Source organism: Nelumbo nucifera, chromosome 4 (assembly GCF_055504915.1).
Source record: "Nelumbo nucifera cultivar China Antique chromosome 4, China Antique-T2T, whole genome shotgun sequence".
NCBI classification, from domain to species: Eukaryota; Viridiplantae; Streptophyta; class Magnoliopsida; order Proteales; family Nelumbonaceae; genus Nelumbo; species Nelumbo nucifera.
In genome coordinates this window covers 95,014,444-95,158,622 of record NC_142652.1, presented here as the reverse complement: position 1 = coordinate 95,158,622, position 144,179 = coordinate 95,014,444, and the positions used below count along the sequence as shown (strand labels likewise).

At 40.4% G+C, this 144,179-nt stretch overlaps 1 protein-coding gene and 1 long non-coding RNA gene across 6 annotated transcripts; both read left to right on the top strand.

Moving 5' to 3' along the window:
* Positions 1-27,484: 27,484 nt before the first annotated feature.
* On the top strand, positions 27,485-28,830 carry LOC109114221 (uncharacterized). The gene is made up of 2 exons (XR_002022306.2): positions 27,485-27,647; positions 28,268-28,830. It is a non-coding gene; the product is annotated as an uncharacterized LOC109114221 (long non-coding RNA).
* Positions 28,831-56,184: 27,354 nt separating this feature from the next.
* On the top strand, positions 56,185-122,438 carry LOC104590620 (heat shock protein 70 (Hsp 70) family protein). 5 transcript variants are annotated; one of them, XR_016085209.1, is made up of 14 exons: positions 56,185-57,252; positions 63,938-64,170; positions 66,422-66,581; positions 70,947-71,192; positions 71,335-71,471; positions 71,633-71,972; positions 72,092-72,253; positions 72,761-72,835; positions 72,929-73,029; positions 73,107-73,162; positions 109,774-109,830; positions 109,956-110,017; positions 121,630-121,702; positions 121,804-122,438. XR_016085209.1 is itself a non-coding variant. In XM_088902572.1 (14 exons), the coding sequence occupies exons 1-14, from the start codon at positions 56,494-56,496 to the stop codon at positions 122,008-122,010; spliced, it is 2,682 nt and encodes an 893-aa protein (XP_088758698.1). In that variant the 5' UTR covers positions 56,185-56,493; the 3' UTR covers positions 122,011-122,438. The 5 variants fall into 5 exon arrangements, 4 of the variants coding, with proteins under 4 accessions (XP_088758698.1, XP_088758699.1, XP_088758701.1 ...); XM_088902572.1 differs by having other exon boundaries at positions 73,107-73,176; XM_088902573.1 differs by lacking the exons at positions 109,774-109,830; positions 109,956-110,017; positions 121,630-121,702; positions 121,804-122,438 and adding an exon at positions 109,458-109,532 and having other exon boundaries at positions 73,107-73,176.
* Positions 122,439-144,179: the final 21,741 nt, after the last annotated feature.

Sequence of the window (144,179 nt, the reverse complement as noted above, 5' to 3'; positions counted from 1 at the left end):
TAAAGGCAGTGGTTTTCCAAGATTTTAGTAGAGCTGCAAATGGATCAAATTTATTGGGATATGGGTAGATCCAAATTTGATTTGTTTATATTTGAATTGGATCTTATATATTCATCAGATTCGAGTTGAGACGTTTGGATTGCAATTGGACATTGAATAGTATAAATGAATTAAACTAAAAATGAGGTTGTATTTCATTAACAACATAAATTGAAAATTAATTGTATGAAACTTGAACCTACGACATTTTAGTATAAACACAACATTCAAACCAATTTTACTTCTAGATTGTATCATATTGGACAAGTGTAGATATGATCTAACTATAAATGGATCAAATTCAAATTTGAATTTAGAAAATGAGATACCATTTGCAGCCTTGCATTTTAGATGACTCAAACTGTAAACAAAACATGTTGGAAATTTTGACCACAATCTTGGCTCTTTATTTTAATTACAGAGAGTTTCACCAAAAAGTTGTTTCTATTGTTTAATCTTTCGAGTGTTAATTAAATTTGTTTGAAATGATATTTAAGCATTTTGGGTTCATGAAATATTTGCCTAATTAGCTAAGTAGTGCTGATAAAAATAATCCTATATCCTAATATTACATAATCAAAAACAGAAATGAAATTCTTTTTTATATTTTTTTCTTGTTATTAAATATTTGAGATTTTGGGAGTGAGACCATTTCATGGTGTAATGATAAAATTCCAGACCAACCACCCAGGAGAACATGGTTCCTGAGTTAAATAGTGGTCATTTTTGTGATAAAAATTCCCTAAGGATCAGTTTGGAAAGAGTATAAATATAAATATATACAGTGCAAATGTATACAAAATAATACAAAATATAAGGTTTTGCACTCTACATATTTGTATTTGTACTCCTTCCAAATTGAGCCTAAGGTTAGGTCCATAACCAATTTACCCTCCGTATAGTTCTGGGACCAAAATGGCCCTTTAATGAGCCATCCCAAGCTGACAAGTGTGAGAATGCAAGTTCAAGTTTAAAAGCGCTCACATTATTTTAAACACCGAAGGTCTCCAATCAATCCTGACCTGGACTCATGATAGTTTGGACCAGCATTGAGTATGGCCTTTTAAGAGGTTGACTATTTGGTGCAATGGTGAGAATAGGGGTTCTAGTTTTAAATTGATTGACTACTTCATACGAAAATTGGAGGTTAGGTCTGTATCTATGCCACCTCTTCCATTACCCCGGATAGCTGATTAGCATTAGGTAATGGCATATTTCAAACATTGATTTTTCAAGGGAATAATGAGATTTAGGCTATACTTGGAAGTGTTTATTGTTAAAATAAGTGTTTTTTGTTACAAGTATTTATTAAACAAACAGCTTATGAGTGTTTGGTAAAATAGTACATTAGTGCTTCTTTGAAGAGGGTTAGGATAGGTATTTTGATAATTAGGTGATGGGTCAAGATGGGACAAATTTGCAATAGGTGCTTTTTCAAAAAGCACTTATTAAAAGCCCAAAATTTGCGCTTCTTTAAAATGGGTTTACTCTAGTGTTTTCAAAACCAGACCGGACTGGCTGGTTGGACCAGAAAAACTGTGAACCGGTGATTTAATTGGTTCCGTTTTACTCTAAAATCACATTTTGTCCAAAAACCGTTGATTTGGTCAGTGAACCGCTGACCCAAGTGGTCAAGTCGTTGATGTAGACAATGGTTTTTGTTCGTTTTTTGTTTTCTAATTTTGTTTTCATTTTTTTTTTGTCAGAACAGGTCATGACCATTCGACCCGGGAACCAGACTCCAATCCGGTTTTAAAAACCTTGGTTTATTCTCTTGAAAAAGAATTTATTGGAGCTTTTTACCAAATGCCCATAAGTGCTTTTTATGGTGCTTTTGGAATTAAGAAACACTCCCAAACAAAGGCTTAATTTGACATTACAATAATAAAATTTAAGTCTAACTCAATTTCCATGATAAAAATAAAGTTTCAGCTCTTATAAGGGATAAAAAAAATATCTTGACTTTGGTTGGGTTTGGGATCAATGTGATATGGTGTAAAAGAAAAATCTTGAAGTTTATTGGCTTGAGATTGGTCATGATCTGGGAAGCCCAAAAATACATCTTTAGAATAGTAACATCTTGGGCTCGGGCCCCTAAACTTTGTGATATTTTATACATCCAAAGAACTGAGACATACCACTAAAAGGGGTTCAACCAATAAGATTGCCTCTTCCAAAGCTAAATGACTTGTAACAATATCATCTACTGTTGCTTTCAAATCTGTAGCAAAATAGACCTTTGTCTCCAACCCAATAAAAGCAATACTGATTCACGGCAATTTACAGAAAATTCAATCAATCATAGCTCTTTGGTTGATATTCCTCAAGCTCAAATCATTTGAGGTGAATGATGTAGACCTTGATGTTGTACTAGAATCAAATAATTGGATCCTGAGTAACTTTCAATTTGCTCAGCATGCCAATTCCCCAAATTGAGGTCCAAAACTGGTGGCCGACGTTAGCTATAGTTATGACCCACATGTTGATAGTTACCACTAGTTCTGACAGTGAGAAGAATTTTGAGAAATCGGATTTCTTTCTCACAGAATCTTCTTCGTAGCAAGTTGCAGTCACTCATGGAGAACATTTTTTATATTTGTATGTTTTTATTCATCGGGAGATGTTTTTAATGCATGACTGTAAATGCTCTGAAATGAGTGTAAAGACCATTCCGTGAGGAGGAAATCCGGCCCGGCTTCGGGTTTTAAGGGAATACTAATTCAGTGTCACCTCCAGCAGAACAAAGCCACATGCTTTGTCAGGCTTGGCTGCATCAAGATGGTCCAACTGGCCCTGGCCATAATAAATGGATCTAGGATCAGCTTAAGTGGAATAGCCCATTGGGTGTAGCCACCCCAAGATGGTACAATTAACCATTCAAACAATTTCAATACAGTAGTAGAACCACGAAACCAAAGCCTTTGATGTATTGCTATAACCCCACCTTGAATTAGATAAAATGGCATCAAAGGCCATGATTCATGGTTCTAGCCCTGCACTAAAATCATATTGTAGAAAAAGTGAACCCTTTATCATTTCAACTAGAAATCCTTTTGGGGTTATTTCTAGTTTGACCTTCAAACTCATGGCTGGTTGAGCTTAGCCATGCCAAGATTGTCCAATTCATTATGGGGAAGCATCCCCAGTATGAGGATTGAGACTTGAGAGAAACACAGAAGGTCCAATTCATTATATGAGTGCAGTGAATTGAAGCAGAGGCCAGGTCTTTGATACAGGAGCAGGCCAGCCCGTGTGCTTCACCTGTTGATACAGAAAACCCCATTTGATATGACAACAGTAAGTGAACAGCCATTAATGAACGACTGCATTCTTCCCTGCTCCAGAAGAACCTCTACAGGAACACACTTTACACAACAATCTTCCTATACCAAGATGAGGTGGTAACAGTAATTCCATGACAAGGCAAAATCCATATCCACATCCCAAAGCCCAATATACGTACAAGTATGTATTGTCAGGGTGCAATGAGCGAACCCAATGTCAACTTTGGGCACGGTTAAGACTGAGGAATTCCAGACTAGATTAGGTTGACTACATGGGATAGAAGAATGTTAGATTTAGTTTAGGGTCATGGGTTCAACACCCTATACTATGGGTTTTGACCAAACCTAGGCCAGCCTGCCCTGGACCTTACGTCCTGGTTCGTTTTTTGGAAAGCTATTTGTCCGGTTACATTGCAGGTTCAAAAAAAAAAAAAAAAAATGAACGGGCAAGTAGTGTATACAATGTTTCAGTTTAAGTAGTCAAAGTTTCTAAAGGTTTGATCAAGTTGTATCGCAATTGTTGTTAAACTCGGACTGGAAAGAAAAATGGAAAGTTCGTTATGCCATTATTTTGTTGGTTAACCAATGAATTAGATCATTCACCCTGTAAAAATCATTAAATAAATGGGACTAGGGATGGCAATTTTCCCCATTTCTCGGAATGGGGCAGGGATGGGGATGATTTTTCTCTCACGGGGACGGGGATGGGGGATTTTTCATCCCCGTTAACAGAGACGGAGAGAGCACTCACTGCCCTGCAGGGACCCCGACCCCCACCCCATGGGAACCCCACTAATATATATATATATATATGTATGCATACGTTATATATGTCCCTGTCTCCATCCTCAGCTAAATGAGTTTGGATCTCCTACACAATCCTCCCTGAAGAGCTTCTTGTATATCAAATCAGAGAGTGCCATATCATGCTTAAATTTTACATGCATGAGTGGGAGTAACAAATGTTTCAAACGTCCTCCCATTCTTTTTTTTAATATTAAAATTTTAAACAAATAAAAAGCAAGAGTTCCGACTTCTGACTTCCGACTCCCATTACAAAGCTGAATATCACTAAGCAGAAAAAACCTCAAATAGGAGTTCCAACTTCTAAGAATTGAACGCCTGAAGCTGAGACACTCTAATTTTACTTTCTTCCACCCAAATGATTCTGTCGGCTCGAACTCTCAAATGTCTATCTGAACCCAACTTCATGTATTGATCATTGATGACTCCATAGGCACAGGTTTATAAATATGCAAAGTTTGGGTCAGTAGACATTAAGTACAGAGCCATACTTCCATTCAAATCAAAAATCTCACATAACTCAGTTGTTTGTTCCTTATGGAGGATCGGACTTGACAAGAGCAAACAAACTTTCTTAGTAATAACAAGTGGTAGAACACGATTCCAGTTGATAATCGTGTAAAAGTCAGAAAGTCATCTCAGCTTTAGGCGTTCAATTTTAGAAGTTGGAAGTCGGAATTCTTATTGGTGGTTTTTTCTGATTAGTTTCAGCTCTGTAAATTCTTATTTTTTATTTGAACGAAATAGGATGAAGAAATCCTAATCCATATTTTTTATTTGTTTTAAAATTTTAATATATTAAAAATAAAATGGAATGACGTTTGAAATATCTGTTACTCCCACTAGCACATGTGAAATTTAAGCATGAGAGAATGCTGACATGACACTCTGTGATTTGATGTACAGGAATCTCTTCAGAAAGGATTGTGCAGGAGATCCGAACTCTTTTAACTTGTGATTTTGTTATAGAAAAGCTGGTTGGAGGTTGATCTGAACCGGGCATTATGACCGGATCACCGGTCCAACCGGCCAGGTCATTGATGGTTAAAAAAACCAAAAAGGATAGAGCATTTTCCTTTCATGCATGATGGGCTAAAAAATGATGTGTTGTTGAGAGTGTAACAGAAGAGAAAATTTTCGATGGCTTTGGGCTTGGGCCCCAAAACTTGTGATATTTTGCACATTCAAATAATTGAAAACTACAACTAAAGCTTAAAGGGGTTGCATCAATAAGATTGACTCCTCCAAAACTTGGCAAATGCCTAGGAACCGTTTGGTCTTTCTGTCATTTTTTCAACTGGAGGTCTTGTTGTTGTGTGAATGCCCAATAATTGAATGCATAATTTTCAGACTTGGTGTGCACTAGAATTCATCCAATTTGAGAGATGAGAAATGGGTTGCCGACGTTAACTTCAATTAGGGTCGTCCACATGTTACAGCATTCCATTGGTTGTAACGATGAGCAAAGAAGTCTCAGAGTATGCATCAATGTCACCTCCAGCAGAACAAGCATTCATCCAATCCATAATAAATGGGTACTTTAGTGTCATCTTCAGTAGAATAGCACATCCAAGCTTCATTGGGCTTAGACATCCAAGATGGTCCAAAACCATTATTGAAATCAGGAACCCTTAAGAGGAATTCTGGTGTGACCTTCTTATCCATTGCTGCAGCCATGCCTAACTGGTCTTAGCCATGCCCATGATGAGGATTGAGACTTGATAGAAACCCAAGGTGGTGGCTAAGTCTAAAGGCCATGAATAAATATTGTCAGAGTAAATTCGGTTTCAGCGTTCTTGTGTGATACAGATTATCTGGGTATCAGTTACCCAGGTAATGATACTCACCATAATCAACATTTACCGTGGGATTCAATATAGCTATAAATGAATGCAAATTATCCAAATGACCAACTTACACCCCGCTAAATACCACGAATGGGGATTAAGGCTGTGTTTGGTTTGAAACAGAAGTTAAGGTTATGTTTGATTTTGTATAAACTTTTTTACCTTTCCTTTCCTTTTCTTACCTTTTTCTTTCAAACCAAACACAGCCTAAGGGAGTTTCTAGTACTGTGGGCACACTCAAGCATGGTGTCCTTGAATGTAAGCCACTGTAATCCACGCTGTTTGAATCATTTGAATGATTTTGAAACGTACCACACCCTCAAATAAATGTATGATTGGTGTGGCATATTCCAAACCAGACAATCCACAAAATTTCTACACTACCGAACACTCAGTTAGTTGTTGGACAATTGATGTGTGAACCACATCATTGTCTGGTTTGGAATATGCCACACTCCGGCTGAAATATGCAACCCACCGAACATGGTGATAGCTGTCACGAATGACAGCCTAAGACCTGCTAATTGAAAACAGAGATAGTAGTAGCATCATAGCATGGCTCCCCAGTTGATGTAGAAAGGCCCTTAAATGCAGCCACAGTAAGTAAATCAGCCATTAGTTAATGAAAAGTATTCTTTCCCTACTCTGCAAGAACCTCTACAGGAAGACCTAGCAACATCTCATCAACACAAGACAGAGTTTGTAGCAGTAGATCCATGTTAGGTTGCCTCTCGGACATCAGCATTACCTCAGCAAAATCCACTCCACACCCCATAACCCAAAGTTTTATACAAGTGTGGATAAACAATGTACAGAGCTTACCACGCTACAAGATTTTGTTTTCTCTTCTCCATTCACAAAACCAAATGGTGGGATTCTAGGGGTCTTCTCTTCTCCTATGCACAAGACTCTACAGCCGCACATCAAGAACATCACCTTATGGATGACAAGATAAAGTACAAGAGATGTCCCTGATGTGCAGCAGCAGGGTCTGCTTGCCAGCATTTTGTATTCAGCAGATCCAGGCCCATTCTAGGGTGCAAATCGGGCCAATGGATCAGGCTTAAGATCAACTGGTCAAGCTGGGTTCGTAAGAGTAGGGTTCCTAGTTCATGGCCCAGTCCAACCTTAGGTAAAGCCCAAGTTGGCCACCCAAAGCCCAGAGCCTAAACAGGCAAAAACTCAAGAGTAGGGTTGCACTGGCTTGGGTGAAAGTGAAACCCACCTTGGTTGTACCCCCATGGCACTACTAGGTCAAGTTTAGAAAAAGGATTAATTAACACCCTCAAACAAAGATTCAAGCTTTACTTAAATGGTAGAAGTTCCTTGAAGAATTTGATTAGGGCTGCAATTTGGAATGGCCCAACGCAAGCTCAATCCAACCCAACCCAAAACTTTTCATGGGTTGGGATCAGAAATTTGTAGCTCTTGCCCGGGCTTAGGCCTAAAACCATGGGCTTAAGCTGAACTCAGATTGGGGTTGGGTTGAGGAACCAGGTAGCCTCAGCCTCCCAGCCATATCTCAACTATATGGGATCGGTTACATGAATCCCATTTCACCATTCCATTCTGTTTAATGTCTTTAGCAGTGGCCCATGCAATGCACAAGATTTGTTATAAATTGATATGATGTATAGAAATATGGGATTTTTATAGTTCAGTCCACCTCAGAAATCTTAGCCCCACTGTACAGGTGGGAGGAATGCTGACCATGGATTGATGTCAAATCCACGGGCAGGATGCGGTTTATAGGGGGGCTACTAGTAGATTAGGAGGGGGCTGTAATTTCAGATTTCTGAGGTGGACTGCAGTCTACTTATCCCTAAAAATTATAGTATAGAGATTATTAATTCATAGTATGAAAACAATCAATTATTGTTAATTAAAATTTGATGTATTAAATTAATTACTGAAAAATTAAGTTATTACTCTTAAATTAATGTTAATTAATTAGTTAAGTCCATTGTTGTTAATTAATTATTATTTAAGTATCTACTACTAATTAATCAATTACTATTAAAACAGAAATAGAATGAGCCATATAATGTTCCTGAGCTTTCCATGTTGAGGAAAATATTAACTTATTTTAAGAAGAGACCCTTGATTAGATTTATAAGTTTTTTACTAAATTTCATTAATTTTAAAATCAATTTAACAATTAATTTAAAATTTCACACTAAACAGAGTGGATGGTTTTTAATAGACTTTTTCAAAAAAAAAAGTGATAATAATACAAATCATGTGATAGAAAATAGACTAGATGATTTCTTGGACTTTCTAAGGGCCTGTTTGGCGTCTCTCAGTGCGGTCTTTCAGTTGTTTACAAGCCAGTGAGACTGATTTTTTGTCTATTTCCGTTTGGTGTGCGGAAGATCTAACTGCCAAAAGACGGAACGCCGAAAAGATGCAAAAAGCCCATTTTAGGCTGATTTCGAGAAGTTCCAAATGAAGCTTCTCACGCAGAAAGACACACGTCTACCAAACGTGCTTCGGGCTACTCAGATCTTCATGCAAAAGCTCAATGTGTCTTTTGACTGCCAAAGCTACCAGCAGATATTCCCAAAAAGACACACCAAACAGGCCCTAAATCTTCAGTTAGATTGGTTGGCATCTACAACTTAAGTTTTTTTTTTTTTTTTTTTCTGAAAAGCCTATAGGTTGAATCATCTCATTGCATCTTTCAATAGTACAGGTAGTAGAAAACCAGGTGGGGTAGACCAAGTCTTTGGCATAGACAAAGAACAAGCCCTTTTTGCAATCGAATGAGCCACACAATTATTCGTATGATAGACAAATGAGATAGAAAAAAGAGAGATCATTCTCAAAAGAATCCTGCACTCGGCTATCAAGTGGTGAATGCACCAGGGAACCACTAAGGAGGGGTTCAACAGGAGAGAAACTATCTTTTGCGCATCTCCTTCTAAAATGATGGAAGAGATCTGTAATTCAATGGCCAACTTGATGCCCTCAAGGAAATCTAGAGCTTTGATATGTTCTGAGCTACTACGTTCAATGTTCATGGATCTAGCCATGTAAAACTTTTCTCCAGAGTCTCTGATAAAAACTCCAATACCAGAGTAAAGCAGATCCATGGCTCCATCAACATTCACTTTTAATACATTGGGGGGAGGGGGGATCCATGACCTTGTGTGGGACATGGGGAGAGAAGGGGTCTCTTCTTGGTCCATGCATTGTAAATTCCAGATTTCTTCATAGTGCGCTGCAACTTCTTGTAAGACTAAAGTGGGGTTAAACTTTTTACCCTCAAAAACCATTTTATTGTGAGCTTTCCAGGCATACCATAATACCAAAGGCCCTAGAAGAAATTTGTCAACCCCCTGGAAGTGGGTGATTGTTGTTTGTAGTCCACCAAGATGCTAACCAATCCTTGATTTCATGCTGGGAGTTAACATCAATCAACTAGACTTGGATGCCAAACCAAACTGCTCTCATGGCAGGGCAGCGAAAGAATCTATGTGACATTGTTTCATCAGCTTCCATACACACACAACAAATTGAGTTTACTCCCTGACAGTACTTTGCAAGGGTTGCACCAAGAGGTAAAGTGTTCTTAATACAATACCACAAAAAACCATGAACCTGTGGTGGAAGCTTCTTGTACTTCCAAAAAACTTTCCAGCTTACCTTAGGGGAAGGCTTCAGTTTGGGAAGAAGTGCCTGGATCCTCTGAGGATAGAAGTTTATAAGCCGAAGCAATTGTAAAAATCTCAGAAGGCATGCAAGTCCAAACCAGTCTATCCGAGTTGAGCTCATGACCTTGTGATAATGGAGTTTGAAGAAATGAATGTATTACTTCATTTTTAAACAAGTTTTCAACAATGTCAAAACGCCACGTTCCAGTAAGAGGATTGATAAGCTCAGCAACCTTTAAACTTTCAGCCTCAACATTGTTCATCATGTGATCACAATTCAATGGGGGAAAAGTCCAAGGGTCCAAAAGGACATGGGTGTCCCACCTTGAGTTGATTAAAATCCTAACTCCTGTCAACAGCAAAGGTCGGCATCTAAGAAGAGTGTTCCAAATGATTGATTTGTTTGGACTATTCTTTGCACCCCAGAAGGATCCTTGTGATAGATATTTTGCTCGTAGGACCTTACTCCATAGACTTTATGTTTCCTTAAGGAAACACCATCCAAGTTTCATCAGCAAACATTTATTTGCAATCTCTAGTCTTCTAAAGCCCAACCCCCCAATGCATTTAGTTTGTGTAAATTCACTCCATGCTTTCAGATAGACATGATTCCTATTCTGATCAAAGCCCCACTAAAAGTCGCGGATCATTTTGGTGATTGTAATACCTCATGCATTGCCATGAAAAAATTGGGAATTGCAGAGAGTTGATTTAATCATGGTTTCTCTCCCCGTGTGTAAGAGGCAGTGAACTACCACTTAAGTTGTGTGGTAGCATTTATATACTTAAACATACCAAACTGTTTTGGAATGCATATCGTCCAACATTTAATGTATCTAATATTTCCCTACACTTTAAAATTACCAACTATAGTGATCAAAATATTCATATTTTGTTAATATTGCCTTGTAGATATCCAATATAATTAAGCTAGATATTTCGTTGTCCAAGATTACATGAGTGATATATATTTCTAACACCAATAAACTATATGGTTGTATATAATTCTCAAATATGTACAAACAATTAGGTATTGAACAAATCGGATGGCTTTTAACAACCTTTCATATCATATGGCATGAAACAGATTAGATGGTCTCTCTTTCAATTATTGATTATATTAGCTAGCATATATTACTAAGGTGATCTAATGGTATTTACAGCCTAAAAAAATCAGATGTTAATCACTCTTATAGGTGATTTAAAATTACAAAAAACCACCCGATCTATTTAATGTTGAATACATACAAGTCTATAAAATGCCATTCAATCTATTTAATACCAGATGATGTGTACTCTTAACACATATTTGAGAATCATAAAGAACCATATGGGCTCTTAGTTCATATGGTCTGTCAATTGTTATTTTACTTTAAATCTCTTAAGAGCATCAAAGCATTTGAATAATAGATGTTAACCACTATTATTGGTAATTTAAAATTGCAAAAAACCATCCATTCTATTTAATGTCGAATATATATGTCTATAAAATGACATTCGATTTCTTTAATATTTATTTCTTACTAGTGGGACCTTAAGATTGGAATGGGGGTAGGGTATCCCTGCAAATTGCCCTACCCATTACCAAACCTGTATCCTTGATTCTAAACATGTCTAGCTTTTTATCTCAATTTCCCAAACCTATCCCATCCCAAACCCATTAAACCCCTTGACCAAAGGTTTTCTACTAACAAAAGGTTTCTTAATGCTTATAGTGTGACTTGAACCCAAATCAATTAATGATAGAACCAAATATCTTAGCACTACTTTAAGCCACTATGCCATCTCATCTTTTATGTTATTTAATGAAATAAAATAGATTTTATTAACTTTTGTATTCATCAAAACAATTCAATACATATATATGATTAACAAATCCAATTAAAAATTAAAAGAAATAATATTTAAAATTAGCATTTTATAACTAAATGAAATAAAGAATCTATCAAATCCAAATTTACATCAAATGATGATTTTAATCCCAAGAAATTTATACAAATAAAATACTAATAATAGAATAACTATCTTAATACTTAAAATTTATAAATTTGTGCATGATATATAGTATAATAGGTTCATATTTATGCATCCCAGGTATCGGGTATCGGATACCCTAAAGTCAAAACCCAAGCCCTATAGGGTTTTAATATAAAATCCCAAACCCTATAGGGTTTTGATAAACGGGTCCTATTGTATGAACTTTCAAAACTTGGCATTTCATTAGTTGTTTGCAATTAATTCTCTACAAAACCTATTCATAATGTCCAACATATACAAAACACTTACACATTAAGAACAAATGTCCAATAACCCAATCCAAAAGTTGAGCATTTAAACATTATAATCTAAAATTCCTAAAAACCAATTAGCATTGGTTGTTAATTGGTTTTTAAAACATTGAATTTTACTCAAAAAACAAATACCAAATGGTTGATTTCCCTACTCAACTGTCAACTTCATCAAAGATTTGCAACTTACCAATCTAAAATAAACAAACTATATACAAGATAATGTTGCAATTTAGAATATAAAAATAAGCAAATTACTAATAATTGTCCAATTAAGCCACAAGAGTCTTGAGCACATGATCTTCGGATGTGCCAAAGGCAGCTAGAGGAATCCACTGCTACATTGGAACCAACCATAGCTTATTTGCTCCAATATTATATGTTACATTGCAGGTAACGGTAGCGTGCTCATGGCTTTGACTTGTTATTCCATCTTTCCCTTATCTTACTGAAGTAGAAATTTGTCTTCATAGTGTTCATTCTTCTCTACCTACAGTCATAGAGGCAAAAGGAAAAGGAAATAAATTAGAACGTAGAAAGAAATGACGAAAGAAATGCCTTCAAGATTCATTTAGTTCAAATTCCAACAAACTAAACTAGTTTGATCTTAATGGGGTCATTAGAGAGACGTATGGTGCAAAGTTATCGGTTGTGTTATATCTTGTTAGAAAAGAAATTTCTATTGATATTTTGAAATATCAATGCTTTATTATCATACAAAATAATATTTATTAACGAAGTATATATATATATATATATATATATATATTAATACAAAATGGTGATTCGTGGATGTCCTGAGGGTCTAGTAAATGGAATCCCCACGTGAGATCATACTGCACACATTACTCTATCCACTCGTACGGTTCAAATTTCACACAATAACTCTCTCTCTCTATCTCTTCGTCATTGTTTTGGCAAAGCTTCTATGTCACCCCATCTTTCTGTTCTTCTCTTTTTTTTCTACTTTTTTAGGGTTTTTTACATGGTTTTAAAAAACGATCCAGAAATAGAACCGTTGTAGCTATCAATTTTCGGGTCGATGGTTTGACCATCCAATTCGAATGGATGGCCCATTATGACAACAAAGTTTAAAAAAAAATTGTCAAAAATCGTTCAACGGGTCGGCGGGTCGACGATTCAACCGCTCGGGTCAATGGGTCGTTGACCGATTCAACGGTTTTTGGCCAGGGACCGGGATTGGGACAAAACCAGTTGCTTGGATGGTTCCTGGGCCAAACGGTCCGATCGTTCGAGTCAACAGTGGTTCAAAAACTATGGTTTTTATGCTTTTGGATTTTCACTATTCAAAGGTTTCTTCTACTATGGGCTTTATTTGAGCGTGTGCGGTTTGATGAAGGTATGTTCCTTTTTTTTTTCATTTTCTGCTTTTACTTTTTTTTTTGTTTGGTCTTCTTTAAGATCCTCTAAAACGATGTAGGATTTACCACCATTTTATTTCTTCTCTTTTGTTTTTCCTTTGGGTTTTCTTGAGCAATGTTTTTTTATTTATTTTCTTACAAGGCAATCTGCTCTATTTCTTTCTTTGATTGCATGTGTATTTTGCTCCATCTCAAAGCGGAACTTTGGACTCGACTTTCTGATTTTTTTCCTTGGTTTTTCTAGTTTGGTGGATTTACCGCCAATTTTTTTCTATGTTTAAGGTCACTTTGGATTTATCTTTCAAGGTTTTGGAATCCCTCACAATGTCTACCATTTCCCATGACCATGACTACAAAGTTATTTCATCTAATTATTGACATCTAGAAAAAATGACTTAGAAATAGAACTGTTCTAGCCAGTGGTTTCTAGGTCAACGGTTCGACCGTTCGATTCGAACGGACAACCCGTTCTAACAACAAAAATTAAAATAATAATAATAATTATTAAAAATAAAAATGTCCAAAAAACATTGAATGGGTCGACGGGTCGATGGTTCGACCACCCAGATCAACAGGTCGTTGACCGATTCAATGGTTTTTGGCTAGGGATCAGGTTTGGGGTAAAATGTAACCGGTTGCCTGGACGATTCCCAAGCCGAACAGTCTTACCTTTTGGGTCAAGTAGGAGTTCTCAATGTGAAACAAAGGACAACTATGAAGTAGAACTCAGAACTATCACTGTATGATTGTGTTCTTTTATATGAGATGTTTTGTTAAAGCAATATTTAAAAACTGAGTACATGACGATCTTTTTCAAGTCTTTATATAAGTTTCAAGACTTCAATACTTATAATTGCAAATTTTTTATTAAGAAACCATTATTTTTTTAATGTAACAAATAGCAATATTATAATTCCCCCTCCGCTAGTCTTAAATTACAAGAACAAATTTTGAATTTCAATAAGTCAAGTTTCACATATAAAGTCTGTAAGTTATATGACTCCACTGATTGCACAAAATAGCATGGACATGTTAGATAGCTATCCCATAACACCTATCATCGTGTGGAGCTCAATATTATGAGGTAAATAATGGTTTTAGTGTAAATGGGAATTATGAGATGCCAGCTGCTATCGTTGTGTGGAGTTCAGCATTTAGGAGAAAGTCTAAATGATTGGGAGGTTGGATCAATGGGAGTTGTTTCACACAGTTAGCATTTAGCGGAATGTTAACATAAACAAAAATCAATAAATGGGTGTCGGCATGAGATGGTTCAAAGAGCTCTTCCTTATCGAGGATTTGGTGCTCATTGATCCCTTCAAAAGTCTCTTTTCTTACTTTTCATACTTAACCCAAACTTGCTTTCTCTATTTGCAATTCTTACAATCTACTTGTTTTGGTCAAATACCTCTTTACCCAAACATTAAGGCGGTGTTTAGCATCGATGTTGTTACTCCAAAAAATGGTGATACATCAACAAGCACTATGTTGGAAAAATCAGTATTCCAAAATCCGGTAACATGTTTGGAACTGTTTTTCCATAAAAAGCGGTGTTCTAAACCATGCCTAAGGTATAGTCTGGGGAAACGTCGAATTCGACGTTTTCTCAATTTGGAGCTTGTTGCTGCCAATGAGGACATAATGTGGCACTGACATGGACTTCCTATAATGGGTACCGGTGCTGTAAAAAAAATATGGAGCATTGATACCAATCAGAAGGTGTTGTTGTTGCCTCAGGAAACGTCCTACCTGACAGCAACATTTCCAAAGTCCAAACAAAAAAAAAGACATCATTTTCTCAAAAAACGGTGCTTCCAACCCACACATATACAGCACTTTTTTCAAAGTGCAGCATCAATGCCAAACATATATACTAAGCTTTACGTTGATTTTATAGACCCTGGCATCAATACATTCTTGAACATCGGGACTCTTTCATGGTTATTACAAAAGCACTTCTTGTCAATATACAAGAAAATTACAAAAAATAAAAGGGATATAAAAAGAAATCGATGGCCTAAATGAGTTGTAAATCTACTTGAAAAAAAAAACTGTTGAAAATAAGTGATAAATTAATAAGAAAAATGGACAGAATATAACATGGAACTTCCTAGTTGAAGATCAACAAATACTCCAGGAGTTTATGGACACAAAATAATGGCTCAGGAACATTTCATTCCAAGCCACGAACAAATCAACAATCAATCGACAATGGTATTTTCTGTGAAAACAAAAGAGAAAGATATTGAGAAAGAAAATATGAAAGATAGGTAAGAGATTCCAAATCATTTACAAGATTTAGAAGCCTTTCATGGACTACAAAGGATAGGGTTTCAAAATCTAGCATTTTAGTTTTTGGCCAGAGTCCAGATGTCATGTTCTCGCTGAGGAAGGGCTATTGGCCATTATTCACGGTATGAAACCCAACATTCAACCACGCTTGATTCCTAGGTAGTCTGAGCCACGATTCACCATTGCGATTGGAGGGCTCCAATCTACTTTGCCTTTGTTTAGAGTTAAAAGAAGCAAGTTGTTTGTTGGTTACCACGGTCGTTCAGAAAATGGTGAGGATGACTAAAATCCTCTCTCCATTCGTTGATTGCAGGGTAGAGCTCAGTTTGTTGTTTCTCTTTCACTATTGACAAGTTCAGTTTGCGAAGAACTTGAACCATGTTTTCTACAAAGAGTTGAAGCCTCCTCCAACTTCATTCAATAGACAAGAATGGAGAAATAAATTAATGCCCAAAGTGAGAAGAGGGAGAAATAAATTAATAAACTTTATGTATGGCACACTGTTTTTGCAAATTTTTTTCAAACTATATCTGATTTTGTCAATAGGTAGAACTTTGTTAATTAGCATTTTTTTTCTAAAAATGGAATTAACTACTCTCCCTTTTTTCTAAGTGTGGGTAGACACTTGCATGTTTTTTTCATGGTTTTCAAAACTGGACCGGACCGAATGGTCAAACTGAAAAAACGGGGAAACCAGTTCCAGTTTTCCCCAAAATAGGATTTTTGCCAAAAAAAACATTGATTTGGTCAGCAAACCGATGACCCAGACAATTGAACCGTTCAACGGTTTTGACTATTTTTTTATTTTTTTTGTCAGAATGGGCCATCCATTCGGTTCGAACGATCGGACCATTTGACCCAGGAACTGGACCCCTAATCGGTTCATTGTCTAGGTCGGTTTAAAAACCTTGATTTTTTATATTAACCCAACATGTTCAATTTAAGATTGACCCCCATAGTAGGTAGGGGACCACTTAGGCTATTGAAGGCGATTCAAAGCTGGTCATATCATGTCTCAACCATAAGGTGAAGCCCCTATATATGGAAGCTGAGAAGCACTATTGAGAGCTGCAATAAATGAGGAACTCCTTTACTAGAAGACTTGCCTTTCACCATGTTTACTATGAGTAGACCTGTTCATGGGCCGGGTGGCTCGACGGGCTGGCCCGGCCCGGCCCCCGAATGGTTTTGAACATGTTTATAGGCCCGCGGGCTTAAACTCGGGCCAAAAAGCCCAGCCCGCAATAAATTCGAGCCGGGCTCGGGTTTTGTCAAAATAGCCCGACCTGGCCCGACCTAAAATTAGACTTAAAATGGGTTATGTGATTATGTCCATTTGAATAAATTTTTTTATTTAAGAATGTAAGACTATGTTTTAAAACATAAAAGAAAGGGAAAAAAACCATCTTGTAGGCCCATTGTTCATTTAAATAGGAAAAAAAACATCTGAATTTTTAATTCTAATTTGAATAGGGAAAATTGTAATTTTTTTTATTAGGTCGGGCTTTGGGCTCGGGCTCGGGCTTCGGGCTTTTTATCAGGGCCGGGCTCGGGCCCAAGTTATAGGCCCGTTGGTCAGACCGGGCTCAGGCTCGAGCCTAGCGTATTTCCATTAATGATGAGTAAAAGCCCGGCCCGAGCCCGGCCCATGAACAGATCTAACTATGAGGCAAACCAAGCGACGAATTGACTTGCTCACGAAGCACAAATCTCTCCTTCAGACTACTTAGCTTTTAATTTTTCTTCCCTCCTCCCTTCTCTTCTTCTTATTTGTTTTGCTGATTTCTAAGGATGCACTATCCTCCGTTGTGTATAGTGCATTTCTGGTGTTCTTAAAAAAAATAACTCTTTTATACCATGCGTCATTTGTTTTTGGTATTTGGTGTCATGCACCACTAATAATCCCCCTTCCCCAAATCGATGGTTCATGCGCCATTAATTGGGAAATTCCCAATTTGAAGCAATATGAGATATATGACACTATAGTTGATTGAAAATTTCAGCTTCTCAGTTTATATTACTTGCATACTATGTTAACTTTACCAGTGTTGCACATGATCTTACTGGACACTGCACGAGCACTTCTAGAAATCTTACTTGGTTTGGACTGCTGTGGGTTGCCTTGGTATAGCTGCTTTAGGTGATCTTGTTAGAGAGGTGAACTTTCTATGCTTCATTATTGTGCTGTAAGTGATGAGATTGGACCATTAGCTTTCTAGATAAATTACAACTGATTGAACAAAGCAAATGTTGTAGAACCTTCTTATATATTCTGATATGGCTTAAACCTGTATTGTTCTGGAAAAAAAATGTTTTCAAAGAATGGCAGTCTCTAGTAATGGATAGAGCATATAAAAGTTTATCATTATTATCCTGCATATAAAAGTTTATCATTATAAAAGTTCTTAGGGCCTAAGTATGGTACAGACACATGAAGAAGGTCTTTCAACTGGGCTGTTTATCTAGATAAAATTCTGAATTTTGAATTTCTATTTGATATTTATGAGCTTTATGTTCATTTGATATTTGTGAGATTACTGTCATTTTTGTGGTTTTCTTGAATTAAACAAAACAAAACAAAAAGGAAGAAAGCAAGAAAGATACTTTCAAGGATAGACCACTCAGAAAATATCCAAGAAATGGATAGGACTGATGTTGACTGGAGAACACAGCCAATCAAAAGGGTCCCAATACGATGAACGGTTGGAATTAGCCATAGAATCTCTCCATGTGGCAGAAACTAGGGTCCAGATTTCTTCACAATCTGGACTCCATCCTCATCATGGAGAACATGAGCAAGACCACAATGCTGTGGGTAATGCCATACACTTGTTCCCTAGACCAGCACGTACTTTACATCCTTCACCAGATTCCTGTGTATGTGATTACACAAGTCCTCTACAGTGCAGTCACCTAGGTCAATAGAAAAAAATTATAGCTCACTGCAGAATTCTGAATTTCAGTGCAAACTTACAAAAATTTTAAAATGTCAAATGCCCCCACCTTATACATAATACCCATTTGTGAATTAGCATCAATTCCAAACTGACACCTACCCAATAAGGTGGCTGTACTTCTTTCATTCAGGGTATTATTGAAGAAGCAAAACGGGGTTCGTTTAATCTCCCATTTTACACACCTTCCACCGATGGATGAAATAAGGGACGTAATCCAGATGGAAGAATCATTCATGCTGGATCATCTTGAAACTTTTGAAGTCAATAGGGATCCTAAGGTGATAAGCTGAGAAGTTCTCAGACTGTGAAAAAAATATATAAGAGCAATGACTGAACCAGGATCGGATGAAGTTAAGCTTTGGAGCAAATTCATTCGAATCAGGTTATCCTTTTATGTCTATAAACCAGGCCCAGTACGTTCTACTGAATGGAGAAGAAACCACTGTAACTTTTCACTTTTTGAGTATGAACGTTTGGCTAGGTTCTGTTTTTTCTGTGGGAGATTAGGCCATATCCTCGGACCCTCATAGGAGACCTGAATGCCATTACTTCTGCTCTGGACAAGGACGGTGGCCTTGGTTTTATTCCATCTCAGCATTCTGGTTTCATTAATTTGATCAACTCATACGGTCTCATAGAGTTTTATGCACTGCAGATTGGCTTGGTATTAATTTCTCTTCTGCTTGTGCTCGTCACATTCCTGCTATGGCCTATGGGTAGCGGTAACGACCATTGCCCCCATTGTATTATCACTTGTTCAAGCCATTAAACCATCGTCATACCCGTATTCAGCGCTTTGAAGCTTATTGGTTGAAGGGTAATGAATGCATAGACGTTGTCCTTGATGCCTGGAGTTCCCCCGGCTCAATTCATACTAAAGTGGCACTTACATTATCTTCTTTACATAGGCGGTGGAGTAGGAACTCCTATGGAAATATTCACAGCCATTGAACAACAGCTTTCTACATTGCAATGATCAATCAGCACCCAGGCATGATTCAGATATTAATCATGAAAACCAACTGAGGCGTGAGTATGAATTTCTTCTCGAACAACAAGAGGTTTATTGGAAACAAGTGCACGTTGTGACTGGCTGAATGCGGGCCGGCGACCGTAATACTCGCTTTTTCCATATCACAACATCAAACAGAAGAAGAAGAAGAAGAAATGTTTTGCACCGGATCAAAATTAAATAATGCAGGAACATGGACTTCTAATCATAATGAAATCCATCATGAATTCTTTTTCTTTTTTTTTATGGTAAAAAGGGGTAGCTTTTCCCCTCAAATCATCATCACAAATGAAACTAAGATCACAAAACCTAAAATCTCTATTACTAACTTGACACCTTAGAGCCCTTCGGGCTAGCCAATCTGCCGCTTGATTCGCTTCCTGGTACGTATGCTTGAAAATAATGTCCACGTTGAAGAAGTCAATATAATCTTGAGATAGACACTCCTTGATAATGCATTCCAATCTCCAGGGAGGAGCAATTCTACCATGCATTGAGACAGTCTATGACAATCTTAGAATCTCCTTCAATGGTGACCCATTGGTTCTTATAGTTGATCGCTATGTTTATAGCTTCCCAAGCCGCCCATGCTTCAACAAGGTTAATCGTCGTTGATCCAATCCTAAGGTTCTTGGTTTCAAGAACTTTGCCATGATGATTCCTAACAATGCATCCAATGGCACAACTTCCAATATTAGAACATGTAGCATCAAAGTTTATTTTAATGCAGTGGGGTTTAGGTTTGAGCCACTCAACTTGCTTCTAAGACTTATCCAAGACTGGCTCAAAACCCGACATGGTTTCTTTAATTTCATTCCAGTAACTTAATGCTCTATTAATGATTATTTGGGAATTATTGGACTTACCACCAAAACATTTTTCATTTTTGTTCTTCCATATAAACCAGTAAAAACAAGCAATTTTCTCTTTTATAAATTTATCCTTGAAACAACAATTCTGGTTACATAAACTATACCACCACTTTTTTAAAGTAACATCATAGGATCTTGGCATTGGTAACACTTCAACCAACCTATTCCAAATTTGTTTCTCTGATTCACATTTAACAAATAGGTGATCAATATTCTCCTCTTCTCTACAATGAACACATGTTGGGTCTATTCTACAACCCCTTGTAATAAGTTTATTTTTAGTGGGAAGTTTGTCATTTAAGAGAAGGAAAAGGAAAGTTTTAATTTTCGGAGAAATAAAGAGATTCCAAAAATTATTTATGTAATTATTTGACAAGCAAGCTCCCCTATTAAAATGACATTCCTCAAAATAAGCCGATTTAACCGAAAAATCTCCATCTAAAAGTTAATTTCCAAACTCTCTTATCCTCCATATCATCTTGGGGAAGCAAAATTGGTTTGATGCATTGCCAAATTTGGGGGGGGGGGGCAATCATTTTAATTACATCCTCCATCCAAACCCTTTTTTCATGGTCAATCACCCTACTAACTGGGAAATCCATGTTGTTCACATGGTCCATCACGAATTCTATGGTTTCTTCAGGGATCTTTTCACCACTTGCTCACCGGACTTCTCTGGTATGCCCTCAACCATTGTGGATTCAATTTTTATTAACATTAAAAACATGGATCTTTGTAGGTTTCATGGTTTTCAAAACTGGACAGGACCGGATGGTTGGACCAGAAAAACCGGTAACCGGTCAGGCTCCCGGGTCTAGTTATACTAAAAACCAGAAATCTCTAAAAAGCATTGAAAAAGTCAAAAAACTGCTGACTCAGGCGGTTGGACCGCTAAACCGTTCGACCCGGGTAGCGGTTCGCAGTTCTCTTTTTTATTTTTACTATTTTAAATAAAATCAAATAAAAAACAAAAAATAAAATTACTTTAATATCCCCATCCCAAATCAATTAATCGAATGTAGGGTTAGAACCCCATTTTCGTTCTAACCCTTTGTTCTTCCCTCCTCTCAGCCCTCACACCCAACTGACCACCTGCAGCAGCCAACACCTCTGACATTCGACGATGACATACACCAACCAACGATGATTAACGGCGACCGGCGACGGAAAGTTTGCAGCGGCAGCCACACCCAACCGACCACCTACGACAGCCAGCACCTTCGGCGTTCGACAGCGACACACATTGAACGACCGCAATTAACGGCGACCGACGACGGTGATTTTGTAGCAGCAACTAACGTTTTTTGCAATTTGCAGCACTTCCAGGCTTTGCAGCAAGCGAATTTGCAACAGCGGATGACTTGCAGTAGCAGGCTGCTCTAAAGATTTGGAGATTGATTGTGAGTGTTTTTTACACTTAGGAGCAGTTGTAAAGAAATTCTCAGAAATTGAAGAAAAAATAGGGTTTTGAAGTTTTTGCTTACTTGAAGCTTAGGGAGCAGCATTTGGCATGGTGATTAGGTACAAATTAATATAATTTTTTTGATCAATTAGGTAAAATTAATGTATATTGAAGTCTTTTAGAGATCAATCTTGGTTGCATAGCAATCTAACATTTTAGAGTGAATGTTCCTATTTCTCCCCTTTTATTTTGGTGTCAAGGGAATCTATCCCTGTGAATCTTGATTTTAAGTCAAGGATTTTTGCATTTCAGGATTTAACATTCTAGAGTTTTTTTTCTGTATTTTTTGCAATTTTCTGTTTTATTTTTTTGTTTTTCTATATTTTTTTGTTTTTTCTGTATTTTTAGAAATTTTCTGTATTTTATTTTTATATTTTCTATGTATTTTGTACTGTATTATTTTTTATTTAGGTAGTTTTATTTTCTGTTTTCTATTTAATTTTATGCTATTTTTTATTATTTATAAAAATTTTTTATTTTTAATTTATTTATGACATCACGGGTCAAACCATTCGACCCAAACAATTAAACCACTTAACCGGAAACCGGTCCCTTGACCGGTTCTGTTTCCGGTTCGTTTTTTAAAATCATGATGGAGGGTGACAAACAGTGGCGAATCATCAACAAGCGTCAGTTTGTCTTAATTAATCATAATTAACTGGACCAAAACCCATTGTCTGTAGGAATCATGCAAAGGGTACAAATTTCATTACTAGATGCAAACGTCGATTGATTGTCTTGCGACTAAGAGGTTTTTCTAACCAATTTTGTAAAATCATAAAGGCATGCGTAGCTTCATATAATTATAGAATCATCCTTAATGGTCAAAAGGGGGAAAATTTTTTCCTTCTACGGGGTTACGCTAGGGGTGCCCCCTTTCACCATATTTATTCACTAGCAAGGGAACCCTTGCTTCGCAAGGGCTAATGACAGGACAAATTGCCTCGCTATGAAAAAACTTAGAATTAGAATTGTGTGTAAATGGAAAATTGCAAAATTAAATAAAATAATTGTTTTTTCAATTTTATTTTGCATGTCCTTATAAATAAAAGCAAATTTGTGCAAAACTGCAGCTCTTTTCAAAATTAATCCAGAAAGAAAATAATTATTTTCTAAGCATCAAGTGGGGTCATTCCTAGTTGCAATGTACCTGTAATCAAAGTGTGGACTTTAAGAGATGGTAGAAAATGCACTCATGAAACTCTTCAAATTAACGTACAAAGCTAAATGTGGAAAATGCACGCAAAGGTTTTTCAAATTAACTAGTAATTAAGCACATGCATTGCACGGGAGAAAATTTTCTTCATATTAATTACTTGAATTTTAGACATATCATAGTTAAGATAGAAATTGAAAATTAACAAAAGTAACAATACGATTGAAGATAAACTTAAATATTTATCATTCAATTATGACATCATGGGTTTTTTTTGAAATATTAGATCACTGACCCACATCTAGAAAAGAAAATAACTTCATTTTTGGATTAATTTTAAATTAGGGAAAATTATAGTTGGAGCCGGTTGTACATTTAAAATTAGGCTACAAGTTGGTCCATAAACCAACAAAACTCTGACAACCAACTCTATGTTTCAAATTATAAAATCCCTCGCCATGTCATTAGAGGCTTATGTGGCTATTGCTAACATGGGTCTCTTAATCCATATTGGACACAACAAAAAGCTTATATTGAAATTGCCCTTTAATGTTGGGTGATTGGAAAATAAAAAAAAAAAAAAAAGGTTTTTAGTTTCTCTCTCTCACACACACAATCATCTTTATCTGCTCAATGACTATGTGAATTGAAAATAAATAAAAATGGTTTTTGTTTCTATATTTGCGTTCTCTATATCAATTTCTCTCATTCTCTCTCCATATCTACCGTTTTCCCTCAATCTCTCTCGTTCTCTTTCTCGGTCGATCTCTCATTCTCCCTTAATTTCTATTGTTCTCCCTCAGTTTCTCTCCCGCTCCCTCTTTAGTTTTTTTATTTTCTTACATACTTATATGGTATTAATCAGATCGTATAAAAGAAGATGAGACCAACTTGGTATGGTTAAAAAAATATTACACCAATTTAATAAAAACTCACAAGAAGCTCTTAGCTATAAAATTTATACCAACTGAAGAACGATAGAAATTAAGGAATAAGGAGATATTAACCGAGAGGAAGAGTGAGGGAGAAGAATGAGAAAGATTGAGGGAGAGCAATAGAGAGAGAAAGAGAGGTTTTGATTTGGCTATACATCGAAGCTGAGAGATTGGGAGAGACAGAGGGACCGGGATATTGAGAGATGACTGTGAGAGTGAGAGAGAAGGGAAGGAGATCGAGAGACAAAGGGAGTGAGAGAGAAACTTAAAACCTATTTTCGATATCAGATTTTTTGTTGTGTCCAACATGGACTAAGAGTCCTATGTTGGCAACAACCACATAAGCCTCCAATGACATGGCAGGGGTTTTTATAATTTGAAATGTAGAACCGGTTGTTAGAGTTTTGTTGGTTTTTTATCCAACCTGTAACCTAATTTTAAATATACAACCGACTTTAACTATAATTTTCCCTTTAAATTATATATTTCATTTACATTACATAAAATATTTTTTATTTATCACACTTAATTGTTTTTCTATGGTATCATTTGACTCAAACCACTAACCCACCATCTAAAAAAAATTGTTTGATTTCTAGATTAACATTAAATTTTGTATTACATTTCCATCATTGATAAAATTATTTCTTATGTATAAAACTTTTTTTTGTTCAATATAATGAATGCACAATATTAGAGATGTACCCAATATTTTATTTTTCATAAATATATAACATTAGATATGTGCTCAAAATTTTCTCTATCTTCTTTTTTTAATTTTTGTGATTCTTTGTATTTTCTATTATTAAAAATTTTATTATTTGACTATGACATCATTTCATTTTTAAGTAGATTTTGAATTTGGCTTTCCATTTTCATCATTAATAAAAATACTTCTTACATTTCATAGTTATTTATTTTAATTTTTATTATTTAATTATGACATTATTTATTAATCCATTTGCCCCAAATGGTCGAATTGCCTACCCACCACTAGGAGGGAAGAAAATGGTTTTGTTTTCAAATTACTTTTCAAAATATTTATTTTTATATTATTAAAATTAATATTATGGATTTAATTACAAGAATTTAATGATGAAAAAATATATCTTAAATATAGGATTTAATTAGAGAGAATAGAAAGATATTTTTATTTATCATACTTGTTATTGTTCAATATGTATGTTAAAAATGTTCCCAATTTTTCTAATTTCTATTTTTTTCATTTTATCTATTTTTTTAATTTTATTATTTAATCATGGCAACATGGATTAACCCATTTAACAAAAAATGATTTAATTTCTTATCACCACCTAGATGAAAACAATATTTTTGTTAAGTAGATTTTAAAATTATAAGCTTTTATATTATTGAAATTATTAATTTATTAAGTATGGATTTAATTAGTAGAACTTAATGATGAAAAGAAACAAAAAATGACTTAAATATATGATTCAATGAACATGAATGCAAGTTAATAACTTGAATTTGGATTTAATGAGATGGAAATATAGAATTGAATGCATTGAATATCTTTAAATTACCTCTTTAACTCTTTTAATATCAAGAACCGATTAACCTATTTGCCCTCATTTTTTATCAATAAATTTAAATATAGAGGGATAAATTTTGTCCTTAAAAAATTTCAGAAATATTATTGAGGCTACTCGTGCTTTTTAATGTAGTATAGATATGTAATATAAACTTTTTTTTCAGAATAAATAATTGATTTACATAATAAGAAATCAAAGTGGGTACATGAGATGATGTACAAAGTAAGCAAGTAACAAAAAAAAAAAAAAACAGAAGTTACATAAGAAAATTCTATCACTAGACAAATCTTCCTTGTGGACACCTAAAGAGTTTAATCTCCTAGGAATCCAGTTAAGTTTTACCAGCAAGGAATCTATAATATCTCTTGCGTCAGCCAGGTAGTGAGCTGCCATCCTCTCCTCTGGCCACTTTATAGTATTAACAGAATCACCGTCAGTGGCTAGGAAAGACAGTCCCAACTCTTTTGCAGTTAGGCCCTTTAAGTGCAGCCAGAATGTCAGCCTTTGTAGAATCAACACTTCCAATCATTCCACTGAAACCCATCATAAACTTCCATCCCTCTTCCTGAATGCACCACCAATACCCATTGTTCCAGATTACTTGGGGCACTTCCATCAAAATTTGACATCGCATCCTCTTCACTAGTAGGAAAGATTCTGGGACTGCTTAGAAATCTGGGGGAGCAGTTAAGGATCTCCACCACATTACTTTGAAGGTCATTTAAGGAGACTCCTTTGAATTCCAAATAACTAACCGACTACATATTACACAAGTAGGTCATATGAGGGATCAAATATTTAAAGGATTTAACTTTGTTTTGAAAGATACGATTGTTTCCTTGTTCCCACACAGACTGTGAACAATGGAGTCATTACCAGAATTTAAATGGGGAAGAGGGTCCAAATTTCATCAAGTATATTTGGCTTTTATACATCAAATCATACATATATTGTCTTTCCTTATTTCTAAATATATATAAGTAAAAATTAGTTGGTTCCTATATGATTTGGTGTACTCAATTACCTATATCCTATAATGTGCCCCCCTCTCTCTTAGAAAACCTCTCCTTTAATCTCATTTTTCTACCCTTCTATAATGTCTCCCTCAATCTCTGTCTTTCTAATAGAGTTCTAATCTAGAATTTCCTCTATCCCCACATCACATCCCTCCTACAAGCTTTCCTTTTCTATTTCATCTTCCTAATACTAATTAGGACAGTTACCTCCCTCCCATGTCTCTTCTTTTTCAGTCCTCACCCTTCAATCATCCCCCTTTCTATTAGAGAGTTGGAAAAAACCAGCTTTTGGGTTTTTCACATAATCTACTTCAAGAAAAATACAAATAAATAAAATAATTTAACTTTTATAATTGGATTCAGTGTTTACAGTTATTCAGTTCAGTTTTTGCAGAACAATGGTAAAGGTGGTTGGATTTCAATTGTACCACGTGTAATGTGGGCAGAGTTTTAACTCCAATAAATGTGACAACTAACAAATTGAGTGAAAGAAGAACTACAATTCTTCAAGTTTTTATTTCATATATGGATGTTGAGTAAGGTAGATACACAAAATGCTTGTGAGTTCATCTTAGGCTATGAGTTCTAGAGCCACCTTTGAATTTTTCACTTCATTAAGAAAAATTAAAATTACAAGAAAATACAAATAAATTAAATAATTAACTTTTATATAAATTTGCTGCTATTACAATTATAAATAGTGATTGTATACATTCATAATAACTCTGTTTAATTATTTAATACTAGAGTCACAACAAATCACGCCCTACCAACTTTAACAGAACGAGTGATTACCCTCCCCACTCAAAGAAAAAATAACAAATTAATGAATATATGTAATAACAAATAAGAGATACTATTAAGTATGTGTATATGAAACAAAAGTGATAAAAAATAGGTATAAAAATAAAGAAAGGTCAAGAGGCATTGAAACAAAAAGACAATCATTTTAGTAGTTTGTCTCTCTTCTTTTTGTCTTCTGTTACTCTCTCTTCTATTCGTCTTCCGCCGTATCGAAGGGGGTTACCCCCTCCCCCCTTCTCTCTGTTTCCATACAGGTTTTACTCTCGAGATCTCTCGAGGTTTACTTTCGAGGTATTCTTTTTCATTCAGTTCTTTGTTTGTTTTTCTCTGTTTTTCTTTTTCTTTTTCTTTTTCTTTTTCTCTTCGGTTCTCTGTTTTTTTTTTTCTCTATTTTTCTTTCGGTCTGTTTTTCAATTCTTCTATGCTTCTCCATTTTTTTTCCAATCTGTTTTTTCTCTGTTTTCCCTTTTCTTTTCAGTTCTTCTGTGCTCCATCCGTTCTTCTGTGCCTTTTCGGTTTGTTTTTCTTTTTCTCTGTTTCCCTTTTTCTTTTTCTGTGCTCCATTTGTTTTTTCTTCTGTGTTTTTTCTTTTCTTTTTCTCTGTTTTTCTTTTTCTATGCTCCATCTGCTCTATTGCTTTCCCTTTTTTGTTCTCCTTTTCTCTGTTTTTTAGTTTTGTTTTTTTTTTTCATTTTGTGTTCTTTCGTTCTCCTTATCTCCCTTTTCTCCTTTTTATGTTCTTTCGTTTCCCTTCTGTTCATTTGTTCTTTTGTTTCTCCTTGTTTACTCTGTTTCTCCTCTCTTCTGTGTATTTTCTTTGTTTGCTTTTTTTGCGGGCATTTTGATATGGAGTTCCTGCTCTAGTCTCCTTTCTGCAAAAATCACCCGTGCATTTGCCCCTTGTTTTGCAGTCTCCAGCGCTTTAGAAGGCAGTTTCAATTCTCCAGCATTTTAGATGGCTGTGATAGTGCTCCGACGTCCAAGATGATAGTTTCTGTTCTTTGGCAGTTCTTCGATGTATTGGATGGCAGTTACAGATGATACCGTCTTTTGTGGTTTTTTTTTTTGGAGTGGTTGAAAGTTACAATTCATGGCTTGTGGCTATGTAACCTCCTCTATCAGTTGAGAAAATCTATGATACGGAAAAGATATGATATGGAAAGAGTTTTGACCAATCAAAGCCCACCCATGAATTTTGATAAATAACACCTGATTCGTTACTACATTTATGGTTCGAGTTTATTGGTCAGTTGTTTTTTTGATATCATATCTTTTCCATATCATAGTCAAACCCCTATCAGTTTTCATTTTAGTTGGTAACTCCTCTTGTTTGTTTGCTCGCCAGTTATGGTGGTTTGAAGATGTACTTATCCACTTCTGTTGGTGATGTTAAGTCACCTTGCTTTGGTTGTAGAAGTTCTTCCAATTCTCCTAAATCCATCTCTTTGTCTTGTTCTTCTTGAGAATGTATCTTTGATCTTTACTTGGCCTTATTGGCATCTCTTTGTACCAATTTCTTGAATGAATGAAACATGATTGAAACCTTAAAAAAAAAAGACTTCAGTTCAGAGATTGTAAGATCAATGCTTGAAAATAAAGAATATCTCAACCAGGCAATAAACAAAACAAAGAATCTCTAGAGAGAAGATTTACATCAATCAAAAGTCAATAGGAGATGACGAACCCACAAATCTACAACTACAAGTGATAAACTAAATACCGCAAACATCTCATTTGGAATCCCTACTAATGCGGCACGGTTCAGGCACTCCTAGCTGGCTGCTGACTGGCTCCTTGCTGGCAATGGACAGCACCTGAGAAGACAAAGAAGAAGGATTCCCGGGGATTCGCCCGATGGGAATACTCCGATGCTTAAGTTACTACTGTGTATGGGGAGCAAAGAGAGAAAATGAAAGCTAAGAGTGGAGATCGCGCTTTATCACTATATTCGAGAGGTTTTAGGTCTCAAGAGAGAGTTTCTCCTCTGCCCTGGGGGCTTTTATAGGAGCGTTCTTGCGAGATCGAGCATAACAGCCACTGGGATCCTGCCACAGCCGTTACCTGCCAGGTCTGCGCAGGTGATCGTTACAGTGTACTATCCGCTTGGTTGAGTGACACGTCCCAAAGGGGCAGGCACGCCTCCATCTGTCGAGAGACGTGGGTACAGACTATCGAAAGGACAAGGACTGCGCCGCCAGTCGAGAGACGTAGCGCAGTCTATTCGGTACGGTCTTGTCAGATGGAAGCTTCTTGAGAGCGTCGCATCACTCAGTCGCAAGTTATCTTGTAGTGAGCTATCCTTGGCGCGAGCTACTTTGTAGCAAGCTCTTTGGGGTACTTCGAGGTGACCCTCATCAAGGTTGGTCTTTGGGGCAGTCTTCTGCCCATGTGCTAGAGCGAGCTGAAATAGTCTTGGAGTATTCCCTTATTGGTAGCTCGGGGAACCTGGAGCTCGCGTTGTAGCGAGCCTCTCCTTTACCTTGCCACCGCGTAGCGGGCTGCTTTATGGGCCTATCACTTAGCCGTACCGGAACACAATGTTGAGCTGTCGCTTACGCTGAGTCAGCATCCACGTGTCACCGTTTCATAGATCGGGTCAAATCATCCTTCATCAATTGCCGCCCACTCCTCGGGCTAAGAGTGTCGCCTTAGCGCTGGGAGTTTATGAAGCGCGATGGACTGATTTGACCGAAATTCAAACTTGATTGACCGTAATAAATGTATTGGCGGGAATCAAGAGATCTTCTGACTTCTCCGACTTCTCGGATTCCGAAAACGTGCTGAGGTGGCCTTTAATTCCGAATGTCGTGCGGCTGCAACTACCTTAATCGTGGAAGATGTGCCGCCAATCGCCTTTGGTTTTCAGAAGACGTGCGGTCAGGGCGCCCGCGAGCCGTTGGATCTGTTTCGATCCAAGCCGTCAGTTTGAGAGGGCGAGGGCTATAAATGGGGAGCCCCCCTCGGCCCTACCTCCGTCTACGCCATCTTGCTTTGGATTTTGAGGTTGCGTACTTCGCCTGGTCTACTTGAGTTTCTCAGTCCGCCCCGTTCCGTCTACTCTGGTGAGTCCCGATCACCGTCAGCCATGTCTGGGTACCCACGCCATACCTACCACAAGGGCGATGGTCAGGATGATGATGATGCTCCCTCGAGCTCAGGGGGAGCCTGGGAGCATATCCCGGAGGCTCGGGAGGCCTTTGGCGACATGGCGTCCACTTCTAGGGGGAGGGAGCCTGATACCTTTGGCCCTTCCTTGATGACAGCGGAGAGGCTCAGATCTCCGATCCGCTACTTTCGCCTTCCTGGGACCTGGTTTACAGCCTCCCTACTGGCAACTTCCCTTGGGAGCATGGTCCCAATGACATAATGATCTTTCAGGAACAGCTCGAGGCTGGCCTGCATCTTCCCCTGCACCCCTTGATAATGGAGGTGCTGAACCACTTCAACGCCACTATAGACCAGCTTCACCCCAACGCTATTCGAAACATGGTTGGGACTATATCCTTATGTCATGAGTACTGCCTCCCTTTAGACCTTGACATTTTTGCCTCTATCCTTTGTATAAAGAATGTTGCTCCTGGGGTTCCTCCGGAGAGGCACTTTTACTACCTCTCTCCCCGTCGCGGCTACAAGCTCTTGTACGAGCTGCCGAATAGGATCCCCACCTAGAAGCGGGACTACCTTGTGGTCTATAACCCCGAGGGGTGGCCCTTTCCCACCGCTTGGAGGGGCGCCATCCAGGACCCCGGGGCCGAGCTGGACCCTGAGACTCGGAAAACGATGTTGTCCTAGGCGTCGGTAGGCTTCCTTTGCTTGAACTACTTAACCGAAGAGAAGCTCGTGCAGTTAAGCTTGAGCCCGAGTATGTCGGCCTATTAGGTCGCATAGTGTCTTGTGACTGTTGTGTACACATGCATTTTGCTTTCCTGTTGGACTAATATCTTGTAGTCTTTTGGCAGTCATCATGTCTAGTGCCGATTCGCGCTACCTACTCTCGAGCAGCCAGAGACGCCAAGTGAAGAGGACGCACCCTGACCGAACCCCTCCTTCAGGAAGCACTGAGCTCGGGTCTGCCAAGCCGGTCCTGCCATCTCCTCCACCCGAGGTTCTGATGCCCCCTCCTGAGGGGACTAGTGGGGTCAACCCCGGGGGAAGCGGGCCCTCTCTGCCAGGGGAGGCCCCCTTTAACCCCCTTCAGCCCCGTCCTTACCCCCGGTTCCCAGTGGGGAACTGGGAGGGGTAAACGATTACCTGGTAGCTCGCCGGAGGAGTCAGAAGGCAATCAATAATGACGAGATCGCTCCGTGGGGAAACATGGAGCTCGGGGATCTCTTTGCATTTGCCTCTGCCCACTGCATGGTGGTAAGTGGCTCCTTTTTTTTGTTTTGCCCCTTTTCGCTGTGTTCTGATCTTCTTCTCCGTCTATAGGTAAATTCCGCCATCCATGCCATGGCTCTCCAGACGCACATCCATCGCATTGACGCCCTCGACCAACGTGCTACCAATCAGAAGCTCCAGGTCGAGCTCGACCGGATCTGGGGCGAGCTCCATCACACTCGCAAGGGGAGCGAGTCTCAGGAGCTGCTTGTTCACGACCAGGAGGCTCAAATCGCTCGTCTTACTAAAGAGAGCACACGCTATAGCGAGGAATCGTCGAGGATGGCGGGGGAGAGGGAGCTCCTCAAGCAACAGGTGCGGGACCTGGAGTCCACTCTTTTGAACCGGACCCGAAACTTTGACCAAATGGTGGAGGCTGAGCGAGAGAAAGCAGTCTAGGATTTTAAAGACTCCCAGGAATTTCATGACCTCCAGGCGGAGTATGGCTCGGGTTCGTACCGCTCAGGGTTCAAGCTCTACCGGTGGCTGGTTCGGAAGAAGTTCTCTGGGCTCAACCTCGACGACATTACTATGAAGGGCCTGTCTCTTGAGACAGCAGACTAAGCGGACGAAGAGGAGCCAGACTCTCCGGAGGATGAGGAGGCGGATCCTTGAGGTGGCGTTTCTCTGGGCTTCTGTGGCTTTCGGATGCCGTGAACCCGGTCTTTCACTAGTTTTTCGGTTGGGCGGTTGTGCCCTATAATGATCAAAACCTTTCCCGAGCTGCTTAGCTCGGTTTCTGCACTTGTTATTTTCCTTCGCTGCATTTGTTTGTTGTTGTTGTTTTTTTTTTGACAATGAAAATTTCTTCCCTCTTCTGAGCATAATGAGCTCCTTTTATTTTTGCTAAAGCGATCTTATCATTTTGGGTTATTGAAGTTACCTACCCAAAGTAGGGCTCTTCGGTAGGCGTTCTCCCTATTTGTCACGTTTAGGGCCTCCGTGGTATACCGTGAAGTGATTACTATGTATGTCCGAACTAAGCATTGGTTGCTTATCCCTTAGTTCAACCGACGTATCGAGACGAGCTATGCTTCGTAGGGTTTGAACCCGAGCTGCTTACGCCTTTAATATTTCATACTTTGCCTTCACCATTGAGGTAATTTTTCTTCACGCTGAGGTCTTTGGCCCTTAGGCTTAGGGAGGGACCCGTAGTCTGCTCTTGGATTCTCCCAAGCCAAAGTGGCGATTGGGGTCTTCTTGTGCCAAGGTCATGTTAGCTCAGTATTCTGGCCCTTAGGCTTTGGGAGTAGCTCATGGCCTACTCGCTTCTTACAGATAATATTGCCTCAAATTGACAATATTCCATGCTCGAGGTACTTGTTTCCCTTCGAGGGTCTCGAGCTCGTTCCCCGAGCACTTGTTTCACTTGGTAAGGGCCTTCCCAGTTGGACCCGAGTTTGCCAGTGCCGGGTTCAGGTACCATAACTTTACGAAGGGCCAGGTCGCCAACGCGGAGGTTCCGCTTCTTGACCTTGGCGTTGTAGTACCGAGCTACTCTCTGCTGGTATGCTGGGGTCCTAATGTACGCGAGATCCCTTACTTCGTCGAGTAAGTCGAGGTTGGTGTGTAGGTCATCTTCGTTTGTTTGATCACTGTATGCTTCTAGGCGCAACGTAGGTACTTCGATCTCTGCGGGGATCACTGCTTCGGTGCCGTAAGTGAGGTTGAAGGGTGTTTCTCCCATGGCGGTTTTCTCCATGGTCTGGTAGGCCCATAGAACACTGGGTAGTTCGTCTGCCCACAATCTTTTAGCTCGATCCAGCCGTGCCTTTAGTCCGCGGAGGAGGGCTCTGTTTGTGACTTCCGCCTGACCATTTGCCTGAGGGTGCACGACTGAAGTGAAGTTCTGTTGGATCCCCATGTTTCGGCACCAGTCTTGAAATTTGATGTCCTCGAACTGTTTGCCGTTGTCGGAGATCAATACCCAAGGTAATCCGAAGTGGCATACGGTGTTCTTCCAAAAGAAGTTTTGGACATTTTGGGCTGTTATTGCTACGAGGGGTTCGACTTCTACCCACTTGGTAAAATAGTCCACTGCTACCACAAAGAACTTCCTTCCACCCGTTGCTGGCGGGAATGGCCCAAGTAGATCAATGTCCCACTGTGCAAAAGGCCATAGACTGGTGAGGTATTTGAGGTCGGCAGCGGGTTGGTGATGAACACTGGCATGTCTCTGGCATTTATCACATTTTCTAACGAGTTTAATTGCATTTGTCTTCATCGTCGGCCAATAATACCCTTGTCGAAGTACTTTCTGGGCGAGGGCCCTGCCCCCCAAGTGTCCGCCACACAGACCTTCATGAGTGTCGCGGAGTACGAGTTCGGCTTCGGTAGGTCGCAAGCAACGTAGGTAGGGGAGTGTGTAGGATCTCCTGTATAGCCGCTCGTCTATCATGACGTATCTATCTGCTTGATGTTGCACCCTTCTAGCTGCATTGCGCTCTGCAGGGAGGGTCCCGTGTAACAAGAAGCTCATGAGTGGGTCAATCCAGCTCGGCTCTGCTTGAACGACGGGGGAGACCTCCTCTGCCCCCCCGAGAATGCTAGGCCGAGACAGGTCCTCTATGTACACGGTTCTCAGGGTGATGTCGCTAGTGCTGGCTAACTTGGACAGGGCATCGGCCTCGGCGTTCTCCAACCTAGGGATCTGTCTGATAAAGTGTGACTGGAAGTTGGGCAAGGCCTCTCTAACTTTGGCTAAATAGGCGACCATGGTCGGCTCGCGAGCTTCATACTCGCCCATGACCTGGTTGACCACGAGCTGAGAGTCGCTGCTGATAACGATGTGCTTGGCTTTTACATCTCTGGCTAAGGCTAGTCCGGCTATCAACGCCTCGTATTCTGCTTCATTGTTAGACGCCTCGAACTCAAAGCGTAGCGCGTACTCCAGTTTCATGCCGCTTGGGCCGCGCAGAACTATTCTGGCACCGCTGCCCTGTTGGTTCGAGGAGCCATCTACGTGAAGGATCCAGGGCTCCTCATCCCAGCTCGTGGTTGGCCGAGCTAGGAGAGGTTCCACACTGGCTACTACTTCACAGGGTTCGGACTCGACCGACCCGGGAGCTTCGGGCTCACCTGAGGTGGGAGCCTCGCGCTCAACTGACCTGGGAACTTGGGAGCTGAATGTGCAATTGGCTATAAAATCTGTTATGGCTTGGGCCTTAATGGCAGTTCGCGGCTTGTACTGGAGGTCATACTCGCTGAGCTCAATGGCCCACTTTGTCAACCGACCGGAGACCTCGGGCTTAAGCAATACTTGCCTCAGAGGTTTGTCGGTAAGGACGATAACAGTATGAGCTTGGAAGTACGGGCGGAGCTTCCGAGCTGCAATTATCAATGCGTATGCTAGTTTTTCCATCTCTGGGTATCTTGTTTCTACTCCCTACAATACTTTACTAACATAATAGATGGGTCATTGGACCTGATCTACTTCCTTTTTTAGTACCGAACTGACCACCTCATCGCTTGCCGAGAGGTAGAGTTCTAAAACATCGCCCTCATCGAGCCGGGTTAGGGTCGGTACGCTAGTAAGGTATTCCTTGAGCTCGTCGAACGAGAGCTGGCAATCTTGGGTCCATTCAAACCCTTTGCTCTTTATTGCCTTAAAGAACGGCAGACAGCGGTTCGCCGACTTAGACATGAAACGGCTCAGGGCGGCTATGCGGCCGTTCAACCTCTGAACCTCCTTCGGCTTCCGGGGTGGTTTCATGTCTAAGATGGCCTTAACCTTATCTGGGTTGGCTTCAATGCCGCGCCGGTTAATGATGTACCCCAGTAACTTACCCGAGGTTACATCGAACATACACTTGTTTGGATTCAATTTCATATTGAACTCATGCAAAATTCCAAAAATAGAATGCAAGTCTTGTACTAATTCATGTGAGAATTGAGTTTTGACGACCATGTCATCTACATAGCATTCTACTTTTCTGCCGATTAACGGCACAAACAATTTATTTACAAGCCTTTGAAAGGTTGCCCCAGCATTTTTCAACCCGAAGGGCATAACCTTGTAACAGTACAGGCCGAATTCAGTGATGAAGGCAGTCTTTTCTTCATCCGCCGGGTCCATCTTGATCTGGTTGTAGCCCGAGTAGGCGTCCAAGAAACTTAGCAACTCATGCCCTGAGGTCGCATCCACCAAATGGTTGATTCTAGGGAGCGAGAAGCAGTCTTTCAGGCAAGCCCGGTTCAGGTTGGTGTAGTCGACGCACATGCGCCACTTGCCGTTGGCCTTTTTTACCAAGACGGGGTTGGCTACCCAGCTTGGGTAGTGGACTTCTCTTATGAAGTCCGCCGCGAGGAGCTTCTCGACTTCCTCATCGACCGCTTTCCACCGTTTCGGGGCTAGGTTGCGTTTCTTCTGTCTAACGGGCCTAACTACAAGATCAGTGTTCAGCTTGTGAGTTATGAGTTTTGGGTCTATACCAGGCATTTCTGCCGCGGACCATGCAAAAATATCTAAATTTTGAAGTAAAAAACTTACTAGTTCGGATCGTAGGGGCTCCTGGACGGAAGCGCCGATCTGGAGCGTCCGAGCTGGGTCTGCTATCGAGGTCGGGACCGCGACTGTTTCTTCCATGGGCGCGGCTCGTTCTTCGCCTTGCTCCATGGACCGTTCCAGTTCAAGGTCATCGACCACCTTGGTTTTCCCCTTTAGGGCGGCAACATAGCACTTGCGGGACTCGAGCTGGTCGCCCCGCGCTACTCCCACACCGAAGTCCGTTGGGAACTTCATAGCCAAGTGGTAAGTGGAGACCACCGCCCGTAGGACGTGGGTGATCGGTCGGCCTACTATGGCATTGTAGGGAGAGGGGGTCGCTACCACTAGGAAGTTGTGTTCGAACCTGACCACGCAAGGCCATGTGCCGATCTCCACAGGTACTGTTATTTTCCCAAGGGGCCGAACTTATTCTCCGCTGAAGCCTACCAAAGGAGTGTCTGCGGGATTCAGGTCACTTCTCTGCAACTGGAGCTGGTCAAACGTGGCTTTGAAGAGTATGTCGGCCGAGCTACCCGAATCGACGAGTATGCGCCTAACCTCGAAGTCGTTGATTCTCAGCTTGATTACGAGCGCGTCGTCGTGGGGGTAATGGACCCCTCGCACATCATCGTCTTCTGTGAATAAAATTGGCTCTTCCGTTCTCGGCCGCTTTGAGGGGTTTTGCTCCTTCGGGTGACCTCGCGAACCGATGTCCGAGCTGCCACTGAGGTGCATCCTACAACAATCAAACCTCCCACTATCATGTGTATGATTCCCCGAACTGGCCTCTCCTCTGGAGGCTGTCTCTGCGGTTGTTCGGTCGGCCTGCTACTAGACTCGGGAGCATCTTTACCGTGCTCCCCTTGCCGGAGTGCTCGCTCTGGTGGCGAGATCTGGCTTTCTACGAGGTCAGGTGTTGAGGCTGGAGCTAAGGCTGTTGAAGCTGGGGTTGGGGCAGTTGGGGGAACTACTGCTGATACTGGTACTGGGAGACCTGGTGCAACACATGTTGTTGATAGAGCTGAAGTTGTTGGAACTGTTGCATTTGGGCCTGCATGGCCTTCATGCACTGCATCAGGTCCTCCAACTGGTTCGGGCTGGCCGCTGGGGGCATGACCAAGGGTTCGATGAACGTCGTTCCGACTGTAGCGGGGAGTGGGGCGATGACAGGTGCCATTGTGAGGGGCATGTTCAAGCTGGGGGTTCCGTCCGCTGAGAGGGGGACGGTGAACTGTCCAATACAGACAATAGGAAGCTGGGGTTGTTCCCTGGAGTTATCCATTTTCGTGCTTTGTCCGACGTTGCTAGAGGAAGCCATGAGCGCTGAGTTGTCTCAAAGAAGAAGTAATTGGAAAAATTTAAAGGGGAAGGCCTTTTGAAGCATTCCCACAGACGGTGCCAAATGATGCGGCACGATCCGGGCACTCCTAGCTGGCTGCTGACTGCTGACTGGCTCCTTGCTGGCAACGGACAGCACCTGAGAAGACGAAGAAGAAGGATTCCCGGGGATTCGCCCGGTGGGAATACTCCGATGCTTAAGTTAGTACTGTGTATGTGGAGCAAAGAGAGAAAACGAAAGCTAAGAGTGGAGGTCACGCTTTATCACTATATTCGAGAGGTTTTAGGTCTCGAGAGAGAGCTTCTCCTCTGCACTAGGGGCTTTTATAGGAGCATTCTTGCGAGATCGGGCATAACCGCCACTGGGCTCCTGCCGCAGCCGTTACCTGCCAGGTCTGCGCAGGTGATCATTACAGTGTACTATCCGCTTGGTTGAGTGACACGTCCCAAAGGGGCAGGCACACCTCCATCTATCGAGAGACGTGGGTACAAACTGTCGAAAGGACAAGGACTACGCCGCCAGTCGAGAGACGTAGCGCAGTCTATTCGGTACGGTCTTGTCAGATGGAAGCTTCCTGAGAGCGTCGCATCACTCAGTCGCAAGTTATCTCGTAGCAAGCTATCCTTGGCGCGAACTACTTTGTAGCAAGCTCTTTGGGGTACTTCGAGGTGACCCTCATCAAAGTTGGTCTTTGGGGCAGTCTTCTGCCCAGGTGCTAGAGCGAGCTGGTTTCCTTAGCTCGCGAGCTGAAATAGTCTTGGAGTATTCCCTTATTGGTAGCTCGGGGAAGTTGGAGCTCGCGTTGTAGTGAGCCTCTCCTTTACCTTGCCACCGCGTAGCGGGCTGCTTTATGGGCCTATCACTTAGCCGTACCGGCACAATGTTGAGTTGTCACTTACGCTGAATCAGCGTCCACGTGTCGCCGTTTCATAGGTCGGGTCAAATCATCCTTCATCACCTACCATAACCTCAACCTTGCTTCCTATTAGAGCTAAAAGAACATCTGGTTCTGCACCAAATATATTGACCTATGTTACTTTCCTTCATGAGATCGACAACAATGGAGGGTGAGAGCCTGTAAGAAGATATTGTTCCGCAGTTTACACCGATGGAAGATTCCACCATTGGAGTTGAGCTTGAAATGAGTAGAACAAAAATAAATGTTGCAAGAATGTGGTTCAAAAAATAATTGTCGACATCAAAGGATTTCAAACATTAAGAGAAAATGACCATAACATCTAAAAATATAGATCTAAACTCTAAGCAACAACTATACATGAAAGACAATATTCTCTCTCTACTAATTGGAAATGGAACACACAGAATCTCTCTGCTAAATGGAAATGGAACTCAGAATCAAAAATCTAAAAGTAACAATAAAAAAGAAAATAAACATTAAACAATAGCAGTTACCTTTTCGGTAGGAAACTGATTGAAGTACAATAGTGGACTTCTCAAACCTCTTCTGAATTCTAATAGCTATCCGTTCATCCACCATGCCCCTTTCTTAAGTCCTTGCTTATCATAGCAAGGAGCTCTTCCCATGTTCTTATTCTATCCCTCTTAAACAAAGCATGTAGCCAAGGAAAAGATCAACGTTTTAAGCTCAAATACTTTTATAATAGAGAAAAAATATGAGTCAACTAAATCCTAGAAATGAAAGCCCAATGATGAGGAAGATTCGGGAAGGCCAGTAACACAGTGAAATCTCAAACTAGGAAGGCAACAAAGAATACTAAACCCTAACAGAGGACCAAAAAAATCAAGAACGAGAGAGAGAGAAGAAGAAGAAGAAGAAGAAGAGGAGGAGGAGATTGAAGTTTTTTTTTTCAGACTGAGAGATTGAGCCAAAGATGAGCAATGGCAACTGACAATTAACATGACTTGGTTCATTGAGAGAAATAGAGGACCAAGACAGAAGAAAGGGGGAGACGAGGCGGCTTCATTCACTGTTCGATGGAAGGAGAGAGGGAGCATTACCCAAGACAATGTTTCTTCAAAAAGCCAAGAGAGTTAGAGAGATTGGTGGTAAGACACGCTCAAATTACTAGCACGTGAAGGTGTTCACCTGTTTGCATGAATAGATTCCATTTAGCACGAGGAGAATACACCCATTCCGTGTATATATATATAGAGAGAGAGAGATAGATAGATTCTTTACATTGATATTCACTCCCGCTTATTGTTGACCACGATGATGGATTGTCGAGATTTTGTGGGGTTTAAATTTGGGTGCAGTTCATGCAAACTGAACCACCTTCTATTTGTTGATGACGTACCAAGCTCTCATCGGGAATTGACTATAATTTATGATAGTATAATGCTCTCAATTCTTTTTGTTCTTGGTCTAGACAATTAATTAATTTCAATAAATCTTCTATTTCGTTCAGTAACTCATAGAAGGAAAAGAAATAGGCTGGCAGCGCTCCTTGGGGTGAAGGTGATCAAGAAAAATGAAATTTATCTTGGCAGCCTTCTCCCCTTTAAAACCAAGAAAAGAAGATTTCAATTTTATTTTTGAAAAATTCCAAAACAAGTTGAATGGGTGGACAGCCAAATGTCTTTCACATGTGGGAAGGTTCCACTCTTGCTGCACTTTCAACATATTTCATGGCAACGCATTTATTTCTAAAATCTATTTGCCATAAGCTGAACGGAATTATTAGACTTTTGGTGGGGATTTAATGAGGACAAGAAGCACTATTATTTGAAGAGTTGGTGGGGAATTCCAAATTCCTTCGCCTTCTTGATGAGGGTGGACTAGGCTTTAAGGACATCTAATATATATCTGTTAAAGGACATCCAAATTCCAAGTAAGTGGTGGCACGTCAATATGTGAAAGCTAGATGCATCTTATCTATTCGCCTTCCTATCACTAATGACAGAGTTGACTCTAGTCTGGACCAAAACAAAAAGCGGGGGCCTCTTCTTGTTCTTCAGCTTACAAATTACTTATTAATGACATTGGCTCCTCGACGTCCAGTTCATTGGCACTTCCCAATCTCTCTTTGTAAGAGTTTTGGCACATTAAGCATATTCCCCCACGGATTCATATTTTCCCTATGGCGTTGTCTTTGTGGTGCTCTTCCTCTTTTGGTTACTATTGCAAGATGTTCTCTTAGGTTATGTTTGCTTTGAAGGAAAAGATAGGGAAAGGAAGAGAAATATAGAGAAGTCTATACAAGGTTTGTAAAGGTTTTCCTATATTTCTCATTCTTTCCCTATTTTTTCCTTCAAACCAAACACAGCCTTAAAATTGGCCATTTGCCCAGTTTGTGGTGAGGAATAGGAGACTATATATTGATCATAGGTTTCTGTGATGCCCTCTTATGAACACCTTATCCTTAAATATGCTATTGTTTTGTGGCATTCTTAGAAATGGTGTTGTAAGAAAGTAATGGAAGGTCATGCTTTCAGCCCGTGGGATGTTATTTCATCTGCAAATGCTCACATCACGGAGATATGCAACAGTCTTAATCCTTTACATGATTCATGTACAGCCTCATTCGATAGGAAATGATCAATCCTTACGATGGACTCCCCCTACTCAAGATACCCTTAAAATCAACATTGATGGCGCGGTCGTGCGGCTAACACTACTGTTGCGGGTGCGGATATTATCATAAGAGATTTCAAAGGTGTGCTCTGCTGAAGAATCTGAAGCTATGGCCTTATTCTATGCATTACAATTTGCAAAAGAGTTGGGACTGTCTAGGATTTCAGTGGAGAGTAGTGATTGTTTATCTCTCATTAAGCTTCTGTTGGTGGATAATTAGTTGCCACAATTATTAGCGACTGCAGAAGCTTGGTCTCTTCCTTTTCGGTGTGTAACTTCTTACATACCAAAAGGCAATTTAACACTATTGCTCACCGAATTGCGAAGATTGCTTGTTTCATTCTGAGTGTCTATACATGGTCTTCTGAACTATCATTTCTTCATGAGCTTATTGTAATAGATTCTCCTTTGAATTAATACATGCTCCTTTCTTCAGAAAGAAAAATAAAGGATAAGGTTGTCATATGGAAGAAGAGAATGCAAAGCATGTTAATGTACTGATTTTTCATGACAAAGAAGTAATGTTATCTTAGCAATTTGAAACTAAAGCTATGTTTGGTTTAAAGGAAAAAGTAGGGAAATGAAAGAAAAGTTAAGGAAACCTTCACAAATCTTGTATAGGTTTTTCTACTTTTCCTTTCTTTTCCCTACTTTTTTCTTTCAAACCAAGCATAGCTTAAGGTTTTTGTAGTAAAGAATGGATGATGAAACTATCAATTTGAAAGTAAGATGTATTTGTGATTCAAATGATTTAAATTCAGAATGGACTTTTAAATTTTATTTGTAATTAATGTTTTAATTTTTATATTTCATTCCAATTTAGATGAATATAGAGAACCAGGTTATTTGAAGCAAAATAGGAATAATTTAGAGAGAGAGAGAGGTTATATTAAAAAAATAGATTTTGTGATTGCTGCTAAAAAATGTGTCACACTTATAGCGGCAGTCAGTCCTGCCACTAAAGTAGTTCTTAGCAGTAATTTATGTTTTTACTGGCAGCTGCAAAAACTGTTGCTAGAACTTCTAGCGATATTTTGTTGACTAGCAATAAAATGTCTAGCGGCAATTTTAGAGACTTTTAGCGGCAGTTTTGAATGCTGCTAAAAGTCATTTTTCCTATAGTGATCCCAACCTGAACAACATAATTAAACAACAAAAAATATTTAGAAAGCAACTACTAATCCTTTGTGAGCTTTATAAGAATACAATTCATTTAGATTTTTTAATTTCATAACACAAGATTTATATGTAGTATTGATATTTGCTAATATCATGCTTGAATGCTTGCAAAATAAAATAAATCTCGTTTTAGATTTTCTTGTATTTGAACCTACATAAGCAACCGCCAAAAACTTCCCCTCTTTCACCTCCTTTACATTCTCTTGTGACCTATGAAACAATAAGAAAAAAAAATCCTGATTGAGGATTTTGGCAACTTATCTAGTAGACCCAATTAGTTTGAATGACCTACAAGTTAATGTAGTTACAAAAATGGGCATTGACCCAACAACTCCATTCTTCTAACCCAAATGGTTAAATATAAACTATCAATTGTATTTTTTAAACTTACGATTATAACCATAATTCTAGATTTTAGGAGTTATATGTAAAAGGATAATATTCTTACATGTTGCTTCTTAGTTCTACAAAAGAGTTTGCTCAGGAGGGATTGAACTTTAGAGTATTTTCTATTCCATTTGATATTTCTATTTGTTTACGACTGTAGCAGAAATACTCTTCCTATAGTTTTCATACTAACCTAGTTGGAAGTATTGTTTGCTCTTGCTAGAGGTAATGGCAATTACATTCAACTAAATTTACTTAGAGGAATTTTTGAGTGTCATATAATTGAGGCATCATGACCTCATATTCTGATGCAAACATAATTCTCATTTTCTGTTTTGTGTTTTCTTGTTATTAACTATCTTGGCAAAAACCTACATGTTATCGTTTTGCAAGTTAGGCTCAGTCTGGAAGGAGTATAAATGAAAATTTGTACAATACAAATATAAGTAAAATAATACAAAATACAAGTTTTGTATTTTACATAATTGCATTTGTACTCCTTCCAAACTGAGCCTTAATCTCCTTTTTATGGGCTTTTAGCCATAAGAAAAATTGCTAGTACCTTTCTCTAGTTTCTTGAGTTCTTTAGTGGCCATTATACTAGGAGTCTTTCCTATCAACTGCATATTTTCTAGTACTGTTGGTTAGCTTCTTTCTGTAGGGAGAATCACAAAATTAAACAAATTATAACCAAGTTCAAAAATAGTGGAAAAATATTTTTCTCCCTCTTTGTGTGAATCTGTTAGGAAACAATTTAATAGAGCTTAAACCAAAGAACAAGCATACAAGAATACAACCAAATTTATGTGGAAAAACCCTCCCGGTGTGGGAAAGAAAAAAACCATAGTCACCCAAAAACTTTTACTATCAAGAAAGTGGTTGTACAAGGGTTCTCTCTAGATAAAACTAGAGGCATACAATCAGCAAATCATTAAGAAAATATGTTTCTTAGAAACTAACAAATATCTCAAGATAATGGAGAAATCTCACCCAAAACGGAGGTACTGTTCGCAGACTCAGATCTCACAAACCAGTGAGCCAAACCAGATCTCCACCGTTCAGATTGAAAAACCTTAAGTCACGAACATGCCTGCAAAGTTTCAACTCAATCTTACCACAAACGTCCTTCGATCGGAGCACAAGATGAAAAACTGCGCAGATTGAAATTTCAAAAATCCGCTCCTTTTCTCTCTCCATTTTTGCACGGGATTCTCTTCCTTTTTCTTCTCTTCTTCTCCCAATATTTTTGGCAACTAACACCACTAAAATGTTATTTCCTTTTCCTATTTTCATTTGAACAAGAATACCCTCATCCATGGGCTCAAAAATACCACATGGGCTTCTTGGGCCATCCTCCACATAAGAGGGAAACCCAACAAATCTCCCCCTTTCCCGACTAGGTGGAGGGATTCGCCAACCCGGCGACCAAGCGACAAACCTCAAATTTTTCTCTTGGTAATGACTTTGTTAACATATCAGAGCCATTATCATCTGTGTGAATTTTTTCAAGTTCAAGTAATTTGTTGTTTAGAGTATCTCTTATCCAATGATACCTCACATTGATATGCTTTGACCTTGCATGAAATGTTGAGTTCTTAGCCAAGTGAATAGTATTCTGATTATCACATAACAGAACATACTTCTGTTGCTTGAAACCAAGCTCTCTCACGAACTGCTTCATCCATAACAATTCTTTACAAGGTTCTATTGCTGCAATAAACTCTGCCTCTGCTGTAGAAAGAGCAATACAGTTCTACAACCTTGACTGCCACGAAACAGCTCCATCAGAGAAAGTAATCAGATAACCTGAAGTAGACTTACGAGAATCCTCATCTCCTGCCATATCTGAATTAGTGTATCCAACTAACACTGATTTACCACTGCCAAAACTAAGTGTTAAATTGCAAGTACCTTGAAGATATCTCATTATCCACTTTACTGCATCCCAATGCTTTCTTCCTGGGTTCGAAAGGAAACGACTAACAACTCCAACTACATGAGCTATGTCTGGCCTTGTACATACCATTGCATACATCAAACTTCCTATTGCTGACACATATGGAACATTTTCCATATCTTCCTTCTCTTTATCTGTTAAAGGGCCTTGATCTGATCTTAACTTAAAGTGGTTAGATAAAGGAGAAGAAACCACTTTAGCTTTATCCATATGGAACCTTTCAAGTACCTTGTTAATGTACCGTTCCTGTGACATGTACAATTTTTTCTTTTTCCTGTCTCGACAAATTCGAATGCCAAGAATTTGTTTTGTTGGTCCCAAGTCCTTCATGGCAAATGACTTACTTAACTGCTTCTTCAAATTCTCAATCCTTGTAGAATTTCTGCCAACAATCAACATGTCATCAACGTAAAGTAATAAGATAATAAAATCATCATCAAAGAATTTCTACACAAAAACACAGTGATCAGAAATAGTCTTCTTATAGCCATGCTCCCCCATAACTGACTCAAACTTCTTATACCATTGTTTGGGTGCTTGTTTCAAACTGTAAAGGCTTTTCTTCAACCGGCAAACATAACCCTCTTTTCCTTTTACCTCGAAACCCTCTGGTTGCTTCATATAGATCTCTTCCTCTAATTCACCATGAATAAAGGCAATTTTCACATCCATCTGCTCAATCTCTAAATCCAGGCTAGCTGCTAAGCCTAAAACAACACGTATGGAAGACATTTTCACAACAGGAGAGAAAATTTCATCAAAATTAATACATTTTCTCTGACTGAATCCCTTAACAACCAATCCGCCTTTGTATCGTGGCTGTGAAGTATGCTCTTCTTGCTTCACCCTGTAAACCCATTCTTCAAAGCTCTCTTACCCTTAGGCAACTTTACCAACTCAAACATGTGATTGTCTTACAAAGATTGCATCTCATCTTCCATAGCACCAACCCAATGTGCCCTGTTTTCATCTTCCATGGCTTCTGCATAACATTGAGGCTCTCCCTCATCTGTCAATAATACATACTCATTTGCATTATACCGTGTGGAAGGTCGCCGATCTCTAGTAGACATTCTGAGTGGAATTTCTGGTTTTGGCAACTGATCAATAGTCTGATGATCTATCTCGACCTGCGTAGGAGCATTTACATCATCAGTACCCTGTTGATCATCCTGGGTATTTTCTGCCTGTGCTGATAAAGGAATCAGATCCAAGTCAATCAAATCATCATTGTATTGATGGATTGCTTTTTCTATCTTCTCAACATCTTGTATAGTCTGATCTTCTATTAACACAACATCACGACTCCTAACTAGCTTCTTCTCAACTGGATCATATAATCTGTACCCAAATTCATCTAGACCATAACCAACAAAGATGCATTGTCGTGTCTTCACATCAAGCTTATACCTCTCGTCTTTTGGGATGTGCACAAATGCCTTGCAACCAAAAACACAGAGATGATCATAAGAAACATCTTTGCCAGTCTAAACTCTGTTTGGAACATCAAACTGAAGATGAACACATGGTGTGAGATTAAGAACATGTACAACTATATTCAAAGCCTCACCCCAGAAAGATCTTGGCAACTGAGCCTGCGAAAGAAGACATCTTACTCTTTCAACTAGAGTCCTGTTCATTCTCTCAACCAAACCATTCAATTGAGGAGTCTTGAGAGGTGTCTTTTGATGTCGAATGCCTTGATGCCTGCAGTACTCATCAAAAGGACCTAAATACTCTCCCCCATTATCTGTTCTGATGCATCGCAATTTCTTCCCAGTCTGTTGCTCAACTAGAGCCTGAAACTGCTTGAACACCTCTAACACTTGATCTTTGCTCTTTAAAGTGTACACCCATAACTTTCTTGAATAATCATCTATGAAGGTCACAAAATAACAGGCACCACCCAGAGTTCTTGTCTTCATAGGACCACACACATCTGAATGTACTAGATCAAGTATACCACATTTTCTTGAAGAAGGGGAACTGTTGAAATAAACTCTATTCTGCTTCCCTACCAAACAATGAATACACTTTTCCAAATTTGGATCATTCATGCCAGGAAGAAGATTCTTCTTAGCCAATACTATCAAACATTTCTCGCTTATGTGAGCAAGTCTCTTATGCCACAACTCTGATGTAAGCTTATCTTTCACAGCATTGATAATGTCTTGTGAGAGTCCTGCTTGTACTATATATACAAGCTAGAATGCTTGTTTCCACGAGCAACAATCATAGCACCTTTAGTAAGCTTCCACTGACCATTACTGAAGGTGTTGCAATATCTTTCATCATCAAGTTTACCTGCAGAGATTAAATTCAAGCGAATATCAGGAATATGCTTTACCCCTCTAAGAAGCAGTTTCATGCCATTGTTCATCTCCAAGCACACATCTCCAATACCAATGACTTTGGCCAAGCCATCATTGCCCATCTTTACTGTACCAAAGTCACATGCCGTGTAGGATGTAAAGAAGCCCTTTCGAGATGTAGCATGAATAGAGGCTCCATTATCAATAACCCAACTGGTCTCATGACATGCAATGTTGACAATATCACTATCATAAACAGCAAGAAAGTCTTCAGTAGAAGTGGTAGCAACTCTATCATTTTCCTTGCTATCATCACCCTCTTCTTTCTGTAACCAAAATCTCTGACTGCTGAGAAGACCCATGTGACTTTCTTCTCGTTTCTTCATTTAAAATATTGCTCTTAGCCAGATCCATATTAATTATACTATTCGGAGCTGAGTTACTCAATGACATTCTAAATGTCTCCCAAGAGTCTAGCAATGTACCCAGTAGACACAACCCCTGAATCTCATCATCAAACTTGATACCCATTCTAGCTAGTTGATTAATTATACCTTGGAACGTATTCAAGTGATCTGTCAATGGAGTTCCATCTCGATACCTCAAAGTCATCAACTGCTTGATGAGAATCATTTTATTATTTCCCATTTTCCGAGCATACAACTCTTCAAGTTTATTCCAGAGTGTCCGTGCATGTGTTTCTCCACTAATATGATTCAAAACATTATCATCTACCCACTGCCTTATATATCCACAAAACTGTCGATGTAACAAGGTCCATTGTTCCTCAGACATATTTTTTGACTTCTCAGTGGCAAACACCGATAGATGAAATTGTTTAACATAAAGGAGATCTTCCATTTTTCCTTTCCAAGTATGGTAATTTGCACCATTCAAAGTAATCATTCTACTCAAATTAGCTTCCATATTCAACACAAGATATTCAATAACAATAACTTGGCTCTGATACCACTTGTAGGGAGAATCACAAAATCAAGCAAATTATAACCAAGTTCAAAAACAGCGGAAAAATATTTTTCTCCCTCTTTGTGTGAATTTGTTAGGAAACAATTTAGTAGAGCTTAAACCAAAGAACAAACACACAAGAACACAACCAAATTTACGTGGAAAAACCTTCCTGGTGTGGGAAAGAAAAAAACCACGGCCACCCAAAAACTTTCACTATCAAGAAAGTGGTTGTACAAGGGTTCTCTCTAGATAAAACTAGAGGCATACAATCAGCAAATCATCAAGAAAATATGTTTCTTGGAAACTAACAAATATCTCAAGATAATGGAGAAATCTCACCCAAAACGGAGGTACTGTTCGCGGACTCAGATCTCACAAACCAGTGAGCCAAACCAGATCTCCACCGTTCAGATTGAAGAACCTTAAATCACGAACATGTCTGCAAAGTTTCAGCTCAATCGGACCACAAACGACCTTCGATCGGAGCACAAGATGAAAAACTGTGCAGACTGGAATTTCAAGAATCCGCTCATTTTCTCTCTCCGTTTTTGCACGGGATTCTCTTCCTTTTTCTTCTCTTCTTCTCCCAATATTTTTGGCAATTAACACCACTAAAAGGTTATTTCCTTTTCCTATTTTCATTTGAAGAAGAATACCCTCATCCATGGGCTCAAAAATACCACATGGGCTTCTTGGGCCATCCTCCACATAAGATGGAAACCCAACACTTTCTGTTAGAAATGAAACATGATTAGATAACAATTTAAATTTTAATTGATTATTGGAGGATCATAAACAGGGGAGGAACTAAAGCTTTAAACATGGGCAAGTCTCCATTTAAGTATGTCTATAACAAGATTACAATGATTATTATAACTCATAGGAACTAGTATCCCCACGAGATGAATGTATGATTTTTGAAAAAACTATTAGTGAACCTTTCAGAACAGTTCTTATTTAATTAAAAGTAACTTACTACAAAATGGGGAATATTTAGTGCCTCTGAAAAAAAAAGAAAGAATAGAAGAAATTAAAGTTAAAAAAATAATAGAGGGTAAGAGATGTACAAAACCACCTTTCAAACAAGACAAAATTATCCCTCCCAAACTCACCACCTTCTTCCCTATATTCTTATTTGTCACTGCTTTCTTTTTGCCTGTGTCCAACATCAAGGTTGTAATTAAGACATGCAAAATCCACCCCATCAAACTCAAACGACAACATGCCTTATCCAAAAAGGAAAAAAATATATTGAATTTATGAAAATAAAATAAAATATATAAAATCCAAATCCATTAAACCTGAGAGGTAATAAAAATAAAATCAGAATAAGAAAAAATAAATCAATAACAAGATCTGGATCATCATATGCTAGGGATTTGTTGCAGCTCTACTGGTACCTTCTTTACCTTTTGATTGTTTCATTTAGAGGACACAAAGAGAAACACTCTAAAATGGTGAGAAGTGATGATGTTCAATTTGAGGTGTTCCGAATCGAGGAGACAATCAGATAATCCTGTCAACTGGACAAAGCCGAGGTGAAAGGATGAAGTCACGCACTAAGATCTGCAACCAGGAGAAGGGTCAGAAGCTTGAGGAGTTATTCCCTACGTAGGTACTCCGACGTTCAAGTCAATTCAATAGAGAAAGAGGTGGTCAGGCCGAATAGATTGGAATAACATCGGTCCGAGAATAGTGCTGAGATATTCAAAGTGTTTTTTTAAAAGTCCAAAGTCCTTTACCTCGAGCGGGGAATACCTATTTATAGTTGGGTGTCCGTGTCCTAGATGGATGGGGCTTCGGGGTTGTCGGGATGTGGTTGTCCATTGAGGTCTTCAGGAGGTTTTCTCTTCCCCAACGGAGTTCGCTTCCTTGTCCGTGTAGGACACTCCTTCTTAGTCATGCTCTTCTGTTACATGTGGTGCCAATGTGGCTAGAGAGAGAGGATGGTCGCGGAGGATGCCATGTTGCATCCTTTGCCAACTCCACCATCACCAGAACACCACTCCCCTAGTTCCGAAGTCAAGGAATGTTGTGTTCAGCCGCGACTAAACGTGGAAGAGCTATACTGTCCTCGGTTGAAGAACTTTAATTTCTTCAGGTTGACTAGCCCAGAGTAAGACTGGTTTGCTAAGCGAACTAGTCAGTTCAATGCTAGTGGTGTTTTCGAGGCGGGTTGGCAAAAGCATCGTTTCGTCTTCCCAAGGTTACGTGTGTGCGAATGGCGGCATCAAATCAGTGCCATTGATCTGGTTTGATTTGAACCATTGGTTGCCTTTATAAAAAGGGGTAGGCGAGCCATTTCACTTTATCAGATGAGAATAGTCTATGCCTTGGAGTTCGGCTGAAGTCCCTTTCTTGATATCTCAGGTGTCTCGAACTTCTTTTTTCTTTGGTAAGATGTCTTTCACTTCATCTTCCTTGTCTTCCCTTCTCACTAGGTACACTTCAAGGGGTGAGAGCGAGGGTAGTCCTCGATATGAGGTGACTGAGGTTAGGGCACCAGAGACTGATGCTAATGTGGCTGAGGTTGGTAACAAAGGCAGCATTGAGGTCCAAGAGATTGGTGCGGTGAGGTGAACGAGGCCAATGTGGAGCCTGAAGAGCAGTTTGCTTCAACTTCATGTAGCCTTTCCCAGGCCGACCTAGCTCGGATCCGGGAAGTGTATCAGATTCCCAAGGAGTACAAACTGAGGTGTCATAGGATTAGGGAAAGGGCCACTTTGGCGCATCCCGGGGAAATTTGTGTATACGTCCACAATTTGATAGCTGGCCTTAGGTTCCCTTTAGATCCTAGGGTAGTGGTCATCCTAAGGTGGTATCGTGTTCTGCCTATTCAGTTGATGCTGAATTCGTTTTGGTATTTGGTCGGGCTGCTCTGCTACTGCACTCTCAAGGGGATCAAGATCACCCTACCAATGTTTAAATATTTCTTTCACTTGAAGAAGCACAAGCAGGGGTACTACTACTTGTTGGCCAGATCGAACACCAAGGTACTTGTTGGGGCCCCCTCTTCCATCAACTCTGGAAAGGAGTTTTTTCATTATGAAGTGGCAAGGAGGTTTGTCGTTCTCCCTCACCTTGTTTGTTTCGAGGACCAAGGATAAGGGTCCTTCCCAGACCAAGCTATCAAAGGAGTTAGTTGCTGTGAGGAGGATAGTGCACATGCATATCGAGGAATACACATCATCCTTATTACTGACCATGGCCTGGCTGATGTGTCCTCTGGCCGATCAATCCCAATCCGGTTCGTGGATTGCACGGTCTCCTATTTTTGAGCTTGTCTAACTCTGAAGTGATTTGTGCAAACTCGGATATGGCTGATGCTGAGGAGAGAGCTCAGTGTATGAGGTTCGCAGCAATGAGGAAGGCACAAGTGGCTGGGATTTCGGGTGCACACTCTGGGGGCATGGATCATCAATGACACTCAACGGAATGCACACCTTGGCAAGGGAAGAGGCCGAGGTCAATGGAGTTCATGGTGGTCGACTCTAAGGAGGTCGCGACTCAACTAGGGTGGTCTTTGTCGTAGGGGGGATGCTTCAGAACATGCTACGATTGAGGGTTCAACTGGGGTGTATGTGTTGCAGTGGTTGGTTCGGCTCGAGGACACCTTTGAGCCAGAAGGGTGATCGAGAAACTCGCTTGGGGTGTGATTCTCCCCAGCATTAGGAAGGAAGCTAGTAGTCACACCATCAACTTCCTGGAGAATGCGGCGTTCCATCAGATCATGGTGGTAAGTTTGGCTTTACTTATCCGTCCTTGTTTCTCTCCCATTTTTTTCTTATACTAACTATTCGATGTTTTGTAGTCGGTTTGCTTGGTTGTCAGCCTTGTTAACTGCCTTCATGGACTACGACAATTCTATGAGTCGCAAGAGATTGAAAATGCTCAGCTGAAGGTGGAATTGGCCGAGCTGAAGCACGATGTCGAGGAGAGGGAAGACATTGTCTGTAAGCTGAAGGATCGCGTTCACGATCTCAAGGAGGCATGTGATGCACTGAGAAGGGGGATCGAGGAGATCGAGGTAAAGATTGCTCGGGCAAAGGAAGAGGGCATCTCCGAGTATAAAGCTTTGAAGGCCCATCAGAACGAGTTGGACAACTATGCTACTAACTCCTGGCAAGAGGGGTTCGCTCTTTGTCAACGGAGGGTGATACTTCACTTCCTAGATTCAGCTGAAGTCGTTTAGGGGTTCGACCCTTTTGATGCCGAGGAGCTTGACGAGGGTACCACTGTAGCCGATGCCTAAGAGCAAGCCGATGATCCCCCAATGGACAGTTGATGTGCTCTTTTTTTCTCTTCCTTTTTTTTTGTATATAGCTCGGTATGCCAAGCTTAAATCAATGTATCAACTCTTTTTTATTAATGGAAATTTGGCTTTCTTACCAAGCACATTCTGTGTTACCTTTTTGAATTTTCTAAGTTGTCGTGCTTTGGAATTAGGTTGGTCGGTAAGGAGTGTTGGTTGTGCTTTTGTACTTCAAGCTAGTCGGAGGCCTTCGATTCTTATTGGATGAGGTCTCTGGTGTGGTGGTCTCGGTCTTACGTTGGCTGAGGTCTCTGGCTTAGTGGCTCGATCTTGCGCTAGCCAAGGTTGTTGGTCTTCGCTGGATGAGGTCTCTGCCTTAGTGGCATCGATCTTATGCTAACTAAGGTCTTTGGTCTTCATTGGCTAAGGTCTCTGGCTTGGCCTCAGTTTTATGCTGGTCGAGGTGCTTCCAAGCTTTCAATGTTGCCACGGAGCTCAGCGGCACTAGGTTTCAGAGAGCTGCGCTCTTCTATTGGGCTAGCCATGGTCCTTCTTGGTTAGCTCTGCTTTGGTTGCTTGTTGGGGGAGGGGGGTGTGGTCCTCGATGACTGTCTTCTTGCCATTATGCGTCGTTCCCACAGTACCCGTTGGGGACTTATTCTGGCCTCGATCGTTTGTGGTCGGCCAGGTCTTTTGTGGAGTTGTCGCCGCGTAGTGATCGTTGGTCAACGCGGAGTTTGGCCGAGTTGTGCACAAACGTTTGGTTGGTCGTGCTTGAAGGGGATTCTTTATTTATTGAATTTGTATAGTCTAGTCACCATTACTGTTCGACGCCGATAGTCGTCGGTACATTATAGTTCTGACACTCTAGCGCCTCGGGTAGATCTTCTATGCTTAGTTCCCCCTTTTAAGGGTTGTCTCACCCAAGATGGTGGCGATGGCCCCAATCGGGGGAGCTCGGGCTGGGGGCTCGTCAACACGGTGTGGTTCTTCCCTAGGTTTGTGTTCTTTGATGTCAATGAATCCACAAAGGTATCCGCATTGAACGAGGTCTTCCAGGTGGTGGCGGAGGTCGTGGCAGCTCTCGGTGTCATGGTTGTGGTTGTGGTGAAAATCACAGAACTTGTCTTGGGTTCTCTTATGGCTCTGGATTTTCATCTTCTCATGCCACTTGATGAAGTTGCGATCGTGGATTTGCATTAGTATATGAGCTTGCTGAGCATTGAGTGGAGTGAAGTTGTGAAACGTCGACGGCGGGGTCCTCGGTCCATGGTCAGGTCATCGATCTGGCCTCTTGGTTTCTTGGTCTGGTCTTCAACCATCGTGGTCATTGCACTTCCAGTCATGCGGGTCTTCATCCTCCCTACGCAATGCTTGGGCCTCTTCAACATTCATATACTTCTTTGTGTGCTTCATGTGCATGGCCAGGTTGGGTGGAGGATTCTTTTGCAAAGAGAAGCTGAACATCGAGGAGTGCAGTCCGCTCATGATGGCGGTCATAGCTACTGATTAGTTTAGAGCTTGGACTTGGAGGGCCTCAGCGTTGAACCTCGCCAAGTATTCCCTCAAGGTCTCTCCTTTTCTTTGCTGCACTTGCATGAGGTTGGCCGACATCTTCTAGTGCTTTTGGTTGGCGGTGGACTACGCTAGAAACTGCGTCTCCAGTTGCTCACACAAGGATATGGACTGTGGAGGAAGGGAAGCATACCACATTCTAGCGACTTCATGGATGGTGGCAACGAAGGCCTTGCACATGAGGCCTTCAAAGGATCCGTGTAGCATCATTAACGCCTTGAACCCCTCAATGTGGCCATTGGGGCCCGAGGCTCCATTGTACTTGTCGAACTAAGGTCTCTATACGGTTGAAGGGAGTTCGTCGACAATTTCTTGGATGAAGATGGGCTCTTTGGCAGGCTATTGACCGTGGTGTTGCTTTGTTGGTCGAGCTGTCAGGGGGGGGGGGGCAACGCTTCTATTCGCTTGGTTGCGCTCCGGTTCGGCCAAGCGCTCTTTTAGCTCTCTGATCTCGATGCCTCTATTGGCTAGGACCGTGTTTGTGGACTTCTCCCCTTTTGGGGTTGCAAGCCAATCTCGGACCGAGCTGGATTTGGCTATCGAGACCGGCAACTGCTGTAGACGTTGGTCGAGCTGTTCTTTTGCTAGCACCCTGGTAGAGTGACGAGATCTAATGTGGGCATCAAGTGCGTGAGACTGAGTTGGGGAGTCAGATCCTCTGAATGGTTGCGGTCGTTCATGCCTATCTACGTGGCACCCTTTAGGGTCCTCGGTGCAAGGATCGACTATAGTAGGCGCCTACGTGGCAGGGCATGTAGCTTGGGGAGGGTGAGCTAGTTGCCCTAACGCCTCCATTATGGCTAGGATGCAATCGACTTTCTAGTGCATGGATTGAAATTGTGCAATTTCGACTGCAGCTTGATGCTAGGGCTCACGAGGTGGAGAGTTGCGATGTGAACAGGATCCCCGAGATGGGGAACGTGCTCTAGAGCGGTAGGATGCGTTTTTGGGCATGATTTCTTTGAGTGTGTAGAAAGGTGTTTGGGAAATGGCTATTTGTACGTTTCCAACAGACGACGCCAATCTTATGTTGTTCGATCCGAGGTGTTTTGAATGGAAGACACAATCAAATAACCCTACCAACTAGATGAAGCCGAGGTGGAAGGACGATGTTATGCACTAAGATCTACAATTAGGAGAAGGGTTAGAGGCCTGAGGAGTTATTCCCTGGGTAGGTACTCTGGCACTCAAGTCAGTTCGGTAGAGAGGGAGGTGGTCGGGTTGAACAGGTTGGAATAATGTCGGTTTGAACCGAAGAGATAGTGTAAAGATATTCAGAGTGTTCTTTTAAAAGTCCAAAGTCTTTTACCTCGAGTGAGGAATACCTATTTATAATTGGGTGTCCATGTTCTAGATGGATGGTGCTTTCGGGGTTGTTGGGATGAGATCATCTGCCAAGATCTTCGAGAGGTTTCCTCTTCCCCGACGGAGTTTGCTTCCTTATCCATGTAAGACACTCCTTCTTAGTCAACTCTTCTGTTACACGTGGTACCAACATAGCTACAGAGAGGATGGCTGCGAAGGATGCCACATGGCATCTTAGCCAACTCCACCATCACTCGAACAAGAAGTGCGGTGAATGTAATGGATAAATGAAGTGCGGTGAACGTAAAGGATAAATGAGTTTTATGGTCTAGTCATTTAGTAAAGGGCATTTTTGTCCAAAAAGCAAAAACCTCACCGTCTCACTCTTTTTGTAATATTCTTGAAACGTAATCCGTTTTGTCAAAAATGATCACACGATCATTTATTTAGCAAAATGCCCTCTGGAATTTTGCTCCTGAAAATTAGTCCTAGAGAGGTGACAAATTTAAGCTACCCATAGATTCGTCATTCATCAACCATCTACATGGATTGTATATTTTATTAGTTTTTTTTCATTAAATAATCCAAACCTTGTTTTATAAGGGCAAATTGGGTATTTTAAAATTTTGGGAGAATGACAGACGAGTCTATGACAACATCATTTTATCTACCTAACGGGAGGGGTGTAGATATCACGACGGGCTGAACCTCGGGAGAGTTTTTGCTACGCACAAAATATAGGGGACGTCTAACTAATTGTCAGAAAATATGGGGGAGATTTTCCAATTTACCCAAAAATATTCTTGATTAACATCTGGATTTTGATTCAGGTCCAAGAAACCATCTACGGTTTACAATCACACAGCACAAGGGGCGCCTCAGCTTGCGCCACGTGAACATATTGCAACGTGGTTTCATTCTATTGGCTAGAGTTAGACCGTTCTTTATATACCAAGATTTTAGATTTCTTGACTTGACACGTGGATTTTTGATTCAGCTCCAGAAACATCTACGATCTACAAGCACACAGCAGAGTGGGCGCCTCAACTTGCGCCACGTGTACATAATGCAACGTGGCTTCATTTTATTGGATAGTGTTTCGTAAACTAGACAAGTAGACCGTTCTTCATACACACTTTTTTTCAACCTTCAAAACCTGTCCTACTGATCCCCAGAAAGAAAGACCGTTAACTCAGATCTTGGGTTCTTTCTCTCTATTCTTCTCGATCGAATGATCGATCAGTTCCTTTTCTCAGAATTCGAAAAGCGAAACTGAAACCCTAATTCCACAGCCTCGAAATATTGAGCTCGGGGTCAGTTTTAATGGCTGGGACCTTCGATACTTATGTGTGTTATTCTTGAATGTCATTTTGAACACTGGGATTTCGGCTTGCAGGCTTTACATTCATTTGTTCGTTTTTAGCAGTTGAAAAGCGACAGGGAATGAAGATGTGGCCTAAGTTAGGGTTATCGGTTTTGATTCTTTTTCTCATTGTAGTTCCGTCGGAATCTGCGGTTTCGAGCATAGATCTAGGTTCAGAGTGGATGAAAGTGGCGGTTGTAAACCTCAAGCCCGGGCAGAGTCCGATTTCTATAGCAATTAATGAGATGTCAAAGAGGAAATCTCCGGCATTAGTTGCATTTCAAGGTGGCAATCGCCTGGTTGGAGAAGAAGCAGCTGGAATTATCGCTAGGTACCCTGATAAGGTCTATTCACAAGTTAGAGATATCATCGGAAAGCCGTTTAAGTACGTGAAGGATCTTATGGATTCGTTGTACCTGCCGTTTGATCTGGTGGAGGATTCCAGAGGCACAGCAGGAATTAGGACCGATGACGGCGTTACTGTTTATTCGGCGGAAGAGTTGGTAGCAATGGTGCTAAGTTATGGCCTACATTTGGCGGAGTTTCATTCGAAGGTGCCGATTAAGGATGCAGTTATTACGGTGCCGCCCTACTTTGGGCAGGCGGAGCGGAAAGGATTGCTTCAAGCAGCACAATTGGCTGGTATTAATGTGCTATCTCTTATCAATGAGCACTCTGGTGCAGCACTCCAGTATGGGATCGATAAGGATTTCTCCAATGAGTCACGGCATGTTATATTCTATGACATGGGTTCAACTAGTACTTACGCTGCTCTTGTGTACTTCTCGGCTTATAATACTAAGGAGTATGGGAAGACAGTGTCGGTCAATCAATTCCAGGTAAGCTTTAATGCTGACTTCTCCTTTGGTTATTAATTCCTGAACGCATATATCGTTCTCAAAATTTGCCCCTAAATTGAGATAGAAGTTTATAAGGTGAGGCCATACACATAACTTAGGCTCCTGCTTATCCATTGAACATCTTAGCAGTGCAACATTTGATCATTTCAAGCATGAAAGTTTTATGCACCTGAAGATGAACACTGAAAATTGAGTTTAACGTGAAGGCATAAGACTAATGCTTGAAAGTAATAAGGTCAATGAAAATATAATTGATCAATTTTGTATATTTGACAGCATATCTATGAAAAAATCGTGTTGCATATGGCCATGATTTACATATTTCCTAACATTTCCACAGCATATTTCTGCGTCTAAGGGTACTGAATACTGATATGAAATATAAATGGAATGTGTCTCAACATCATTAAAATCTTTTATATCTATATCTATATCTTATACTTGTTGTAATTGGGCGATGCCTTGTCACCATCAGCATGTATTTTTCTTATATTTTAATGAAAATTTCATTTTTTACCTATTAAAAAAATCTATACTTATACTTGTTCTCCTCAAGAAATCTTTGGTACTATTTTTATTAAAAACTTGAATTCAGAAATTCCTGCAGTACTGTTTTCTAAGATTTGAATTTCCACTTTCATGAGATTGGAAGATTTTATGTCTTATCTAGCATATTATTCCTAGGTTCAAGACCAAGTCAGAAGTAAACCTGACTTCTAAAGAAGTAAAAAAGTGAGAAAGGAAGAAGAAAACAGCAGAATAGAAGAAGAGGATGGAGAAGAAGAAGAGGAAGAAGAAGAGGGTTTGATAATCATCTCTCTCCCCTTACTAATCATTTTATTAATCTTCACTAATGTGGTTAATTACAAATCAGCCCTTAAGTGGGGTGTCCAACTAAGCATAAACTTAAAATAAGTTAATAGGCCCATAAGACAAGCCCATTAGCATACAAAATAAATAACCTACTCTACTAAAACATAAAATAGACACTAGGGCCCATTCGGCCCAGTCTCTCTACACTCTCCCTCAAGCTGAGCATAGATGTCAATCATGCCCAGCTTGCTTATATAGTGTGTCAGTTTCCCTTTTGGAACACCTTTGGTCAAGACATCAGCCAACTGCTCTTCTGAAGAAATAAATGGCAAGCAAACATCTCCTAAAACAACTCTTTCTTGTATAAAATGTCTATCAACCTCTATGTGCTTAGTTCTGTCATGTTGAGCACGATTATGTGCAATATTGATAGTAGCTTGGTTGTCATAGTAGAGCATCTTTGGCTTTACATGGTCAACATCCAACTCTTCCAGAAGTGATATCAACCGCAGTAATTCTGACACTCCATCTGCCATTGCCCTGTATTCTGCTTTAGTTGAAGATCTGGCTACTACATACTGTTTCTTACTCCTCCATGAGACAATGTTTCCTGTCATTAAAGCACAATATCCTGAGGTGGATCTCCTATCATCAATACATCCAGCCCAATCAACATTAGTGTATGCTTCTAACTTTGTTTGTCCATGTTAGGAAAACAGAATACTTTTCCCTGGAGTGCCTTTCAAATAACACAAAACTCTTTCAGCAGCAACTAATTGTGTGTCTCTGGGAGAATGCATAAACTGACTAATAACACTCATTGCATAGGAAATATCTGGCCGAGTCATGTAGAGATATAACAACTTCCCAAGCAGTCTCTGAAACACTCCCCTATTAGGTAACAGTTCACCATCAGTGGCAGAGAGCTTATGATTGGGATCTATAGGGGTGGGAGCTGGTTTAGCACCAAGTTTACCAGTCTCTACTAGGAGGTCAAGAACATACTTGTGTTGAGAAATGAAGATACCATCATTGGATTTAGCAACTTCAATTCCCAAGAAATATCTAAGATCCCCCAAATCCTTGATTTCAAATTTAGAGTTAAGAAATCCTTTTGAGCTTAATCACTTCTTGGGTGTCATTACCCTTGACCACAATGTGATCAACATAAACAATCAGAAAAGTCACCAAAGAGTTAATTCTTTTCAGAAACAAAGTATAGTCAGATTGGATTTGTGTGTAACCAAAGGATACAAGAGCAGATTTGAATCTCTGAAACCAGGCTTGAGGAGACTGTTTGAGACCATAAATAGATTTCTGCAGTTTACACACCTTCCCTTGCATTTCTTTTCTATACACCCTTTGAGGCAAAGACATATAGACCTCTTCATGGCGGTCTCCATTCAAAAAGGCATTTTTAATATCGAACTGGTGAAGGGGCTAATCAAAAGTAGCATCTAGAGACAACAAAACTTGAATTGAAGTCATCTTGGTCATAGGAGCAAAGGTCTCAAGGTAGTCAATAGCATACATCCGAGTGTAGCCTTTAGCAACCAATCGATCCTTAAACCTCTCAATGGTGCCATCAGAATGGTACTTAATGGTGAACACCCATTTACAACCCATAGGCTCCTTCCCTTTAGGCAAATCCACAATATCCTAGGTATGGTTCTTATGCAAAGCATCAAATTCAGTCATCATAGCATCCCTCCATTCAGGTTTGGACAGGACTTCTAGTACAGACCTGGGAATAACATGGGTAAAAATGGAGGCAAGAAAAGAGTAATAGGTAGGGGATAGAAGGCTATAAGACAGGTGTTTAGAGATACAATGTGTTGTACACTTCCGCTTGCCTTTTCGAAGGGCAATAGGAAGGTCAAGGTCTGGGAAGGTAGGTGGGTTAGAGGAGGGCTGATTTGTTGCCTCAATAGTGATGGGAGGTGCAAGAGGCTTTGTGGAAGGAGTGGAAACAACTTGCCCATCCTTGAATCTTTGTTGTTAGTACCACCTTTGGAGCACAGGATGTGAAGGAAATGTAGGAGGATGAGCTGGAGGAGGAGGGGGAGCAAGAACATGTGGAGAGACAGTGGAAGGGGAGGCATCAGAAGAAGATGAGTCAGTAGGGGACTCAAAAGGAATTGGAAGAGGAACCATTGGAGATGTACGTAGCAAATGACTGCTCAGGATGCTCCCCCTCAGGAGAAATACTAAAGAGAGGAATGGACTTAGCAAATGTGACATCCCTAGAGACAAAGCAGGTGCCACGAGCTAGATCAAAACAACAATGTCCCTTTTGTGTGGAGGCATATTCTTGAAAACACACTTATGTGCCTTAGGCTCAAATTTGTGTCTCTGATGATTATGAACATGTACATAGTAAGTGCACCCAAAGATTCGGGTAGAAAGAGAAAAGAGATCCCCATCCGGAAAGATAAGGCTAAATGGGGTTTTGAAACCCAGAACCTGAGAAGGCATACGGTTGTTAATCAAGAAGGTGGCAGTAAGGACAACATCCCTCCAAAATTTAATAGGAACATGAGATGCAAAAAGGAGGCATCAAGCAACCTCAACCATATGGTGGTTCTTCCTTTTCGTCGCTCCATTCTGTTGTGGAGTGTAGGAACAAGAACTCTAATGAATAACCCCAAAGGTCTCAAAGTAGGATGAAAGGTTCTTCTCAAAATATTCCTTAGCATTATTAGATTGGAATATTTCGATCCATGTATTAACCTGGGTAAGGATAAGCTTATGAAAATTTTTCACAATAGTTGGTACTTCATCCTAGGATCTTATGAGATAAGTCCAAATATAGCGAGAATAATCATCAATAAAGAGGATAAAATATCTTTAACCCCCCATAGTAGGCAAATGATATGACCCCCACACATCGGAGTGCACAATATGAGAAGGAGAAACGGATCTTTTATTGCTTATTGAATAAGATTGTCCACAATGCTTTGCGAGTTCACAAGACTCACAATGAAGACTCGATAAAGACACTCTCCCTTAAGCATATTGGGAAACAAATGGCTCAAGGCTGAAAAAAGTAAATGACCAAACCACAAATGACATAACATGACTCTATCAATAAACTCTAACACAACAAACTCCAAAGCTACTCCATTAGGTGGTCCAAGACTCTTATCAGGTGTGTCCAACAAGTATATTTCATTTGCCTCATGGCCACTCCCAATCATCCTCTAAGATTTTAGGCCCCGAAAAACACGGTGGGTAGGAAAAAGGGTTATGCTACAATTCATGGATTTAGTCATGCTAGCTTGAGGACATGAAGAACATAGGATAAGACAAGTGTGTCAAAGGCCTTGATATATCCTTTGCCAGAGATGGGAACAAGAGACCCATCAACAAGAGATATCTTCTCTCTACCAGAGAGGAGTTGATAGGAACAAAATATGTTAGACAAACTGGTCATATGGTCTAATGCACCAGAATCAATAATCCAAGAGATTTTATGATTACCTGAAATAGAAGCATGATTTATAGAAGCACGAGTACTTGAGTGAGCAAATGTAGGTGATGAAGTGCTGCCAAAAGGGTAGGATGTTGTTACAGTGGTTTCAAGTGATTCAATAACCTCCCATACTTTTCAAACTCTTCCTTTACTGCTGCCAGCTGCTCCATAGCTGATTTTTCTTCACTCTCCTTGTTCTCTCCTTCAGGTACTATGGCAACATTAGCATTCTTAGGCTATCCTGTCTGACCATTCTTCTTAAAGCTGTTGCTATTGCTGTTATTGTTGTTATTCTGAAACCTGTCCGGGAGAAGATCAGGATGGAGTTTCCAACAAGTGTCCTTAGTATGCTTTGGTTTTTACAGTATTCACATATCACTTCTTTCTTCTCGGTCGGACCTTTTATCTTTATTCCAGCATGTGCAAAATGTTCTGTAGGTGGACTCTGTTACTGCACTTTTCGCCTTCTCTCTTCATTGCTTACCATAGCGTATGCCTAAGCAAGAGTGACATCATCCTTCACTAGAATATTCTGTCTAGTAATGTCGAACTCAGGGTTGAGTCCTGTAAGAAACTCAAGCACCTTGTTTTGTTCCACCAGTTTCCTAAAAGTCTCTACATCATTAGTACTCTCCCAAACAACCGTCTCCATAACATTAATTTCCTGCCATAGTGATTTCAGCACGGAATACTAGATCGCTACACTCTTCTCCTCTTGTCTCAGATTTTTCACATCACTTTTCAGCTTATAGACTTTTGCCACATTCAACTTCTGTGAATGTTTCCATAACATTGTCATAGATTTCCTTGGCCGAAAACATCCAGAGATAATGCTGACTTATATGGGGCTGCATAGAGTTAACTAACCATCCAATAATAGTGTAGTTCTCCTATATCCATTTCTCATATGCAGGGTCTGTTTCTACGGGTTTCACCTTACTGCTTGTGAGATATCTCAGTTTACCTCTACTATAGACATGAATCTGTATAGATTGTGCCCAGGCTAGATAATTGGTGCCATCTAGCTTGATTGTGGTCACTCCAGTAAAACAGGAATCTACTGGGCCAACCCCAGATACCAGCATTTTCTTTGATTCACTTCTGGAATGCTCCATTGATCAAGCGAATATCAAAAAACTAGTTTTTCAGTCTATATAAACTTAACTGAGGTCAATACAATACCTGCAGACTTGAAAACTAGGGTTTCACTGCGCCCAATTGTCGAGGAGGAAGAGAGAAGAGGTAGCCGCTCCTACCAGGGCTTCCAAACCACCTACAAGTCTTAGCCACACACTTCTAGAGGTCAAACTACACCTCCAAAGTCTTGAGCGCCACACCCAAATCTTCTCCTTGACCTATAACTTGAAAGCTCTCTAGTCGGCTAGGGTCAGAAAATTACAACTCCACTTCTTGGCAGTTTTCGGCCAGATTCTAATTCTTCAAACCCTCTACCAACTAGGCAAAAATATTCTCTGATCTATTAAGAATTTATCTCTCCATACACACTCCTAATCGAAGGGTGTATGGGAAAAGAGAAATTAAGAAAAGAAAAAAGAGGGAAAACCTGCTCTGATACCAAGAACTTCTAAATCTGATAAGAAACTGATTAAAGAAGTAAAAAAGTGAGAAAGGAAGAAGAAACAATAGAATAGAAGAAGGGGATGGAGAAGAAGAAGAGGAAGAAGAAACAATAGAATAGAAGAAGGGGATGGAGAAGAAGAAGAGGAAGAAGAAGAGGGTTTGATAATCACCTCTCTCCCTTCACTAATCCTTTTATTAGTCTTCACTGATGTAGTTAATTACAAATCAGCCCTTAAGTGGGGTTTTTAGCTAAGCATAAATTTTAAATAACTTAAAAGAAGTTAACAGGCCCATTAGCATACAAAATAAATAACCTACTACTGAAACATAAAATAGACACTAGGGCCCATTCGGCCCAGTCTCTCTACAAAGTCTATATCATAAGTATCATCTTAAGATGGAGAATCTTTGGTACATGTATACATGCTGTATAGCAAATAGTCTTCCCTACTTTTCTTCCTTTTCTCCTTGTATTTCATGGTGATCAAGAAGTTGGTTGTTTCTTCTACCATTTTGGGATCCTTTTCCTCTCAAAGATGGCTAGTCACTTGTTATGATGTTGTTACATGTTATTGTGTTACTAACAGTGGAGCTGTAAAACAGCCTGACATTTTTCTCTGACTAATTCCTATTACGTATCTAGAATTATTTTGGTAATTGAGATTGTTAGGCTTGTGACCTTATAATTGTTATTGTTATTTGTGCCCTTTTTGTGTTCCGTTATGCATTATGCCTATTGATGGTCATTGGAATTTTTTCATTTGTTTTGGGAGATGTAATTCATGAATGATGTTGCAGGTTAAAGATGTCAGATGGAACATGGCACTTGGGGGTCAAGATATGGAAATGCGTTTGGTGGAGTACTTCGCAGATGAGTTCAATAATCAAGTTGGGAATGGGATAGATGTAAGGAAGTCCCCTAAAGCAATGGCTAAATTGAAGAAACAGGTTAAACGCACCAAAGAAATTTTAAGTGCAAATACCATGGCTCCAATGTCAGTTGAATCACTTTATGATGATCGTGATTTTAGGTGGGCTGAACTACAAACAATTACCTCAAAAACATTTTATATCTAGCAACAGGTTTTTCCTTCTAGTAGTAAATGTTGCAACTCTTTTTTCCAATGGTTTGCTAACTAAATGCTTTGAAAAGAAAAGGAAAGAGAAAGACAACCTAGGTAAATGTGTAAATGTGATACTATTTCTTGTCAAGAAGTTACAAGATGGTTAGTACTGCATATATTAAAAAATACTGATCAAAAGAGAAGGAAAACTAGCTTCATGTACAGACATAGCTATGATGTTTTCAAACCTTTTGGCATGAAATAGTAATCACAGAGCAGAAAATGTAGGAATTTCCAACCAAAACAAAGGGCCAGTAAATAGGATTCGAAAATCTAGAAGGCTTCACTAAATTTGCTTGTGTTATCTATAGTTAAAGATTTGCAGAAGGGGACATACTATACAAAGGAAAAGATAGCATCCTCCCATGCTGCTTGAACAATCTAGGCTTTAATCATTGCATCCTGTAGTACATGGTTACTTGAACTTGCTTACCATTTACCAAGAAGATGTAACATCAATACTGAGGCCTTGGCACAACGGTTAGTTGCTCCATTTCAATCTGGGTGACCAGGGTTCAAATCTTGGAAACAGCTTCTTTGTATGTGAAGGGTAAGGCTGTGTACAACTGTCCCTCCCCAGACCCCGCATTGGCGGGGAAACTCATGCACTGGGCTGCCCTTTACTTTATGTATGCTTCTAGAGTTTCTTTGCTTAACAGACTGAAAAATATTGTATATTTTAGCAAATCATACTATAGGAAATGATGCAGCAAGATGTGTTGGAAACTTCTGTTTTTAGATTCAGAACATGGTTAGATTTGTAGGTCTGGATATGAGGTTAGAATTTAGAAAGCTGTAAAGTAGTTGGAAACCAGTTAGGCTGCGAGAAAGAGAAGGTTTCTATGCTCTAAACAGATCAGTTAGGGGCTACACTGCTTTTGTAAATTAATAGAGAAAACTAAAGGGAAAGACTTGCTGAATTAGTTTTTAGTAGTAAAAAGTGTGAGTGTTATGAAGAAGGAAAGCAGTGAATCAGTGATGAATGTGGTTGTAGATAAGATGTATGATTGCTAGACTGACTATTATGAGGGCAGAAGCAAGGCTCAAAATTTCATCACGTACATCTGGCCATATCGGTCAATACGCCAAATATTTTTCTTTTGGGTGGTTTGACCCATTTCAGGGGGTAGCCAGGCCTAAAACCTACCTCTCTTCCCTATTTTTGAAAAGGAAAACTAAAAAAAGAAGAGTGTGGTGCAAAGTACATATACACCCCTTCCGTCATATTTGGGTATATTGATACTGTGAACCTTGGGCAGAAGTAACGTAAAAGCATTAAACTAAAAGACAAGAGAAGATATAAGAAATGGCACTTATTAAAGTCAGTCCACAATATTGCTGCTCTGAAGCTGTGCTTCTGGCAAATAGGATCTCAAATAACAAAATTGTCACTGAAAAAGCTACTATAACAGTACAACCAATACCTTACCCCTAATCCTAAAATGAAATGAATTGCAACTAAAATCACAAAACCAACCCCGCTTTACATATAAAGACTAAAAATTTAGGCTGGATGTTGCCCCATACCCCAGCATGAACTTATTTTGACTTGCCTCAAGGGGCCCTTACAAAGGTGGAGGGCCAATTTCTTAGGATAGGGAATGCAAGGTGTTTAACATCACACTAGCTACTTGAAATAATTCAAATAGGGATAAATGTATAGATTAAAAGTTTCACATGCTTGAATTGTTGAGTGCATGAAGCACTTAGATACGATCTACATATGTTTGCTTTCACTTTCACATTTTCACTTTATATGTGATTATATGTTATGCTTATGTATTTTACTTTGAGCCAACAGGCATTTTAAATTTAATTTCTTTTAAAATCCAGGTTTCCTTTTTTTTGTATTATTCTTTTTTTTTTCAAAAATTTGTGCCTTGCTTCAAAACTGAGTGCCTTGCCTTGTTCCTCAAGCACTATAAGGCCCTTGTGCTTTTCTTGCACCTTGCACTCACTGAAAATGCATACCTTTTCCTATTGTTCCCTTTGTCAAATGGACTTTGGTAACCAGCAAGTATAGAGCCATGATTTCACTTGCTCATTTTTAATACCCTTTACATTTATTTGTAAAATGTTAACTAATACCTGTGAAAATCAACATGATGGTAATTATATTTTTCTTTTTTTTTATTTCTATTATTTTTATTTTCTATAGAAGCACAGTAACTCGGGAGAAATTTGAAGATCTTTGTGGAGACCTGTGGGAGCAATCTCTTCTGCCTGTGAAAGAAGTGATCAAGCATTCAGGTTTGAATGTTGATGAGATATATGCAATAGAGCTGATAGGCGGTGCCACTCGCGTGCCAAAGTTACAGGTCAGTGGATAGATCTTCTTTATGATATCTGGTGCTAATTTTCATGAGCTAATTCATGTTTTTATATTCTGTTTCATAGAAGTGGTAATTTAGTTGTTCCTCTGGCATAGTTTTTTGTTTTTATTTTTTGATAGATAATGATAATGAAAATTTTATTAAATAAAGAACTAAGTATTCATCATACAATTCCCCACAAAGAAGCGCGAGGTGCAGCCTCCAAACTACATCATAAAGCTTACAATTGAGCCCAAAAGAGCTGATTCCTATGTACTCCTTGTTTAGCTAGAAGGTCTGCCAGCCCATTTGCCGATCTTCTTTCCCATTGAACTGTGACTGAAATATTTGAAGTCAGCCACTTAAATCTTCTCAAAACCCCCTATACAGCCAGGCTGCCGTCTGTGGTTCTTTTAGCCATCCAATAACCAGTTTGGAATCACCTTCAATCATTAAATGCTCCACTGCCAACTCTCTTGCATGTTCTGCTCCTTGTAACACAGCTTGGCTGCATTTACAGAGTCTCCCCACCCTATAGGACCAGTAAATAGAGCTACAATCTGGCCCTCATCATTTCTGAAGACTCCTATTCCAGATGGCCCCGGGTTGCCCAAACTACTGCCATCAAAATTTAGTTTAATGATGCCTGCATCAGGAGGCTTCCAATCCACCACCGGCTTGCTTCTGGGCATAGTTTTTTATTTTTTTATTGATAATAATCAAAGTGCTTTGTTAATATATTTAGGGAGAATGTGTTACAATATGTGTGCATGACATCCCTTTTAGTCACTAGCCTTAGCTTTATTTTTGATAATAAAATGAAATTTGTTAAAGAAACAAAAGAAAACATAAAACAAGGTCACAAGGGTTCACCAACAGGGGGAAGGAAAACACCTCAAATGAAACAACCCAAAAAACAGGAAACTAAACACCAAACAAAACAGCAAAATCAAAAACTTCCTCAAACACCATACATCATCACTCCATCCCCTAACCCCCCAAGACCAAATGAAAACTTCATGAATCATCACTAGTCCTCCCCCTCAAACAGCTCTTCCTGCCCATTGTCAGCTTCATTCCACACCTCTCCTCCTTCCTCCACTATAACATTTTTCAAACTTTCTTCCCTCCTCTCAAACTCCTCAAGGCTTCTCTAATAAAAGCCCCCCCCCCCCCCCAAAAAAAAAAAAGGACCGGGATTTTTTCCAATTTCAACATTTTTCTCATTAGCCAAATTTCCTTCCTTCTCCACCTTTTCTCCTGGGATCATATCAATCATTCTCACTTCATCTTCAACTGTTCCCACACTCCTTTTCTTATGATCATTATCCATCTGTGTCTCCGAATTGCTATCAACCATTCTCACCTCATCTTCAATTGTTCCCACACTCCTCTTCTTATGATCATAATCCAACTGTATCTCCAAATTGCTGGTGCCAAAAGAGTCTTCCCCACCAACGCTATCCAACAATGAAACCTTTGCATTTACCCCCTGTTCTCTTGTACCTGCACCAACCAATCCAAGCTTCAGCCACAAGAAGACTTTAGTTATGTGAACAATGCGTTGTGCTTGCAAGGAACACAAGACTTCTTTGGAACCAGTTCAATGTTCTCAACCTCAATTCCTCTTCCTCTTTCCTCTTGCGACCCAAATCCACTCCTATGGCCCCTCCAAAATGTTAGTTCATTTAATTCAAGGTGGGCCACATCTATAAATCAAAGGTTTTGATTTTGTTGTTTCAGTGCAGCGCTACGACAGTGCTGTAGCAAATGTGGTTTAAACTTACCTATCATCACCTCCTCAAAATAAAAAGGATCAGCAGCAGGCATCAAGTTCAAAGAAAGACTCCTGTTGCCAATAGCTTCCACAGGACCCTCCTCTGAACCACCTACAGATACTTAGCCAATTGAACAAAGAACATCAACTTTCTAATGATCTCCCAACCTATCCACCCCTTCATAATTCTCCTCTGAACCAGTCAGAACTGACTCCACCAAAGCAGCAAAACTTTCTTGTATCGGAAAGTCAGCATCCTTCTAATCCTCTGAGTTGTTACTGGCCACAGGAGACTCAATGCTCTATTGATCAAGTCCCAGGAGATTGATCACCCAACCGACTCTACCAAAGCAGCAAAACTTTCTTTTATCGGAAAGTCAGCATTCTTCTGATCCTCTGAGTTGTTACTGGCTACAGGAGACTCAATGCTCTATTGATCACAAGTCCCAGGAGATTGATCACCCGCAGCAATGCTCCGACACCTACCAGAGCCAGCACGATCCTCCACAACATCTTCAACAGTCTTCCTGTTGCCACCTCTATCGAACTTCGAGATCATCCCAGCCCAACTCTCCTTCCCCTTGTTCCACTTCTCAGATTCGTTTCTGTTTAGGACTCCCAAAGCTTTAGCCTTTCAACGCTTGAAATAAGCGTGGCCCCTATTGTCAACCTGCAACTTAGGCCGCAGGTACAGCCCACTCTTCTTTTTAAAATTAAATTCCTTAAAAAGCTCCCCATTTAATCCTTCAACTGGCCCCACAAAACCATGTGGCTCCACCCATTCTAACCCAGAGAACTCTTCTTCCTTTTGCATCTCACACCTTTACTCGTTTGGCCTCCATGAGCCCACCACCCCACTCTCTGCACCAACATTAAAAGAGTCAACAAAAGTCGACCAATCCATAAAAGTAGAACCAGCCAGCAATTTAGCTTCATTTCCTACTTGGCTCTTCGAGTCCCGATGCCCACCACTACCACTGAGAGTGGAGTGGTGGGCTCATGGAGGCCAAACGAGTAAAGATGTGAGATGCAAAAGGAAGAAGAGTTCGAGACCCACCACTTAGGACTTAAATTTTTTACTAATACTCCTGAAATGCCCTCATCTTCTGTAAAGAGACTGGGCCGAATGGGCCCTAGTGTTTTTTTATTTCCTATCCTTTTATTTGTTGTGTTTATGTTAATGGGCCTGCTAACAGTAGTTTATTCATTCTTTTGTGTTATGTTGTTAGCAGGCCTCCCCATTAAGGGAATCTTTGTAATTATCTCCTTTGAGATTGGATTAATAAAAGTAATTAGGAGAAAGGAGAGTGGACTGGAGTTGACTGATTGAACTCTCTTCTCCTTCTCCCTTCTTCTCTCACCATCTTCTTCCTCTTCTGATTTCTGCTATCTTCACTTTTCTTCTATTTTCAGATTGAAATACCTTTTTCTTTTGTGTTGATTTACATCTTGGTATTAGATCAACCATTTTCTCTTCCTTCTTTCTCTTCAATCCCATAAACTCTTTAATTGGAAGTGTATAGAGAGTTGGATTGCTTATTGTTTTTAATTTATTGCTGCCTAGTTGGTATCTAGAATCTGTCTATTGGAATGCCAAGAAGATGCTGTTTTTTTCTCTTGTCCAAAACCCTAGCCACTTTTTTTGGCACCCTGAAAACTAGTAGTCAGGTTGGCCAAAGTGGACTTAATCAAAGTTATCGTTCCGCCAATGGAAATGTAATTACACTTCTAGGCTGTTAACCTTTTCCCATATTTTTCTTAGACAGGGATCCAAAAATCACCACTCGGATTGCATCCTTGAGGAAGACCTAGCACCTCCACTATTGCACTTAATTCATTGTCCTCTGAATTTACCCCAGTTACACAACTCTTTTTGAAGTTTATTCTTAAATTTGACAAAGATTCAAATAACTTTAGCAACAATCTCAACCTCCTCATGTATTGTAAATTGCTCCCATAATAGAAGATTATTATATCGTCAACGAATTGGAGGTAACATAACATTGTTTCTCCCAACTGTCCAACCCTTAAACAACTCCTCCCTATCAGCTCTAGAGGTTGACTTGCCAAGCATGTCTGTGATTAGAGTGAAAAAGGAAAGGAGATAGTGGGTCTCCGTGTCTAAGGCCTCTGTAAGTGGGGAAAAAATCTCTCACTACTGACCAAGACTGAAAAAAATTACAAGTTTGTAAACAACCAGCAATCCACTTGCACCATTTCCTCTCAAATCCATGTTCCCTCATTACCTCCAGTAAAAAAGACCAGTCCACAAGATCATAGGCTCTCGACATCCAACTTACACAGAACTCCTTTGCCATATATAGAGGTTAATATGACAATCAGCAATCAGTCAATGCACTTGTGTAGAGGTTAATATATAATATAATGCCTTTAATATGACAATCAACAATCAGTCAATGTACATGTGTAGGAGTTAATATATGATATAATGCCAATACTTCTTGGGTTTACACGCAGACCACCATGCAAAAAAATGTAATCCATTACACTGACACGCACCATTATGTTTAAAGGGTTGAGTTTACCTACATTTGATGCAAACTGAGTATGAGACACTGTTTGCTTTCTTACAGGCTAAACTCCAGGAATTTCTTGGGAGGAAAAATCTGGACAAACATCTGGATGCTGATGAAGCTATTGCACTTGGAGCATCACTTCATGCTGCAAATTTAAGTGATGGAATCAAGTTGAATCGCAGGCTAGGAATGATTGATGGTTGTTCATATGGTTTTATGATTGAGATTGATGGGCCAGATCTTTTAGAAGACTATAGCAGTAAACAGCTACTTGTAACACGAATGAAGAAACTTCCCAGTAAGGTATAAACTGTAAGTTGGACTTGGTTGCCATGATAGTGTGTTAGATTGGTATTTGCATTTGCTTCTCACTAATGTTTAAGTTTGTTAGAGTTACATTTGGTTGGCAACTTACTAATTATGTTTGGGTGTGCTAATGATACAGATGTTTAGGTCTATTAATCATAACAAGGACTTTGAAGTTTCTCTCAGTTATGAGAGTGCAGATCTACTACCACCTGGCATTTCTTCTGATAAATTTGCCCACTATGCAGTTTCTGGTCTGACAGATGCTAGTGAGAAGTAAGAGATTGGCAACTTCTTAAATAATGATTGGATCTAGGTTCTTCTTTGATGCTATTGCTGATTAAAAAACTGCTTTAATAATTTTGAGCAATGATACCAGTTCTCCTATTGCAAAGACTGCATAACATAACCAGCTATTATGGTATACTTCTGTTTAGGTATTCATCTCGCAATCTGTCATCTCCTATCAAGGCAAACCTGCATTTCTCTCTCAGTAGAAGTGGAATACTTTCTTTGGATCGTGCAGATGCCGTCATTGAAATTTCAGAATGGGTAGAAATTCCTAAAAAGAATTTGACTGTGGAGAATTCAACTACTGTTACTGCTAATGTATCACTTGAATCTAGTGCAGTAAACACCTCGGAAACAATGAAGGATGACATGCTCAATGATGGTGCAATTGCTAACACATCGAATTCAAACTTGGAAGAGCAAACTAGCATAGATTCTGTGACTGAAAGAAAACTGAAGAAGAGAACTTTTAGGATTCCACTGAAGGTGCATAAATTGAAACAGCTTTGTCGTCATTAACTTATGCCACACTGTAACTTTAGTTTGACCAGGGATAGTTCTGAAGTTGATGATTTCAGCTAACTGTTTTTATTTTACAAGTACAGATAGTTGAAAAAACGATGGGCCCTGGAATGTCTCTTTCTAAAGAATCTTTTTCTGAAGCAAAACATAGACTGGAGCAACTTGACAAAAAAGATGCGGAGCGAAGAAGAACTGCAGAGCTTAAAAATAACTTGGAAGGATACATATATGCTACTAGAGAAAAGGTTTGTACTTTAGAGTTCTTTAACAATTCTAAACTTGTATTTAATAAAGCTCTATTGAACTTCCTTGTTCTTTATCCCTCTATCTTTTAACAAGTGTTGAGGATTTTGTTTAGTTATATTTCTAATTTATCCTGCAATTGGTCCTATTGAGGTTTCATTTTCTTACAGCTCCTTTTTTTCATGATAGTGGAATTTTCTTGTTTCCATGATATTGAAACTACTGTTTTAGCAACCTGAAGAGGCATGAAATCATTTCTTTAGTTCTACAAACTGGTTATTATGCTTTTCATTATTCCTCGGTCCACTTGTCAGATCTCATTTTCTTTTAAGGGGGAGAGGATTGGGATTGCTTGGGGTCATAGCATTTTCTAGTCCCTGATTTTCATCTAAAAGTTAAATTTACCTTTTTTTTCGCTTGTAACTTTTTTCACTTTTTATTTAAACATTGGCCTTGTAGTTGACTTATTTTGACTCCTTTCATGTTATCTTTGTTGCTGCTAATACCAGCTTGAATCATCTGAAGAGATTGAAAAAATATCAACATCCCAGGAACGTCAATCCTTTGTTGAGAAGCTTGATGAGGTTAGTTGTCATATATCCACTTAGCAGGCATATTGGCTTTGCCTTCACTCTATCACTTCAGCATTCTGATTCAACCATTTTGTTTTGTGTCAGGTGCAAGAATGGCTGTATACTGATGGTGAAGATGCTTCAGCAACTGAGTTCCAGGAACGCCTAGATTTTTTAAAAGCTATTGGTGACCCAATATTTTTCAGGTGGTTCCCATTTGCAGTAGTTCAAAGGATTTTATTTTCATTTATGGAAACTTACGTTCTGCTGACTATTTATACAGATTAAATGAGCTTGGTACACGACCAGCAGCATCTGAACATGCTCGAAGATATCTTGGTGAGCTGAAACAGGTACCTGAGATAGTTAGTGGTTGTAATTTGAAATGTCCAATATTTGTCATTACTCATTAAAGATCTACTTTTCTAGATAGATAAATATGTATATATGTATATATAATCCATTAGCTGGCCAAACCGGTTGAGTGGGTCACGTTATAAACTCCATCAGATGAGGTTAAACCAGATGGCTCTTGCTCACTTATGTGATCATGTGAGCCTAGGTTTAATATGATAGATATTAGGGATGATAACCGACTCACTATCAATTACCAAGGAAAAGAATTGTTGGCTTGTGGGGCATCCAATCCCAAGCTCACAATTGATAATGCTGGAGAAACCCAACCCAAACAGTATCGAGCAATCTTCAGCTACTTCAGGAAGGTGCTATAAAAAGAGTGGTTCTAAGAAGACCAATTTGGATAAAAGGTGAAGTAGTCTAATCGTTGGTTTCATTGTACGTCTCGAGAGGAGGAAAGGCATGATCTTTAAAAAGTAATACTTGAGAAAAGCTATGAGTTTGAGAGCAAGGGAGAAAGAAAAATGGGTATGGGTGGTTACTAGATTCTCTAAAATGATATTTCAAGGTTGTTAACAGGTAGTAAGGTTCCAGTTGATTTGAAGGTGGGAACAACTCCATTTAATTTGTGTGAAGTCCCAGATAAGTCTTTGCCTGAGTTGAAATTGGAGTCTTAGTCTCGTCAGCACTTAGATTGTAGTGGTTTAGTTGGGGAAGTTCCTTTTCATTGACCAAAGGAGATACATCAAGGGTCCCTCGAGGTAATGACTAATAACATTGAAGTTATTTCGTTTGAAAAGGAAGAAGACTCAGATATAGCGGTGCAGGTAGGTGCTTCTAAGCGGGAGTTAGATGATGCTTTTGTACTTCAAGAAGAATATGAAGGGAGCTTTAAGTACTTTGGTTGAGATTTTTAGTCTTGGGAGGAAGCAGATGATTTGTTTTCCTAAAGGCAAGAAAGGAGAAGGTTGGGACGTGGTGTCAAAGGTGTTAAAAGTACAAATGAAGACAGTGGAAAGAGATGAAGAATGAGAGGTGAAGACCATTGGGAGGATGGAAAAAAGTCAATAGGGATTGGAATGCATCGCAAGTAGGGGTATTATTGCCTTGACACGGGATAAGAAGGATTGGGAGTAGAAAGAGATGATTCAAGCTAAGGATAAGATAGAAGACTAGAAAAAGGTTGCACAGGCGATAATTAGAAGCTTACACTTGATAGGTATAATAATAGTAACCCCTTTTGAGAAGAACACATCCCTGCTTGAATTAGTGGAGGATAGTTTGGATTTAAGAGTTGTTTGTATTCTGGAGGCTGGTCAAGTTTTAGTTACAAAGTGGTCTCCAATACGAAACTTGAAATCATTGAACATGGAGAAGGGGATAGTAGTTCGTTTGCTGGGATTGTTGTTTCATCTGTTGAAGGCTGACACCTTTACATCTTTGACTTCTATGTGTGGAGGTGTCTTAGAAGGAATCTTTACCAGATTTTCCTAGGAAAGCTCAAATCCTCACAGATGAAATTATTTACTTAGTGTGGGTTGTTACCTCCATTGAAGCGGAGTTGTGTAGGGAAGCGCACGCAGAGAAGATGAGAAGTTTGAAGAAGATGATTTATGTGGCATGAAGAGATTGGAACAATCAAATGAGGTTGGAAGTTACACAAAAATGGTGACACAATTTTCTGGAAAGCCAAAAGTATTACCACAAGAAAACAATGAAGAGAGAAATGATTAGAGTTCTGGTAAAATGCGTGCTTGGACCTACGCATAGGTGGTGGCTAGGGATTTCAACAGTAAATCAAGTATTTTAAAATTTGGATAGCTGGATCGACAACTTGGGGCAGGCCTTCATTTGAACCAGTAGATTGTGGACAAACTCATTGTTTAGATGGAGGCACTTAGGACTATCCAGACAGGAGATGGGCCTTTTTAAAGAGTAAGGGAGGAGTGTTGATGGCTATCAAACAGGCCCATTAGTGAGGTGAAAACAATAGTGACCTTTGTAATTGGGCCTCCTACTTTTGAGAGGCCATGTGAATCTCTTAAGGAGAATGTGAGGGGGGCTAAAAGGTCGGTGATGGATAGTAAGTGCCATCTGTCATCTTCCTCTTTGTCAAATTCTGGCTAGACTAAGATTGCAACAATGAAAAAAGGAGATAATGGGGTACTGCGTTGGGTTCCAGCAAAGACAAGGAGCTTGCCTCACCAGAGCGATGTAATCCAAGAGCTCTCTGATTTGAATGATGAATGGTCTAGAAACGAGGAGGAAGATGAGTTAGTTTTCTTAGATTCTTCGAGTAGTATTGGTAGTGTAGATTTGGTAGGGAATATAGATATGCGGGCATAGGAAAGTTTTCACATAGAGCTTCTTTTCATTGAGGAGGATGTAGTGTCCTGAACACATCACTATTGGAAGACATGAACAATTAGATTTAGGGGCTATATTGAGGATAGATAAGAAGGAAACAAAGTAGATTTAGTTATTGAAGTTTAGCAGGTTGTACCCCCCCCCCCCCCCCAGTGAAGAGGAATGATTCCCAGATTCTCAATGTCTAAAGGATGTACGATCAGTGGTTCCAAATTCTCACTTACGGAAATGCTTTGACTCATCAAAAAGGGGTAAGAAGGGAATGGAAGGAACAAATACTTGGGTTGTTACCTCTCTTGTTCACACCCCTAGTTAGGAACTTACAGGGGGAAAAGTTACTCAGTTGTGGACCAATCAAAAAATTATTCATACACATGCATCCTCTCCAAATCCTTTGGTTCTTGGTGTGGTTGTCAATTCATTCTTGTCTATTGATTGATTGATTCTACTTTGCCTAATACAGGTGCAACTGCTTCTCGGCCAATACTGGAAAAAGTGGGATGACTGTGTGTAGTGTTAACATGTAGAGATCTCTCCTATGGTTGAGGCTATACCACTGATGTTGTGGACTTTCTCATCACACCATGGATCAGGAAGGCCTAATGGCCACAATTACCTACAACCGTAACAAAAGGGGAAAAGGCATAACTACCCCCGAGCATAAAAATATCATAAAAACAGTACTTCAAGAGTGGAAAACACACAACTGTTACCTTTCCAAAATTCTACATTTTGTCAATTCTTAATTTTGTTTTTAGTGGAAAATGGCTGAAATACTTCCAAGCTCTTCACCTTGGGCTACCCTCATAGGAATACTTTCTATTAATATTCCTTGGTCTGATTGTTCTTAAAACTTCTATTACTCCTCAAAAATTCTTTTATTTCTTTCCTCCCTAATCTCCACTTCCACAATAGAGCACCTAAAAAAATTATTTTCTCTCTCTCCTCCCTAATCTCCACTTCCACAATAGAGCTTCTTTGGTACTAAATGGCATATTGCTTTTCATTATAGTGAATAAGTTATCAAGTAGCTTGCAACTCCTTGATGGCCAAGTAGCATGTTAGAGTTGTTACTATACACCAAAATCTTTCATTACATGATTATTTTATCCAGTAAAAGCGGTATTGCATGGATTCTATTAAATGGATGGTGTGTCCTTGTTGGACACATATCAGAGTCAAATACTTGATGGATTCGTGGGGATGGTTGATACTTCTGTGTGACATATTTTTCTATCTCATGGCTCATTTGGCATAAATTAACAACTAATGTACAAGATGAATGCTATTTTTTCATGTCAAATGTAATTTAGTAATGAAGGTAACATTTTTTTAATAAATAAAATTCATTAATTTTCAATAGAAGCTGTTGAAGATTAATTAGTTTTATGATGTTCTTCCTCTCAGCAACTCCATTTTGTTGCGGTGTATATGCACAACTGCTCTGATGAACTACACCATGTTCTAAGAGATACATGGTCAGGTCCTTCTCAAAGTACTCTTTGGCATTATCTGATCTAAAAGCCTTAGTTCTAACTCCAAATTGTGTGAGAACCATCTGGTGGAACTGTCGTACTAAGTTAGGAACCTCATCACGTGATCTCATCAAATATATTCAAGAATATCGTGTATAATCATCCACAAACAAGAGAAAGTAATGGAATCCTCCCATGGAAGGGATATGATATGGCTCCCATACATTAGTGTGAACAATATTAAAAGCAGAAGTACTTATTTTATTACTTGGTTTAAAAGATTGTTTACAATGCTTTCAGTAGAAAGCCTTATGTGCTGAATCGGCCAAGCTTCTTGTGAAAGGAAGAGGAGAAAGTTGGGGGTTTTAGCAATAGACAGAGGAAAGGGAAGAAAAGGAGAAGGTCGACTAGGATAGTGATACATAACCCTAGCCGCCAGCCCCTCATTCTATTTATAATTAACTTAAATATGAGTTATTACAAAGATGCCCCTAGTAGGGCGGCAACTCAAACTAAGTACTTACAATTCTTTTAAAAATAAAAAACTAATGGGCCCAAGGCCCAACAACTTCTTAATTTAAAAGAAAACAAACTAAACATAAATCGGCCCACTCAACACTCCCCCTCAAGTTGGGAATAGATGTCACATTCCCAACTTGCGTAGATCATGTTCTAGCTTATTCTTTACAACACCTTTTGTGAGAACATCAACAAGCTGCATATTAGAAGAAATGTATGGAAGACAAACTTCTCCAGAAGTTACCCTTTCTCTGATAAAATGTCTATCTACTTCAATGTGCTTAGTTCGGTCATGCTGGACTGGATTATGGGCAATATTGATTGCTGCCTGGTTATCGCAGTATAACATCATAGGTTCTTCTGCCTGTACACCGATTTCTTCTAACAGAGAATGGATCCAGAGAAGCTCTGAAACTCCATGTGCCATGGCCCTATATTCCGCTTCTGCACATGATCTTGCCACAACTGTTTGTTTTTTACTCTTCCATGAGACTAGGTTACCCCCAACTAGGGTGCACACTTCTGAAGTTGATCTTCTGTCATCAAGGCATCTTGCCCAATCCGCATCTGTATAGGTCTCTAGCTTCAGCTGTCCATGATCAGTAAACAATATGCCTCTGTCTGGATGTCCTTTCAAATAAGCAAGGATCCTGTCAACTGCCTTCCGGTGCTAGTCTCGTGGAGCACGCATGTATTTGACTCACTACACTCACTGCATAGGAGATGTCCGGTCTTGTCATACACAAGTATAGTAGCCGACCCACAAGTCTTTGGTATCTCCCAAGGTCCTTCACTGGTTCACCTTCTGATGCACTGATTCTATGGTTCTGATCAATGGGGGTGCTAGCTGCCTTTGTTCCAAGCTTCCCTGTCTCTTGGAGAAGGTCCAAGACATACTTCCTTTGAGAGATAAAAATTCCATTTTTCAATCTTGCAACTTCGATGCCTAAGAAGTATCTTAGTTCTCCAAGATCCTTAATCTCAAATTCCTTATGCAGGTTCCTCTTCAGACTATCAATCTCACTCAGATCATTCCCAGTGACAACAATATCATCCACATAAACAATTAGGATTGACACCAAAGATCCCCTCCGCTTCACAAACAAGGTGTGATCAGATTGAGTTTGAGTGTAGCAAAAAACAATAAGGGCCTTTCTGAATCTGTCAAACCATGCTCTAGGAGACTATTTCAAGCCATATAGTGACTTCTTCAGCTTGCATACCTTTCCCTTTTCAGCATTATATAAAAACCAGCTGGAAGATCCATATACACCTCTTCTTGCAGATCCCCAATTAGGAAAGCATTCTTTACATCCAGTTGAAACAAGGGCCAAGAGTATGAGGCAGCAAGAGAAAGGAGTATCCGAACAGAGGTCATTGTAGAGAAGATGGGCCGAATGGCCCATAGGTTGTTTATTCTTTCTTGTTATTTATGTTTCTTTTCTGTAATGGGCCTTATTCTGGGCCCATCCTGTCTATATTAAGTTCTTTGTAAATTCTTGCCCACATAAGGGCCTCCTTGTAATTATTCAAATATATCTTAATAAAAGAATGTTAGGGTGCTGAGAGAGAGAGTAGGTTCGAAACTCTCATTCTCAGACCCTCATTGCTGAACTCTCAAGCTCTCCTCTCTTCAGTTTTCTTCATGGTATCAGAGCATATCTTAACCTGAATATCATAGGGTTGGAAGCTTAGTCACATACTGCCTGATTCTTGGAGGTCAGTGGACGAGCCCAAGACTAGAATCTCTTGGGGAAGGGGTTCGGTGGCCAGGAAGAATCAGAGAAAAAAAAAAGGGGGAAGAAGGGGAACAACTCGGTTCTGTTTTTGAAGCTCGACTGTGTTTGGACTGTTGAAGCTCGAACTATAAGTTGTGCTCAGTTTTTTGCTCTGAAGTTCGACTGTGTTTGGACTATTGAAGCTCGACTGTGTTTGGACTGGTGGGAACAGCTCTGTTCTGTTTTGAAGCTCGACTGTGTTTGGACTGTTGAAGCTCGAACTGTAAGTTATGCTCAGTTTCTGGTTGTTCTGTATTATCTTCGACTGTGTTTGGATTGTTGAAGTGTCTGAAAACCCTAGCTGTTCTGTACTACCTTCGACTGCATTAAATCTGGTTTAACCCAGAAATTTCTGGGCTGTTTTTCTCTTCTTCTTGGACTGTTAAAACCTGCCGAAACATCCTTGTAATAGGCTGTGTATTGTTATTCATATTTTGGCTGTTTAAGGGGCTGTACGAACTGTTTTTTTGGGGTCTTTTCTCTTCCTTGACAGTGGGGCTGTCTCTATTGCCCACACTGTGTTTGTGAAAAGGCTTGTTCAGCAATACCGATTGGTATTTACTCTTCTTGGCTGAGTGCACAACTTTGTAAAGGTACTTCGGCTGATTACACAGTGCCTAGGAGTTTCTGATTACTTCTTGAATGCTGAACTCAGTATATTGTCTTCTTGTGGTTGGCTGAACTCTGTTTAGAGTGTTTACATGATGTACTCCTCAGAGTTTGAAAACAAAAGTGGTGCCGAATATGGACTGGTTCAGGGAACTCCAAATGATTCTTTATTGACTGTGACCACAGTTAAACTAGATGGAACTAATTATCTGGCATGGTCACAATCAGTAAAGATTCATGTTTGTAGTAGAGGAAAGTGGGGATTCATTTCCGGGAGTAAGAAGGCTCCCCCAGAAGATGATCCATCCTACGAGAAGTGGATGCAAGAAAATTACATTGTCATTGGGTGGCTTGTGAACTCAATGCAGCCGCAAATCAGCCAATACTACTTATGGATGAATTCAGCAAAAGAAATTTGGGACAGTGTTGCGGAAACCTATTCACAAAAACTCAATGTGGCCCGGGCATATAAATTGAGAAGTGATGTAAAGAATTTAAGACAAGGGGAGAAACCTCTTGCTGTATAGTTCTCAACCCTGAAGTCCTTATTGGCAAGAGGGAACCAATGATGCAGAGACCTACAGAAAATTGGTTGAAAGGAACAGGGTATTTGAGTTCTTAACTGGACTAAATCCAGAATATGATATCACAAAATAGAATATTCTTTCCAAGGAGTGTGTCTCTTTGTCACAAGCTTATGCATTGGTGAGTAGTGAAGAGAGCAGAAGGGTTGTTCAGGTTCAAGGGGCTGATATGAATGATCACTTTGCCAATATGGGGATTAACACCAAAGGGAATGCTAAAACTTCTGGTGGCATAGGAAAGAAAGAAGTTATATGTGAGTACTACAAGAAGTCAAAGCACACCAAAGATAAGTGCTGGAAATTACATCCTAATCTTGTTCCCAGTCGGTTTCAGAAAAAGTATGATAGTAAAAGATCAGGAAGTGCAAATGTAGCTACCAGGCCAGTTAGTGAAGAAATGTCTGCTTCTGCATAGTTGGCAGCCATGAGAGCAGAATATGAAAACTTTGGGAAGATGATCAGTCAGCTGAGTGATGTGACCTCTTCTTCCAACCCTTCAGGCAATTCTTCTGCTGCTTCAGCATTTGCTCATTCAGGTATAAGGGTTTCTGCCAATCATGCTACCACTTCAGGTAATCTCAAGATCCCTTGGATTATTGACTCAGGTGCTTCTGACCATATGACTAATCTTTCTACCCTATTTGTTTCATATGACTTGCTCCCTGGACGTGATAAAATCACTTTAGCCGATGGTTCACTTGCCCCTATCTCTAGTAAGGGAACCATCAAGGCTACGGATTCCTTATTCCTACCTTCTGCCCTTCATGTACCTAAACTAAATACAAATTTGTCGTCTGTAAGCAGTTTAACCAAATCACTAAACTGTTGTGTAACCTTCTTTCCTTCCTACTGTGTTTTTCAGGATTTGGAGTCTCAGAAGGTGATTGGGAGTGGCCATGAGGCGAACGGAATATACCTGCTTGATACCCCGGAACAATGCACTGATCATCTTGGGAATGCTGCTCTTGGATCTGTTTCTTCAGAGTCTGTTAGTCGGATTATGTTGTGTCATCATCGTTTTGGTCATCTGTCTTTTTTTGCCTTGAGTCATCTTTTCCCTGAACTGTTTAAGGGAATTAGTTTGTCTAGTCTTCATTGTGAGTTTTGTGAATTGTCAAAGCATTGTAGAAACAATTATCCTTTGAGTAATAAAAGATCTTCTTTTCCTTTTAATATTGTGCACTTTGATGTGTGGGGGCCTTACCACTTACCTTCCATGGGTGGCTATAAATATTTTATCCTGTTTATTGATGAGTTTTCTCGGTTCACTTGGATATTCTTGATGAAATTTCGTGATGAAGTTCCAAGACTTGTAAGACAATTCCATGAATTTGTTTTAACCCAATTTGATACCAGGATTAAAATCTTCAGATCTGACAATGCAAAAGAATACTTTGAGAAAAACCTATCCTGCTATCTCTCTGACATGGGGGTTATTCATCAAAGTTCATGTGCTAGGACCCCAGAACAGAATGGGGTTGCTGAGAGGAAAAATAGGCATATTGTTGAAGTTGCAAGAAGTATCTTATTTGCCTCACATGTTCCTACCAGGTTTTGGGGTGATGCTTTTCTTACTGCTACCTATCTTATAAATCGTATGCCATCTAGGGTTTTGGGGTTTAAGTCTCCCTTCAATCTTCTTCATCCAGACAAGGACCTTTTTCCTGTCCCTATTCGTGTCTTTGGCTGCACCTGTTATGTACATGTTCCAAGTGTCCAAAGGCATAAATTTGAACCCAAAGCTCAAAAGTGTATCTTCCTTGGTTATTCCCCCACACAGAAGGGTTATTGTTGTTTTGATCCAAAGTCTGGCAATCGGTATGTCTCAATGGATGTCACCTTTGATGAGCTTTCCCCCTTTTATGGTTCCTCTCCAGAATGACATTGTCCACAGGGGGAGGATTTGTCACAGGTGTTTGCTCTTCCTCTTCCTGTCCCTGTTGAGTCTCTTGATGTGTCTGCTTCTCCTTCAAATGCATCAAGGGTGGATTACACGAGGAGGTTTATATGTCTCTTCCTCCAGGGATGTATGGAACTGATATGAAAGGGAAGGTATGCAGGCTGAAGAAATCTCTTTATGGACTAAAACAGTCCCCTAGAGCATGGTTTGAGAGATTTAGAACAACACTTGTTAACTTTGGTTATGTGCAGACACAGTCCGATCATACTCTTTTTGTGAAGAGGAGTGGACCTCTGGCAGTATACCTCATTGTGTATGTAGATGATATTGTAGTGATTGGTAATGATGTTTCAGGAATTCATGATCTAAAATCTTTTCTCCATACAGAGTTTGAGATTAAAGATTTGGGGGACTTGAGATACTTTCTTGGTATAGAAGTGGCTCAATCCAAGGATGGGATTCTTATCTCCCAAAGGAAGTATGTTCTTGACTTGCTCTCCGAGACTAGAAAGATGGGTGCTAGACCAGTTGCTACTCTTATTGATATGAGTCATAAACTCTCAGCCTCAGAAGGGACATTGTTAGAAGACAAAGGAATCTTTCAGAGACTTCTTGGGAAACTTTTGTATCTATGCATGACTCGGCCAGATATTGCATATGCAGTCAGTTGCATTAGCCAATTCATGCATGCTCCCCGATACACTCATCTTGCAGCAGCAGAGAGAGTCCTATGTTATTTGAAGGGCTCCCCAGGAAAAGGTATTATGTTTGCCAAGCATGGTCATATGAAACTTGAAGCCTACACCGATGCTGACTGGGCCGGAAACATTGATGACAGAAGATCTACTTCTGGGTATTGCAGCTTGGTGGCTGGTAATGTTGTTTCTTTGAGAAGCAGGAAACAATCGGTTGTTGCTCGGTCCTCTGCTGAAGCAGAATACAGGGCCATGGCACATGGAGTTTCTGAATTATTATGACTAAAATCATTGATGGAAGAACTTGGAGTTGAATATGACAAGCCAATGATGTTGTACTGTGATAATCGGGCTGCCATCAACATTGCTCACAACCCAGTGCAACATGATAGAACCAAGCATATTGAAGTTGATCGACACTTCATTAGGGAAATGATCTCTTCGGGTGAAGTGTGTCTTCCTTTCATCACATCTGAAGGACAATTGGCAGATTTTCTCACCAAAGGCATTCCCAAGGCAAAACTTCAGCATGATACCAGCAAGCTTGGCATGATTGACATCTATGCTCAGCTTGAGGGGGAGTGTAGAGAAGATGGGCCGAATGGCCCATAGGTTGTTTATTCTTTCTTGTTATTTATGTTTCTTTTCTGTAATGGGCCTTATTCTGGGCCCATCCTGTCTATATTAAGTTCTTTGTAAATTCTTGCCCACCTAAGGGCCTCCTTGTAATTATTCAAATATATCTTAATAAAAGAATGTTAGGGTGCTGAGAGAGAGTAGGTTCGAAACTCTCATTCTCAGACCCTCATTGCTAAACTCTCAAGCTCTCCTCTCTTCAGTTTTCTTCAGTCATCTTTGCAACTGGCGAAAATGTCTCTAGATAATCAATGCCATAGGTCTGTGTATACCCTTTTGCAACAAGTCTTGCCTTGTACCTCTCTATACTTCCATCTGCCTTATACTTTACTGTGTAAACCCATCTGCATCCAACTGTCTCCTTGCCTTCTGATAGGTCCATAATCTCCCATGTCTGATTCTTAATCAAAGCCTCCTTCTCTTCCTGCATAGTTGTCTTCAGTTGAAAAACAGCCCACTTGATGTGTGGAACTGTTTGAGATTAGATGCAAACCAGAAAAGAGAACAAACAAGAGAAGTAGAGAAGAAAGAGCTGGCGGCAATGAGTGTTAGAGAGTAAGAGGTTCGAACTTAACCTCTCTCTAACACTCTAAACATCTTATTAATAAGTTAATCTTTGACAAATTACAGAGAGGCCCTTGAGAGAGCAGGAAAATACAAAAAACAGAATAATACAGAGTATGGGCCCAGAATAAGGCCCACAACAGAGAGAAACATAACATAACATAACATAACATGAACTAACTGTCTATGGGCCATTCGGCCCATCTTCTCTACACTCCCCCTCAAGCTGAGCATAGATGTTAATCATGCCCAGCTTGCCAGTGTCATGTTGAAGCCTTGCCTTGGAAATGCCCTTGGTGAGAAAATCTGCCAGTTGTCCGTCAGAAGTAATGAATGGAAGACACACTTCACCGGAGGAGACTCTTTCACGAATAAAGTGTCTATCAACCTCAATATGTTTGGTTCTATCATGTTGTACCGGGTTGTGAGCAATGTTGATGGCAGCCTGATTATCACAGTACAACATCATGGGTTTGTCATGATCTACCCCAAGTTCTTCCATTAATGACCTTAACCACAACAATTCCGAGACTCCATGTGCCATGGCTCTATATTCTGCTTCGGCGGAGGATCGAGCCACAACTGTTTGTTTCTTACTCCTCCAAGAGACAACATTACCAGCCACCAGACTGCAATACCCTGAAGTAGATCTTCTATCATCAATATTTCCAGCCCAATCAGCATCCGTATAGGCTTCGAGTTTCAGATGACCATGTTTGGCAAATAGAATTCCTTTTCCTGGAGAGCCTTTCAGATAGCACAAAATCCGTTCTGCTGCTGCCATATGGGTATCTCTAGGAGCATGCATGAACTGGCTAATGCAACTGACAGCATACGCAATATCTGGCCGAGTCATGCACAGGTACAAAAGCTTCCCAAGAAGTCTCTGAAAGTTTGTGACTCATATCAAGAGGAGTTGCAGCTGGTCTTGCACCCAATTTTCCAGTTTCAGACAACAAATCAATGACATATTTCCTCTGGGAAATAAGAATCCCATCCCTGGATCTGGCAACTTCTATGCCAAGGAAATATCTCAACTCCCCCAGATCCTTAATCTCAAATTCTGTACGGAGGAAAGACTTAAGGCCCAGAATGCCTGAGACATCATCACCAGTCACTATAATGTCATCAACATACACAATGAGATACACTGCTAGAGACCCACTTTTCTTCACAAAAAGAGTATGATCTGACTGTGTCTGAACATAGCCGAATTTAACAAGTGCAGCTCTAAATCTCTCAAACCAGGCTCTAGGAGATTGTTTGAGGCCATAAAGAGATTTCTTCAGTTTACATACCTTTCCTTGCATATCTTTCCCATACATTCCTGGAGGAAGACACATGTAGACCTCCTCATGTAAGTCACCATTCAGAAATGCATTCTTTACATCTAACTGATAGAGAGGCCAATCAAAGTGAGCTGCCAGAGATAAAAGAACCCTTACAGATGTCATCTTAGCAACAGGGGCAAAAGTCTCCAGATAGTCAATCCCATATGTCTGTGTGTAGCCCTTTGCAACAAGTCTGGCCTTGTACCTCTCAATAGTCCCATCTGCCCTGTATTTAATGGTAAAGACCCACTTGCATCCAACTGGATCCTTCCCTTCAGGCAAATCCACCACCTCCCAAGTACCATTTTCATGTAGAGCATCCATTTCAGCCTGCATGGCATCTCTCCATGCTGGAATCCCAAGAGCTTCTGATACAGACCTAGGAATGTGGTTAGAAGCAACTGAAGAGAGGTAGGCACAATATGAAGGGGAAAGTAGGTCATAAGAAAGGTGTTTGGAAATGCAGTGTGCAGTACACTTCCGCTTTCCTTTCCTAACAGCAATGGGGACATCAAGATCTGGGAAGGGGGATTCCAAGGGAGCTGAAGCAGTACCTGGTATCTCATCTGTGATTGGGAGGGTATGAGCCTCATCTGTTGTAAGGTAAACCACTTGCTCATTCCTGGATCTCTGCCTCTGATACACTTTGGGATTATGGGTAGGACGAGGAGGTAAAGAAATAGGAGCACTAGGACAAGAGGAATGGAGTGGCTGATCCTCCGTCGATTCATTTTGTGAGGATACAGATTTGTCAGGAGACTGATTTCTTGCTTACCAAAACCCCTTGGATCGAAATCTGATTTCTCTCCCTCTTGGTACATTCGAAATCTCCTCCTTTCTTCTTGATTAAGAAATCTCCTAATTAGGAGTTATCCCAATCCAAATCAGTATTTGGATAGGGGATAATCTTAATCCCTTTCCCAGATAGAGTTAGCTTACTCCTGATCTTATCAGGAGGTTACCAGATTCAAATCTGATTTGAATTTGGTCTCTAAGAGTGGATAAGGCTAAGAGCCCAATCCTTTTTGCTAACTTCAATCTCAAATTCGCCCCATTGATGGGTGATCATATCAGCCCACTTCGAAATGGGCTTTTGGCCCATTAAGCATTCAGTGTTTAATTAGTTTCCAATCTGCTGCCCAGTTGGGCTTCTTTGTATGGCGTGGGACCCAAGCATTGATCTACACACCAGCCACATGGGTTCGGCCCAGCCTTTAATACAAGGCCTAGCCAAATTCACTGAAAATCTCAATGAACCCCTTGAGTCCATCGTATGAACCCTATGGGCCCAACACTTACATTAAGTGGTCCCTGGGCCAAGCCATCTTATAAAAACCCAGGGACTGTGGGCAGGTGCAAGATTAGCCCATCAGGTATTATCCTAAATGGTCTTACACTTAACCTCTCAGCCCTTAATGATCAAGCACTGCCCGACAAGAGAGGACCTCTCCCTCGGCTGCAAGGAACAGTGCCGCACTCTCCTCTCACATGGATCCCGGGAATTAAAACCATTTGCAAACATTTTGAAACCGTACATATATATGTAAATATATTAATTTTGCAAAAACAAAATTCCAACGATTGAAATCAACTGCCGGCAGTTTGGTTTCCATCAGAGAGAGTGCATTCCCGATCATTACCCTTTGTCCGACAAAGTGGCTGATTCTGTCACTATGACCACCCACTCAGATGAATTCTCAAACCGCCCCAACATACCCAGGTTTTGATCCCCACTCAGGATCTCACTGATTGGCATATCAAAGGCAGCCTAATCCAGCACCTAGTGAAGTGTCACAATCGAGTCTAGGGGTCAGGTGTAACTTTCCAGTTTTGCCCATCTATCTCCAAGGTCCAGGGCAAGACTGGAAATCTGGTCCGGTTCAAGGATTCAAGTAATCCCATGCTGTATGTGCCTCGGGTCTTACCCTGATGGCTGAGACAGGCCATCCCAACACTTGGTGGCACACCAGTATCAGCCTTGGCAGGATAAATCTCCCCAGACATATCCAACGGCTGTGAACATTTAAAACTAACATGAGTCTCTACAAATGTCCAGTTTTAGGGTTTTACACAGAATTAAACCAAACAACATGAATCAAACATGCACTTTATTTATTTCCACTAAACAACAAAAGTACATCAAAATGATTGAAGCTAAGGGCATACAAAACTGTCTAACAGCTCCCACTTGCACTTAGGTCCAATCTGGTACAAGCCGGAGTCCCATACTTTCCACGTGTTTCTCAAACACCTTCTGTGTCAGTGGCTTAGTCAATGGGTCTGCCACATTATCCGCTGATGCTACCTTTTGAATTAGGACGTCCCCTCTACCAACGATCTCCCGCAGTACATGGTACTTCCTCTCGATGTGCTTTGACTTCGAGTGGGCCCGAGGCTCTTTAGCCTGGGCGATCGCTCCATTGTTGTCACACAACAACGGGATGGGTGATGTGCTGGATGGAATCGCTCCCAATTCGTGTATGAATTTCTTCATCCACACGGCTTCCTTGGAAGCTTCACTTGCGGCAATGTACTCGGCCTCGGTTGTGGAGTCTGCAGTGGACCCCTGTTTGCTGCTTTTCCAGCAAACAGCACACGATCCTATCGTGAAAACATACCCAGATGTAGACTTTCTATCATCTGGATCCGACTGGAAATCGGCATCGGTATACCCTAGAACTTGCAGTGAACTACCATCGAATACCAGACAAAACTCTTTCGTCCTTCGAAGGTATTTGAGTATGTTCTTCACAGCAGTCCAATGCTCCTGTCCTGGGTTTGCCTGGAATCTGCTTACCACACTCACCGCCTGAGCTATGTCCGGGCGAGTGCACAACATGGCATACATGATGCTCCCCACAGCTGAGGCATAGGGAACGTCTCTCATGCTCTCAATCTCCTCAGAAGTCTTGGGAGACATCTTCTTGGAGAGAGTGACTCCGTGCCTGAAAGGAACGTTTCCTTTCTTGGAGTTTTCCATGCTGTATCTTTTGACAATTTTGTCAATGTAAGCAGCCTGGGATAATCCAATTATCCGCTTCGATCTATCTCTATAGAGTCGAAGACCCAGTATGTATGAAGCTTCTCCAAGATCTTTCATGGAGAACTGCTGTGATAGCCACACCTTGACTGAAGTCAACATTCCTACATCATTCCCAATGAGTAGGATATCGTCCACATACAAGACTAAAAAGGTGATCTTATCCCCACTGGATTTCCTGTAAACACAGGGCTCATCCGGATTCTGCTCAAAGTCAAACGTTTTGACTGCAGAATCAAAACGGATGTTCCAACTCCTAGAAGCCTGCTTAAGTCCATATATGGATCTATTAAGTTTACATACCATGTGTTCCTGACCAGCAGCAATGAAGCCTTGCGGCTGCTGCATGTAGATATCTTCACTAAGATCTCCATTCAGGAACGCTGTTTTGACATCCATTTGCCAAATCTCGTAATCATGGTACGCTGCTACAGCTAGCAGGATCCTAATGGATTTAAGCATGGCCACCGGTGAAAAGGTTTCCTCATAGTCGATGCCTTCTTTCTGAGTATACCCTTTCGCCACCAAACGAGCTTTAAAGGTCTCAACCCTGCCATCGGGGCCCTTCTTCCTCTTGTAGATCCATTTGCAACCAATTGCTTTTACCCCGGAGGGCGGATCCACTAGAGTCCAGACTCCATTGGTCTCCATTGAGTCCATCTCGGCTCTCATGGCCTCCACCCACTTCTGGGAGTCTATGTCTAACATAGCTTCCGCGTAAGACACGGGATCCTCTTCACTAGTCAAGGCTTCCACCAAGTAACTATCCTGGTCATAACCATATCGGACTGGTGGTCTGGATACCCGGGTGGACCTTCTAGGTTGGTCATTACCTGGAACTTGTGGGTCATCTCCCACTGCTCCTGAGCTCTCCTCATCAAGAACTATTTCCTGACGATGGGTGTCCAGGATGTAATCGGATTCTAAGAATCGGGCGTTTCGACTGCAGAACACTTTCTGCTCACTTGGGTCATAGAATAGATAACCCACCGAATCCTTTGGGTAGCCTATAAACAGGCAACGGCTGGTTTTAGATTCCAACTTGTCCGCACTTGTTCTTTTAACGTGTGCAGGACAACCCCAAATCTTCAAGTGTCTCACACTTGGCTTCCTTCCGGTCCAAAGTTCATATGGAGTTTTCGGAACTGATTTGGTTGGAACCCTATTCAGCACGTAGGTAGCAGTCTCTAATGCGTATCCCCAAAAGGATGTGGGTAATTCTGAGCGTACGAGAAGTGACCGGACCATGTCTAATAAGGTCCTATTTCTCCTCTCTGAAACACCGTTGAGTTGAGGTGTAGCAGGAGGAGCTAGTTGTGACACTATCCCATTGGCCTTTAAGTAGTCCCTGAATTCGTCAGAGAGATACTCGCCACCTCGATCTGATCGAAGGGCCTTAATTTCTCTCCCTAACTGTTTCTCGACTTCCTGTCTGAACTCTTTGAACTTTTCAAATGATTCAGACTTATGTCTCATTAGGTACACGTAACCATATCGTGAAAAATCATCTGTAAAGGTGATGAAGTACACGTGTTGATTCCGTGTCCTAACACTCAGGGGACCACATACATCAGTATGTATTAGGTCAAGTGTGCCTGCACATCTTTCAGGCTTACCGTCAAATGGCCGCTTAGTCATCTTACCTTGGAGGCAAGGTTCACAAGTGGGAAGATTTTCTACGGTTAGAAAATCCAAAGGACCATCCTTTACCAGTCTTGTGATTCGGTCGACACCGATGTGGCCAAGTCGGTAATGCCAGAGGCACGTGGGATTTACTGTATCACTAGTCCTTTTCTTGGGATTTTCGACCGACGTAGTTTCGGTTAAGTTAGTTTCCAAAGAAGGATGCAGAACATAGAGACCGTTCTCTAGCTCCCCGCATGCGATGAATTTATTATTCCGTTTAACAGTAATCATATTACTAAAGTAAACAGTATATCCATCAGCACACAATTTTGAAACAGAAATTAAATTCCTTCTCAAGTTCTGTACATAAAGACAATCTTTAAGTACAAGGACTCCTTCTTTAAAAACTAATTCTACGGTTCCTATTGCCGCAGCTGCAACACTTGCAGTTGTTCCCAAGAACAGTGTCACTTCACCTTCACTCAGCCTTCTGCTAACTTTGAACCCCTGCAGTGAGTTACACGCATGAGTTGAAGCCCCGGAGTCAACACACCAGGACACAGAAGTAACTAACATATTAGTTTCTATGACACAAGTTTCGATATTACCTTTCTTAGATTCCAGGTAGGTAGGACAGTTCCTCTTCCAGTGGCCGGTCTGCTTGCAGAAGTGACAGACATCAGATGCCTTGTTCTTCTTCTGCTTCTTGGGTTTGGTAGTCTTCTTCTGGGGCTTCTTTGCCTTTCTCTTTCTCTTGCCCGATTTGTTAGCTTCAGCAAGCATAACCACAGGCTCATCCTTCTTGAGTAAATCCTCGGCCCTCTGCAACATATTGCTGAGTTCCTGGACGCTGACATTCAGCTAATTCATATTGTAGTTCATAGTGAACGCATTGAAGGAAGAGGGCAAAGAATTTAGGATGGCATCCACTTGCGTGCCAAGATCTAGCCCGGATCCAAGAGCTTCAAGTTCGTTGATGTATCCCATCATCCGAAGACAATGGTCATGAACTTTCTGCCCTTTGGTCATCTGCGCGGTCATGAACAATTTCAGGACCTTCTGTCGAGTAGAACGGTTCTGCTCCTCATACATTGTCCTTAGACTGTCCAATATGTCCTTGGCAAGTTCGATCTGATCGAACTGCCTCTGTATTGAGTTGTCTAATGAGGCAATGACAAAGCAGCGGGCTAGGGAGTTCTTATCCTCCCAATCTTGGTAGTCCCTCCTACGGGCCTCAGAAGCCCTATCACCCGGACGTTCCGGGGCAGGATTTTTCACCACCTTGTCTAACTTTTCAGAAGTTAGGACCAGCATAAGATTTCTGTACCAGTCGGCATAGTTTGGGCCCTTAAGCTTGTTATCGTCTAGAAGCTTTGCAAATTGACCGTTTGCCATTTTCTGATAAAACAGCAAAATCATTAGTCCACAACCTTAGTTTGATTCATGTTTACCTACATAGATATGGCTTTTAATCTATGTTCCATTTCCATTTTGTTCATCTCTGAGATTTCCCTCCTATCTCAGTGACGGAGACGACGAAATGTCTCTGGAAATGTGGGAAATCACATGGGGTGCGTGAAGCCAACTGTTTCAGCTGCATAACCCCACCACCTTTCTGTGACGGATCATATCCACTCATCAAATGAGTTTCCCTTTGGCCTCTGTCAGACAAGGTTCAGAGCCGTTTTCAGGTAAACCCTTCTGTCAGTGAGTGCACACCCATCATATTCAGGTTACGCCAAGGTACCGTGAGAGAGTTCCCATTTTCTGGTGAAGCCCCTCCCACATCGGTCTATGACGCCCCTATCATCTTATGAAACACTCTAACAGATCCAACAGCAAATGGATAGCCCAATTTTATGGTGCGTTTCCTCATTACTGATGGACCCATCATTGTGCTAATGACGGAAGGCCTTTAGAGAGTCCATCATATGGATCTCCCTATCACTTGCATTCATATTTGCTGGAGGGAACAAAATCACGGCCTAGTTCTAATTTAGGTCAAACCAAAGTGGCTCCCACTGACTTTCATAAAGTCAGATTTCTGGTGGGCCTTAATCGGCTAGGGGTTCCGTACGCATCCCTTTTCAGGGTTGTGGGGCCCACCAGGCAAAGAGGGGGTCATCCAATGACCTTCAGGGACACCATGGCAATGATGTGCATTCAGCCATGGTGTGCGCAAGAGCCACTAACGAGTCATCACGGGCCAAGTACTTATGGCCCATGGTCGCAGCACATCAAACATCCAAACATCACATGTAAAGGAGGAATTGATCCAATCAATTAATTGCTGTAAAGCCCATTCAACGGCCCATTTAAAAACCAAGTCATTAACGATTAATGTCCACTAGGTGTATGGGCTGAATCGCAGATAGCAGTTCGGCCCATACAGCTTATCTCACAATAATGGGCTTTTGCAGTTTTAACCCTTTAAAACTGGGCTTTACAGGTGGGCCGAATTAATCCCTGTAATTGAACATCAGATTTGGAACAAAAGTGTGAGACAATTGGACTGAGAACAGCCCCTTTCGAAACCCAGATTCGGTCCAAACAGTTTTGGTCCAATCTAGTCCGAAATGGTCCAAAACTGATTTTCAATTCAAGAATTAATTATTGAATGATCTGAAATTAATAGTTTTGATTTCTAGCAAACACAAAACAATTATGGACTGTTCGCACCACCTGCAAAACAGAGGTTAATCACAAGGGTTGCAGTTTCATAAACTGCAAATCGCAGAAAACGATTTCTCCATCTGCAAATCTCCAGCGCCGCCATCTTCTTCCATCTTCTTTAATCAAGAAAAATAACAGAAATCCTATTTCTATTAATTACATTCTTGATCAAATCCTATACATTCAGTCTAAAAATAAAATAAAAAAAAATTATTTACAGACCGAATTGAATGAAATAAATAAATAGAAAAGAAAAAGGGTGCGCAGACCATCTGCGCTAAAACTGCACTGCGATCTCCAGGTTTGAACAGTCCATTAAATCAAAATAAATAAAGAACAATTCCAAATAAATTTTGGATTTAATAGAAATTAATTTCAGATCAATCGCCCTTAACAAGAAACAGTTTCTTGAAAAAAAAGAAGACAATCTGCGCAAATCTTGAAAGAACACCTTCTATCCATCTGCGCAGGGTCAGATCTGATTTTCTTTTGGTTCAAGATTCGAACCTGTGGCTCTGATACCACTGAAAGAATGGTAGGATCCATCTAATGGACGCCATAAAGGTTGCGGAATGGGTGGGGCGAATTTCAAAAATTTCCTACCTTCTCCCAACTGGGAATCATATTCCCTGAATTTAGAATACAATATTCAAGGATCTACTTGAACCCTAATCAAACCAGATCTGTACCAAAAGATAAATGGGAGGATTATACCTGATCCGGAGAAGCAGTATCTCCCAAAGTTGGTGTTCACGCCCAAAGAATGCTCCAAGATCTGTCCCCGCTGAAGATGACACAGCTGTGGATGGAACAGAACCAGCAGGGTGCGTCCTACACACTGGATCCTTCACAAGAATCCCCTGGATGTACTAAACACTGAATTCTTTCAGTCTTTCTTGCAAGACTGATGTCAAGAACTGGTTTCTTGACTTTCTTTTCTGCAAAGATCGAATCTTGCAACAATGCAGATGGCGGCGGTAGGAGGAGATCTCCAGAAACGAAAAGGCTGAACTGTTTTCTTTTCTGGAGAGTATGAGATCTAATCTCAAATCGCAGGAACCCTTCTTGCTTACCAAAACCCCTTGGATCGAAATCTGATTTCTCTCCCTCTTGGTACATTCGAAATCTCCTCCTTTCTTCTTGATTAAGAAATCTCCTAATTAGGAGTTATCCCAATCCAAATCAGTATTTGGATAGGGGATAATCTTAATCCCTTTCCCAGATAGAGTTAGCTTACTCCTGATCTTATCAGGAGGTTACCAGATTCAAATCTGATTTGAATTTGGTCTCTAAGAGTGGATAAGGCTAAGAGCCCAATCCTTTTTGCTAACTTCAATCTCAAATTCGCCCCATTGATGGGTGATCATATCAGCCCACTTCGAAATGGGCTTTTGGCCCATTAAGCATTCAGTGTTTAATTAGTTTCCAATCTGCTGCCCAGTTGGGCTTCTTTGTATGGCGTGGGACCCAAGCATTGATCTACACACCAGCCACATGGGTTCGGCCCAGCCTTTAATACAAGGCCTAGCCAAATTCACTGAAAATCTCAATGAACCCCTTGAGTCCATCGTATGAACCCTATGGGCCCAACACTTACATTAAGTGGTCCCTGGGCCAAGCCATCTTATAAAAACCCAGGGACTGTGGGCAGGTGCAAGATTAGCCCATCAGGTATTATCCTAAATGGTCTTACACTTAACCTCTCAGCCCTTAATGATCAAGCACTGCCCGACAAGAGAGGACCTCTCCCTCGGCTGCAAGGAACAGTGCCGCACTCTCCTCTCACATGGATCCCGGGAATTAAAACCATTTGCAAACATTTTGAAACCGTACATATATATGTAAATATATTAATTTTGCAAAAACAAAATTCCAACGATTGAAATCAACTGCCGGCAGTTTGGTTTCCATCAGAGAGAGTGCATTCCCGATCATTACCCTTTGTCCGACAAAGTGGCTGATTCTGTCACTATGACCACCCACTCAGATGAATTCTCAAACCGCCCCAACATACCCAGGTTTTGATCCCCACTCAGGATCTCACTGATTGGCATATCAAAGGCAGCCTAATCCAGCACCTAGTGAAGTGTCACAATCGAGTCTAGGGGTCAGGTGTAACTTTCCAGTTTTGCCCATCTATCTCCAAGGTCCAGGGCAAGACTGGAAATCTGGTCCGGTTCAAGGATTCAAGTAATCCCATGCTGTATGTGCCTCGGGTCTTACCCTGATGGCTGAGACAGGCCATCCCAACACTTGGTGGCACACCAGTATCAGCCTTGGCAGGATAAATCTCCCCAGACATATCAAACGGCTGTGAACATTTAAAACTAACATGAGTCTCTACAAATGTCCAGTTTTAGGGTTTTACACAGAATTAAACCAAACAACATGAATCAAACATGCACTTTATTTATTTCCACTAAACAACAAAAGTACATCAAAATGATTGAAGCTAAGGGCATACAAAACTGTCTAACAGTAAGTACAGCATCACCCCAAAATCTTGTGGGAACATGTGAGGCAAATAAAAGGCTCCTTGCAACTTCAACAATATTTTAATTTTTTCTCTCAGCAACTCCATTTTGTTCTGGGGTTCTAACACAGGAGCTTTGGTGAATAACCCCCATGTCAGAGAGATACAAGGATAGGCTCTTCTCAAAATACTCTTTTGCATTGTCAGATCTGAAAACCTTGATTCTGGTACCAAGTTGAGTCAAAATAAGCTCATGAAATTGCCTCACAAGTCTCGGGACTTCATCTCGGGATTTCATTAAGTATATCCAAGTGAATCTAGAAAAGTCATCAATAAACAGGATAAAGTATTTGTAGCCCCCCATAGAGGATAAGTGGCAAGGCCCCCACACATCAGAGTGTACAATATGAAAAAGAAAAGAGGATCTTTTATTGCTCACAGGGTAATTTTTTCTACAATGCTTTGACAACTGACATGACTCACAACTGAGACTGGACACACTGACTCCCTTAAACAGTTTAGGAAGCAAATGACTTAAAGCAGAAAAAGGTAAATGACCCAACCGACAATGACTCAACATAATTTGACTGACAGACTCTGAAGAAGTAGAACCGAAAGCAGCATTCTTGGGATGATCAAAGCATTGGCCAGGGGTGTCGAGCAAGTTTATTCCATTCGCTTCATGGCCACTCCCAATCACCTTCCGAGACTTCAGGTCCTGAAACACACAGTGAGAAGGGAAAAAGGTTACACAACAATTCAATGACTTGGTCAAGCTACTTACAGATAACAAGTTGGTATTTAACTTTGGTACATGAAGAGTGGAAGATAAAAGTAAAGAGTTTGTAGGCTTGACAGTTCCCTTGCTAGAAATGGGGGCAAGAGAACCATCAGCTAAGGTGATTTTGTCACGACCAGGAAGCAAATCATATGACACAAACAAAGTGGAAAGGTTGGTCATGTGATCAGAAGCACCTGAGTCAATGATCCAAGGGGTCTTGGGATTACCTGAGGTAGATGCATGGTTAGCAGAAGCCCTTATACCTGAGTGAGCAAATGCAGTGGTGGCTGGACTTCCAGAAGGGTTGGATGATGAAGTTACACCTTCAAGCTGGCTGATCATCCTTCCAAACTTCTCATAATCAGCTTTCAGGGCTGCCAATTGTGCACTTGCAGACTCAAACTCTGTATCTGTACTTGTGGCTGTATGTGCACTTCCTGTCTTTCTACTGTCATTCTTCTTCTGGAATCGGATAGGGACAAGACTGGGATGCAATTTCCAGCACTTGTCCTTAGTGTGTTTCGGCTTCTTGCAATATTCACACACTACCTCCTTCTTTCCTGTGCCACTGGGGGCTCCTGTAACCCCTTTGGGTTTGATTCCCATATTTGCAAAATGATCATTGATACTGACCCCTTGAACCTGCACTTGCCTCCTGCTTTCTTCACTGCTGACCAAGGCATATGCTTGAGACAATGAAACATCTTCCTTGGACAAGATGTTTTGCTTTGTAATGTCATATTCAGAATTCAGTCCTGTCAAGAACTCAAAGACCCTATTCCTTTCAACCAATTTCCTATATGTTTCAGCATCCTTAAGGGTATCCCATGTCACGGCCTCTATCAAATCAATCTCTTGCCATATAGATTTTAGGGCTGAGAAGTATGCTGCAAGTGACTTCTCCCCCTGTCTTAGATTCTTCACATCACTTCTTAGTTTGTAAGCTCTGGCAACATTCAACTTCTGGGAGTAAGTTTCTGCAACACTATCCCAGATTTCTTTAGCCGAGTTCATCCACAGGTAATGTTGGCTAATCTGTGGCTGCATTGAGTTCACAAGCCACCCAATCACTGTGTAATTCTCCTGCACCCATTTCTCATAAGAGGGATCCTCCTCTGGGGGAGCTTTCTTGCTCCCAGAGATAAACCCCCACTTTCCTCTACTGCAAATATGAATTTTTACGGATTGTGACCAGGCCAAATAATTGGTTCCATCCAGTTTAACTGTAGTTATAGCCAACAAGGAATCAGTTGTAGTTCCCAAATTATGTCCATATTCAGCAGTGCTCTTGTTCTCAATTTCTGAGAAGTCCATTATGTAACAACTTCAATTAGGGTTTCGGCAGGCCCTTAAAAGTGATCTGATTTCAAGGAACTCAGATTGAGTTGAACAATAGCAAACACAACAACACACAAAACTCAGTTCAGAACTGACAGCCGTGAGAACCAAGTTCGGTGGCAGCACTTTCAAAGAGGAGAAACCTTGATTCAGCCTTCAAGAAAAAGTAGTAGGCCTCCAAACAATATGTATTCTTGGTTCCCAAGGAGAACAAAGAAAAACAGTCCACAGTACCTAAGAGGACTTTTTACAAACACTATGTATGCAAGAGTCAACACTTCACTGTTAACAAGCAGAAATCACTTCAAGAACACTTTGTCTAAGTCCAAGAAGCAGCTGAACTAAACTAGAGGCTTGTACCACTTAATTTAGATCAGTTTTTAGCAGTTTGGAAGCCCAATAACAGCCAAACCACACTTCTAGAATAACCCAGAAATCAGTCCAGCAACAGTGGGCCGAATGGAGGTGTGCTTTGAATGCTTTAACAGTCCTCCCAAATAACAAAAATAACTCAGCAAAGAACTGAGAAAACAACTTACAGTATCTCTGGTTTGAACTTCAAACCAAGCCGAACACTTTCTCTGAGCTAGCTTCGAAATCTAGCTTCGGAATCCCTTTTCTCTGATTTCAAATCAGGCTGAAAAACTTGCTCTCTGATTCCTCCTGGTCACCGAACCCTTCTCCAAGTGTATAGAAACTTGGGCACCCTCCAATGACCTCCAAGAACCAGGCGGATGACTGTAAACTTCAGCCCTAGAACCTCCTCATGTAGTTGGCTGAACTAGAACCACATGAGGGACACGCCAAGCAATGGCCCGCTCTGATACCAAGTTGAAAAACAGCCCACTTGATGTGTGGAACTGTTTGAGATTAGATGCAAACCAGAAAAGAGAACAAACAAGAGAAGTAGAGAAGAAAGAGCTGGCGGCAATGAGTGTTAGAGAGTAAGAGGTTCGAACTTAACCTCTCTCTAACACTCTAAACATCTTATTAATAAGTTAATCTTTGACAAATTACAGAGAGGCCCTTGAGAGAGCAGGAAAATACAAAAAACAGAATAATACAGAGTATGGGCCCAGAATAAGGCCCACAACAGAGAGAAACATAACATAACATAACATAACATGAACTAACTGTCTATGGGCCATTCGGCCCATCTTCTCTACATCTTCCACTCAGGTTTGGAGAGCGCCTCACGAACACCCTTGGGTATAGACACTGAATCAAGAGAAGAGAGAAAAGCACGGTAGGAGGAGAAAGTCCACTGTAGGATAAGTACTGTGAGATACAATGAGCAGTGCACTTTCTTTTCCCTTTTCTAAGAGCAATATGGAGATCAAGGTTATCTGTAACAGTGTCAGTAGGATCAATGGGAACTGAAATAGTAGTGGGATCAAGAGGAATACCTGAATCCGTATCAACCGAATTTGGAGTCTCCAAGGGTGTGAGTTCTGCTGTGGTGGAATCAACCGCCTTATGGAGTCTCTGCCGTGAGTAATGCTGTGAAATGGAACGCAAAGGAGGTGGCAAGGTGGGTGACATCGGGAGGTGGTCAAGCATAGGAGTAGACACAGGGACTGGAACTGGGAGAGGGATAGACTGCTGACTTATTTCCCCAAAACACTCCCCCTGAGAAGGATCCTTTGAGAAGAAGTACGTAGATTCAAAAAAGGTAACATCCATAGTAACATACCGGTTCCCAGAGACTGGATCATAGCAGTGGTGTACCCTTTCTGATTCTCTGCATATCCAAGGAAAACACATTTCTTTGCCTTGGGATCAAGTTTCGAATGGTAAGGGCCAAGAATATGCGCAAAGCAGACACATCCAAACACCCTTAGAGGAATATGAAACATCTCCCCCTGAGGAAAAAGAAAGCTGAATGGGGTCCTGAATCCGAGTACACGAGAGAGCACCATGTTAATCAGATATACTGCCGTGAGAACTGCATCACCCCAAAAACGAACCAGAACTGTGGCTGTGATCATCATGCTTCTTGCCGTCTCAACGATGTGTTTGTTCTTCCTCTCTACAACACCATTCTGCTGTGGACTATAAGAGCAACTGCTCTAATGGACAACACCATACTCCAACAGATATAAGGCAAGATGTCTCTCAAAATATTCCCTAGCATTGTCAGATCTGAACATCTTTATTCTCGTCCCAAACTATGTTAGTACCATCTGGTGGAATTGCCTTACCAAGGATGGTACTTCATCGCGTGATTTCATCAGGTAAATCTAGGAATATCGAGAGAAATCATCCACAAACAGGAGAAAATAGCGATAGCCGCCCATAGAGGGAACATGGTAAGGGCCCCACACATCCGAATGAATAACATCAAAGGGAGAATAACATCTTTTATTTCTAGGTTTAAAAGAGTGTCTACAATGCTTTCCAAGTTCACAACCCTCACACTTCAAACTTGACAGATTCACAGACAAACAATTTTGGAAACAAACAACTCAAAGAAGGGAAGGATAAATGACCCAGACGGTTGTGCCAAAGCATAATCTGACCCATAGATTTTGACTCACCGTCTCTACAAACATGATGGCTTTGGTGAAGAGGAGGAGCATCCGGGAGGTAGATTCCATTCACTTCACGACCACTCCCAATCGTCCTCTTTGAATCCTGATCCTGCAAAATACAGCGTCCAGGAGAAAAAATTACTTAGCAGTTTAGATTCTTAGTCAAACTACTAACAGATAACAAATTAGTGCTCAATCTAGGAACATGGAGGATAGAGGGTAAACTAATAGAATTAATCTTGACAGATCCCTTCCCAGCAATAGGAACATGGGATCCATCAGCTGTGGAGACCCTATCTCTGCCAGAACAGAGCTGATAAGAGGAGAAAATAGTGGAGCAATGGGTCATATGCTCTGAGGCTCCAGAGTCTATATTCCAAGGAGATCTCTCCTTACCTGAAGCAGAAACATAGTTTGCAGTGACATGTGAACTACCTGTGTGGGCAAAGGAGGTAGAGTGAGCTCCACCTATGCTACCTGTACCTTGTTGTCCGCTTACGGCTGAACTGGAACTAGTTGTATCCCTTTGATTCAGAAGTAACCCAAACCTCTCACGCTCGGCCCTTACTGCAACAATTGCAACGGACTCCAAAGCAGCTGTAGTAGGGGGGCCGGAGTATCACCAGTAACTGCCATGTGCGCATTTCCTTTCTTATTTTTCAATCTGGTCGGCACAAGATGTGGGTGAAGCTTCCAACAAGTATCTCTTGTATGCTTAGGCTTCTTATAGTAGTCACAGACCAAGTCCCTTTTGTCTTCCTTTTTGTTTTCATTGCCATTCTGTTTAGATTTCACAGCACTTACCATAGCAGACTGATTAGAACTAAGATTTTTCATCATTACATCCCTCTTGCACTCCTCTCCTGCCTGACACAAAGGCATATGCTTGGGAGAGAGTGACACTATCGCTAGAAAGGAGATGTTGTTGTGCAATGTCATACTCAGGGTTAAGGCCAGCAAGGAATTCGAACACCCTATACTTCTCTAAATGTCTTTGATAGGTAGTTGCATCCTTGGTGGTTTCCCAAGCAAAGGTCTCTCTAGATGGTCGATCTCCTACCACAGGGTCTTAAGGACTGAAAAATAGGCTGCAACAGATCTATCTCCCTGCCTTGTGGCAATAATTTGATTTCTCAGTTGATAAGCCCTAGCAACATTCTCCCTTTGTGAATAGGTTTCTGCAACCCCATCCCATATCTCCTTAGCAGTGTTTGTCAATAAAAAATTTTTACTTATATGTGGCAACATAGAATTACACAACCATGTCATTACCATATAATTTTCCTGCACCCACCAGGAGTTGCTAGTTTCAGGTTTCACCTCTTCACTAGTAATATACCCCAATTTTCCACGAGCCCCAATGGCCATCTTTGCAGATTGGGACCATTCCAAGTAGTTTGTACCATCCAACCTAACTGTAGTAATGGTCCCAGCTCCGAAGGGGTCTCCAGCACCTGCTCCCACTGGTCCCATTTCATTTCCAGGCTTATATTCAACTATGTGTCCCTCCATGTGTCTCAAAAGAGGTACAAAAAACAACCAAAAATGCAGCAAGAACAAACAGAATACCTTTTGGAACCAACGACACTCCTTTGGTGTCCTAGACTTTCTTCCCACGAAAAATTCCTTTTCTGTGGAATGGGAGAAGAGAGAGAAAAAGCAACCGCCCTCTCTAGAAGCCTCCAAACCACATGGAACATGAATCGCCCCTTACAACAAACAGAATACCTTCTGGAACCAACGACACTCCTTTGGTGTCCTGGACTTTCTTCCCACGAAAGATTCCTTTTCTGTGGAATGGGAGAAGAGAGAAAAAGCAACCACCCTCTCTAGAAGCCTCCAAACCACATGGAACTTGAATCGCCCCTTACAAAAAACCCAGAGGAACCCTAAAAAATTAGGGCGCCACTACCTAGGTCAAAATTGAAGAGTCCAACAAAATCAGGACTCTTCCCCTTTCTCTAGTTTTTCCTGATTCTGATGAGAAACCCTAGACCAGTTACAGGGCATACAGATCCATCAAGAAAATCCAAAAACTGGGCTTACCTGAGAGCTTTGATCAGCCTCTTAAATCTCCATGCAGTTGGCCGATCTAGGGCTGCAGGAGTGAATCTCTTCAAGAACCTTCAACCTGCTCTGATACCAAGTAGAAAGCCTTATGTGCTGATTCGGCCAAGCTTCTTGTGAAAGGAAGAGGAGAAAGTTGGGGGTTTCAGCAATAGACAGAGGAAAGGGAAGAAAAGGAGAAGAAGGTCGACTAGGATAGTGATACATAACCCTAACCACCAACCCCTCATTCTATATATAATTAACTTAAATATGAGTTATTACAAAGATGCCCCTAGTAGGGTGGCAACTCAAACCAAGTACTTACAATTCTTTAAAAAATAAAAAACTAATGGGCCCAAGGCCCAACAACTTCTTAATTTAAAAGAAAACAAACTAAACATAAATCGGCCCACTCAACACTTTCCTAACTGACAATTCTCACACTCCAAAGTAGATAACTGAACAGACTCAAACAACTTTGGGAAAAGACATTTCAAAAAACTAAAAGAAAGATGTCCCAAGCGATTGTGCCAAAGCATAATCTGGTTCACTGGCTCTGACCCACTACTACTGTTGCTACTAACATGATGGCTCTAATGTCTTGGAATCTCATCCAGAAGGTAGACTCCATTCACCTCACGACCACTCCCAATCATCTTCTTTGACTCCAGATCCTGCAAAACATAATTACCGGGAAGAAAAGTCACGGAACAATTCAAATTTTTTGTCAAAGAACTAATAGACAGTAGGTTGGTATGAAGTGTAGGGATATGTAAAACAGAAGACAAAGTTATATTATTGGTCACTCTAACTGTCCCCTTCCTAGCAATGGGCATATGTGAACCATCTGCTGTAGAGACTCTGTCTCTACCAGAGCACAACTGATAGGAACTGAAAATGGTAGGGGCATTAGTCATATGCTCAGATGCTCCTGAGTATTTAATCCAGGGAGGTCCCTCCTTACCTGAAGTGGATGCAAGATTTGCAGTTGCATATGAACTACCTGTATGTGCAAAGGAAGTGGTGTAGTTGGCTCCTACATTCTACTGTCCATCTGGAAGGCTAGAGCTAGGTGAATCTTTCTTACTCATAAGCTGTCCAAACCTCTCAAATTCTTTTCTCACTGCTGCTATTGTAATGGATTTCCAATCAGTTTGGGAGAGAGGGGCTGAAGAGTCTCCTGTAGTGGCTACATTTGCATTTCCCTTCTTGTTTCTTATTCGAGTAGGCATAAGATTTGGATGAAGCTGTCCAACAAGTGTCCCTGGTATGCTTAGGCTTCTTGCAATAATCACACACCAAGTCCTTCTTGTCTTCCCTTCTAGTCTCACTACTCCCCCTGTCTCCATTCGGCTTAGGTTTTTTTGTACCAACCATAGCTGACTGGTCAATCCCAGGTTGTCTCAACATTACATTCCTCCTATTCTCCTCTCCAGAGACAAAGGCATAGGCCTAAGAGAGTGTCACACCCTCCCTAGAAAGAATATGTTGCCTAGCAATGTCAAATTCAGGGTTCAGCCCTGCCAAGAACTCAAAAACCCTATTCCTCTCTACCAGTCTGTGATAAGTTGTTGCATCATTTACACTTTCCCATACCACAGTTTATAAGTGATCTATTTCCTGTCATAGGGTTTTCAACATGGAGAAATACACAGCAAGAGGTTTTTCTCCCTGTTTCATACTTATCACCTGATTTCTTAACTAATAGGCTCTGGCTTCATTTTGCTTCTGAGAGTAGGTTTCAGTCACTCCATCCCAAATCTCCTTAGCAGTATTAGCCCATAGGAATTTTTTTGCAATATGAGGTAACATGGAATTACACAGCCAGGACATTACCATGTAATTCTCCTGCACCCATCGAGAAGAGTCTGTATTAGGTTTCTTCTCCTCCCTAGTGAGATACCCTAATTTTCCACGGGCACCAATAGCCATCTTAGCTGATTGTGCCCACTCCAAATAATTTGTACCATCAAGTTTTACTGTAGTAATCTCAGATCCAAAAATATCACTACTACCTCCAACACCCAGTCCCACAGTACCGGTAGATTTCATCTCGGTATTCCAACTCTCCATCTTACAACAAACAGTTCAACAGTAAGAAAAAAATAGATTGGAGACCTTCAAAAAATAATTTAATATCACACACACAGAAACCAACCCTTCCAAAAGAAGAAAACCCTAGCTGGAGGAAATCTTTCTCCTCTCCACGCCTTCCAATAGAGAGAAAAGTGAATCGACCACTCCGGGAGGCCCAGAAAAGTCCAGAAACTAAACCGCCCTCTTTAGAAAATCAAAAGAAAACTAACAATACCTGGGTGCCCAAGATCATATAAAAAACAAAGAGTCCAACTTTTTTGGGACTCTTCCCCGTACTCCAGTTCTTCCTGATTTTGATGTCGAATAGTAGATCACCTTCCTGATGACTAGATCCCACCAAAAACTCTAAGAATTGGGCAATTTATAGCAGATCGATCAGCCCTTTACTACTTCATGCAGTCGGCTGATCTAGGGCTGCATGAGAATGCTTCAAGAAACCCTAGCCGATGCTCTGATACCAAGTAGAAATCTGCTGAATTAAAAAATTATAAAAGAAAAGTAATTTCTTGAAGAGAGAAGGAAGAGAGAAGGAGAAGAAGAGAAGTTGAAAAGAAAAGAGAGCAATAATTTGGCCGCCCCCTTCACTTATTATTTATACTAAAATAATAGAACAGTACAAAGACAACTATGCCCTTATAGGGCAGCAAAACATAAAACAGCATATATAACACTCAAAAACATAATAAAATTTGGACTCACATAATTATTGTGGTCTCCACCTCCTATCTAACAACTAACATAAAACATCTACTCAGAAAAACATCATAAAACTAATTAATCTTCAACACTCCCCCTCAAGTTGGGAGTAAATGTCACACATTCCCAACTTGCGTAGATCATGTTCAATCTTGTCCTTTGGCACCCCTTTAGTGAGAACATCAGCCACCTGCAACTCTAAAGAGACATAAGGCAATCAAACTTCTCCGGTTGTTACCCTTTCTCTTATAAAGTGTCTATCAACTTCAATGTGTTTTGTCCTATCATGCTGAATTGGATTGTGGGCAATATTGATTGTAGCCTGATTGTCACAGTATAACATCATAGGTTCCTCTGCTTTCACCCCAATCTCACTCAAAAGATATCTAACCCAAAGAAATTCTGAGACACCATGAGCCATGGATCTATACTCAGCCTCTGCACTTTGGGCAATATTGATTGCAGCCTGATTGTCACAGTATAACATCATAGGTTCTTTTGCTTTCTTCCCAATCTCACTCAAAAGATATCTAACCCAAAGAAATTCTGAGACACTATGAGCCATGGATCTATACTCAGCCTCTGCACTTGACCTTGCTATAACCGCTTGCATCTTACTCTTCTAGGAGATCAAGTTTCCACATACAAAGGTACACACTCCTGATGTAGACCTCCTATCATCTAAGCATCCTGCCCAGTCTGCATCTGTATAGGATTCTAGCTTCAGATTCTCATGATTTGAGAAAAGAATGTCTCTGCTGGGGTGCTTTTTCAAATATGCAAGTATTCTCTCAATAGCTTCCCAGTGCTGAACCCGAGGTGCATGCATGTACTGACTCACAACACTGACAACATAAGAAATATCTAGTCGTGTCATGCACAAATACAGCAGTCGGCCCACCATTCTTTGATATCTCCCCACATCCTTTACCAACTCACCATCCACACCATTAATTCTGTGATTTGGACAAATAGGAGTGTCTACTAGTTTGGTCCCTAGCTTCCCAGTTTCCCGCAGTAGGTCAAGTACATACTTTCTCTGTGAAATGAAGATCCCATGCTTGGATCTTGCAACTTCAATCCCTAAGAAGTATTTGAGTTCACCAAGATCTTTGATCTCAAATTCTTAGTGCAATTATTTTTTGAGATCATCAATCTCCTCCAGATCATTTCCTGTCACTACTATATCATCCACATACACAATCAGAATTGACACCAGAGCATCTCTCCTCTTCACAAAGACGGTGTGATCAAATTGTGTCTATGTGCATCCAAAACGGATGAGTGCCCCTCTGAACCTGTCAAACCAAGCCCTAGGTGATTGCTTCAGTCAATACAGAGATTTTCTGAGTCTGCACACTTTTCCTTTACCAACAATTTTCATAAAAGCCTGTTGGAATGTCCATATATACCTCCTCCTATAAATCACCATTGAGGAAAGCATTTTTGACATCAAGCTAGAACAAGGGCCATGAATAGGTGGTTGCTAGAGATAAAAGGATACGAATTGAATTCATCTTAGCTACTGGTGCAAAGGTTTCCAAATAATCAAGGAGTCTTATGGTGTATGCTTCAGTTCCTGTGCAGTTCTGGGGAGATGTAGTTCTTATAGCCGTGCATTTGATTAACCGTGTTCCTTCACGGACTTTGGGGTTTAAGGTGCCATTTAGCCTTCTTTTTCCAGATGGAGAGATATTTCATATACCTCTAAGGGTTTTTGGTTGTATTTCTTTTGTTCACATTCTTGGCCCTCATCGCAAGAAATTTGATCCTAAGGCCAAGAAATGTGTTTTTCTTGGGTATGCTTAGAACCAAAAGGGGTATTGTTGTTATGACCCAGTGTCGAGGAGCAGATTTGTCACTATGGATGTTACCTTCTTTGAATCCACATTCTTCTTCTCGAGTGGTTCTCAGGGGGAGAGTTTTGGGGAGGAGAACTCACAATTTGTTCCTCTTCCTGTTTATGTGGTGCCTCCATCAGTTCAGCCAGCAACTACATCAATTCAGCTAGCACCTGCACCTCCAGTTTCATTACCTGAGCCACTACGGACAGCCTCACAGAAATATCAACGCCCGCAGACGATGGTTGACTCCACACATCCTCAACCCACACCACTCTTTGTCAGTCCTTCTAAAACACTAGATTCGGCAAATACAGTTCCAGGTATTCCTCTTGAGCCTAAGCCTGTTATGTTTTCTGATGATAATGTTTCTGTCCCTAACACCATTGTTGCAACTGATCCCACTGACCTTGATCTTCCCATTGCACTTCGTAAGGAGAAGAGAAAGTGTACAACCCACTGCATTTCACACCATCTTTCCTACAATGCCTTATCCACCTCCTATCTAACAACTAACATAAAACATCTACTCAGAAAAACATAATAAAACTAATTAATCTTCAACAGAAGCAAAGGATAACAGTCGTTACAAGCATCCCAATGGGAGGCGTGAGGTGTAGCGTCACTCTTCAACAAAGAAATACAACAGATTCACACATGGACCCAGTACATCTGGTCCCTAGTTACCCCTTGCTTAGCTAGAGAATCAGCTAGTGCATTGGCCTCCCTTCCCACCCATTGTGTTAGCCAAATCATTGAATCTGGGTTTTTTAGCCAACCCACCACCACCTTGGAGTCCCCTTCTATCACCAATTTCTCCATGCCTAACTTTTTTGCAATTTGGGTGCTTTTTGGGCTGCATATAGTTCTGCCTTTAAAGAGTCTCCATTTCCTATTTGGGTGCCTTGTCTCTTAAAGCCCCTCCTATTCCAGATGGACCTAGGTTGCCTTGACTGCTCCCATCAAAGTTTAGTTTCAACCAATCTTCATTTGGAGGTGTCCAAGCCATCCCTGCTTTAACTTTCTACATTGCACTAAAGGCTACCAAGCTCCAATTCCTCCAAATATCATCAAAGGAGAAAGATTTGAATAGGTACGTTGTTTGTAACCAATGTATAACCATGGTCATTACACACTCCATAATTTGTTGTTTACTTCTTTCATTCTCTTGGAAGATTCTGGTATATCTTTCTTCCCATAATGTCCAGATTACTGCTGCTCTAGTGCACCTCCACATTATTCTTCTCCTTTTCTTCGGTAAACCATAGGTAGATGGATCAAACATCATTTTAATCTCTATTTGCGTAAGTGATAACAAGATTCATTATCGGATTTACATAGAGCGCACCAATTCGGGGAGATACACAAAGAAGGTCTTTTCTTTTGCAACGAATTCAAAGTGTTAATTTTCCCAAGAGCCACTTCCCAATAGAAAACTTTAATTTTAGGGGGAATCGGCTGAAACCAAATTTCTTTCCAAGGAAAGGACAAAGAGGAAGGGGACTAGCAAAGAGCTTTAAAAAAGGATGCACAAGAAATGAAACCTTTAGGACTTGGGTTCCAAATTCTTCTATCTAGATTAGAAAGCTCTAAGCAGACTTTATCAAGGAGAAGTAGAAGCTCTGACAGACAAGTAGCCTCCTCATCCCTCAACCCCTGCCGAAACCCAAGATCCCAGTTAAAACTCAAAGGCAAAGAAGGAAGGACAGGAAAATTGGAGATCACCTCATTTTTATACAAAGAGATAGAATACAATGAGGGGAACAAAAAGCCGGTTACCAAACCAAATGTCCCCCGCTTAAACGAATTAAATTCCCTGAGTAAACATCATACCTGATATACTTGAGGAATTGAGGAGGAGGCTATGGATCTCCTTCCAAGGTGCTGCCAAGGTAGCCCTTCATGATACACCAGCATCCCAACCATTCTCTGATCTCCCATGTATGCTAGCCAATATCTCAACCCACAAATTTTCCCTTTCTAAGGCCATCTCCATAATCATTTCCCTAAGAGCGTTGTATTCTTCTTTCTTACATTCCCAAGACCTAAACCACCCTCTTCCTTGCTTCTACACACCACCTCCCTATTTATTAAGTGATCTATCCTGGTCTCTCTTGGCTCCCAAAGGAAATCTCTCATGATTTTTTTCAGTTTCTTTTCTTCCCTTGGTGGGATCCTAAAAATAGAGAGGAAATAGATGGGTAGGTTAGCCAATGTTGATCTTGTCAGAGTAATCCTACTTCCCAAAGAGATATAATTTCTCTTCCAAGCAGCCAGTTTCTTTTTACATCTTTCTACAATTGGGTTCCAAAAGCTGCTTTCCTTCGGGTTTGCACCTAGAGGTAGCCCTAGATAGGTCAAAGGCCAAGGGGTGATATGACATTCTAAGCAACATTTTTCATAATGTTAGAATCCAAAAATTAATAACTATTTTAAATAGTATGTACTTTTCATAGATGTTTCCATGAATCCATGTTTTCTTATTTTTCCAAGTCAGACTCTTGAACATGTACCGGATTCCTGCGCCTGTGTTCATATCCACGCAACACTGACTAAAAGGCAATGTTATAAGTCATTCAGTTTAGCCACTTCAGCTGTTATCAAAAAGAGTTTCAATTTCCTAATCAATTTAAGGGTAATGGAAGTTCCAACTTTTTTTTTTGGATCTTTGCAGATTATAAGTGATTGGGAGAAGAAAGCAACATTTTTCATAATGTTAGAATCCAAAAATTAATAACTATTTTAAATAGTATGTACTTTTCATAGATGTTTCCATGAATCCATGTTTTCTTATTTTTCCAAGTCAGACTCTTGAACATGTACCGGATTCCTGCACCTGTGTTCATATCCACGCAACACTGACTAAAAGGCAATGTTATAAGTCATTCAGTTTAGCCACTTCAGCTGTTATCAAAAAGAGTTTCAATTTCCTAATCAATTTAAGGATGAAGGTAATGGAAGTTCCAACTTTTTTTTTTGGATCTTTGCAGATTATAAGTGATTGGGAGAAGAACAAGTCTTGGCTCCCCAAAGCTAGAATAGATGAGGTATCAATATTTCATCTGATTCAACTTATTTTGTTTTGACTATAATAGATCAGTATTGGGCTTTTTATTGATATTTTATGATTAAGAAACATGATAAAGATCAAGAATGATATCTGGTACTTCAGGTTTTGAACGATGCTGACAAGGTCAAGAGTTGGTTGGAGGAGAAGGAGGCTGAGCAGCAGAAGTATGCTATTCCTCTCTCTTTCTATAATCGCTGTGTTAATGAGCTACTATTTTATTGATGCATTGATGAGTATATTATTCACAAAAAGAGGCAATAGAGATCTGCTAAATCATTTAATGGGACCTGTCCTCTGGTGTAACCTAGGTACATGGCATAGGTACTACTAATTGGCAAAGGGTCAAGAGTTGTTTTTATGTATACTCCTAAAAATTCTGACATGGAGACACAGCTATATAAGAATATATAAAATAAAATTTCAGAAATTAAGAGAGCAAGTATAATATTTGATCTTACTGGGCCCCAAATCCCAGTCCCAAGTCTCAACTACTGTCTTAAAACAAAAGGACTATGCTATAGTGTAAACTAGTGCTAAATTTTCCTTTGCTCATAGTGGCTTATCCAAGTTCATGTAAGACATGTCTCCAGTATCTTGCATGCATGAGTACTGTTTAATAGGTATAATGTTTCTTGGGGCTGGAGCTTGCCAGTGGCAAGTCTGTACTTTTGTGAACAACATGGGCCCTATTATTTGTAAATACACATTGTAAGCCATTTTTTGGATAGAAAATTTATTGACAGAGTTACTTTCAAGTTTCAAGAGGTGAAAGTTTCCTTGTATGTTTCTTCTAAACGTAAACCCCTATTTTCTCTATTTTCTCTCATTTTTATATATTCTCTTCCCTTCTAATTCTCTGTTATAAATTTAATAATCAAGATCTTCTTGTTAGCATCTATTCTAGATGTCAACAAGACTTCAGTTCACTCCTTGGGACCTTGTAGACTTGAGTAAGTTTCTCATTCAATTTCCTTAGTTTTGAGTTCAACTTTTCTTGGTCTTTTTTGTACAAGATTAGTTCATATCCATTTTAAATTATACCTCACTTATTATTTTTCATTATAATTCATCCTGCTATGTTTCAACCCAAATTGCGATCAAAGTCCTAGTTATTAGGATTTTAGTATCTTAACAAAATGAGGACTTTCAGCCTTTTGCTCCTAAACTACTAAGAACCTTTTAAAGTTAAATTAAGTTTTTCATTTGGTGGAGAAGTGGATTGGAACTAAAGACTGAACTGATGGGAAGCCGAAGTGGAGAAGTTTTTCATTTTGTGAGTAGATGGAAGTCTGAACTGATTATTGAAGCGAAGAAATTTTTATTTGAGAGCGGAAGGGCCAGAGGAAAGAACCTGTTAAAAATTAGGGAGGATAGGAAGGCCACGATACTATTGTTTGAGGAAGCAGTGGCATGGTTAAGGGCTTTATTGATGGTACTGATGGGAAGCCGAAGTGGAGAAGTTTTTCATTTTGTGAGTAGATGGAAGTCTGAACTGATTATTGAAGCGAAGAAATTTTTATTTGAGAGCGGAAGGGCCAGAGGAAAGAACCTGTTAAAAATTAGGGAGGATAGGAAGGCCACGATACTATTGTTTGAGGAAGCAGCGGCATGGTTAAAGGGCTTTATTGATGGTGTTATACAATCGGTTAGGACAATAGGATGGAAAAATGTCTTTGAACTGGGAAAGAAGAGGTACGAAGTGGAACTGAGATGCAATGGTAAAGGCTGGTTCATCATGGTCACAGAATATTTCAACGCAAGAAGACAATTGCTTTGCTTACTGGAAGGGAAGAAGAAACAAGGTTGGATGGCCTTTGCGTAGGGGTTGCAGCAGTTTCTTGTCTCTGTCGATGTGGTGTTGGAGCAAGAACAAAGTTCAGCACCCATTAAAAGCCTGGAGAAGCCGTTGAAGAAGAGCTCATGCAGTGACGGTGAACTTATTTCGAGCTCTAATACAGGGGTGAAGCTGTGGTTTGAGGGTGAGAAAGAAGACTGGGAGCGGAGAATGGTGATCTCAGCGAGCAAAGCAATATAAGATTGGAGGAAGGCCCTAAACTCAGTGGTGCACAACTTGAAGCTGGAGTCCGAGGTTGCTCTGAAACCATTCTCAGACAGGAAGGTAGTGTTGAGAATTGGCGATGAAAAAATCAGGGGATTTACATCTTTTGAATGTGAAGAAGGTTTGATTCAGATTCAAAACTGGAAACTGTTGTGTAATGAGATGGAACATGTCTACGGAAGTTTCTTGCTCAAATTGGTAGGTCTTCCCTTCCATCTCTGGAGTGAAGCAAATCTGGGAAATAATGTGAAGCTGCTGGGCGGAGAAATGGAGGAAGTCCATCTGCAAGACTTTCGTGCCGCTGTGGTTAGGATGGTCAGGGTGAGACCGGAATCGCTCCCAAGAACAATAGAGGTTTTTGCTGAAGGTACATGTTTTAAAGTATGGTTGGTTTCAGAGGTGGAGGCAGAGTTGTGGAGATGAAGACCCAAGGTAGAAGACGATGCTGACGTGGAGGGTTGGATTACTAGGGGCCTACAGCTGGAGGGTAAGACTGAACATAGGGGCCTTAGAAGGGAAGCTGAAAAGTCGGTGGGAGAGAACCAAAAGCCACGAAATCTATTAAAAGAAATAAATTCAAAATTTTTTGAATTAGCTGGTAATTCGAAGGGACAAGACACCTTCGCTGACGTGGTTAAGAAAGGGAGATTTTTGCAGGCCGGGTCATTTGAACCAGTGGGTGGACCGATCGGCTCAGCCAGAAGGGGGAATCCCTACCCACATTATTGTTTAAGTGAGCACGTGGGTCGGGGGAGATGGTTGGGGACTATAGACGATAAACATCGTCTATCTTCTTCTTCTTCTTTGAAAATTTTGGACGGGGGCGTTGTAGGTGATCTCAGGCAGTCAGAGCAAAGCTCAAGTACTCTTCGGTGGGTGCCTCACGCAGTTCCTGAAACACCCAGGGAGGGACGAACATCACAAGACAGACCAAACCCTAGGTACGATTGAGCTCATCTCGAGGAAAAGGATGGTTTTGACGAGGGCTGGGTGGACTGCGAAATGGAGGAAGAAGAAATGGAAGAAGTTTCGGATAGCCAGTCCAGTTTAGGCAGTGTTTTGGGTGAGAAGCTTTCAGAGGAAGAAGCTGCTGCAACTTTTGATCTGGATACATTGTTCTCACAAAGACCAGGTGCGGTAACGTCTCACTGTGCTGAGGAAGAGCCATACATTGTTGTCGCTGAACACATTTCGAACTCTGGGGGTGGAAACTCTAACTCACACTCAGAAGCTCCATCTCAAAATCTCCTTGCTGAATAGGTTTTTTGTAAGGAATACCTCGAGACTTCTCAAAAGCAATACGGGGACACAGTGAGGAGGCATAAACAGGTGGGTAAGAGTTGTGATCTCTGTTTAACAGAGGTAACGGAAAGGCTAACTAATCAGAACCGAGCCTTGGAACCAGATGGAACCCACATTCCTTATCAAGGCCAGACTGTTTCTGTATCCAACTCCAACACTCCCCATCTTCCCCACCACAACCCAGGTAATCATGTCCTTTCGTTTTGTGATACTAATTGTTGCTTTTTGACTTTCGTGCCAAATACAGATCCCAACCCAGATGTTGCAGCCCTTGAAGGAGGGGATGGGGTGAGAGAAAATAGAAGCAACAGGGAGGGTCAGGAGAGAGAAGTAGGGAATGAAGGAGAAACAGAAAAAAAGAAAAGAATCCTGGGAATCCTGGAAATCCTAGAGTGTCTATTAAATGAAGCAGTGGTGGAAAACAGTTAAAAGAAAGGGTCAGAGGGAGTTAGAGTAGAGGGTTCTGAGGAGGAAGGAGATGGAAGGGGGGAGACAACAATAGGGGAGGGAAGTAGAAATTCAAGTGTAAGAGATGTAATTAGTGAGGATTCTGTGGCGGGTTTTGTACAGAAACTGGGGTGCAAATTGAAAGATCCAAATGCTCTCAAAGTATTTTTGAAAACAAAGAAAGAAGAAGCAAAATCTAAAAGTAGAAGAGTGAGTGAGGCTGAAAGGCTGCTAAAGGAGGTGGGAGGAGATAGAAGTTTGAAGGTTAAAGGAGAAAGAAGGAAGAGGAATAACTGAGGGCAGGAGGGTCTAAGGGGAAAGAAGATAGTTAGATGAGGATCTTAAGCTGGAATGTCAGAGGTTTGGGAAGTGCTAGGAAGAGAGCAGTAAGAAAAGAGGCCATCAAGAAAACAGACCCAGATGTGGTACTTTTGCAGGAGAGACCAAGAGAGCAGATTTTGGCATTAGGTGGGCAAGGAGTGTTTGGAGAGGCAGGGGGATTAGCTGGGCGGCTCTACCTTCTTGGGGGACTGTGGGGGGTGTTGTCACAATGTGGAAGAATGAAGTACTCATAGGTCAGGAAGAGTTAATAGGCCAATTTTCAATTTCCTTGAAGTTTAAACAAGTGGAGGATGGGTTTGAATGGGTGTTTACCAATGTATATGGTCCAAATGATTACAGAGAGAGAAGGAAGTTGTGGGAAGAACTGGCCGATATAAGGGGACTATGGGAAGGGCCTTGGTGTCTTGGAGGTGACTTTTATGTTATAAGATTCCTGGAAGAGACAAATAGTCTGAGGCGGAGATCGACCTTGAGTATGAGGAAATTCAATCAGTTTGTGGATGTTTACGAGCTTAAAGAGATCCCACTATCACACAGCTGTTTTACTTGGTCCAATCTCCAAGTGAACCTGATTTGCTCTAAGCTGGATAGATTTCTCTTCTCAAATGATTGGGAAGAACATTGGGGAAATCTAAACTCTAGAGCATATCCAAGGGTGACTTCAGACCATTGGCCTATTGTAATCTGTAGGGAGGAAGTGAGAAGTGTTGGTCCTGCTCCCTTTAGGTTTGAAGACATGTGGCTAGGACACCCGGGGTTCATAAAGAAAGTCAAAGAGTGGTGGCTAGAAAGCAATCCGACAGTGAAATGGAGTGGAATGAAGTTTCATAAGAAGCTCCAATATCTAAAAGGCAAAATCAAGGAGTGGAATCTGTTAGAGTTTGGGAGATTAGAGGAAAGAAAGTGAATAGTGACTGTACAAATTGAGGACCTGGATGGCAAGGAAGAAAGGGGTTGTCTTACAGAAGAAGATAAGGAGATAAGATGGAATTTGCGTAAACAGTTAGAGGATTATCTTCTTCAGGAGGAAATATGTTGGAGACAAAAAATTTTCATGTGATGGCAAGTGGAAGAAGAAGGAATTTTGTATCAAGTCTGGAGATTGAAGGGGTTACAATATCCACCCAAAGAGAAATAGCAGGGGCTTTTGCAAATCACTTTAGGTCTATCTTTAGAAAACCCCTAAATAATAGGGTGTGGATTGAGGGTATGGAATGGCCAACTTTGCAGATAGATGATAGCGATTGGTTGGAAAGGAAATTTGAAGTGGAAGAGATAAGGGAGGCAGTGTTCTCTATGGATAGATCAAAGGCACCAGGCCTAGATGGTTTTACGATGGCTTTTTATCAAGATTGTTGGGAGATATTAAAGAAAGATCTATGGATTGTGTTTGATGAATTCCACTCTAGAGGGTGATCAACCTAGGGCTGAACTCCACTTTTATTGCACTTATTCCTAAGAAGAGGAATGCATGTCACCCAAAGGATTTCAGGCTGATCAGCCTGGTCATCAGCCTTTATAAGATTATCACCAAGGACTGTCCATCAGAATAAGGAAAGTGCTCCCAACAATTATAGCAGATAATCAAGGAGCCTTTGTGAAGGGGAGACAGATAACAGATCAGATTCTGATAGCAAATGAGAGCTTGGAGGAGTTTAAGAGATCCAAGAAAAAAGGGTTGATTTGTAAATTGGATTTGGAAAAGGCTTATGATTTGGTGGATTGGTCTTTCTTGATGGAGGTGATGACCAATTTTGGTTTTGGGGATAATTGGTGCAGATGGATCTTGGGTTGTATCAGGAACTACCATTACTCCATACTGGTAAATGGGACAGTGGTCGATTTCTTCCCAGCCTTGAGAGGGATTAGGCAAGGAGACCCCCTCTTTCCCTTCTTATTTACTTTGGTAGCTGAAGTTCTGGGGAGACTAATTAATAGAGTAGATTCCAGGGGCTTAATCAGAGGTTGGAGAGTTGGGAGGGAGCTTGTGCCACTCACACATTTGCAATTTGTAGATGACACCATACTCTTTTGTGAAGCAAGGGACCCTAACAGGGTTAGAAACTTGAAGCTCACTATACGACTTTTTGAGCAAATGTCAAACCTTTAAGGTGAATTTTGAGAAGAGTTGTATAGTTGGGGTAAATATGGGCAAGGGGGAGATTTCTAAGGCTGCAGACTTATTAGAATGTGCAATAGCAAACTGGCCCCTTAATTACCTTGGTTTTCCATTGGGTGATAACCCTCAGAAAGGTGAGTTTTGGGTTCCGGTTGTGAAGAGGTTTGAAAAGAAATTAGCAACTTGGAAGAAAAACTATTTGTCTCTTGGAGGGAGAACCACTCTAATCAGATCTACTTTAGCTAACCTTCCTGTTTACTTTTTGTCAATCTTCAAGATTCCAACAAAGGTGGCTAGTAGATTAGAAAAAATAATGAGAGACTCTCTGGGAGCCGAGGGAGGAGAAGAAGGACCATAGGGTGGGGTGGGAGATGGTTTATAGGAGTAATAGGGAGGGAGGTTTGGGTATCGGGAATTTAAGGAATAGGAACTTGGCTCTTCTGGGGAAATGGCTTTGGAGGTTCTCATTGGAGAAGGACAAACTTTGGGTGAAGATAGTAGAAAGTATTCATGGGGTTGTAGCAAATGGATGGGGCTCTGGGATTCTAGCAAGGAGTACAAGAGCATCTCCTTGGAAAGCTATTCAAGCTATTCTACCATTGTTCTCTCCATAGATCAGGTATGACTTGCACTCAGGCAATCTCGTTAATTTTTGGGAACATGTTTGGATTGGGGACTCCTCCCTAAAAGACCAATTCCCAAGCCTTTTTGCCCTTTCCACTTTTAAAAATGAACCGGTGTCTTCATTCATTGTTCCTTCTAATTCTATTTCTGGGATTGGCTGGAATTTGGGCCTGCGAAGAGATATCAGGGACATAGAGCTTGATGGTATCCCATCACTGTTATCCATTCTTGAAGGGGTGTTCCTAGAGCCAACAAAGGCGGATAGTAGAATTTGGACTCTCACCCCCTCTGGTTCTTTCACTTGTGCCTCTTTCTTTAGCGCTCTCACACATTCTTCTTCTACGGGCTTGTCTTTCCCTGTTAAAGAGGTGTGGTGTCATCCTATACCTCCTAAGGTTGGGAGATTTTGTTGGGAAGCCTTTTTGGAAAGAGTTAACACAACAGATTTACTTCAAAGGAAAAGACCCAATAATTGTTTTTGTCCTCACTGGTGTGTCCTCTGTAAAGCTGATGGTGAGTCTAGATATCACTTACTAATCTCCTGTCGGTTCACTAACGTCATTTGGGAGTGATGTACTTCTTTGTTTGGGTGCAGGTGGACCCCCCTCCCCTTTGAATGTGCAAAGCCTATTCACATGTATGCCATTTCGGCCAACAAAATGGGCCAAGTTTATGTGGAGGTGTATGAGGGCTGCAGTCTGTTGGACTATTTGGGAGGAAAGAAATTCGCGAATATTTACAGATAAGGAGAGAAGTTTGGAAGCAATGCTGGAGGTCATCCACATTAGGGTAATACACTGGCTGAAAACCTTGGCTCTGTTCGCAGAATTCTCAGTTGATGAACTGCAAAGAAAGTGGAAGGTGATAGCAGAATTTGTTCCAATGAGGAAGGCCTCAAATGTTTGTTGGATCCCCCCTCCCCATGACTTTGTTAAACTGAACTTTGATGGCAGCAGCTTGGGCAATCCAGGGCCATCCGGAATAGGAGGAGTAATAAGAGATGAACAAGGGAAGCTGTTAGCTATGTATTCTGGACCAGTTGGGGTGGGAGATTCTTTGAGAGCTAAGATTCTTGCAGCTCTTGAAGGGGTACAAAGAATCAAAGATATGCATATTAACAAGTTGATCATAGAAGGAGATTCTGAAGTGGTGGTAAACCGGCTGGAAAATGATAGTCTTAGACTTTGGAATTACAGTAATGAAAAGAGGAAATTCAAGTGGCTGACTAAGGACATGGAAATCGAATACAAATGGGTAAAAAGAAGTGCGAACTCTTTGGCAGATGGTCTAGCTAGACAAGGGGTGAACAGACATTCTATTTTTTGGGCTGTCTTGTAATTTTTGTTCTTTTGATGCTTAATGGTTGTTCTTGGGAGCTAAGATTGTTTAGCCCCCTTGCCTGTAATTTTCTCATAGGAAATTCAAGTGGCTGACTAAGGACATGGAAATCGAATACAAATGGGTAAAAAGAAGTGCGAACTCTTTGGCAGATGGTCTAGCTAGACAAGGGGTGAACAGACATTCTATTTTTTGGGCTGTCTTGTAATTTTTGTTCTTTTGATGCTTAATGGTTGTTCTTGGGAGCTAAGATTGTTTAGCCCCCTTGCCTGTAATTTTCTCATAGGAAATTCAAGTGGCTGACTAAGGACATGGAAATCAAATACAAATGGGTAAAAAGAAGTGCGAACTCTTTGGCAGATGGTCTAGCTAGACAATGGGTGAACAGACATTCTATTTTTTGGGCTGTCTTGTAATTTTTGTTCTTTTGATGCTTAATGGTTGTTCTTGGGAGCTAAGATTGTTTAGCCCCCTTGCCCTGTAATTTTCTCATAGGAAATTCAAGTGGCTGACTAAGGACATGGAAATCGAATACAAATGGGTAAAAAGAAGTGCGAACTCTTTGGCAGATGGTCTAGCTAGACAAGGGGTGAACAGACATTCTATTTTTTGGGCTGTCTTGTAATTTTTGTTCTTTTGATGCTTAATGGTTGTTCTTGGGAGCTAAGATTGTTTAGCCCCCTTGCCCTGTAATTTTCTCATAGGAAATTCAAGTGGCTGACTAAGGACATGGAAATCGAATACAAATGGGTAAAAAGAAGTGCGAACTCTTTGGCAGATGGTCTAGCTAGACAAGGGGTGAACAGACATTCTATTTTTTGGGCTGTCTTGTAATTTTTGTTCTTTTGATAATTAATGGTTGTTCTTGGGAGCTAAGATTGTTTAGCCCCCTTGCCCTGTAATTTTCTCATATTTTTAATATTTATTCAATCCACAGTTATTGATTAAAAAAAAAAAAAAAACTTTTAAAGTTAAATTGCCCCATGTATCTCAATATCTCAGGGTCCCTTTGGTTCATAGCCAGAATTGAAATTGGAATCACAATCCCTCAGAATCGGAATCAGAATGGTCTATTCCTATAGTCTGTTTGATTCAGATAGGAATTGGGATCAGCTGGAATGGGATTTTATTCCCGAGGGGGAGGGAATGGCCATTCCCTCAAATGGGGGAATGCTATTCCACCAGGAATGGGAATGACATTCTGATTCCACCCAACCAAACAGTTGGAATTGGAATTCCAGACCCCTATTCCTGCAAACCAAATGGGCTGGAAGTCTATTCTCAAACTCACAGGAAAATTCAATTCTTAGACCTACATTATTGGTTCTCAAAAATTTCATTGGTTCAATGAGAAACAAACAATTGCTGAATCTAACCTAGAAAGTCTTAATAGGTGAAGTTGTAATGCTTAGATAGCTTCAGGAAACTTTACCAAAGCTGAAATTCAGCTTATTGAGTCATTCTTTTAAACTTCCAGTTCACCTAGCTCCCATAGGACTACCTGTCCTACATCACCCCATCCTTAACCCACCTTACTCCTACACACTAAGTACCACTTAATCAAGTGATCTTTACCAGTGTCACCCTGCTCTCACAAAAGGTCTCTCATAATCTTCTCAAGTTTTTAGCATTACATTGGGATTCTGATAAATAGGTGGGTTGGTTAGCAAGAATCATCATCATCCATGCCTTTCTATATGGGGTCAAAGATTCAAAGTTCAAACCCTAGTTTAAAAGAAGAGAAGAAAATAGGAGTTTGAAAGAAAGAATGGGCGGCAATACTCTCTTCCAGCCCCTTGTTGATATATAAATGAGGGTTTTACAATAATACATGCATAGACAAGTATGCCCCTGCTTAGGTGGCAGCAAAAATACATAAGAACAAAACATAAAAGACAAACATAAGCCTAGGCCCATTACACCCAAACAAAACAAGTACATAAATGACTCCATATGGTTAAGACCCACAACACTCTCCCTCAAGCTGAGCATAGATATCTTTCATGCTTAGTTTGCACATAAGCTCCTGAAATCTCGATTTAGTGAGTCCCTTGGTGAACACATCTGCTAATTGTCTTGCAGAAGGCATGTAAGGAATACACAAATCTCCAAAGACAATCTTTTCCCTCACGAAGTGTCTGTCAATTTATTGATAAAAAAAAAAAGTGTCAATTTCAATATGTTTTGTTCCATTGTGCTAAACAGGATTATTTGCAACGTTGGTTGCAGCTTGATTGTCACAATACTACTTAAAGGGTCCAGTGATACATTTCCCAATTCACTGAAGAGAATTTTAAGCGAAACTATTTCAGCAACACCGTGAGCCATGGCCCTATTCTTAGTCCAGTACCGTTTGTTTCTTCTCCAAGTGACTAGATTCCCCTACAAAGGTGTAATATCCTGATGTGGATCTCCTATCCCTAGGGGAACCAGCCCAATCAGCATCAGTATAAGCCTTCATATTTGTAATATAAATTATAAAAATGAAAAATGAACCAGTCAACCTTTAACCGATTGATTCAGTTCAGTTTTGGTTTGAATTTTTAAAAAAATTGATAGGATTGGTTTGGTTTCAAATATGAGCTAAACCCCTAGCCAAATCTAGTGTTGAAGTTGAGTATAGGCTATAGGACCTGGTGTGATTGAGAAACCTATTAACTGAGTTGGGTTTTCCTGTGACAGATTCTATTTTTTATGTTGTGAAAACTAAGCTAAGCATTGCTTATTCAGCATAATAGAACAAAATATATTGAAGTTGATAAGCACTTTTTCTATGAGAAAGTTGAGAAGGGTAAAATATGTTCTCCGTTTGTTAGCTCTAGAGATCAACTAGTTATTTATATACGAAAAGTATGTTTACTCTGTCATCTGCACCATAGTGGGTTGTGTAAAAAGTTGTGAAATATACAGCTCAACTAGAGGGAGTATGTTAATTTGTCTTATACTTGACATAAGGGTATTCTTGTCATTATACTTATTTTTATGATTTGTCCTATTCAAATAAGAGTTTAGGGTGCTGCCTACTTCCTTCTTCTTCTTCTGACTCTATTCTATGGCAGACTACATCATAAAATGTATGAGGTCATTCTCAAAGATTGTTCTTTTACCTACAGTTTTTGGTATTTAAAGCTAGTTCTACATTTGACTAATTAGAAAGATGTGTCATTATTTGTATCTTCTTTTATTAGGGATACAAGTTATTGTATCTACTGTTGTTGGCAATTAACAACAAGAGAAAATAATGAGAACCTAAGTTGTTCATGTGATTGCATTACAAGCAAAATGGCGGTGACAATCGTCTTGCTTGTGAAATTGCATACTTAGCACCAGCATTGTAATTCCATTACTCAGTCCTTGTGGAGGACAATAAACTGTTCATATATAATTTAGTCTAGTTAAACTTGTGTTTTATTTTCTCCTTGGTGTTTGATTTGCTTACAATTACATATTTCTCAACGGCATTGCATACAACATTTTAGTCAGTGCTTGTAAATGACAATAAACTGTCTAGATGTACATATTTTCTAATCGGGTTCTTTTTACAGAATTTCTGGATTTAACAAACCGGCGTTCACATCAGAAGAAGTCTATGACAAGGTTATTGACCTCCAGGACAAGGTATGGACAATCCTTTCTTATAAAAAGAAAGCAAAACATAAATTGCAAATTCTCTCTCTAAGTTGTATTAAACTATACCAATTGGTGAAACCTTTATACAGGTTGCCAGCATTAACAAAATTCCTAAACCGAAGCCAAAAGTTGAGAAGCCTCTCAAGAATGAAGCTGATAGCAAGGAAAAGAACACAAGCACCTCAAACTCAACATCAGAGGAGACATCCTCTCAGACAGACCAATCCACAGGAGATACTGCTCAATCATCAAACGACAAAGTTGAATCCGAAACTGAGGCCCATGATGAGCTGTGAAAACTGATACTTATGCAAGCAATTCTTCTCTCTTCACTATTGGTAGTAGAAAAAGATATACGTGAGATCATGGTGGTCGCTTCTGCAACCCAGCAATTTTGGAAACAGTAGAATTATGGATTTAGCCTTTTACTTTTATGACAAAAGGTCCTTGAGACCCATGGCTTGCCATCATTGAAGCCCTGAAGGACTTGATGAATAGAAACTGAAATCTACTTTTTTCTCAGTGCAGTTAGTTACGATGCTTCATTAAAACCCCACGCTTTTTGGGGGTACATAAACCTGCATTGAGTTGAAAGTGAAGTTACCTCAATGGTTGATATCAAGGTTTATTTTCTCTGATTCTCACTTGTATGATGTATCATTGGGTCTGGATATTTGTCTTAAACATTTTGGTATTTATTAATTTAGATACATGCTTTCTTTTATCTTCCCCCTGTGAAATTGTGCAACATTTTGCCTTGCCAGATTTTGTAGATTAGATCAGAAATTAAGTAGTTGTTTACAATTATTTGTTAGCTTTACCAAGAAATAAAATAAAATAACCTGAGATGGTGCATACCTGGATCTACTAGAAACTGGTTACTGTGACAAATGCTGTGTAAGTGCAACCAAAGTGGAGCTGGTATTTTTGGTACTTGGTAAATAACAGATTTGGCCTTAGATACTCAAGAGTCGAGTCAGATTTAATCAACATCTTGAACCATGAATGGTATAAATTGAAAATATATGAAAAATAAGTTAACAGATCTATGTCGTTAGCCCCTTTAAGATATTTTTTTATTTGACTTTTTTTGTGACTGAAATACCCTTATTTGGTCATTTGTCCCTCTTTGATGTGAGTGCAAAATATGTAGGATTTCTTTGGTTCCAACAAATCTGTTCCTAATTGTTCAATGACTCCTCTTTTTTTATCAGCAACAGCTACAGAAATTTTCATTAAAGGATAAAAGAATACAGCATTTGGGTAACCACGGGGACCCCATTGTATGGTATCCTCGTATTTATAAAATACATGCAATGCAACCCTTGAGAGAACAATCCCTGCTAATATCTCCCCCCATTTGATTTACAATTGAGCCCAAAAGCATTGCCCTCTATTCACCCCTTATTTTGCTAACTAATCAGTCAAACTATTCGCTTCTCTTGGAATCCAATTAACTTTTAATTGTATGCCCAAGAAAAACTTTTTTTTTTTTTTTGTGATTTCACTCCTATCTCCGTTGCTTTCTGTACGACAAAAGCCACGGCCAATAATTCTGTCCTAGTTGAATTGTCTCTCGTAGATACCTTGTTACATTCATCATTCTTAGTGTTGGAGAGTAGTCAGAGTACAGTTCAAATTGTTGGTCAGGTAGGATGATCAACGAATCAAATGCCATTTATATGGTTAAAACTAGGGGTGTTAATGGACCAGTTTTAGGTTGGATCCATCCAAACCAAAATCAATTTGGACAGATTGGATGGACCAACAAGACATTGAATTGGACCAATCCAGACTTAATTGTCCAAAGTGTTTATTGGATTGGATTGGACTTGGTCCATCCGTAAGCCTCGGTTTGGAAAGAGTAAAATGCAAATATGTACAGTGCAAATACATAGAAAATAATACAAAATATAAGGTTTTGAACTCTATATATTTGCATTTGTACTCCTTCCAAACTAAGCATAATGGATTTATATTGGATTAGATTGGATTGAGTCAATATCTGGTCCATTGATAGAAGATAAGAATTTAGGTGTCAATGGACTATGTTTGGGTTGGAATCAATCTAAATTAAAACGAATTTGAACAGGTTGGATGGTTCAGACATTGAATTGGACCGGTCCAAAATGGTCCAAAATATTCATTAGATTTGGATTGGACCTGATCCATTTGTAATGGATTCACATTAAACTGGATCAGATTGGACCAGATCCCCTAGTTAGAGCATAGTTCAACGATTGCTGATAGTTGGGATGAATCAGACACCAATAACGTGGTACCAGCCTCCAAAAGTCTGCAAAGATAGCAAGTAAAGAATTTCTAGCCAACCTAATTTTAATTTTTCTAGAACCCATAGTTAAATAACTTCTATCTAACCTAACTTTAATTTTAATTTTTCTAAAACACATCAACCTTAGGCATTACCTATGGTTCCAACACTCCAAAAGTCTACAAAGAATCACTTAACAGGTAAAGAACTTCTACTCAATCTAATTATAATTTTTCTAGGAGCCATTGGCATTGAGACATTATCTATAAGTTCACATATCAATTTAGTCATGCATCTTCTTTCTTTTCACAAAAAACATTCAATTTAATACAAGACAATTTCCTTCAATTATGATAGCATCTTTTTAGGAGTAAATAGATGGGCCCTCTATATGCTAAAACCATTGGATTAGGAATCGTTTTAAGAATCGATTTACAGTGAAACCAGGATGATACGAATAAGCAAAGAAGACAAAAGGGAAAATAATAATCCTTCATATTTTATTCAACAGGTTACAGCCCTTATTTATAATTGAGCTAGGGATACAAGGTTGGCTACCTAAGTTAGAATACAAAGAGGATATGTACAGCCAATTTTGATAGGACTATCTCTCCTAGAATTAAGGAGATAATGATAGGATACTAATTGTGATAGAACTATCTCTCCTTAATTCTAGGATAGTAATTTTGATAGAATATTAACATCCCCCCTCAAACTCAAGATGGTAATGTATCAATCATCTAGAGTTTGCTAACTAGAGCACGGAAGTGAAGAGGAGAATGAACTTTGGTAAATATATCGACAGACTGATCCTAGGAAGAGACGGGAACAAGGCGAACAGTACCCTCGAGCACATGATGATGAATAAAGTGACAATCAGTCTCAATATGCTTAGTGCGCTAATGGAATACATCATTGTGGGCAATCTGTATGGCACTACGATTGTCACAATAAAGTGAGGTTGCAGATGAATGAGTAAGTCCCATGTCATGAAGTAACCATAACAGCTCGGTGGTAGTGTCAGCAAGAGCTTGATATTTAACTTCAGTACTGGAATGAGAGACAACCGTTTACTTCTTACTACGCCAAGATATAAGAGAATCTCCAAAAAATAAGCAATAACCAGTAGTGGAGCGGCTATCAGTAGGATCACCGGCCCAATCAACATCAGAGTATGAGATCAACTGAAAAGAGGAAGAACTAGAGTAGTGAAGTCCATGAAACAAAGTGCCCTTGACATAACGGATGATACGAAGCACGGCATCATAATGAGTAGTGCAAGGGGCAGACATGAACTGACTTACAATATGAACAGCATACGCAATATCAGGACGAGTAACAGTAAGGTATACAAGACTGCCAACTAGTTGACGATATAAGGTGCAGTCACTAAGAGGAGTACCATCAGTGGCTGTAAAATGGGCATTAGGCTCAATCAGAGTGTTAATAGTCTTAGTATCAGTGAGTCCTGCACGAGAAATAAGATCAGTAGCATACTTGGCCTGAGACAGATAATATCCCGATTGGTTGGAGGAGACCTCAACGCCTAGGAAATAATTGAGGCGACCAAGATCTTTCATTTCAAACTGTTTGCGAAGAAAAGTCTTAAGAACGGAAATGCCCTACAAATCATCGCCAGTAATGATCATGTCATCCACATAAAGAAGGAGAAGTACACAACCCTAAGAGGTCTTACGGATGAACAAGGCATGATCATAAGTGCTAGATTTAAAACCAAACTGACAAATAGTAGAGCTGAATTTGGAGAACCATGCTCAAGGTGCCTGCTTAAGTCCATATAGAGCCTTACGGAGACGACAAACTTGATTAGGGAGATGATCATAACCAGAAGGGGGCTGCATATAAATCTCTTCAGAAAGATCGCCATTGAGAAAAGCATTCTTAACATCCATCTGAAATAGCTACCAGTGCTTAGCTATAGCAATTGCAATAAGACTGCGAATAGAGGTGAGACGGACAACCGGGGCAAAGTCTCCTCATAATCAATGCCATACTCCTGTGTGAATCCTTTAGCTACCAATCTAGCTTTATACCTCTCAACTGAACCATCTACTCGTGTCTTGATTTTGTAGACCCATTTACAACCAATCATGGATTTATCTAGAGGCAAGTCAACTAAATCCCAAGTGTGAGTGCTTGTAAGAGCTTGGATTTCTTATACCATTGCTTTCTGCCATAGAGGGTCAGTACTAGCCTCACGATAGGTGCAAGGCTCGTATAAAGATGCAATGGTAGAATAATAATGAAAATCATGAAGAAGAATGGAAGGTTTAGTGACCCTACCAGAACGACGGAGTGGAGCACTAGAACGGTCAGAGCGAAACTCATCAGGAGCAATCAAGGGCTCAAAAGAAGGTAGAATTGGAGGATCCATAGCCAAGGTAGATGCAGTCGGAGAGGTTGCAGGTTGAGCAGTACTGTTCGAGCTATCAGAGGAAGAAGTAGTCGGACCTGCAGGTAAATCATTAGGAAAAAGTGAAATAGTAGAATTAGTAAAAAATGTGAAGATGTCGTGGTAACTCGAAATGGGGAGAAACTTGACACCATTTTGTGTTCCCAAAAGGTAACATGACAAGATATGCGAAGTCGTTGGGAAAGAGGATCCCAACACCGATATCCTTTATGTTCAATACCATACCCGAGAAAACAACATAGGCGTGCTTTTGGTTCCAATTTGGTATGTTCATGAGGTTGTAATAGAACAAAACAAACACAACCAAATACACGAAGAGACTGGTAATCAGGGCAATGGCCATACAATCGTTCATATGGAGAAATGTTACCAATAACAGGAGAAGGAATGCGATTGATGGTATAAACCGCAGTGAGGGCTGCTTCCCCCCAAAATCGTTCAGGACAAGAGGAAGAGATTAAAAGAGCTCGAACAGTATCAAGAATATGCCTATGTTTCTGTTCTGCATGCCCATTTTGTTGAGAGGTACTGGGACAAGATCTATGAATGATAGTTCTATTTTGTGAAAGAAATTGGATAAGAATAGAATCTCTATATTCCATGGCATTATCAGTGCGAAAAAATTTGATGATAGAGGAAAATTGAGTTTTGATCATAGTGGCAAATTGAATATAAATTGCAGGTAATTCAGATTTATTACGCATGAGATAAATTCATGTATATCGAAAGAAATCAATGAAGATCGAAAAATAATGCGAACCACCCATGGTATTATGAGGCGAAGGTCCCCAAATATCAGAATGAATAAGATCAAAAGGTGCAAAAGAAACATAATCACTTATATCAAAAGGCAAAGCATGATGTTTTGAAAGAGGACATGAAACACAATCAAAGTGGGTTGTTTTAGCAGGACCCAAACATCCATTAGAAATTAAAGATCCTAATCTAGAGATAGATATGTGACCAAGGCGAGAATGCCAGACACTAGAGGTGATAACAACAGTAAAAGATGGTAATTGAAGAGATGATAGCTCAAACAGTCTCCCAACCTTACGGCTTGTCCCAATGATCTTCCCTGTCCGTGGATCCTGCACAGTACAACCATGACTTGATAAATGTATTTCAAAATCAAGTTCACATAATTGTCCAACAAATATAAGATTAAGAGATAATTGATGTACCAAAAAAGTGTTAGGAAGTGGCAAACGAGATGTTGAAATAGTTCCTACACTTTTGACAGTTAAGGAGGAACTATCGGCAGTATGAACAATTGGTGCAATAGAAGGAAGTGACTTGGAAGTAAACAGGGATGAATTGGATGTCATATGATTGCAACAGGCAAAATCAAAATACCATGATGAGGTAGTACCTGGAGTGACAGACAAGACTGAATGAGAAGGCATACCAGAATTAGGTTGGAGCTGGTGAAGAAGAGCTTGGAGTTCTCTAAGAGAAAATTTCGGAGAGGTGTTATCAGAAGAATCCTCTATGGTAGCAGCTGCAGTAGAACTCGAAACCTGAGAACCCATGGATGAGGACTTCTGTCCAGACGCCTTTTTGGCTTGCAAGTGGCGGCACTCCGAAATAGTATGACCAGTCTTCTTGCAGTAATTGCAGAAAGTCCGTTTTGAAGATTTAGATGAAGTTGAAGAAGTAGCAGATGTACCTGGAGTAGCAAGAACAACATCAGTAGATAATAAGGATCGCTCATCTCGAAGTGTTTTTAGTCGAGTTTCTTCAGAGAGCAAATCTTTGATTACAACTTCAAGGGAAGGCAATGCGCTACGATGAAGTAGAGTACCACTAATAGGTTCATACTCATCCCTGAGAGTCATCAGAAGATGCCAAACACGTTGGCGATCGCGAAGCTTAGAATAAGTAGTAGCTGCAGAGGTACTATCTCATTCAGGTTCACACTATGCTAATTGGTCCCAAAGAACTTGTAATTCAGAGACATAATTGTGAATGGTCTGTTCAGGTTGCTGCTTCATACGGTGAAGACGCCTATAGAGTTGAAACTGATGCACATCATCAGAAATAGAATAACGAGCTTGTAAAAATCCCATACCTCTTTAGGGGAGTCATATCTACGAAATTCCAACTTGATGCTTGCAATACAAGTATTGCGAAACCAAGTCAATATTTGATGATTTTTCCCGTCCCATCTTTCTACTCATTCAGCAAGCTTTTCTTCTGTTTCATCAGCAACTTTAGTAGGTTGGGAATCTCACCAGTCACATATCGCCATAGAAGTCGTCCCTTGAGAAAACTGCACATCTCTTGGGACCATAAATCAAAGTTTGAGCTATCGAAGGTAATAGTGATGGGATGAGAGATATGTTGAACTACTTCAGATGAATCCATGAGGAGAAATACTGAACTTTGCAGCAACACGAATCAGGGAAAAGAAACTTAATACTGACTTTGGAAAGCAGGTATTGAACTCAAGAGGCCCGTGCGTTTTACGGTTTCCAAATCGCTATTGAGAACATCTACTCTGAGATGTACAACTTCTTGTTGGAATCATATATCAAGGATTCAGCCAAGTGGGCCCTCCAATGGATCGACGGATTGGAATCATACGCGGTGCGCCTGATTGTGTTCGCCTGCGTCGTGGGGACGGCAGCTTCTGTGCGATATTCTGGTTGAAGAAGCGCGGCCTGATGTCGGGCTTATCTTTCTCAAACGAGTTGATCTCAAGAGTCGAGGAGCTACACTGTGATTTCACGTGTCTACTCTACGGGTCCAAGATCTTCATATCCTCAAAAGAAGCGCGATCCAAAGAAGAATGCAACAAGGGAAACATTCGCAAGATCGCCCATACACAGTAGATACAGAGGATTTACTCAACAGAACGCGTCCATCACAACCCTCCAACCAGCATCAGAGAAGCAAGCAATCCGAACAACGCAGTGAGAAAAGATGCATCCATCAACACCACAAACCACAGAAAATGTAGAAATCTAAAGGACGAACAAAGGTTTTGAGAGGAACGAGCACACGAAAGAAATGCAGAACCGCCATTAAACCTCACCGTCTTACACCGACTTTGCTAATTCCAACAGTCACAGAAGTGTTAGACAGTTGTATGCCCTTAGCTCCAATCAGAATGATGTACATTATGAATTTATTGTAAATGAATAAAGTACATATTTGATTCATGTTCCTGTGGTGTGTTTCTGTGTAATACCCTTAAACTGGACACTTATGAGACTCGTGTTAGTTTAGAATGTTCACAACCATTTGATAAGTCTGGGGAGATTTATCTTGCCAAGGCTAACACTGGTGTGCTGTCAAATGTTGGGGTGGCTTGTCTCAGCCGCCAGGGTGAGACCCAAGGCACATGTAGTATAGGATTAATTGAATCTTTGAACCGGACCAGATTTCCAGTATTGCTCTGGACCTTGGAGATTGATGGGCAAAACTAGAAAGTTACACCTGACCCCTAGACTCGATTATGATACTGCACTAGGTGTCAGATTGGGCCGTCTTTGATATGCCAATCAGTGAGATCCTTAGCGGGGGTCAAAACCTGTGTATGTTGGGACAGTCTGAGAATTCATCTGAGTGGATGACCATAGTGACAGGATCAGCCCCTTTGTCAGACAAAGGTAATGATCGGGGATGCACTCTCTCTGATGGAAACCAAGACTGCCGGCAGCCGATTTCAATCGTTGAGATTAGTTTTGCAAAATATATTTTGTGTGATATAAAATTATATATATTATGGTTTCTAAACATTTGCAAAAAGGTTTTAATTCCCAGGATCCATGTGAGTAGAGAGTGTAGCACTGTTCCTTGCAGCCGAGGGAGAGGTCATCTCTTGTCGGGCAGTGTTTGATCATTATGGGCTGAAAGGTTAAGTGTAAGATCATTGAGGGTAATACCTGATGGGCTAATCTTGCATTTGCCCACAGTCCTTGGGTGTTACAAGGTGGCTTGGCCCAAGGACCACCTAGGGTAAGTGTTGGGCCCATAGAGCCCATGTGATGGGTTTCAGGGGGTGCACTGTCCATAATAGTGTATTCGGCCAGGCCTTGTAACAAAGGCTGGGCTGAACCCATGTGGCTGATGTGTAGATCAATGTTTGGGTCCACGCCATACAAGGAAGCCCAATTGGGCAGCAGTTTGGAAGGCTAAGTGAGCACATAACCTTAATGGGCCTAAAGCCCATTTCGAACTGGGCTGATTTGATCAGTTAAATAAGGGGTGAATTCTGAGATTAGATTAGTAGATAGGATTAGGTCTTAACCCTATCCAATCAGAGAGTCTAGATCTGAATGTGATTCAGATTTGGAAACCTCCTAATTAGATTAGGAGTATGTTGATCTAATCTACAGATAAGATAAGGGTTTACCCTTATCACTTAAAGGGAAGTCTGATCCAAATATGATTTAGATCAATAACTCCTAATGGGATTAGGAGCTGATCCCTTTAAAGTTATAAAAGGAGGAGGGGGCGGCAGCCTTTAGAAGACACACATTTACATCATCTTCAGAGCTAAAATCACAAAAGGAAGAATTCAGCAACCCTACGAAATTCTTTCTTGCCGCCGCCTCACCTACTAGTTTGATCTCCAGTTCAGTGGGAGAAATCAAGATTCAATCTTGGTATCAATTCCTTGTGAAGGGACTGATAGGAAGTTGTGCTCACATGCCATCCTACTAATTCTTGCGAAGGATTAGGTTCTTGGAAAGAACACTATTGATTCTGCTCAATCATGCACTGCGCCATCTTCAGTGGGAGTAGTCTTTGGATCTTTCCTTGGGCGTGAACACTTTCGTTGGGAGATATTATTTCTCCGTATCAGGTATATTCCTTTCCCTTTGCTTTTGTTCAGATCTGATTTGGTTCATGGTTCAAGATTGATCCTTGAAAAATACGATTTTTCTAAAATAGGGAATATGATTCCCAGTAGGATTGAGAGAAATTTTTTGAAATTCACCCATTCTAATCCGCAAGATTCAGGTGTCCATACGATGGATATCTCATCCCTTCAAGGAGAAACCCAGATTTCTCAAGAGAAAACAGACAAGGGATCTCCAGAAGCAAGAATAGACAAAACCTAGGGAGAGAGCTCTAATACCATGATACAAATAAGCAAAGAAGACAAAAGGGAAAATAATAATCCTGCATATTTTATTCAGCAGGTTACAACCCTTATTTATAATTGAGCTAGGGATACAAGGTTGGCTACCTAAGTTAGAATACAAAGAGGATATGTATAGCCAATTTTGATAGGACTATCTCTCCTAGAAGTCGCCATGTGGATGCCTCTGTGGTCTGGTACCAATCGACGTCTTTGGATCACGTTAACAGATTAATGCATTGCCTACCGACTACCGAGGGGGCAGACAATTCCAACAGTGAAAACCTTGGAGGAAGCATAACCCCTCATGGATAAGAATAAGTGCGATATCTTATGGATAGACGCCCCCGCCAAAAAAGGCAGAGCCTTCTAAAGACCTCGGCAGGCAGTCTCTTCCCTTGAACCCTGTGAGGAGAGCATGTCTGAGCAGACAGTCTCTCACACCTTTTCCTCAATTTGGACCAACTAGCCCTCAACAGCTCCGTCCAACTGATCTAATCACTCTTTATTAATTTGAGTGTCGGAGTACATTTTTCAAGGACTTCATCTACGGCCTCTGACCTTCCTTTGTTTGCATATCTATTAGGTGCACCACCTTGACTTTGTCATCTTTTACGTGTCCATTTGGACTACAACTCGGATCAGACAACATCAACGGCCAAGCCTAGCCTATTAACTAGGAGAAAATTTTGTTTCACTAATAAAATTCAATTTTTATAGAAAAAATAAATTTATATAGTATCAACTATATAATCGATTTAGGTCTTAATCGGTTCAGAAGATGAAGAACTGGTCGCAGTCCAATTATTGATTAAGTCACAAACCAAAGAACCAAAACCAATATAATGGATTTGGTGAGGTAAAACCGACACAGTGATTGTTCCATCTATAACAGGGTTATTAACCGAATTTAAAGCAAAGAGTGGTTTGTTCATGCATGTGCCTAGTTGGGCCCTTACAGTCAGCAAACAGTTGAGGTCAATTCATGTCTTTAGTCAGCATGCGATTAAGGTCAACATGTACTGCAGTATACCTTTAGACTAAACTAACCCATGTTGTCACATTCTATTGTATAGTAAAATGGGGAAGTGTGGGTAAGCAAATTAGAAAAGCACTTCTCTTACCTGGAAAATTGACTCAAGACCAGCCATATATATGTGGTTGCCCTGTTTGGGAGGGATGAGATGAAGATTCAACTAAGTTAGTTTAGCTGCTTTAAAGCTAACGCTTTGGATAATCTATTCAAAAAGATTAAAGCTGAGGGGATATTTTGGCTGTTTACATTCGACAATTTGTGCCACTCACTGGGTTCTCCCTCCATAATACGTTTGTCCATAAAAACTCCATGCTAACACTAATGGTGCCGAAGGCATTGCTGTATGGACTAATGTGTCACATGGAGTGGACAGGGCAGGCTGTTGAATGTAGGCAGCCCCAAAACCTTAGGCTATGTTTGGTTTGAAGGAAAAGGGAGAGCCAAAACTAATCTAGAAAGAGCTCTACAAAAGCAACTTAATATGTTATTATTGAAAGAGGAAATTTATTGGGCACAAAAGTCAAGAATTAATTGGATTAATCATGGTGATGGAAATAATAAATTCTTTCATTTAACCGCCACTATAAGGAGAGCCAAGAATAGGATCACTTTTATAAAAACCGGAACAGGAGATAAACTAGAGGATCAAGAGAGCATTACAAATCATTTCTATGAAATATTTAAACAAAGATTCCATTTAGAAGGAACCATTGGAATTAGTGATTTCATCTCAGACATAGACATGACTATCACCAATGAACAAAATGAGAAGATCATTAAGGATGTTTCAGAATTTGAAATTTATAAGGCTCTTCAATCCATTGGTGATCTTCAGGCTCCTAGCCCGGATGGATTAAATGCCTTGTTTTTTAAAAAATTTTGGGACATAATTAAGGATTCATTTTGTGGGGTAGTTAGAGCTTTCTTCCACTCTAGGAAATTATGCCCAATCCTCAATAAAACTTTTATTGCTCTTATCCCAAAATCTGAAAATCCAGAAATTGTTAATAACTACAGGTCCATAAGTTTGTGCAATGTAATTTATAAAGTTATTACAAAAATTCTAGTAAATAGAATCAAACCCTTTCTAGGAGATTTGATATCATCATATCAAAATTCTTTCATCCTAGGCAAACAAATCAATGATAATATTCTGATAGCGCATGAGATGCTTTATACTGTGAGAAGAAAGAGAGGAAAGAAAGGAACAATGGCTTGTAAAGTCGACATAGAAAAACATATGACATATTGGAGTGGGATTTCATAGAGAAAGTGCTGAGGAAGTATGACTTTCATGAAAAGTGGATTGGATGGGTCATGGAATGCATTAAATCTATCTCCTTCCAAATCCTTATCAATGGTACCCCTACTAGGGAATTCTACCCTTCCAAGGGTATTAGGCAAGAAGATCCCCTTTCTCTCTATTTATTTGTCTTGTGTGTAGAAGTACAATTAAAAAAACTTGAGAAGGAATCTTTAAGAACAGAATATACCATAAGGTGTAGAGCTGCCAAGAATAGCCCAAAAATTCCAACTTACAGTTTGCAAATGATTGCTTGATTTTTGTTGAGCCCAATATCCCTACTTGCTTAAAGACCAAAGAAATTTTGGAGGATTATGCAAGAGATTCCGACCAACTACCAAATTTAAAAAAAAAAATCAGCAATCCAATTCTCAAAGAATGTAGCACCCAGATTCTAGAAAATAATAGGCAGAGTTTTAAAAATTCCTATAAAATCTAGCTCAAATTTTTATCTAGGTGTGCCTTTAATCAACTCAAGAGTTACTAGTAACTCCTTTAGTTCTGTTAAAGAAAGAGTGTACAAGAAATTGGCTAATTGGAAAAAGAAATACTCTCTCTGGCTGGGAGAATCACTTTCCTCAAATCCTTTGCAAATATGATGCCTCAATATATAATGAGATCATTTAAATTGCTAAGAAACACCAATGAAGATATTGATAAAGCCCAAAAAATGTTCATCTAGACCAATTCTAGTGATAAAAGACCTATACACTTGCTAAGTTTGGGTAATGCCTATCGTCCTAAGAATTGGGGGGTCTGGTCCTTACCAATTTAAAATGGGCTAATGAAGCCAATTTGGCCAAATTAGGGTGGAAATAATTAAAGAGGAAAATAACCTTTGGGTTAAGGTAGTTAAAGGCAAATACCTCAAGGGAGAGAATTTTCTCAATGTTGAAAGCAAGAAAAAAATATTTCTTGGGCCTGGAGGGGAATTCTAGGATCAAAAGATCTACTAAAAAAAGGCCTTGGTGGGTTGTAGGAAATGGAAAGTCTATAAATTTTTGGAAATATAGATGGATTGGAGAAGAGCCCCTCATTGAGTGCATTGAGACCCGTATTAGTGGCTCGAAAAGTATGTATGTAAGGGAGGTCATTGACCAAGAAAGGAAAATTTGGATGAAAAGCAAAGTTAAGACACTAGTGCCTCAGGTTTTTTGGGAAAAAATCAAGCCCATTTTCATTCCTATTGGGGATGAAGAATTATGTTGTGGAGAATGAATCTAGATGGAATCCTGTCTATTAAATCAGCTTATAAAATTAAATGCAATCCATGTCAAAATAGAGGGGGAGATCTAAGTTGGAAATCTATGGTTTGGAATATTAAATGCCAACAAAAAATAAGTGTTCTTACTTTTGTTCTTGGAAAATAAACTTCCTACAAAAACTTTTCTAAGAAATAGTGATCTGAATATAGAAGGGGAATGTAGCTTCTAAATATAGAAGGGGAATGTAGCTTATATAGAAGGGAAATGTAGCTTCCTAAGAAATTTGTGTGATTGCAAAACAAATTTGGATGGCTATAAGCAGTAGTGTTGTGAGTTCCCAAGACTTCATCAATGCTCATAAGGAATAGTGGTGCAAAATCCATGAGGAAGATGTTAAAGAATAACGTAAAGATGAAGGAAAGATGTGCCCACCTCTTATGGTAGATGTGGAAGAACAGAAATAATAAATGTTTCTCAAATAATTCGTTGCCTCCCCAACTAATAATTGAGAAAACCACTAGGGCTTATGCTGATTATTGTGATTTAGTTAAAAACACTAACCAGAGTGAAAAGAGTTGGAAGAATATAACTTGGACCCCACCAGAAGAGGGGGTGATTAAGATAAATTTGGATGCTTCCCCTAGAAGTAATAATATGTGCTCAGTTGCTAGAAATCACTTAGGGGAAATTATAGATTACAACTCATATTCTTTAGGCATTTCCTCTATTAACAATGCAGAGGCTTGGACGGCGTGGGAGGCTCACAATCTAGCTCTCAACTTGAGAGACTCAAGGGTGATCATTGAAGGGGAATCAAAGCTAGTTATCCTTTACCTAAAGAGTCGTACATCTGCTCCTTGGAATCTTATGAACATCATTCAAGATTGCTTGCAGATCAAAGAGTGCATGGATAGAAAGGTGGCCTACACGCATGTCTTCCGAGAGACTAATCAAGCTACCGATTAGTTGGCTAATGAGGCTCAAGGTAGTTGTGGGTGCTTGTCTTTAAATTTTGTAATCTTCCAAGTGCTTTGATTTCTATTTATAAGGGTGACTTGTGGGGACGTGTTACCCCAGGCTTGTGTAGCACCTTCTGGATTTATTAAAAAAAAAGTCAAATCATGGCTATATATATATATATAACAAGTAATCATAATCAATTGTTCTGTCAAACGGGTTGACAATTCAACCACATGGGTTGAGGGTTTTTTACTAAGTCAACATTTTTTGGTCAATTCTCCAAATTGGAGTTTATTCAGAATGTTGGTGATGGTTCGACCACCTTGACCAACGTTTTAAAAATACTGCAAAATACAATATTAGCAAAAGAAGGAAGAAGTAGGGGTGGCCACCAGTCGAGCTTCTCATGAGCTATTCGAGCTCGAGCTTGACACATAGGCTCATTTGCTAATTGAGTCGAGCTCAAGCCCAATGAAGCTCGGTTCGTGAGGCTCGCGATCCTAGTATTATAAATAATTTTTTTTATTATATACATACATATATATACATATACATATAAATATATAAATATATATAAAATAAATAATTTTTATTATATATAATAATATTTTTATGTATAATAGTAAATAATTTTTATAACTTATTCTTTTGTATGTAAACTAAAAACAATTTTTATATGTATATTTTTATATTAGGGTAAATTACAAAGACCTTGACTGTTAAGTCAGATGACGGAAAGCGTTAAATTATCAAAATACCCCACTAAACTTTTTCTATTTTCTTTTTTTTTTTTGCCCTTTCTCTTAAAACCTATTTAACCTATTTGTTTTCTTTCTTTTTGAGTTTCATTTCACATTCCATGATTATGGCCTTGATGTTTTCCTCTTGACTGAAGCCGAATTCCTTTCTCCTCTGTTTTTTTCATAAGAAGAGCACTAATAGGAAAAAAAAGAATTGAAAAAGAGGGAAAGAGTCCAGGTAGCTTCAGTAAGGAGGAAAACATCAAGGCCATAATCATGGTATGTGAAGTGAAACTCAAAAGGAAGGAAAACAATAGGTTAAATAGGTTTTAAGAGAAAAATGGCAAGAAAAAGAAAATAGAAAAAGTTTAATGGGGTATTTTGGTAATTTAACGCTTTCCATCATCTAACTTAATGGCTAAAGTTCAAGGGGTCTTTGTCGCAAAAAAAAGTACAGGGGGTACTTTGTCACTGACCCCATAGTACAAGGGGGGACTTTGTAATTTACCCTTTTATATTATATATATAATAATAAATAATTTTTATAATTGTTATTTTGTTGTATGTAAAATAAAAAATATATTTTTATATGTATAATTTTTATTTTTAGAAAAAACTTGGTATGTAATCGAGCTTGAACTTGAGAGCTTTGCACCGAGTAGAGCTTGCTCAAGTCTCTAGCTTGAATCGAGCTTGAGCCTAAGACTATTTCAGCAAGCCAAGCTTGAATAGCCAAGTATTCGGTTCGGCTCGGCTCAAACCCACCCCTAGGAAGAAGTAAGGTTTTAAAAATTGACCTGGAACCGAAACCGTTCTGGCCATTGGTTTTCAAGTTGATGGGTTCGAACGGACATCCCATTCCAACTTAAAAATAAAAAAATTAAAATAATAATTAAGATAAGGGAAAAATTCTTAGACTACCTTATGTTTAGTTAATTGATTAATTCTACCCTCATTGTTTACATATTGTCTTAAAGTACCCTTATTGTTTCTAACAATTGACATTCTTGTTAAGTGCTAATAGAAAAAAATGAAATGTCGAATTTCCCCTCTGTTATTCCTCAATTTTTCAAAATAAAATATAACTGATGAAAATTTTCAATAATCGAAAATAGATTATTACTCCATCTCCGTCGCCCTCCGTCTCCATTTTCCTGTGTGACCAAAGGGGACTATTCTCAAATAAAGCGGAAGCACATGGAAAACTTTAGGTAACGACTACAGGGGACATTGTCCATGACGCCCAGTGGAACAACAATCCACCGCCCCAAAGTTGGACAAGCGATTGGATATGTGGGAAAAACATTGCCTTCGACATAGATATGTCAACTATAGTTTTGAACCGCTTTCCGCATCAGAGTCTTGGGGATAATCATGTGAAGAGAAACCCACGATCAAAAAATCGAAAGGAAAAATCGTTTCTGTTAAAACAAAGGGTAAAATACAAAATCTTCCTTTTTCTGACAATCATAAAAAATCTTTCTTATAGTTTCAATTTAACAAGAACTTTCCTTCTATTTTTGAAAATTTCAATAAATACCTCCCGTCAATGATCAAGACAAAAAACATTAAAGAAATGATATTTTTCAAAATACCTATTTTATCTTTTTATAAACTACTGTGCATTTATTTTTACTAAAATAACCCTGTCTCAACGCTCGTTCATCTTCTTCGTCAAGACGCACACTGTTCATCAACTGCTTCGCCATTAAAGTGTTCATGGAGTCTCTATGAAGTAGCAGAAAAGGTCATCCCTTCCTCTTTAAAACCGTTAAGACCCTTCTCGTCAAACCAGAGTTCCCTGCCCCCCTGGGTTTCTCTTATCTCTTCTCTCTCTACAGTCTCTGCTCTCCATGTTACACCCTCTCGATTTCTTGGCCCTGCAGTCGATTCGGAAAGCCCTCAACGACATGCCAGACTCGAATTTCTTCTCCTCCTGTGACTTCATCTCCAACCCGTGCAACTTCGCCGTTGTGTACTGTGAAGCCGACAAGGTCATCGCATTGAACCTAGGTGATCCTAGAGCTGGTTCTCCTCGCCTAACCGGTTGTCTTGATCCTGCAATCGGTAAACTTTCAGCGTTAGCCGATCATGCTTCACAGTTGAAGAACCTCCAGTTTCTCTCCATTAGCCGTAACTTCATATCCGGGGAGATTCCAGCCAAGCTTGCGGAGCTTCGGAGCCTTCAAACACTTGATCTTAGCTACAATCAACTGAGATCCCTCTGTTTTTTGTATTTTATCCTATAATTTATTGTGTAGACCACAACAAAGAACAAGACAAACCCTCTTCTTCATTGTCCCCCAAAATCTATAGTTAAAGGATTAAAGCTATGTAAATTCCCTCAGTTTCTTCTCGTTCCTCTTTTTAACAACCCTTGTTTGATGAAGGTTCCTCAACCATCGAAACCAGTTCAAATGGAAGATTAAATTGCAGTATTTCTTAGGATCAAGATTTTAAGGAATCTTGCAGAGTTCGCACAAACCAGAATTCCCATCAAATCTAGATTTCAAGACTTGGAGGAGGTAGCCAAAAAGCATCCTGAGATCCCAGGGCTGTCCACCGAGCGACAGAAACTCAGGAATATACTTTACGATCTCAATTATTGGGAAACCAGATCTGCACGTAACCTTTCTACCGAAATGCATTCTTAGATGTATTTGAACAATCAACTCCTAGTGAAAGTGAGGCTCCTATTTGTATATATAGGGATGTACCTTTCAAAATAAGGGAAGAGAAAGAAGAAGAATTTCCGTAAAGTTTTCATGGTATCAGAGCCAGGGTGCTTCGAGAAATAGAAGAGGAAGGTTTGTCGTCGTTCCTCTGTTGACAAACGAAAACAGAGCAGTGGCGCACCCGTAACTATGTGCTGCACTCTTCCTGGGCGAAGCAACCCCCATCGGACGCAGTGTTGGTTATCAAGGCGTGCAGAAGAATCCTGGTGCCAAAAACCATTGAAGACGAGCCCGACCGCGGCAATCCCAGAACTTGACGAGGGTATCATCGCCACACCTGAGAACAAATAGAGGTTACCCAGTCCGGGGTACCGAACGAGTCGGACTGAGTGAGAGTGGCCGCGCAGCTGACACAGGGGAATTTGTTCCTTGAGATCAAAGACTTGGACGATTCCAGACTCGCCTACCGTGGCCAGGAGCTTTCTGTCAACAGTTTTTCCACCATGACCGGTGGAGAAGAAGACAGCAGGAAAGGTGTAGGGAGGGACATGGTCATCTTCTCGCCATACTACTTGTACCCGTCTGACAACCCTGGAATGATCATTTCACCTGTCCAATTGAAAGGTGAGAACTATGAGGAGTGGGCGAGATTTATGAGGAACGCCCTCAGAGCAAAGAGAAAGCTCGGGTTCATTGACAGAAAGTTGGATAAACCAATAGATGATTCGACCGATATCGAAGATTGGTGGATGGTAAATTCAATGCTGGTTGCATGGATTTTCAACACAATCGAACCAACCTTGCGAACCACTATATCATATACGGAGAGTGTGAAAGACTTGTGGGAGGATCTGCGACAGAGATTCTCTATCGGGAATGGACCGCGAGTTCATCAATTGAAGGCTGATTTGGTCGCTTGTAAACAACAGGGACAAGCAGTGATGGCTTACTATGGGAAGCTGAAGGTAATGTGGAACGAGCTGGCAAAATATGATCCAGTACCCGCGTGTCGCTGTAGCGGTTGCAACTTCAAAATTGCGACCATACTTGAAAAGAAGCGAGAAGAAGAGAGGGTACATCAGTTCTTGATGGGTCTTGACGACGCAACTTATGGCACCGTACGTTCGAATATTTTGAGCATAGAGACGTTGCCAAATTTAAACCGCGTCTATGCAATGGTCATTCAAGAGGAAAGGCATCAAAGTATAGCCAAGAGCAAAGAAGAACGAAATGATGCTGTGGGTTTTGCAGTACATGCTGGTGCAAAAGCAGCTATTGCACGTACAAAGGATAAAAGCGTGAGCTGTACACACTGTGGAAAATCCGGACATGAAGCAAAGGATTGTTTCCAGGTGATTGGATATCCGGAATGGTGGGGAGATAGACCACACTCAACCGGGAAAGGAGGAGGCCACGGGCGAAGTGGTTCGGGCGGACGAGGACGAGGAAACAAGGCAAGAGCAAACGCTGCCCAAGCAGCGGGAAGTGAGAGTGGAGGATAGAAAGTTGGAAGCACAAATGATCATGACCGCAGCGGGTTTCCGAGGCTGAGCGGAGATCAATGGACAACCCTTCTCAATATTCTGAATTCACATAAATCTGGTGAAAAACTTTCCAGTAAGAAAAGTTTTACTGGATTGGATAATTGATTCCGGGGAGTCGCACCATATGACTGGAGACATTAATTTGTTGATTGAAGTCCGGAATATTACGCCGTGTCCGGTTGAACTTCCTAATGGGAAGCAAACTACCGCAGTGAAGGAAGGGACTTTGCATTTGGGTGGAAATATTTATTTGCATCGTGTGCTTTTCGTACCAAGAATGAACTGCACTCTTATTTCTGTAGCTAAATTATTGCAAGAGATAAATTGTACTGTCACTTTTACTGACAAGCTGTGCGTGATACAAGACCAAACCTCGAGGACTCTAATTGGAGCGAGTGAGCAATGTGATGGGGTCTATCAGTTCAGAGGAGCAGCACCGGTTCAAGCAAATCGGACAAGTGGAATAAGTGAATGGGAGTTGTGGCATCGCAGATTAGGGCATCCGTCTAAACAGATATTATCTCCTCTTCCTAAAGTAGATAAATTGAATAGTAAACCTGAAAGTGATAAGCCATGTGATGTTTGTTACAGAGCAAAACAAACTAGGGAAGTTTTTCCTGAAAGTAAACATAAAGCTGATGATTGTTTTTCTCTAATTCATTGTGATACATGGGGTGCTTATAGAGTACCTGCTTCTTGTGGTGCCGTTTACTTTCTAACCATTGTTGATAATTATTCTCGTGCTGTGTGGGTTTACCTATTACTTGAAAAAAGTGAAGTAGCACATATTGTTGAGAACTTCTGTGCCATGGCAGAACGTCAATTTGGCAAACAAGTCAGAACTGTTTGAAGTGATAATGGAATAGAGTTTAAAAGCCTGAAATCGTACTTTGAAACTCATGGCATTCTGCATCAAACTTCCTATGTTGGAACGCCACAACAGAATGGTCGAGTGGAGAGAAAGCATAGGCATATTTTGAATGTTGCGAGAGCATTGAGGTTTCAAGCAGGTTTGCCTATTCGTTTTTGGGGAGAGTGTGTCTTGATTGCCGGATACTTGATAAATAGGACACATTCCGTACTTGACGGGAAGACTCCGTATAAGGTACTGTTCGGGACGACACCTCGGTACAAGCAAATGAGAGTGTTTGGTTGTCTCTGCTATGCCCGTTGGAGCCCTCGAGATAAGGATAAGTTTAGAGCGAGGAGTAAGAAATGCGTTTTTGTAGGCTATCCCTACGAGAAGAAAGGTTGGCGCGTATATGATGTTGAGAGCGGTGAATATTTCGTCTCCCGCGATGTAGTCTTCCATGAAGATATATTTCCATATGCCGATGATTTAGAAGTACCTCTTGAAAACAACCCTAGCTTGGCAATTGCGGCTATAGTTGATGATGATGTTAATCACAACCACAGAGGAAATAAAAATAGGGGGAGTGACGAAGAGGATATCTGTGCGAATGATAGGGAGAGCTTTCAACATACTAATAGAAGAGAGAGGAGCAAGGCAATGGAGGGGATGTGCAGGAAGTGGAAGCTAATGGCGGTGAGGACAGAATTAGTGTGAATCCAGCACCACAAACAACACCAGAAGAGCAACTTGGCAGGGGACATCGACATCGCACACCTTCTGTTTTATTAAAGCCCTATGTAACCTACACTACTCGATGTCTGAAAGACCCCATTCGCACTCAAGCCAACTCTGAATCAAGGTCCTCAGGTATGACTCCCTATCCCATAGCAAATTATATGACATGTACTAACTTCTCCGCTAAACATCAAGCTTTCTTAGCTGCGGTCACTGCAGGAGCCGAGCCTACCAGTTTTTCTGAGGCAGTAAAAAGTGAGCAATGGAGAGAAGCTATGAGGAAGGAAATCCAGGCTTTGGAGGATAATGATACATGGACATTGGAATCTCTACCTCCCGGAAAAAAGGCCATAGGGAGTAAATGGGTCTATAAAATCACATATAATTCAGATGGGACGATTGAACGGTATAAGGCACGCCTAGTTATTCTCGGGAATAGGCAGGTTGAAGGATTGGATTACAATGAGACTTTTGCTCCTGTGGCCAAACTGACAACAGTTCGAACCTTCTTAGCCGTGGCAGCCGCTAGGAATTGGGAGTTGCATCAGATGGATGTACATAATGCTTTCTTACATGGGGATTTGAATGAGGAAGTATACATGCAGTTGCCGCCAGGATTTAAATCTAAGGATCGAACAAAAGTGTGCAAACTGAAGAAATCTCTCTATGGACTGCGTCAAGCTCCCAGATGTTGGTTCTCAAAGTTAACAACGGCCTTGATACAGTTTGGGTTTGCTCAAACATATCCTGACTACTCTTTGTTCACCTATTGCAAACACAATGTTCGTTTGCACGTGCTAATATATGTTGATGACTTGATTATTGGGGGAAATGATACTACTGCCATTGTGAAATTCAAAGAGTATCTCCATCAGTGCTTCCGTATGAAAGATCTGGGCCCACTCAAATATTTCCTATGGATTGAAGTAGCTCGTGGCCTTGAGGGAATATTTTTGTCGCAACGGAAGTATTCCCTAGACATCATCTCCGAATGTGGATTCATGGGAGCCAAACCAACATCCGTGCCCATTGAACAGAATCATCATCTTGCGTTGGCAAAGAGCGCTCTGATGGAGAATCCAAATCGGTATCGACTGTTAGTGGGACGGTTGATCTACTTGACTATTATACGGCCTGAGTTGTGTTATTGTGTTCATATCCTAGCTCAGTTCATGCAAAGTCCACGACAAGAACATTGGGATGCAGCTCTGCGCGTAGTACATTATATGAAAGGATATCTAGGACAAGGTCTATTGTACCGATCTGATAGCGATCTGCGTCTATATGCCTATTGCGACTCTGATTGGGCAAGCTGCCCATTGACACGATGATCGCTGACTGGCTATTTTGTTCTGCTGGGGCAGCCATCAGTTTCTTGGAAAACAAAAAAATAACATACCGTGTCGCGCTCCTCTGCAGAAGCCGAATATCGTTCAATGGCTACGACAAGCTGTGAGCTGAAGTGGATGAAGAAATTTCTTTTGTCCTTTGGGGTGGCGCATGATGAACCCACGCGTTTGTATTGTGATAATCAGGCAGCTTTGCACATAGCCGCAAATCCAGTGTTCCACGAATGGACAAAGCATATTGAGGTTGACTGTCATTTTGTTCGCAATGAG

What these genes read in the sequence shown, in the direction of transcription:
- LOC104590620 (XM_088902572.1), top strand. Translation starts at nt 56,494, where the DNA reads ATGAAGATGTGGCCTAAGTTAGGGTTATCGGTTTTGATTCTTTTTCTC. An exon ending in TATGATGATCGTGATTTTAG is followed by an intron (nt 64,171 to 66,421) that starts GTGGGCTGAACT and finishes TATTTTCTATAG; the next exon opens with AAGCACAGTAACTCGGGAGA. An exon ending in TATATGCTACTAGAGAAAAG is followed by an intron (nt 72,254 to 72,760) that starts GTTTGTACTTTA and finishes TGCTAATACCAG; the next exon opens with CTTGAATCATCTGAAGAGAT.